The sequence below is a fragment of the Malaclemys terrapin genome, chromosome 6 (genome assembly GCF_027887155.1).
Source record: "Malaclemys terrapin pileata isolate rMalTer1 chromosome 6, rMalTer1.hap1, whole genome shotgun sequence".
Classification (NCBI taxonomy): Eukaryota; Metazoa; Chordata; order Testudines; family Emydidae; genus Malaclemys; species Malaclemys terrapin.
Window position 1 is genome coordinate 3,618,307 of NC_071510.1, and position 144,179 is coordinate 3,762,485.

Sequence of the window (144,179 nt, forward strand, 5' to 3'; positions counted from 1 at the left end):
ATATGTGTGCACAGATGGTTAAAGCCCGTACTCCAAGAGCCCAGAACCAAACACTCCTCCTCCTGGGCAGTGCGCTCCGACCTCTAATGGTCAGATGCTGCTTAGCACTGTCAGAGCAGCTTTTGCTGGGGGATTCTCCCAGCACTTTCCAATAGTGGGAAAGTATGAAATCCCCATTTGACTGCTTGGGACAGAGCCTAGAGCGGGGAGCAACTTACCCAAAGTCCCACAGGTCAATAGGAAACCAGCAATGGAACCCAGGAGTCCTGACTCCCAGTTCCCTGTTCCAATCACTCCAGCGGAGCACACTCCCTCTCAAAGCAGGGGGACCGGACATGAGGGCCTGGTTGTAATTGCCAGCTGTGGGAGGGAGTGTGCAGCAGTGGTTAGTGAAGGGGCCTGGAAATAAGGACTGCTGGGTCCCATCCCTGGCTCTGACACTTGGTGTGACCCTGAGCCAGTAGCTTCCCCGCCCCAGGCCTGGTTCTCATCAGTGGGGTTGGGGTCGCAGCCCCTACAGCCCAGGGGGGTTGGGAGGCTCCAGGAAGGTGTGTAAAGTGCTGGGATGTCAGGATCCCGGAGGCGCTGTCACCCCCGCACTAGGCCAGTGTTCTGCACCCCCGGCTGCTGGCCGAGTTTCTCTGTCCCTTGGCAATAAGACAGACTCTTGTTTTCACAGCCAGTCGATCGCCCAGTGCTATCACATTGCCTGCTGGCTGGGCAGGGTAACTCCTCAGGTCACCACCACCCTCTCCAGCCTGCCTTGGCTTTGAGGAGTGAGGAGAAGGGCGAGGGATTACACTGAACATCCTCCATCCATCGCTCCGTCAGCAGAGCAAGTGAGTGGCATTAGGGTTCCCCGTTGGCGTCCCCTGTCTGTCTGGGGAGAGGCAGAAAGAGGGGGAAAGAATCTCTCCCAAAGGAGGTTGGATTTGCAAACCGCCCCCAGGAGCCCCTCGCTCTCAGACCGGGGAGGGGCTTCTCCAGAGCCGTCTCCAGTGTGTTTGGAAAGGTCCCAGCAATGGGGGTCCCAGCCCTTCCCTTGTGGGAGACCGTTCCCCAGGCTGAGCGTCTCTGAGCTGGGCCAGACCCTGTGAGCTGCTGAGCATGGAAATCAATGGGAAAGGCAGGGGTCCTGGCCTTGCTCTGCCTCGGGACTTTGACGTGGGGAATGGTTTCCCAGGAGAAGTCCAGACTCCTGGGTTCTGTTCCTTCTCTAGCCTGGCGGGGAGTGTGGCCTGGGACGGCAGGAGGGAGCTGCTTGTCCAAAGTGACTGAGCCCAGTGATGGAAAAGGAGGAGACTCCCCGGGCATTGCAGCCCCAGGGGTGACGAGGGGGAACGCTGGGAGCAGATCATGCAGTGAACTCCTGCCAGTGCATGTAGATTGCATTACATGCACCCCTGTGGGGGGAGGAGGAGCTGCTCTGGCTGGGGCAGGGATGGGGAGGGACCAAACAGGCTGGTTAGTCAGAGGCTGCCTTGACCCCAGACTCACGCCCGCTCCCCGCTCGGTTCCAGGATGGCCAGGCTCCTGAGGATGTTCAGGAAGAAGGCTCTGCAGGTTGCCCCAGAGCCTGAGGGAAGCAGCTGCCATCTTCCCCAGGAGCAGAGCGGCTCCTCCGTCCCCACTGGCGGGGAAGGAGCTCCCGGCCAGGCCAGGAGGTGGAAGTGCCCAGCCTTCTGGCGGAGAAAACCCGCTCCCAGCGCAGGCGCCGAGGTGGGAGAGGCCAGGTCGAAATGGAGCTGGGCCAGGCTGCGGCTGGGCAGGCAGGACCCAGAGCAGGAGGGGAGCCGGACTGGGTGACTCTGGGGCATGTTGTGTGGGCAGCAGCGGCCCCAGGAGCCCAGCCCTGATTCCCAGCAGGAGGCATCGCCCTGCCCGGTCACTGAGGACCTTCCAGCCTCCCCAGGGCAGGAGGTGGAGGATCCCTGTCCCACCACCAGCAGCTCGGCCCGCTCCCCATGGGACAGCAGCAGTGCCTGGGACTCGGGCAGCAGCGAGGCCGATGGGTGCCGCAGCTTTGTTCCAGGTGAGGAGTCAGGCTGGGCTCAGGGAGAGGTGAGGGCGGGGCTGTGAACTCCCTGGGCCCAGGCCCTCCATCAGTGCTATGGGGGCGGGTCCCCAGCCCAGGGGTCTGGCCTGAGCCACATGAACCCCACTGACACTAGATGCTGCCACTTTGGTCCTTGGTGCTCCAGTTGCGGGGAGGCACCTCTCAGGGAGTCCAGGACAGTCTGGAGGGGTCTCTTTGCTATGGGCTCCTGAAGGAGTTGGGGGCTGAAGGCATCACTGAGAGGGGGAGTGTGGGGCCCGATCTGCCCTGGGTCCCGGTCGTGGGAAGGGGACACATTGCCCCACCGTGCCTCTGTCCTTCCCCCGAGTGGCAGCAGGCGTCACCCTGTCCCCTTCTCTCCCTGGTGCAGGGACAGCCACGGACTCAGGGGATGAGGAGGAGAAATTCGGAGAGTGGTCACTATTGGGCAGGAATCGGAGGAGCGGGGGCAGGTGGGGGGATCCTGCTGGCTGTGTGGGGCCCTGGCTGTGTAATCTCCTCACTGAGAAGTGTCCGTGAGGCCCGAATCTCACACGCTCCTTTGTCTCCTTTGGGTCTCACAGGAGCTCATTGAGGAGCTGCCTGATAACTCTCCACCCGGCGCCGTCCTCGCTAACTCCCTGATTGCTGTGGGCAACCTCAGGTACCGAGACCCTCCGGCCCGGTTCCCCTAACCCCAGTGCTGCTCAGGCCCAGGGCTGGGAGTCACTGCCCCTCCCACTCCCAGGTCACCGCCCAAGGGTGGCTCCTCTGGCAGAGGTGCGGGGAAGGTTCACTCTCTCCTGGCTGGGCTGTTCTTTCCACTCCAGTAACATTGCAACGGCTTTGGGGAGAGGCTCACTCCCAGGATCAGATACAGGAGGGACAGCAGGGTCCAGGGAACAGGGGCTATTCCTGCCCTGCCACTGTCTGTCTGAGAAACCTTGGCCTTGTCATTCCCTGGCTCGGTGCCTCAGTTTCCATTCTCGCCAGCCTGTGCCTATTTCCCTGCAGTTTCACCTGCGTGTTGGTGCCAGTCCCATCCCCGTATTGCACAGTCTAATACCAGCTCCTCTCTCTTGCCAGCACCATGACACCTGCCGTGGAGCCAGAGCTGGAGACCCACCTCCTCCGAGCTGCCCTGCAGGCCGTCTTCACCCTGGGCATGGAGAAGGACACCACCCAAGTGCAGGTAGATCAGCTAAAGTCATGGATTGAAGAGCCAGCTGTCATCCTGCCATGAATCCTTGCTAATTGCCTGCAGTGGGATGTGAATGAGAGAGGTCAGGATATGTGTTTGGGGGTCTCACCAGTGCTTCCCAGAGACCCCACTTGCCATCCTGTGGCAGGTGTGGCCCCAGTTTCCCTAACTCTGACCCATGGCTCTCCCTTGCTTTCAGGATCTGCCTAGGGTCTTGCCAGACCTCCTGGACGCCATGCTGGGGAACCTGCTGGCAGAGTCCTCAGACACCGACAGGCTCCAGTACATCTTGGAGGTGAGCCTGATGAGAGAGGTGGGGACAATTTTACCTTCACTCTTAGATCCATTTTCCAGTCTGTCCTCCTTGCCAGGCCCCAAGTGGGCATCCTTGGTCAGGGCAGTCAGTGCAATGCCTCCTTTCCCCACAGCACATTAACTACTGGATCGTGTCCACGGTGCCGCGAGAGAGAGCCAGGGCCGTTAAGAGCAGCACGGCCCTGCTCAGATTCACCATCACCCTCCCTGAGTTTGACGTAAGTGACCTCTGACCCCAGCTTCCTGACTCCAGGCGTAGGTGATCTGGCTCCGACGGGCTGTAGGATCTGCTGCTGCAGGGGCTGTGGGTTAGGAGTGTTCCTCTTGGGGAGGCAGAGTCAGAGCAGAAAGTGAGCCTGGCTTGAGTCAAGTTCTTCTTGTCCTAGTTAAGTGGTGACTCTGGGCTTTTAAGGGGACTGTGCTCCAGGTTCATGCCTCCCTGTCATCCTGGAGCAGCTGGGGAAGCAAGTCCTCATGGAGGGCCCTGCCCACAGCCCTGTGCTCCAGGCTTCCTTGGGGGCAGAGGAAATTAAGGGTCTGGCTCTAGCTCCTATCCTCTAGCATCTCCTGCAGAGGGGCTGAGGGGAAGGAGAGTCCTGGCCCGGGGGGGACTGGGAGCTGACAGGAAAATGCTGATGGAGTCCCCTCTCCCTCTCCCGTCCATTAGAACTCAGCGGAATTCCCCAGGATGGGTCACCACATGGCACAGCTGGCTCTGTCCGTCAGTGACCCAGCCAAGGACATCAGCCGGCAGGCCAGGGAGGGGGTTTACCGGCTCTACCAGCTGCTGCTGCACCAGAGGGGTAAGGAACCCAGCTGGGAAATGGCACCCGCTAGAAGAGTGAGACTGGGACCCCAGCCAATTTCTCTCAGACTGACCCCGGCTGGAGGATGAGTCTCTCTATCTCTTTCTGTGTTCCACACCACGCCCTGCAATTCTGTTGGGCCGGGCACGCAGCGAGGACTCTGCCCACCGTGCAGCCACCAATGGGATTGGAAGGACACAAGCCCTGCAACCAGAAGGACAAATGTGTGTGTGTCTCTCTCCCTGTCACCTACTCCCTCCTGGGGGAAACCCAGCAGCTGATGGGGGACAAGGTGAGCAGCTGCATTAGACTCAGGAGATTGGGGCGGGGCCCAGGCCTCATTCCCATCCTGTGGCCATTCGCTGGCCTGGCACAAGGAGCCTGGTGGGGAATGAAAGGGAGAGCAGGTGCTCCTGGGAAGGGAGATGAATTCACCTCCATGAGCAGGAGCGAGCCAGCTTGTCCCCGGAGCAGCTCCACCCAGCTCTTTAGCCAGGCTAATTAATGACAAGTTTTGCCTCATCCCAGACTTATGTTCTTAGGACAGGGTGCTATCGCTCTTGGGAAGGGCAGGAGAGTCCCCCAAGTGCCCTCTGCGAGACTCTCCTGTCCCACAGGGCCGCACCCAATTCCTAGTGGTCTGGTGTCTGTGTCACCCGAGCCACCACCCAGAGTTGCTCCCATCACTGGCAGCCTGGGAGGCCAAGGACTGACGGGTGATGGCGTCTGACCAGGCAGGGCTGAGGCACATGGGCAGGGGACGCTTGTCTTGCTGCTGGCAAGGCTGGACCCGTTCTGGAGAGAACAGGAGGATTCAGTCAGCAGTAGGGTTACCATGTCTAATAAATAAAAAAAGAGGACCCTCCACGGGCCCTGGCCCTGCCCATTTCCCCACCCCTAGCCCCGCCCCAACTCCGCTCCTTCCCCGCCCTAACTCCGCCCCCTCCTCCCTCCCACTCCCAGCCATGGGGAGAGGGCTGCCCCAGCGCTACCGGCTTCACGGTTTGCCGGGCAGCCCCCAGAGTCTGTGCCCCCGGCCGGCGCTTCCCCAGCGCAGCTGGAGCACGGGAGGGGAAGCGCCCAGCCGGTAGTGCTGGCTCGTGCGGCTCGGCTTTTAAAGTCTGAGAGGGGAGGAGCGGAGTAGCGCAGCTGGAGCCCGGGAGGGGAAGCGCCCAGCCGGGGGCGCAGGGTCTGGAGGCTGCCCGGCAAACCGTGAAGCCGGTAGCACTCGGGCTTTGGGCAGCCCCTATGCCTCCGGACCCTGCGCCCCCAGCTGGGCACTTCCCCTCCCGGGCTCCGGCGGCGCAGGGTCCGTAAGCACAGGGGCTGCCCGAAGCCTGTAGCGCTGGCTCGGGCAGCTCGGCTCTTAAAGTCTGAGAGGGGAGGAGCGGAGCAGAGCAGCCGCGGGAGGGGAAGTGCCCGGCCGGCATTTTCCTGGACATGTTTGGCTTTTCGGCAATTCCCCCTGGACGGGGGTTTGATTGCCGAAAAGCAGGACATGTCCGGGAAAAACCGGACGTATGGTAACCCTAGTCGGCAGGGGCTGCCGATCCGTCCCATTCACCAGGGCTGCCATCCTGCGGCTTCAGCATTAGTGGCTGGGGTGACTTGGGGAAAGGTCTCAACCTCCCCACATCCCACTTCACTGCTGCCAGAATCCCTCCTGCCCCCCCGCTACAGTCCCCTCCCTACCCAACCTGGGTGGGGCTGGAGGAGAGGGGTCTGAGAACTTGAGCTGTGGATTGGAGGTGGAACAGCTGTCAGGGGCACTGAGGGGGAGGTGGCAGGAGCTCCCCGTATAAGGAAGGGGGTTGCCACTGGAGGTCACTAGGAAGGACAACAAGACTCCATCCTGGGGTCAGGAGGGGAAATCCATCCCTCAGAGGTGGGCAGGGGCTGGGTGGAAATGCTGCTGGTTCCAGGGGCCGTTAATCCCCCCTGATTCCTCGGAGGTGTCTGAGTCTCAGACAGGTTCTCGTTCCCTTGCAGCAGGAGGACGTCACGGCCAATGTTATGCGCCAGCTCCGTATCATGCGGCACTTGTGCTAGGTGCCCGAGGCGCTGCAGGGCCTGTGCCTCTGAGGCCACCAGCAACTCCCGCTCCCTGCTGCAGGTACTGCTCTGGCTCTCTGTAAATGGGGAGCTAGTGGAAGGGGAAATGGAGCCCCCTGGCACTCACAGAAACCCTCTCCCTTCTCTGTGGAGCAGGGTCCTTTCCTCTGCCCCCAAATTCCTTCATCTGGGACAGGAGCTCTTTCCCTCACACCCATTCCCCTCCCCTCTTTCCTTGATCTACCCCCATCCCATTCCCCCTGCACCCAGGCAGAGCTCTGCCTGCCCCATATGGTGCAGAAAGGCCTGTGATATGCAGGGGGTCAGATTAGATGCTCTAACTGTCTCTTCTGGCCATAAAGTCTACTCATTTCTGAGAAACCGAGTGTAGCATTGGGAGCAGCCTCTGCTGTTTTACTGTCTAGCCGGCTTGCTTCCTAGAATGAACTCTCATTGAGCGGGGTGATCCACAGGGAGTAGCTCAAACCTCCAAAGGGTCTGGCCTGCGGCAGGACATTAGCACTGCAGGGGAGGGGTGGGTGTGACAGTGACATCACAAAGGCCTTTTGCAGGACCTCAGGACTGAGAGAGTATTAGGGGTCACGTACGTGAGCGCCAGGAGGAACCTCTTTTGAGTTTTCTCCTTTATTTTTCCTGATTTTACTAGAAAACTGACGTCCCTGTTTAGAAGGTAAGAGCCTCCGAGAGGTTTGGAACCTGTTCAGTCTGATCCATCTGTTCCACAAGTCCTTCAGTCCAATCCACTTCCCTAACTAATTTCCTTAATTTTTTAAAGTTAGCCCTTTTGAAAAAAAAAAAACCCTAGTCACAGATCTATCTTTGTTTACCCTTCCATTTAGTTTAAACTGAATTAGCTCACGATCGCTCAAACCAAGGCTGTCCCCTACAACCATTTCTTCTAAGAGATCCTCACTGCTCACCAAAACCAAATCTAAAATGGCATCCCCTCTTGTTGGTTCAGCAGCTACTTGGTGAAGGAATTCATCAGCTATCACATCTAGGAAAATCTGAGCCCTATTATATTACTAGTACTTGTCCTCCAGTCTATATCTGGGAAGTTAAAGTCTCCCATGATCACACAATTCCCATTAGTATTTACTTCATTAAAAACATTGAAGAGGTCTCTATCCCTATCCAAATCAGACTCCTGTTCTAACAGACAGCAACCCCGCCCTCCCCCCCCGAAAGGCAGAAATAGAGCCCAGGAATCGAATGGTGGGGAAATTTCATTGAAACCGTTTCTGACCGAAAATCCTATTCAAACTAAACCAGTTTGTTTCTTGAAATCATAACTAATGGTAATGAAAATTCTTTGTCACAATGTGTTAAATTGTCTCATCGCACTCAAAGAGGAGACACTTAGATCTCAAAAATTAGATAAGATGCTTCAGTCGGAGCTAAGTAGATGCTGATCTTAACAATTGCAAAATAATACAATACAAATAAAATAAACTATTTCAGCCATTCTATTATGTTCTAATCTGATCTGAGTAAACATGATAGGACACCTCATCTTATGCACTGCTCCTAGTGACACTCTCCAATAGACCCAGCAGTCCTTATTTCCAGGCCCCTTCACTAACCACTGCTGCACACTCCCTCCCACAGCTGGCAATTACAACCAGGCCCTCATGTCCGGTCCCCCTGCTTTGAGAGGGAGTGTGCTCCGCTGGAGTGATTGGAGCAGGGAACTGGGAGTCAGGACTCCTGGATTCCATTGCTGGTTTCCTATTGACCTGTGGGACTTGGGGTAAGTTGCTGCCCCCTCTAGACTCTGTCCCCAGCAGTCAAATGGGGATTTCATACTTTCCCACTATTGGAAAGTGCTGGGAGAATCCCCCAGCAAAAGCTGCTCTGACAGTGCTAAGCAGCATCTGTTTGCTTGTGAGAATGTCCTATGGGACTGTGTCAAAAGCCTTATTAACACCAAAATAGATCACATCTACTGTTTACCCCCCTCCACTAGGCCCCGAACCCTGCCAAAGAAGGAGCTAGGATTGGTCTGGAATGATTAGTTCTTGACAAGTCCATGCTCACTAGTCCTAAGAACCAAATTGTCCTGCAGGTGCTGACAAACTGATTGTTTAATAAGCAGAGGCTGCTCCCAATGCTACACTCGGTTTCTCAGAAATGAGTAGACTTTATGGGCAGCAGAGACCGTTAGAGCATCTAATCTGACCCCCTGCATATCACAGGCCTCCTGTCTACCACAATAGCTACTTTTGGGGCAAACACATTCCGGAAAGGCATCTAGTCTTTATTAAATGACATCAAGAAATGGAGAATCCACCACTTTCCATGCTAGCTTCTTCCTGCGGTCAATCATCCTCGCTGTTGAATATTTGTGCCTTATTTGTCATAGGAATTTGTCTCTTTTCACCTTCCAGCCATTGGGTCTTGTTCTGCCTTTCTCTGCTCGATTAAAGAGCCCTTTAATACCCAATATTTTCTCTCCATTAAGGCATTTCAACACTTCAATGAAGTCCCCTTCAATCTTCTTTTGATAAGCTAAACAGGTTGAGCTCTTTCAATAGTTCACTAGAAGGCATTTTTCTCCAGCCCTCAGAACATTTGGTGGCTCTTTGCTGCCCCAGCTCCAATTTCTAGGACCATCTTTTTCAAAGGAGGACACCAACACTTTAGGCAGTATTCTAATAGCAGTCTCACTGCTGCTGTGTCACCTCCCTATCCTACTCACAGCTCTGCTCCTACGTCTAATGATGGCTTTAGCCCTGTTCACCACAGCATCACACTGGGAGCTCATGTTGAGTGGCTTTTCCACTCTGGCCCCTAAATCCTTTTCAGAGTCACTGCTTTCCTGGATACACGTCCCCATTCTGGAGGTGTGTCCGGCGTGCCTTGTGGCTACGTATAGGACCTTGCATTGGGCTCTGCTCAAACTTGTTTTCTTTGAATGGGTCCTGCTGGCCGAATGAGCCAGATCGCTCTGTATCACTGCCCTCTCCCAATCGGGAATTACCACTCTGCCTGTATTTTGTCACCCCCCAATCTTATCCGCAGTGATTGTATGTTTTCTCCCAATTCATTGATAACAATTATTTTAAAAAATTAGTCCTTGAGAGCTTCTTCAGACCCTTAGTACCCAGGACCTGCTCCCCACAGCACAGTGAGAAAGGCCGTCCAGCCCTGCTGGTACATATGGGATAAACACCGAACAAACACACTTTAGGAGCTGTGTTGTCCATAGGCTCTGAACAACATGTGGGGGTCAGCAGATTACAAATGCACGACAGACCTGTAGTGTAGACAGGTCCCAACTGTGTCTCGGTTTCCCACCCTGCTCTAAGTTTAGTCACAGCCACCAAGTCTTTTCCCCCGTGTCCCTTAACCCCACGTCACTGCAGAAGAGAGATTTTCTGGTAGCCAGCTGGCTCTCCTGCATGTGGATGTCGTTCCAAAAGACGTGCTCTGGCTCAGTCCCATGCTATGGTTGGCTGCAGGAACCACTTGGTCACATTCTAGGCCCTGAGTTATACAGGAGGGGCGACTAGATGCACATAATGGTCCTTTCTGACCTGAATCTCTATCAATCGCTACATTTTCTGCTGCTAGGAAGAGAACTCTGGACCTATTTTCTCTCATTCGCTTTCAGTCGGAATAATTTCAATCCAGGCCAAAGGATTTCCTCTTCCATTGTGTCTTCAGCACCTTTGCGAGCAACCAGTTACTGTTACCCACAGGTTACCAGTTTCAACCTGTCCCAGGGTGAGATGGCCAGGAAAGGGGTTGGAGCTCAACTGCACCTGGCCTAAGTGATGCAGCTCCCTAGGGTGAAGGGAATAAGTGTGGGGGTCACGTGACAAGACGCAGCCTGTGACTAGGACCCAGGCCTGCTGAGAGATAGAAGGGCAGCCTGTGCTCAGCCAGGAGAGAGACCCCAAGGGAAGCAGACATGGGAGGGGCTTGGAGAGTCCTTTAAAGGTCAGGGACAAGCTGGGAAGGGGCCAGGCTGAGCACTAAGGACCAGGCCCTAGGAGGGAAAGACAGGGCAGTTTAGGAGATGGGGCAGATAGTCCAGTTGGTTTTGGCTCCCAGGATCAGACACCCAGAGGTGAAGGTGGTTGTCGGGGCTTCTGTCCTTCTTCCCCAGTGTAGATTTGATAGTGGAGAAGACTGATGCCGTAAGGGGGAAGTGAGTTACCCCAAGGTCACCCAGTGAGTTTATATCACAAATGCATACTCGGAAGGATCCAATAGAAACATGGATTTTCCAGCCTCTTCTTTCTAGGAGTCCCAGGGCTAAGGTAAAACCCCTGCTGCCCCTCCCGATTCTGCTCACCTCCAAGATGTGCTGGAGTTTGTCTATGCTGGGGGGTGCTGTCAGCAGGATCGAGAGCTCGTCATCCATGTTCTCTGGGCAGGCCTTGCTCAGAGCCTGCCAGCGGAGGGAGACCAGGGGTCAGGATTATGGAACCTTGGGTGACACCTGCCAGGATGACAGCAGGCTCTGTAGTCCTTGCGCAGAGCAGCTCTCTGCAGAGGGCCTGGTGCACAGCAGTGTAGGGAACAGCCAAGCTGATAGGGATGGGAGCTGGGCTTCCTGGCAGAGTCCAGCACCCAAAGCCCAGCATCTGCAAGGAAGGGATTCCCCACAGAGGGGCAACATCATCTCCCACACACAGGGAGTCTCCCCCTGACACTTGATTCATCCTATGGCCTGTTCCCATCTCTGCCCACCACACTCCCAACTCAGCAGCTCCAGCTACCGAAGGGAGCACGAACCAGAGGCCTTCCTGCTCCTGGGACAGAGGAGTAGGTTGATGATCTACCTGGATGTGAGCGTTGGCCTTCCCCATGCCCAGGGTCTAGACTCCATTCAGGGCAGTGCACAGGAACTGCGATTCCTATTCTGGATCTAGTGGCAGCTTCAGTTTGCTGGCAGGGGACTGTACATGAGACCTTGCAGTTGCGGGGGTGACACAGGCACTAACATGTGCATGGGAGTTTGAGCAACAGGGCAGAGGCCTGTGTGGGGCAAGGAGGGCAGGGATTTGGGAAGCAAGAGCAGAGGATCAAACCCTTTCTTAATGTGGGTCGGGATGATCCCCATTTCAAAGATAGAGAAAGTGAGGCACCAGGTGGGAGAGTGACCTGGCCAGGATCACGTTACCGCTCAGTGGCAGGACTGCAAACAACCCGTTCCCTGATCTCCTCACTGGACGCTGCTGCTCCTCCTGTATGACCCCTCCAGCCATCCTCGCCCACAGGCCATCCCCACCACTCTCCAATACCAGGCTGTTTCCACAATGGAAGCAGGCTTGTAACAGAGTTCACTCACCGATAGGTGCCCCTTCCTTCAAGGCCTGAGGTCACAGATTTCTTGGGCTAGCACGCCCGCCAGCAGGTTTTTGGCTGGGAACTCAGCCCTTCGGCCAGGCGACCATCTTTTAGTCCCACTCCTTCCTGGGTCGCGCTCATCCCAAACTAAAAATCAAAAAATGTCTTTAACTGAAACAAGATCCTCTGTCCCTTGGGGGCTTTTCCTCAGCCTGACTTTGGCTCGGCCTGCCCTTGCTGGCCTTGGTAGCCCTTTCTATGGCCCTGTACATCCCCTTCCTTAGAGACCGTGGGAGAACCAGTCCTACCCTGGATTCTAGGGTCTGCCCCAAGGCCCTGTACCGAACAGCTAGGCCTGCTCCTGTACCTTTGTTGCGGTTTCCCCTGATTTCCCCTCAGCTGGAGCTCACTCTGTAATCCATTTGGCCTAGCTCCAGGCTTTATAGCCCACCGGCCAAGCCCCCCGTTATATACCCTCCTCCTTAGAACCTGGCCCACGCGGGGGCAAGTTCTATTCTTCTCCAAGCTTCATCCCTCGTCATCTCATCGCTGTCACCGGCTGCGCGCTTGTACAGCCTGTGCGCAGTGTCTGCAGCTCCACTGCCAGCTCGCTCGGGGCAAACCTTCTCTTCTGCAGTATCCCGACGCTCTTCCTGCAGCCACTCAGTCTCATGAACAGCTGCTTGCAGAGCCTCTTCTGAAGCCTTTAGCGTCTTCTGTTGCCTTTTTGCTACGGCCGCTGCATATGCCAAAACCTTTTCGGTCAGGGTCTGAGAACCCACCATGGACTGCTCCACCCTTGTGTTTGTCCCTCCTCCAGTCTGCTTCATCTCTGGGCCAATCATTTCATCCTTCATCTCCCTGCAGCACCCGACAGGGTGTGTTGGTGGAGGGTCTGCAAGGTCCATGGCCACCCCAGCCACCTCCACCTTGCCTGCCTCATGGGGGTTTGTGTCAGAGGACACCTTCTCCTTTCTTTCTAACTTCTTAGGGCCCTGGCCCCTCTTTCAGCCACTCAGCAATTTCCTAAGCAGGCCGTGTCTTTTGATATGGCCTGCTTCTCTGCCCCCAAAACAAAGAACTCTTGCTCCCATCTTGGCATTAGGCCACGCTTGGACACTTTCTCATGCCCTTCTCCCTGGGCTAACCTTCTCAGCACAGCCCAGGCATGCTCTCCTTCCCTGCTCTTTTTGTCCATGGGCGTAGCAGACCCTGGGTTGATTTCCCTTTGCAGGATCTCTCACAGGTACTGCTGCTGCTGCGTCTGTAGCTCCACCTACACTTCCTTCTGCGTCTGTTGGTTTTCTAGGAGCTGCTGGAGAAACCCCTAGATCTGCTTTGGCTGCTTAGCCAGTCACTGGAACTGAAGTGGGAAATCCAGCGACCAGCTTGGTCCCTTGATACACCTGCTTGGGGAAGGGATAGCTCAGTGGTTTGAGCATTGGCCTGCTAAACCCGGGGTTGTGAGCTCAATCTTTGAGGGGGCCATTTAGGGATCAGGGCAAAAAACTGTCTGGGGATTGGTCCTGCATTGAGCAGGGGGTTGGATTAGATGACCTCCGGAGGTCCCTTCCAACCCTGATATTCTATGATTCCTTCAGCAACCAAGACTTCCCTCACGGATCACAGGGGGAACTCAATCCTGCCAACTATGCCAATCATAAATGAATCTACTCATCGTTAGGTGCCCCCCGGCGGCCAGGCATGGCATCACAGCCCTCTCGCTGGGCTAGCGTCCCCCATCCATGGTCGCTCCAGCACCACGGCAGTTTCTCTGCCTGGTAACTCCGGCCAGGTCACCACCTTTAGTCCACCCTTCTGGGGCCCAGCTTGCCTCACACTAAAAGTCCAAAGAGGTCTTTCCACAGACAGAAGTCCTTCTGCCATCGCTGGGGCACTTGCTCAGCCTGTAGCCCCCTTGCTGGGCTTGGGAACCCTCTCCAGGTGCGTGTACGCCGCCTCCTCTGGGGCCGGTAGGGGAACCCAGTCCCACCCTGACATTGATAGCAGCTCAGGGCCCTGGACCCAACAGCTAGGTCTGCACCTTTCTCTTTGCTGCACTTTTCCAACCTCTCTTCTCAAGTTCCCCTCCAGGCTTTCCTTGCTGCTCTGAACTTCCTACCTCATTCTCAATCCTGTTGCTACCCCAGCTGGGCTGTATCACCACTGAAATCTGGCTCTTTAGGGGGGCGGATATGGTGCCTCTCAGTTCGGGCTCATTCTGTAATCAGCTTTCTGTGAGTGCCAGGGGGCTCCATTTCCCCTTCCACTAGCTCCCCATTTACAGAGAGCCAGAGCAGTACCTGCAGCAGGGAGCGGGAGTTGCTGGTGGCCTCAGAGGCACAGGCCCTGCAGCGCCTCGGGCACCTGGCACAAGTGCCGCATGATACGGAGCTGGCGCATCACATTGGCCGTGACGTCCTCCTGCTGCAAGGGAACGAGAACCTGTCTGAGACTCAGACACCTCCGAGGAATCAGGGGGGATTAACGGCCCCTGGAACCAGCAGCATTTCCACCCAGCCCCTGCCGACCTCTGAGGGATGGATTCCTCCTCCAGACCCCCAGGATGGCGTCTTGTCCTTCCTAGTGACCTCCAGTGGCAACCCCCCTCCTTGTACGGGGAGCTCCTGCCACCTCCCCCTCAGTGCCCCTGACAGCTGTTCCACCTCCAATCCACAGCTCAAGTTCTCAGACCCCTCTCCTCCAGCCCCACCCAGGTTGGGTAGGGAGGGGACTGTAGCGTGGGGGCAGGAGGGATTCTGGCAGCAGTGAAGTGGGATGTGGGGAGGTTGAGACCTTTCCCCAAGTCACCCCAGCCACTAATGCTGAAGCCGCAGGACGGCAGCCCTGGTGAATGGGACGGATCGGCAGCCCCTGCTGACTGAATCCTCCTGTTCTCTCCAGCAGGGCCGGCTTTAGGAAGGGCGGGGCCCAATTCAAACATTTTTGGCGGGGCCCCGGCAGGGATGACTAACAAAAAAAGTAATGTAAAAAAAAGCCTTCCATTTCTTCCATGTATTATTTACTTTTCATAACTATATAAATAATAAAATTATATATTATGTACATTGGATCATATATGCTGTTGATCGGTTATTAATGAGCTCCGTTTCACGTGTGTGGGTCCCCGCCACTCCCTGGGGGTGTGCTAGGGTGACCAGATGTCCTGATTTTATAGGGACAGTCCCGATTTTTGGGTCTTTTTCTTATAGGATCCTATTATCCCCCACCCCCTGTCCCGATTTTTCAAACTTGCTGTCTGGTCACCCTAGTGGTGTGCACATGTGTGGGTCCCAGCTGCTCCCTGCCCCCCTCATTGAAGCAGGTGTGCAGGGTTACTGCCCTGGGAACTGCAGGGCACCAGTGGACATGGGGCTGGCTGGAGGCAGGGCAGGGGCTCACTGGAGGTAGGGTCTGGCTGCAGGCAGGGCAAGGGGTGCGGGGCTGGTTGGAGACAGGGGTGTGTGGGGCTGGCTGGCTTTGGGCAGGGCCGCAGGGGGGTGCGGCAGGGGTTGCCTGGAGACAGGGCAGGGGGTGCGGCAGAGGCTGGCTGTGGGCAGGGCAGGGGGCCGTGGCTGGTGTGGGCAGAACAAGGGGGGCGGGGCTGGAGGTAGGGCAGGGGTGCCGCAGGGGCTGGCTGCGGACAGGGGGTGCAGGGCTGGCTGGAGACGGGGCTGGCTGCGGGCAGGGCAGGGGGTGAGGGGCTGGTGCGGGGACGGGGTGCAGCAGAGGCAGCTGGAGCCCCGGCCCTTTAAATAGCCCCCGAGTCCCCCGCTATCCCAGGGCTCTGGGGGCTATTTAAAGGGCCCAGGGCTCCCCTGCTTCTACTGCCCTGGCCCTTTAAATAGCCGCGGGAGCCCTGGAGAAGCAGTGGGGCTCCAGTGGCTATTTAAAGGGCCGGGGCGGTAGAGGCAGCAGGAGCCCCGGACTTTTTAAATAGCCCCCAGAGCCCCGCAGCCCTACCCCAGGGCTCCAGCAGTGGGGGTCTGGTAGCAATTTAAAGGGCCTGGGGCTCCGGCCCCTGCTGGGAGCACTAGGTCCTTTAAATTGCCCCCTGGGGAAGCCGGGCCACCCTGGTACAGCACACCGGCTCTTGCCGGTACACCGTACCAGGGCTTGGGCCCGGAGCCCGATTCAGGGGAATTGGTTGAATTGGCCTAAAGCCGGCCCTGGTGGGGGTATGGCCACAGAGCCGCAGGGAGGGGAACCCTGAGGTGTGGGGGCTGGGTGGGTACTGGGAGTTCCTCCTGAAGGGACGGGGGTTGGCCAAGGTCACTCAGCCCCGGGGTCTGGGAGGAGGACTGGCTGAGGGCACTCAGACCCCAGGAAGTGGTGGGGGGCTGAGGGGAGGGACCGGCCAGGGGCACTCAGAGCTCGGGGGGGGGGGGGGCTGGCCGGGGGGGATCTCACAGCTCCAGGAGGGGGGTGGGGGAGGGGCACACAGGATTTCAGGAATTCCCTGGCAGTGAAGAGCTGCTGGCGGCAGGGAGGAGCCAGCCGTGACAATCCCCACTTGGGATCCCTGGCTGGGCTAGTGGCTATGGGGGCCCGTGGCCAAGCTGCAGCGGAAGGTGACCTGAAGGAAATGCCTCGGCCTCGGCCTCCGGCTAGGAAGGGCCTGGGCCAGACAATGACCCACCACGCAGTGTCCCAGCTCCTTGCCCCACACCTGCGGAGCACGGCCCCTCCTCTGTAGGGAGGTTGGCATGTACCTTAGTGCTGCTTCCTCCATCCCCAAAGGCCTCTCCCAGCCAGTCTCTGGCAACCCCTGCTGTTCAATACACACATTACCCTGCTGTGACATACCCGGGTTGGGGGGGGAAACCCCTCGGGGATGGAGGGGCTGTCACACAGCTGGGCAATTTAACCCAGCTGGGCAGGAGTGACTGTCTCCCTGGAGCTGGGGTCTCAGCCCAGGTGTCTCTCTGCCCTTCCCCCCCAGTCGCCCCCGGGCGAGGTGGGAGTGCCCCACGTTGCGTTCCAGCCCCACATTCGCACCCACAAGTGCTGGTGGGTTCCAATCCCAGCTGAACACGCCCACCCGGCCCTAGTGCGGAGCAGAAGGGCCCAGCGCTGCCCCACAGACCCTCTGGCTCTCCGAGCCAGCTCTTACCCATCATCGCAGCACGTCTGGCCCAGGCTAAACGCTGCTGCTCTGTGCAGAGAGGCTGGCAATTCTCGCTCCTGCCGTACGAGGGGCTGCTACCGACTGCTCCCCCTAACCCCTGCCCTGCTGCACTCTGGGGATGCTGCCCTGCTGTGGAGCTCTCAGGTGTCTTGAACTGGAATTTGTTTGGAGAGAAACTGCTAAGGAGCCTTATCAGCCCCGAGCAGAGAGTACCTGGGAGCCTGCTTGGGTCGGGCGGGTCTGGTACAGCCTCCCCCCAGATCAGTCTCTTCCCTGGACCTGCCACCCATTGGAATCTGGAACGATTCCCTCCGAGGTAACACCCGGGGCAGCCAGGGCAGGGCAGGGCCTGATCCCCTGGAGCATTAGGGCTTTCAGGAGTCAGAGGTGTCAGCGGAGCAGGTTGTGATTGTACGTTAAAGCAGCAAAGAAAGTTGGGGGGATAGAGGAATTGGGTGCTGTGGTCCCCCCATGCCTGGGGCCTATTTGAAAGGCAGCTGTCACACTGTCCCCTTTATCGGGAGTGCCCACTACACCCATCTCATGTAGTCCTCGGCCCGAGAAGGGGGAGCATGTTCCCAGCTGAACAGCGTTCGTCCAGGACTCACCAACCCCTATTCCAGGATGGGGGAGTGACCTGAGAGAGAGGTCACCATGTAGCCTGCAATTATCAGTGGCTTCTGGATTCCTCTGGGAAAGGGTTAACCAGGGGCTTAATTTAGTCCACATTTGGCTTTCTCGGCAGTGCTGGACTCTGCTGGCAGGGAGGGGTCCAGCTCGCACCCTTTCACCTGGCAGGGAAAGTGACCTAAAGGTTAGGATGTTCTCACAGGCTATCATAGTTACTGGGACCTTGGCAGGGAGGATTGGTGGCTTGTGGGGCATCGGATACCTCCCCTCCTCCTAGAGCTGTGCAGTAACCAGAACATTACCCCCGTGAGGAGAGGGTTTCGGGGACCCTGGGATCTTGAGAGCCAGGGCTTCTCTCAGCAGCCTGGAAGCCCAGGTCCCCCATCAGCCTGTCAAGCAGGTGGGCAGGCGGGTGAGCTGGCAGGGAGCCAAGCAGCTTTCCGTGCGAAACCTGCCTGCTTTCTGTCTGAAGGTTTGTCCAAATCGACGTGTTCCCACGAAACGTTTGGATTTTGACAAGCTGGCAATTTCTGATGGAAAAACTGTTCCACACTCAAATTCTGACCAGCGCCTCTCCTGACTGCACAGCTCCCTGAATCTTTGCTGAGCGTGGAATCCGAATGGACTTGACACAGGTGTTTGTGCCCTGGGATGCCATCTCAGCCCAGTTCCCCCAGTGCTCCGGCGCTCACATTCTCCTAGTGGTGACGTCTGACCCTGGGGAGATGAAAGGCCTCTGCAGGTTGTTTCCTGCAGTGTGAGCTTTGGCTGCAGGCTTCTGTCCCCAGCCATGGCACGAAGGAATCTGTCTAGCCAGGCTGGGCGTCCTCCCTCATCTGTGGTCAGAGGTCACACGGGCCCTTCCAGTGACAAGGTGGCAGCATCTGGCCCTGGGAAAACAGACATCTGCCGTGTGCTCACCCCAGAGATTTCTTTCTTTCTGCAAACTGAAGAGGCCTCTCTCCTGTAGCCTCAGCAGAGGCTGCGAGGAGGCCAGCAGGCCCGGTGGCCCCCCGCAGACTGGGGGAGGCCCTGACCAGTAGCTCTAAAGGCCAGAAGACCCCACAGGACAGGTGGGGAACGGGACTGTGACGTTACGTTGCTGTTCCATGGTTCCTTTCTCCTAGGGTTACCATATTTAAAAAATAAAAAAAAGAGGACACTCCATGGCCCCTGGCCCCGCCCCTTTCCCACCCCCGGCCCCGCCCCAACTCCACCCCTACTCCACCCATTCCCCCAAAGTCCCCACCCTAACTCCCCCTCCTCCCTCCCAGCCACGCAAAAAAGGCTGCCCAAGCACTACCAGCTTCATGGTTTGCCGGGCAGTCGCCAGACCCTGCGCCCCCGGCCGGCGCTTCCCCAGCACAGCTGGAGCCCGGGAGGGGAAGAGCCCACCCGGGGGCGCAGGGTCTGGAGGCTGCCCGGCAAACCCGTGAAGCCGGTTGCGCGCGGGCTTTGGGCAGCCCCTATGCCTCCGGACCCTGCGTCCCCGGTCGGGCACTTTCCCTCCTGGGCTCCAGCTGCTCTGCTCCTCCCCTGACTCTTTGGCTCTGTTTAAGAGCCAAGCTGCCCGACCCAGCACTACCGGCTTCGGGCAGCCCCCTTGCCTCCAGACCCTGCGCCGCCGGAGCAGAGCAGCTGGAGCCCGGGAAGGGAAGTGCCCGGCCTGCGGCTCGGGGTCCGGAGACACGGGGGCTGCCCGAAGCCGGTAGCGCTGGCTCGGGCAGCTTGGCTCTTCAACAGAGCCGAAGTCTGAATCAGGGGAGGAGCAGAGGAGCCGCGGGAGAGGAAGTGCCCGGCCGGTATTTTTCCTGGACATGTTCGGCTTTTTGGCAATTCCCCCCGGACGGGGGTTTGATTGCGGAAAAACCGGACGTATTGGTAACCCTACATGACTGGTGCCCGGGGGTGCAGCTCCAGCCCCAGGGGGACGCAAATCCCCACAGTGCCGGCTCCCCGCAACGCGCTGGCGTCCACAACCCCCGGAGGGCGCCCCCCAGCCCTGCGATGGCTGCCAAGCGGTGCCCAGAGACACCCCCGACCCAAAGGACAGGGTCTCGCGCCCCCCCTCCCCTGACGGCTTGCTGCCTCACGGGGCAGGTTGGTCGCGTCGCAGGGGCCGCTGGGAGTTGTAGTTCTCGGCCGCTCCCCTCTCCCAGCTCTCCCTGGAGCGTGAGGCCCGGCCGGACTACAGCCCCCAGCATGCCCTGGGCAGGAGCCGAGTGTCATACCGAGATGATGTCACAGCGGGCGACCCACACACACAGATTCGGAGATCCTAGCCTCCCTATTTCCCGGACATGTCCAGCTTTTTGGCAATTCCCCCTGGACGGGGATTTGGGGACCAAAAAGCCGGACATGTCCAGGGAAATCCGGACGTATGGTAACCCTATAGTATGGGCTGGATGAATGAACTATAAGGTGGATAGAAAGCTGGCTAGATGATCGGGCTCAACGGGTAGTGATCAACGGCTCCATATCTAGTTGGAGTGTCCCAAAGCGACGGTCCTGGGGCTGGTTTTCTTCAATATCTTCATTAATGATCTGGAGGATGGTGTGGACTGTACTCTCAGCAAGTTTGCAGATGACACTAAACTCTGAGGAGTGGTAGATATGCTGGAGGGTAGGGATAGGATACAGAGGGACCTAGATAAATTAGAGGATTGGGCGAAAAGAAACCTGATGAGGTTCAACAAGGACAAGTGCAGAGTCCTGCACTTAGGAAGGAAAAATCCCATTCACTGTTACAGACTAAGGACCGAGTGGCTAGGCAGCAGTTCTGCAGAAAAGGACCTAGGGGTTACAATGGACAAGAAGATGGATATGAGTCAACAGTGTGCCCTTGTTGGCAAGAAGGCTAATGGCATTTTGGGCTGCATAAGTAGGGGCATTGCCAGCAGATCAAGGGACGTGATCGTTCTCTAGTTGACATTGGTGAGGCCTCATCTGGAATACTGTGTCCAGCTTGGGCCCCACACTACAAGAAGGATGTGGAAAAATTGGAAAGAGTCCAGCAGAGGGCAACAAAAAAATGATTAGGGGTCTGGAGCACATGACTTATGAGGAGAGGCTTAGGGAACTGGGATTGTTTCGTCTGAAGAAGAGAAGAATGAGGGGGGATTTGATAGCTGCTTTCAACTACCTGAAAGGGGGTTCTAAAGAGGATGGAGCTCGGCTGTTCTCAGTAGTAGCAGATGACAGAACAAGGAGTAATGGTCTCAAGTTGCAGTGGGGGAGGTTTAGGTTGGATATTAGGAATAACTTTTTCGCTAGGAGGGTGGTGAAGCACTGGAATGGGTTCCCTAGGGAAGTGGTAGAATCTCCTTCCTTAGAGGTTTTTAAGGTCAGGCTTGACAAAGCCCTGGCTGGGATGGTTTAGTTGGGATTAGGTCCTGCTTTGAGCAGGGGGTTGGACTAGATGACCTCCTGAGGTCCCTTCCAACCCTGATATTCTATGATTCTAAGGAGAGAGATTGTTCATACAGCAAATTGCAGTTTTGGCGTGCCTGTTTCACCTAGCTTCGTATGGTAACTTCTGTCAGTAAGATGAGTAGCTTTGTTTGTTGTCTACTTTTTAGTGGCTATCTTGAGTGACCATTTAGCATTTATTCCTATCTGCTAGATTCTTCATTCAATAAAACTTTCACTGTTTAATGTGTGTGTCTTATTCAAGAACAGGAGAGACAGATTTTTTTTTTTTTTTTAAATCCCAATGTCTTTCTGGTTTGTTCAGCTTATCAAAATCAAGGACTGCCAGACAAGTCCCCCTACTCAGGGAAAACACACATTTGAGATCAATAGTTTAGTTTGAGTAAGGATTGGGTACCCAGATCTGACATTAGGTTTTATTTAGGGGGTTTCATTTAAAGAGCTGGCCTGGAACCAAAACCCAAATACAAACATGTGAACTGAAGTTTGGATTCCATGTTCAGAACCAGTATTGTTCTGGATCAGAACTCTGGGTCCTATATCTGTGTTGGGTGAAATCAAAGCCTTGGGTTGTGAAATCCACCCCCAAAATTTTGAGGGAAGGGAACTTCCAAAATCTGGACCTGAATTTTGTGGTTCAGGCCAATCCCTATATTTTTCCATGCATTGTCAGACTCCTAAATCCAAATCCAGACCCCAAAAGAGTTCATAAGACATATAAAGACATCAAATTCTACAAGGAGGATGGCACAGCTATAAACCATAAGGTTATAACTCAAAAGAAGAAATAAAACTAAATAGATAACAGTGGAAATGGATAGGAGTAGGAAAATGGAGGATGTATTAAATGTTGGTCTAAATGGTTTTTTAAAAGCTCATCTATGGTTAATAACTCATTGGATCCCCTGCTATGCCTTCATGCATTTCCCACATAAGGGCATGAAACTTTGCAGGTATCTACCGATGATTCACTGGTTCCTAAACTGTGGCCCATGGAGCACTTGTTGGTGGGTCCACTGTGAGCTGGTAGATCATGTGGTGCTGGCTCTCTTCACTTCCAGCTGCTACATCACATTAGAGAGCACTAAAAATACTTTAAATACCAGCATAATAAATTGAAGCCACACAGCCTGAAAGCTAGTACAAAACACAGCAGCCCATCTGTTCAGCAACACAAGTCTGTGAGAATACATCACCTCAGAACTTTCTTCTAGTCATTGGCTTGACATCTGAATACCAGTTCAAGGTCTCTCCTCTGCTGTTCAAAGACTTTCACAGGATAGAACCTAGCTACATAAGAAAACCCTTCCCACTTGCAACCAATCTTCCACTGGAACAATGGAACTAATGGCCAATAAGGGGAGGCTTGTAAATTCAGAAGGTAAAGCTCTTGCAGGAGCTAGACTATGGAACTCACTTCAGCAGGAAATGAGAGCAACCATGAAACTAAATGCTTTCAGAAGAAATGCAAAACTCCTTGGATTTGGCTTCCCTCAATATTTCCTTCTCACAAGCAAACAAGAACCCTGTTGACCAAACTAATGATTTCCACAACCTGAGAAGGAAGATTATTTCTATTTTTAAATACTTGGAAGGCACATAGATACTATAGGGATGGGGACCATACATATCAAATAGGAGTTCCACATGCATCTTGGACAAAATTTGGCCTTTTTACAAAGAAATTCTCTTTGATTGACAAAATGTACCACAGCGCACCATCTCATGGTGGTAAATTCTTCCCAGTTACTTACCTGATTTTCAACCAACTCCCATGAAAATCTATGCACTATTTCATTTTTGGAAGCCTTTTAAAAGTACCAAGTGCCACTGGAATTGGGGTTCCAATATTAAGAATTCCAGTATAAGTAATTGTTAGGTTTATGATTTAATGAACTGCTTCTCTGACTATAGAACATTCTCTGAATTCGTGATTCCCTCAAGCAAACAGTCTTGACTTTCTTTGCAAGTTTGGTGGCTTATCTGCTGGTCTCTCCCAAGGAGCTGTGAACACATCAGAGTTGGTGGAAGCAGAGAGCTAGGTTAGGATGCTGGTTGTGTTTCTGATATGCTGTTCTATACAGACTACATTCTTCTAATATGTTAGTGTTCACAAACGCCACAAGATCCATTTTCAAAGCAGAATACAGGAGTGGCAACATACTATTCTTGAGAATATTTGTGTGTTCCTTCTATACATCACTTTAAACAATTTACCCTCATGATGGACCTTTACCCTTTTGATGGGTGTTTCCTTGTCCTTGCTGTGGGTAGGCTTGCAATAAAGGCCTTTGCCTGTATGTAGTGGCCATTTTATTAACACAAATAATTCCAAGCATTTTGTTTTACATCACATTTTCTGATTGTTATGCTATTAAATGCTACTTTTGCTGGTGGGCATTTGTTTGGTTTGTTTAGAATCTAGTCAGAGGGATTTATTTTACTCTCTAGCTTCAATTGCTGTTCATAAACCTTGAATTTGTATTTAGATATTAGTAATGGGCAAGACTTAGGGGTTCTATTTACGTATCACAGTGATGAGTACCAGAGAGGTAGCTGTGTTAGTCTGGATCTGTAAAGAGCGACAGAGTCCTGTGGCACCTTATAGACTAACAGACGTATTGGAGCATAAGCTGTTGTGGGTGAATACCCACTTCGTCAGACGCAGAACCTAGATTATTCAGACCTACTTAACCTGGTAACAGAGGCTGGAATTCTTGAGAGATCACATATATACTATTCCCACTAGTTTCTGGTTTTAGCCAAATTAGAAACAACAGCAGCTGTGGGCTTTCATTATTTCCACTTCAGCCCAAAAACTTAGTAGTACTGGAAAGAGTACAAAAAGGAAAAATTTATAATTTTCAAAAAAGTATTTGGGTCCAAGTTTTGAACAATGGTTCTGTTTTGTGATGTTTATGTGAATCACTTCACCCATGCCTTGATATTACTCTATAACTTTCTTCTATTGTCAATTAAGGACTTGATTCTGTAATCTGATCCATGCAGGCAGATCTCTCTGCCCCCACAGAACCTCAGAAGTCAGGGGGGCTCCCAGGTAGATCAGAGCCTTAGTTTGTATTAGCAAAAGATACATTTTAGAAAACAATCTGAAAAATGAAAGACAGGAAGTAATTCATATATGTCACTTGTGCTGGATCTGGTTAATCAAGAATACTTTATCCTGTATCTAGCCAGCACAGCAATTACATTGAATATACTGTCTGATCCTGCAAAGAAGAATTTAGCAAAGGTATGTTAGGGATGATAGCTAGAGAAGGGGATATTTACCTGAACCAATCCACACCTAAGGAGGATGGGATTTGGTTGAGTATTTATAATGCAAAGTATCCCCAAATTAACTTTTCCAGGGCTGTTGTAAAAGTTACTTGACTACGACACAAGAAGATCGAGATCTGAAAGATTAATGAATGAAACAGATGATCAGTAAACTGAAGGACATGAGGATAGACACCTTTTTACATTAAAAACCAGAGCTGACGTGGAAAAAAATCTTGAGTGTAGGAATAATGTATGTTCTGCTGCTGTAGCTCTGATAGACGTTCTTCCAAGAAACTGTCAAAATTGTGTCTTGTTATTCAGTATTCTCAGTTTTCACAGCAAGGGTCAGATGTTTCAGGCGGGCTCCGCTTCCAGAACCTGAGAACAGTGGGAGCTGCTGGATATTGGGCATTTCTGGAGTGGCCAGATTGTCATTTCGGTGGAATGGAAGCTGTTGTACGCGGAGTTCTTTTCGAAATCTGTCCCGCAAGATCATTCTCTAAAGTATTTTAATATGAAGAGGTTTCAAAGTTCCTCTGGAATGGGAACACAATTTATTACGTTTTTCAAAAAGATTATACTGTATTTCTATTTGAAAGTAACATTACAGGCTTTGGATTTTATGTTCTTATATTTGTCTAAAACATCTAAATAAGATAATCAGGAAAAACAACTGTTTCCACTTATTTTATTAATAATGTAATTTTTATAAATCCACGCTGAATAGAACACACCCCATTTTCTGCTTCAAATTATTGTAAACAAAGTAATTCTAAACATTTTCACATAGCCATCTGGGCTAAAAATAGTGATATTGGCCAGTATTTCACAGTAATACAATAGTTACCTGGGGGGGAGGGGAAAGCGTCTCAAACCCAATGTACCAAGGGTAGTACTATGAAGTATTCGAACACTTGTTCACAATCTTAATACACCTCTTAGGGGCTTACGAGTTACCTGAAAGTTTTACATGTGCAGGAAGTACTGCAGTTACTGGTGTCTCATTTTTAGCACTCTGTTAACCAGGTAACTAGTAGTTACTTTTAATGGCATCCAAATACCCCTTTATAACCTAAAATCATATGGGTATTTAATATTCTGGTATGAGGCGATTCAACACTTCTACCACTTATTACTGGAAAACAAACTGAGCCCCAAGGTTATAAGGCAAGAATCTGACATTATTTTGTTCTTTAGGCACTAGACTCATAAGACTTTTGCCCAATGATGAGCTGGGCAAACATGAATTTGTTTCCATGTTGAAGCAGGTTGTTGTTGTAGTTAACGAGACCTGAAATACATGGCCAGATACCTGGACACTGCCTAAAATCTAAGGTTTACTATAAAGTTGGGTTCTTATCTAAAAGACTTGAAGTAGCATCATGGAATTCTATCTGCCCCTTTATTTCCATATCAGAGGTTCCCAGTGCATAGGTGAAGAGGTTTTTTCTAGCTGCCAACCCTGCAAATACATTGCTAAATCTATTTATTCTCTCTCAGCTATGTTGGCTGGGACTAACAGGAAGAAAAAGCAGTAAAAAAATTATTTTGGCTACAAGAATGAGTATATCTGACTATGAATACACAGAAAGCAAAGCTTTGTTGAATAAGGTGCCACATTTGTATATATCTGAACTCATTCTCAAATTCAGAAACGTACCTTGTAACTGGAATTTCATTTTCAGATTTTAGATCTGACCCCTGAGCTACTTTGATAACTGTTTGCCCACAATCATTTTTCAGAGTTGAACTGCAGTCTGAGGAGAAATGTACATTTTCTCTCCCCCTTGCCATTTTCACATGGAGCTAACTGGTTTAAATTTAGCTACAGAAATGCTTCAGAGTTAGGCTTGTTGACAGAAGAAACACAAAAGAAAATAATTTTGACGACAAAATGAATGACAGGCCAAATGAAAGATACCACTCACAAAATACATCTCTGAAACTTCCTCTCCTAAAATTACATCTTCTAAAATTGAGAGACTTTCACTAAGATAATAGCTGCTAGAAATGATACACCAAACTGGTGTGCAACATACGCAAGGAACAGGAAGAGGCATTTCAGCAAAAGCTGATGGACAATTATGGTGCATCTTACACTAGAAGTACTCTTACTCATTACCACCAGCAAGTAACTGCTCCACCAATGCTAGTACCAGCATAAGTGGTGGAATAGACAGGGCACAAGAATCTTTATTACCACATCACATGACCCTAATCTAAACAGGGTTAAACGACAGAGGTATGAACATAGTTTTTGCACCAGTGCTATTGCTACCATTGGTACAGCTTAACTGGTAGTAGCAAAATGATGGGAGATTTTAATAAAAACACTAGTGCAGGAAAGGCGAGAGTGTGGGAGGAAGTAAAATACATGTATTTATCCTACAATCAAGGAGAAGGTTAAGGTGATAAACATTTTGGGTTGGGAAAATGGGTATTACTTGCAACATGTAATTCTCTGAGTTCCTTTCACAATGACGGTCTACCTTAGAAAGCAGGAGAAGATGTTAGATATTTGGGATAAGATGCCATGCTAGACCACATCCAGTCACAGCGAAATGAAAATGGAAGTCATATGCTTCAATACAAATGAACATTAGCAATTTAATAACAGTAATATTACGTTACTGTCTGATTTACTGTCTACAGAAGAGCAAACATATAAATCAAAAGTTTTCAGCTGACAGTATCAAAGTGGGTTAGCTGGATAAATGTTGGTACTGAAAATTTTCTATTTGCTAACTATAATATCTTTTTTTTTTTTTTTTTTTTTAAGTGCAAGAGAATTTACTCTTATTCTGGAAAGTAGAAAATGAAAAATATTCTCTAGTTTGTGACTAAGCAGAATCAAGATCAGTGCAACATGAATTATAGTAGTAATGTAGATTTTTTCTAGAGAACAAAGGCACATTTCCACAGTTTTGCAGTGCAAACTATTTACAGTGTTAATTTTTTATTCACATAATGTGAACGTTTGGTAAAAATTTTACTCTAACTCCATTGCTCAATTGAACAAGACTACAAGAGCCTTTCATACCTTGGAATATGCTACTGTGTATAACTATCCACTTTATTCAGCTGAAAAAACAAGAATCAAAACAAAATATAAGCAAAAATAAATGATAAAGAAAAAGGAAAAATAGTCAAATCTGATTGTCTCATTTTGTTACTAACTTCAGGGTTTGTTTGTTTTTTACATTTAAAAGTTAGTTTTTCATAAATATAAAAACAAAATCACAATAAATCTCTCATTTAATAAAATCATCACTATAAAATCTCTTTTTTAGTACCATTTAAGTTAGAAACGTCTACCAGGATACACATTCCCAGCATCTGAATAACAATTTACAAAATAGACTTTAAAGGCTAACTACATTACAGAAGTACACAAAACTCATCACTGCTGCCAGTCTGTCACATGTATTTCCTTACATACTGTTTTCTTTTTCCCATCATTTGAAATAGAAATGTTTTAAAGTGTTATGGCCACATGTAACAAGATCATTTTTTTGGCCACTTATTCGGTTTTCTTTGCCTGTCTTTTCTTAATGCTTTCACTGGCCTCTCCAGCAGAACGGTCACAGACTGAAGAGGTTCCGTTGGAAGATACTCTGGCCTCACCCTTTACTTTAGATGGAGTTTGTTGCCAACCAAAGAGCATACGGCCCAGTACAGACTCGAAAGGAGCAAATGGAGAAACTGCAGATTGTGTCAACATCATGGTTACCTGTAAAGAAAGTGGTCAAATTTAAGTTAGAAAGCCTTAGCTCTCCAAATAAAAAGATGATTTAAGAAGAAGAATCCGCAAATATGGGCTGGTCTGCATGCAAAAGCACGCACTGAAATACCTAAACCAGTTTTAATTCATACTCGTTATTTCAGCACAAGTCTGCATGTGGACACTCCTCTAACAGAAGCATCCTATTTCAATTTTACATTAAACTCTCATCTGCTAAATCACACAGACCTGCACTGAAATAAAAGATATAAATGAAACATTTAGTTATTTTGGTGCAAGTTTATGTAGACCATCTCTAAGCTTTCAGCACTCTGAATTCCATATATCCCTAATTTGAAGACAGTGTTGTATTTTACATGTTATAAATCTAGGGCATTTCTAGCCTCTGGTGCAAATTTTTGTCCAAAATAACTGCATTTCAACTAAAAATAGAAGTAAACAATCCTAAAGTGTAACACTGTTGCAAAAAAAGCAAACATCGTTCTGGGATGTATTAGCAGGAGTGTTGTAAGCAAGACAGGAGAAGTAATTCTTCCACTCTACACTGTGCTGATTAGGCCTCAACTGGAGTAGTGTGTCCAGTTCTGGGCACCTTATTTCAGAAGAGATGTGGACAAACTGGAGAAAGTCCAGAGAAGAACAATGTAAGTTATTACAGGTCTAGAAAACATGACCTACGAGAGAAGATTGAAAAAATTGGGTTTGTTTAGTCTAGAGAAGAGAAGACAGAGGGGACATAACAGTTTTCAAATACATCAAACGTTGTTACAAGGAGGAGGGAGATAAATTGTTCTCTTTAATCTTTAAGGATAGGACAAGAAGCAATGGGCTTAAATTGCAGTAAAGGCAGTTTAGGTTGGAGCCCACTCCTGCACCCCAACCCCCTGCCCTGAGCCCCCTGCTGCACCCCAACCCCATCCTGAGCCCCCTGCCGCACCCTGCACCTCTCCTGCACCCCAATTCCCTGCCACACTCCTCCTACACCCCAACTCCCTGCCCTGAACCCCCACTGCACCCCCAACCCCCTGCTCTGAGCCCCCTCCTGCACCCCAACCCCCTTGCCCTGAGCCCCTTCCTGCACACCGCACTCCCTCCCACATCCCAACCCCCTACCCCAGCCCTACATTCATGGCCCTCGGGCCAAAAAATTTGCCCACCCCTAATCTAGATAATACTTAGTCCTGCCATGAGTGCAGAAGACAGGACTAAATGATCTCTTGAGGTCCCTTCCAGTCCTATGATTTTATTTCAACTTAGACTGAAATACAACAAATAAACCTAAGTGTGTACACAGAAAATAAACTAAGCTTAATAAATGCATGAAGAGTAAGCCAATGAGAAAGATGAAACAGAAGCTCTCTGTAGATTGATCAAATTTATCTTAACCACTGAAATCAAGTATCTTTAAAAAATTGACATATAAAACAAAGCAATAAAATGACTGTAAAATACTCTAGGGCCTTGTCTAGACTTGAATTCTTAGTCATGTTTTGTGCTAATTGGCAACTAATTACCATCTTAACGAATACGATTTTTAAATGCTAATACAAACTCTTCATAAATATTTGTTCCAGCACGAATATTAGTTCCTGGGTGTAGTTTTCATCCTAAGGTTCAGCCATTCCTCCCCTTCCTGGTCCCAACACTGCCACCGTGCCAGAGGCTGTGGGGAGTGAGGCTACGCTGGTTCTACACCACTGAAGACTCCAGGCACTGGGGTAAATCCCCAGAGGGGGCCTGTGGCTGAATTCCACTCCCTTTGCACTACTTGAGCGGATTGGAAGGATGGGAGGAAAGAAAGAATCTGCCCCAGAGTGTTGTTTGTGGCCCCTTGACCTTCAATTGCCCCCAAGCAGTAAAGGTTGGACATCACTGATTTAGATCGCACGTATCCTTAAAAAAACTCCCATGTTAAAACAAACTTATTGGGAGAACTTCCTCCAGGACTAAGGGGAAAAAGGACCTGCTTAATAGACCCAATATGGTATTTATAACCCAAACACTAAAGACTAGAGTAATACCCTGATTCTGAGAGAGGTTTCAGAAGAGTCTGGAAAGCAAGACACTACTTCATAAGTCTGTGTCAAGCTAGCATTGCATTACAGTTACTAGCTGACTTCAAGGTCCTAACAAATCACCAATGCAGAACTGGTGTCACAAAGTTGTGTGCCACTGTACTACAGGCTTCAGCAATACAGGGAGTCTGAAGCGGCAGACCCCCTCCACCACACCTAACTATCTCCTAACACCACATCCCTGGTATCTTGAGTGTCTCTGATGTTTAGATGTTTTAAGAAAAGGCAAGTCTGCAGCATTAATGATAAGGATTCCTTGCATTACTATAGCACCCAGGAGACCCAATATCTCAGTCAGATTTTAGAAACAATGTTTCTAGAGATGCCCTGGGGGAGGCAGGCTGTTCTTTTTAAACCCTCCTTCATAGTTCACCCATTTTTTAACATCTCAAGAACAGAATAGCAACCTTCAAGATTGTTACAGATCAGATGATACTGAGATTCCAACTTTGCCTTCTTTAGGGTTAACACAGTCCTGAATATAGCCCAGCTTTCCAGAAGGAGATAAATGCAGAATGGGATAGATAGAGTTCAACCGTAAGAAGATTAAAGGGAAGAACAATAATGTGCATATATCTCGCATGTGTACACATGCATGTGTGTGGATATACATATCCACACTTTTTATAAACAAAGTGATAGTAAATACTTTTCACATTATTTTTCTCTTCTCCTTCACCATTATTTTCTATATAGTTGAAAGATGTGTCCAAAACTACAAACTTTTAAAAAACAGCATGAAGACAAACAGAGCATGTTCTATTCACTTATAAACGTATTCAGTGACTAGAAACACTTGACCTTTGGCTGCAGTTCATTTTTGCTCCACATGTATTAACAGGTTGGCAAGACAACCTGTTGTGTCTTAATTGTATCTCTCTCTCAAATAATTTAGTAACTTGAAATATCAACTCCCTGTGCCAAATTTCTGAAATATTCTTTTAATACAACTTAGCAAAGGTCATGATGCAGAGTTTCCCGTCGGTCTGCTTCACATATGGAAGAGTTACTTAAGGCTCATGGGGATCATGGTATTGGGGTAGCTCCACTGACTTGAATTCAGCTATGCCATTTTCACCAATTGAGTTTGACCAGATCTCTCCAGAAAGTGAAATTAGTACTCTGGTGGGGGGTATAAAGAGAAATATTCAACAACATTCATCTTGCTTTAGAAAGTACAGTGAGAAATATTGCTGTATTGCATATGTTTAAATAATTATACATTGCCAAATTCTTACCTTTGTGACCACTAGAAAGGTGGTATAAAAGAACATAAGGTTGTGTCTTGCTATCGGTAGGTTCTGGGCATGTTGCAATGTGAAGAGTACTGCACCTACCAGAGTCACTTTTACAGGGCTGGAAACCAAACAAAATAAAGACAAGTGTGTGAATTTTCTCTCCTCCCCATCCTATGCTGATAGAAATTATGATCTGGAAAGTAATAGCACACTTTAACATACAAAAATATAACTATAATATTTGCTCGGCTGAAAGTAAATGATAAAAAGCTTGTGGTAACAATATGGCAACATGTTTCACAGGCTAATTACATGTTTTGTTAAAAAATACTTCTACCAGTTTTTAGTTTGCAAGCTTTCAATTTCTTAGATCTTTGTTCCTGAATTTAAAGAATTCCACCCAATTTGCCTTCCCCATACCATTATTTAATTTATATATCTGATATATCCCTTTATTAGTCACCTCTAAACTAAACTGCGCCAATATTTGCACTCAGTCTTCTTATGGAAGTTTTTGCCATGCCTCTAATCATTTTGTGGTACTTTCTTCCCCCAGAGGATTTTCAGCTTAATTTTACTGTAGTTACAATTACTTAGTGGTTCAACTTAACCTATTACTTCAGTCAACTCTTACGTGTTATTTGGGACTGAGTTAAGAATAAGCTCTCCTCGTTGTGTGCTCTAGAACAAGCTGTTCTAAGAACCAAGCATTTAAGGTGTCAAGAAACTGCCTGTCTAAATCTTAGACCGCTGCGACATTTGACCACTTTATAGGAGGCTGGAATCATCCATGGTTACTGTTTATTAGACTTAGTTCCCTCTGTTCACCCTCAACTTTGTGCACTCAGTATCTTTCCCCTGATCAGGAAGCCAGTAGTATAACTCTACTTGTATATTTATATTCTTATGATTTGGGATTCGTCAAGTTTCATTTCTTATCACACCTTTAAATAGATTCATGCATTTAGCTTTGCAACCAAAGGAGAACATTTGAAAAAAATTGTCAAGGGAATTTTTAACCAAAATAATTTCAGGATGTGAGGACAGTGATTTGTGTCCAACACCTCTCTGTTCTGGCATATTGCAATCTCAGCTTTTATCCTTCATAAGACTAGATGCAATACCACAATTTTTAACATTTAAAACTCATTCTTCCTTCAGCTAGCACATTTTTTAAAGAAGAAAGTGACTGCAGTGTTTTAAACTAGCATAAATTACTTATTTCACTAAGTTTGAAGTATTCAGGTGCAGCTGACACCATAAGCCTCACAATCCTTCCTTTTGGAAATAGTGCTGCTCGTAATTTTTGTATTTCTCTTCTGTCATTCTTTATTACCCAGGACAGTTACATGAAAACAGCATCCCTAAATGTTTCTCTCCTCAAAAGTCATAACCCTGTTTTTGAAATAATCATTCCACAGAAACCAGCTGGGAAGTCACATGGGACGGCAAAGTGGACCTTTTAAATCCCCTGTGAACTTGTCTCCCTTTACAGCAGTATTTTGTGGCCTGCCAGCCAGTTCCAATTCTCTCTTTTGCAGAAGCTAAACTGGGTGCTATGTAACACTCCCAATTTAGCTTCTGCGAGACAAAGAACTGAAAGCTGAAACTCAAGTAGCATCTTCTATCTTGCAATGCACCAGAGGCATGTGTTGACGTGTTTTAATGCTATATATTTAACAGATGGCTTGAAAGTGTGTTCAGAAGAGTGCAACTGGTTGTTTTGTTTGGTTTTTAAATAAAGTATTTAGCATTGGTGGAATATATCCACTAGACTGGCAGTCCTAAAGTCATCTAACTACCTTCAGAATATGTACCAGCACATGCTGGACTGTACGTGACACTCACATTACCCTGCCACAATGTGCTTCATTTCCGAGTTGGATACCCACAGGTCTGGAAGAGGAGGTTAATTTTTCTTGCCCATTCAAATGATTGTCCTCTCTGCACAAGTAGCCAACATGTTTACCGGTTAGTTCCAATTCTGGGGTAATTTTGTAGTGGAGACAATTATTCATGAGGAAATCATTTGAGACTAACAACTCATTGCACATAGGTCAGGCCAGCCAACACATAGTAAAGATTTGGACCCACTTACTTTGAATTTATAAGCAGTCTACTAGCACCTGTTTTTAAATGCTGCACCAAGAAAATTACTCATGTAGGTCTTTGAACGCAAGAGCCAAAGAGAACAAAGTTATTACAATGATTCCAGTTGTACTATGGTTTACACAAACTTACTAGGACATCTTCAGAAGCTCATTGCTTTCAGGTTTCCAAACACCTCTCACCAACTGCTCGAAGTTAGAGATTAAGCCACCACCAGCTCCTGAAAATCCAATAAATTATAACATGTCTCAGTGGTATGGTCTCTTAGTGACTAAGGCCATGTCTACGCTGGCAACTGAATGACAAAACTTTTGTCTTAAACACCCGTCCCTCCCCCAAAAGAGGAAAGTTTTGCTGCGACAAGTGTCAGTGTGAACAGTGCGTTGTTGGCAGGAGAGACACAGCCATGTCGCTAAAAGCTGTGTAGTGTAGACAAAGTGGATAAAAAACGATTTAAAAATTATATATACCTGATTTTTTTGATAAAATGCTTTTTGAGGAAAAACTTAGCTAAAAGATAGTTTTTAATTAAGATACATTATAGCTCAAAGATATCTCATCATGGAATAGGGATTATAAATTCTAATTCTATAATATGAGACAGTATTCATGTAATGTTTAAGAAAAGTTTTGTAAATGAGTTCCAATAGTTCATGGATTAGGAACCCAATCTTATGGGGTTCCAGGAGCTTCTGTATAGATTATTTAGACTAATCTTTCTATCTACCCAACGGGACTCAGTGCTCAGACTAGAATATACCATCAGAGATGCTTAGTTTTGCAGTTCTCAAACTGTGGATTTGTGTCTCCAGAGGTAACATGCTTGTTAACAGCAAAAATGTTTTTAAATAAATAAATAAATAAATATACATACAGAGGTGAGAAACATAACAGACCTCAACCCTATTGCCCCTCTGCAAATTTGTGTACACACAGTCAATCCCTTACCTCTCTCTAAAAGTGAAAAGTTTCAAAAAGTTCAATGACTAGAAGATGGTTGGGGGCGGAATAGATCTGGACAAGGAGAAGAAGTCTGGAGATAAATGTGAGAAGGGAGGGACAGGCAGTAGAAACAAAAGTGAAACTGTTTGAGCAGCATACAGTAACTCCTCACTTAACGGTGTAGTTATGTTCCTGAAAAAATGCAGCTTTAAGTAAAATGATGTTAAGCGAATCCAATTTCCCCATAAGAACGGATGTAAATGGGGAGTTAAGTTCCAGGGAAATTTTTTTTGGCCATACAGTACAGTACTGGGGTTGGGAGGTGCCCCACACAGGCACAGCCCACTGGCACTGCAGACAATGAGGCAGGCAAGGAGGCTGAAGGTGTTGTAAGCTAGGAGAAGCACGTTGCGCAGCAGCGGCAGCTTCCCCTACTCTGCAAGCACCAGGGGCGGGGGGGGAAGGGGACTGCCCATGCCACCCCTTCCCCCAAGCCCCCACCCTTAACCTGCCTCTTCTTCCCCCCTCCCCTTTTACTCTGCACACCGTGTCCTCGCTCCTCTCCCCCCGCCCCACATCTCCTGCCCGCAGCAATCAGCTGGTTTGGGCGTTCAGAAGGCAGAGGAGGGAGGGGGAGCCTACACGCCGAGTCCTCGCTCCTCCCCCCTCTCTCCTGAACACCGCAAGCCAGCTTATTGCCATGGGCAGGAGGCAGGGGGAAGGCGCTGATCCACGGGGTCTGCCGGTGGCCGGGAGGGGCAAAGGGGAGCTGATGGGGGACTGCCAGCTGTGGACAAAGCAGGCAGCCAAACGATGTTATAGCGAAGCATTGCACAACTTTAAATGGAGCATGTTCTGTAATTGAGCAGGGATGCAAGATCGAAACAACTTTAAGCGAGAGGACATTAAATGGGGAGTTACTGTATTCCAGAAGTCTTGAGATCTCTCTGAGCGTAGCCTTCATTGATTTGAGATCTACTATACCATTCTCTCACTAGAAGGGAAAACCTATAAGAAAGAACCAGTTTGGGAATATTTTAATGAAGTTCCTCTACCTGTGGGTAAGACAGGCATGCGTACAAAATGCAAACAGTGCAACAAAGAAATGCAAGGCCTGGTTGCCGGAATGAAACAACATCGTGAGAAGTGTTCCTTCTCAGGAGGAAGCTGCGTCGAAGATGATGAAAGGAACGTGTCTGAACATGCAGGATCTTTAGGCTGGTAAACTTTTTTATTTCATACTTCCTTCTTAAGGACTGCCTGCCTTCCTTCTGGACTATTCTTGAATTCTCATGTTTGAGCAAAAAACAGTTGGTACTCTATGGTACTAGCATTTTAGATGCAGTTGTGATAAAAAATAAATAGCTGAAATAGGCAGATCTTCCTTTAAAGTAGTACTGTCAGTGAATGCAATGGGTAATACTAAATGAGCAGTATGGTAATAATAATTAAAAAACTGCATTGACTTATTTTGTTTAGGACAATCCATCCTCAACATACAGGATTCTGAAGACTATCTACCTTCAAGATCACCATCATTTTCTAGAGTTTCAGAGTTATCTGCCAATGATAGTGGGTTTCAGTAACATCATGTATGTCACATTGCTACAAGTGACATACTGTGGCTAAAAGAAAAAAAAAATCTCCATCATCCAGAAACAACCATAGATAAGAACCAGCAGATTACAAAAAGATGAAAAAATTGCCTGGTTTATTTATGCAACAAACTCTCCTTTCCGTAGGACTGAGAACCCACACTTCATTAACATGGTTCAGTCATTAAGACAGGATACACTCCACCCAACAGAGCAGATGTCACAGGCAAATTGCTGGATAAAGTGTATGAAAGAGAAATTGAGCAGTGTGCAAAAGGTCTAGAGCGTAAAATTGTTAACCTGAGTCTTGATGGGTGGAGCAATGTCCACAATGGTCCTGTTGTATGTGCTTGTGTGACAACAGAAGACAGGAATGTCTTCCTTACAGAAACAATTGATAGATCAGGAAATGCACACACTGCAGAATACTGACAAGAAGTAGCAGTAACAATTATAACAAACGGCGAACAAAAATTCAAATGTCTAGTACGCAGCTTGGTCACAGATAATGCTGCAAATGTATCCAAGAGGAGAAGAAATTATTAGAAGAGAGTGAAGAGTCCCAAGCTAATAACATGCGGTCGCAGTGCTCATTTGATGCACCTCCTAGCCAAAGACTTCAATGTTCCAGAAATAAAGGCTAATGCTGTTGAAATTGCAAAATACTTCTGTAACAACCACTTTGCAGCAGCTGCTCAGAAAAAAGTGGGAGGAACCAAGCTAACTCTCCCACAAGACGTGCCATGAACTCAGTAGTGGACTGTTTTGAGCACCATATCAAGAACTGGCCTAATCCGATGACAGTTTGTGAACAAAATGGTGAACAAGTAGATGGCTCTGTCACAGCCAAAGTTCTCAACATTGGGCTTCAGAGAAATGTTGAACACATGCTGAGTACCCTGAAGCCTATTTCTGTAGCCTTGAACAAAATGCAGGGAAATAGCTGTTTTATTGCTGACGCTGTTGAAATTTGGAAGGAAATGATTGAGATCTTAAAAAGAGAAATATAAAATGACAGAGTTAAATTACAGCATTAAAAAAAATGAATGAGACACGCACTATCTCCAGCTCATTTTCTTGCAAATATTCTCAGTGCTCGGGACCAGGGTCAAACTTTAACTGCTGAAGAAGAATTGGCGGCTATGACATGGACATCCAGCAATCATCCCTCCATAATGCCAACTATAATTAGCTTCAGAGCTAAGGGTGAACCATTCAAGAAATATATGTTTGGTGATATTTTAAAGAAAGTCCCACCAGTTCACTGGGGGAAGTCACTTAAGCAATTGGATTCAGAGACTGATAAAGTGATAATCTCACATTTAACAGCAGTAGCTACTTCTGCCGGTGTAGAAAGAATATTTTCCTTTGGACTAATTCATTCCAAATTGAGAAATCGTTTGGGACCTGAAAAGGCAGGAAAGCTTGTTCTTCTCTTCCAGATTATGAACAAACAGGAAAATGAAGGTGAAGACAACTGAGTTAGCTGCAGAAGCCAATATTTTAAGTTTCTCATGTTGACCTAGCTGACAGTCTATTTAATTTTTGTTTTTGTTTTTTTAAATATCAAGAATACATAATAATGTTATGTTATTTAGTTAAATAAAACAATTTAAATGTCTGTCTGGTGACGCTCTCCTCCTAATACAGCATAGCAAGAAAATCCTCTAAATATTAATGATCAGCCTGTTGAATTGGAGATAGTTCACCTCCCAATGACCTCTCAAATATCTGCTTCAATTACCTTTGGTAAAGGAAATAACCAAACAATCATTCATTTTCTAATATAGCTGTAAAACTCATCTGAAAAGTTTTCAAAATAAATCACTCTGAAAATGTAGAGTGTGTACCTTCTAAAAATGAAACCTACATCTATCTCCGAGTTGTGAAGAATATATATTAAGGTTATAACAACCAACAAGAATGCACTTTTATGTAGAATTCCATGATTAAATCAAGTCTTCCTGACTAGTGATTTAAATCAAATCCACCCTGAGTGTAGACAAGCCCACTACAGTAGTATTTAACTTCAAGGGAAAGAGAAACTACACAAAAATGAGGAAGCTAGTTACACAGAAATTAAAAGGTACATTCGCAAGAGCAAAATGCCTGCAAGCTGCAAGGAAACCCCTAAATAAAAAATATAGTAAGGTGACCAAAAAAGTTCCATTATGGCTAAACAGAATAAAAGAGATTAGAGGCAAAAAGACATCCTTTAAAAATTGGAAATCAAATCCTACTGAGGAAAATAGAAATGAGCATAAAGTCTGGCAAATCAAGTGTGGAAGTATAATCAGGCAGGCCAAAAAAGATTTTGAAGAGCTACTAGCAAAAGATAAAATATTTTTTGCTGTTAGTTTTTGTAAGAACATCAGAAGCAAGAAGTCTGCCAAACAATCAATCAGTGAAGCCATTGGACGATCGAGGAGCTAAAGGAAGACAAGACCATTACAGAGAAGCTACATGAATTCTTTGCATCGGTCTTCACTGCAGAGGATGTGTGGGAGATTCCCACACTCGAGCTCTTCTTTGTAGGTGACCGATCTGAGGAGCTGTCCCAGATTGAGGTATCTACAGAGGTGGTTTTGGACCAAACTGAACAATTAAACACTAGTAAGTCACCAGGACCAGATGGTATCTACTCAATAGTTCTGAAGGAACTCAAATGTGAAACAGCAGAGCTACTAACTGTGGTACATAATCTATCACTTAAAACAGCGTCTGTACCAGATGGCTGGAGGATAACTAATGTGATGCCAATTTTTAAAAAGGGCTCCAGAAGTAATCCTGGCAATTACAAGCCAGTAAGCCTAACTTCAGTACCAGGCAAACTGGTTGAAACTATATTAAAGAGCAGAATTACCAGACACATAGATGAACACAATTTGTTAGGGAAGAGTCAACATGGCTTTTGTAAAGGGAAATCATGCCTCACTACTTTATTAGAATTTTTGAAGGGGTCATTGGACTTTCAGAAAGTCTTTGACAAGGCCCCTCACCAAAGACTCGTAAGCAAAGTAAACAGTCATGGATAAGAGGGACGGTCCTGTCATGGATCAGTAACTGGTTAAAAGACAGGAAACAAAGGAAAGGAATAAATGGCTAGTTTTCAGAATGGAGAGAGGTAAATAGTGGGATCCCCCAAGGGTCTGTACTGGGCCCAGTGCTATTCAACTTATTCACAAATTATCTGGAAAAAAGGCGTAAACAGGGAGGTGGCAAAATTTGCAGATACAAAGTTACTCAAGGTAGTTAGCAAGTCCAAATCAGACTGCAAATAGTTACAAAAGGTTCTCACAAACCTGGGTGACTGGGCAACAAAATGGCAGATGAAATTCAATGTTGATAAATGCAAAGTAATGCGTGTTGGAAAACATAATCCCAACTATACATACAAAATGATAGGGTCTAAATTAGTTGTTAGCACTAAGGAAGAGATCCTGGAGTCTTTGTAGATAGTTCTTTGAAAACATCTGCTCAATGTGCAGCCGCACTCAAAAAAGCTCATGGAATGTTAGGAACCATTAAGAAAGGGATAGTTAAGAAGACAGAAAATATCATAATGACAATATAAATCCATGGTATGCTAAACCTTGAATACTGTGAGCAGTTCTGGTCACCCCACCTCAAAAAAAGATATATCAGAATTGGAATAGGTACAGAGAAGGGCAACAAAAATTAAGGGTATGGAACAACTTCCATATGAGGAGAGATTAATAAGACTTTTCAGCATGGAAAAGAGATGACTAAGGGGTGGGGGGGAATACGATAGAGGTCTATAAAATCATGACTGGTGTAGAGAAAGTGTTATTTACCCCTTCACATAACACAAGAACCAGGGGTCACCCAATGAAATTAATAGGCAGCAGGTTTAAAAACAAACAAAAGGAAGTTCTACTTCACACAACGCACAGTCAAGCTTTGGAACTTGTTGCCAGGGGATATTGTGAAGGCCAAAACTGTAACTGGGTTAAAAAAAAAAAATTAGGTAAGTTCATTGAGGATAGGTCCATCTATGGCTATTAGCCAAAATGGTCAGGGATGAAACCCCATGCTCTGAGTGTTTTAAGCCTCTAGCTGCCAGATGCTGGGAGTGGATAATAGGGGATGGAGCAGTCACTAAATTGCCCTGTTCATTGCCTCTGAAGCATCTGGCATTGGCCACTGTCAGAAGACAGGACACTGAGCTAGAAGGACCACTGGTCTGACCCATTATGGCCATTCTTATGAAAATCCATTTTCTTCCAGGATCATAGATGGCAATTTATATATAGGCATACAAATATGGGGGAGAGAGCAAGCATGCCTGCACACATCCCAATACAAAATCTAGAAGATTTCCATTATAGGGAAAATAATCAAAGATTACGAGAAGTATGTGTGTACGTGCATGTAGAGGAAGTAAGGCATAAGAAGAATGGGGCACTCTATCTGTTCAGTAAACACTAACAAATCCAACACAAGTTAGAATTACTTTTGTTAACGTCTCTGTGGGCTCCCAAGCAGAGTGGAAATAAACTACAATGCAGAGCTCAAAGAATAAAGCCAGAGTTGAGCCAGTGGTCTCTCTACTGTAGTGGGTTATAAAGTACAAGAGTAAAGCAAACACTGCTGCTCTGAAGTGTACAATACATTTCTAGATATACTATGTGGTAGTTATTTAATTTAGGAGACAACTCGATTAGATGAGATAAAATGCCTCTAGTGTGTTCAATCTGATTAAAGTATTGGGACATACAAAAAAATTAGAAAAGTAACAGTCCTGCTATATAGAAGTGCGAATTCTGTAAGAACAGTTCCATTGAAAAGTTTATGATTATAATGAGCAAGTTATATATAGCCTTGTTGATTCCTTTTGCCATCAACCACCAAATCCTAAAGATCCTTAAATGGGGACAGGCATCTTTCCTCTTAAGGGCTAGGCATGATTCCCTCCAAAGCCAGTCAATGCCATCCCTCAACTGACCAGAGAAATTGCTGCACAGACACAAAGGCTTTCCCTCAGTGAGGGACAACAGTTTGAATTTAAGGGTACCATTCCCACATGGTAGATCATGGTGTTATTGCTAAGACCACATGGTTCACAATTTAAATACCACTTTAAACTTCACAATTCAACAGAACAAGAGATTTTACACATTACCTCTGGCCCAGCCAACAGCTACCATGATAAGCCAGGCATTTTTGTAGTGGCTGTTTGCATGTGCAACTCCAGCTGTTATTTTCCAAGTCCTAGTCACTTCTTTCATTCCTGCAATCATCAGTCGAAGAGGCAGAAAGGAAAAGCATCGGTAGACTATGTCATGTGGACAAAAAAATACAAGATACCTGAAATTTAGAAGAAAATTTCTACTTAAAATCTCTTGGCAACAAAGTTACTCTCCTAAAGCATCTTTTAAAAATAAATTTTGGAGTATCACTAAGATTTCTTTAATATTATCCCTATACGCCATATATCCTTTAGTGCTTTAGCTCCAAATTGAAAATTAGAATAGTCCCTTTTTAGAATTTACCTAATTAAATCTCTTTTTGGGTATTTATACTGCACCCATCACCTGATATTTGAGCACCTAAAATATAAGGTCATTACACAAAATATATTCCCAAAACACATCATAAATTGTTTATCAAGGTTTCCTTAAAGTACAATAGAATAAATTGAACCCATCCTTGAAATGGAACATTTCTTTAAGCTTATAGATCACCAAGATTCCTCTCTCAAGTTGCTATCCAGCTTGAATGTTGGTTTATTGTTTAAAAAAGTAAACTTTGTGTAAACATTTGAGCTTCTTTGGATTGTTAAAATAGTATTAGAGCAGAATGGGAATTCACTTATATTCTGACACAGGGCTCTCATACTGCCAGTGACACAAAATTATATAACTTTAGCAAGACTGCCATCCCTTGTTAAAGTCAATGCCAGTTGTGATTTAAAGCTATTTTCAAATACATTTCACTTCTTACAGTGAGCAGGGCTTTCAGCTTTTTGAACTTTCAGAATATGGGGCTAAGCAAACTGTTGTAGTTTTCTTTAAAGAAGAACACTGGTATGCAGTGTTCCAAAGTTAAGGATTCTACAGCCACGAGCTCCAATTTATCCGAAATGGGCTCTTTTATCCCACTTGCCATTTCCACCGCAAGTGGGCTGGACTTCAGGATGGTCCTTTGTAGTCTCATGTTTTAACAATTCAAGGACACTCATATGTTCAAACAATTTACTTTTTATAACAATACCAAAATTGTAACAAAAACCTTACATATTTTACTTTCATAGCCTTTTCATTTTTAGATTATACTACCATTTTTTTATTTAACTGGGTTTGCTTCACAGTCATAGGTCCAGTGCCTTAAACTGAGTGCACTATTATTGGGGACTCTATACTTAAATCAGTCTTTACAGTTTCATTGCTGCCCAAGATGGGAAATCACATACTGGATGTGAACTGCAGCCCCTTAGCCCAACCCTAGCCCCTTGGAAATCAGTACAGCTGCTCCAGCACAATTGGACAAGAAGCAGTTGGTGTGTGGAGCTCTATTTTGTCCCTACTCAGTTCTTCTGGGGAGCGAGTCTCTTGGCTAGGCCTTGAAAGGAGAAAGCACCCTCCTTGCAAAGCCTGAGATCTAGCAGGTCTTCCTATTTCTTGAGACCTGTGTGACTCTCTAGTACTATTAACTGTGACTATTCTGAAGACAAAACGCCACATGAAAGCTGTGCTCAGGACTTGCTGGCAGAGGAGATCTGGGTCTTTGCAGGAATTAAACCCATGTCCTTGAAATCCCAAGGGGGGAGAAAGAGAGGAACCAGTGATGGGGAAGTTGGAACTGTTGAAGCACATATTCAAAAATTTGGATCTGCCCCCCATAGTTTTCAATGCCTTCCTCCAGTGCAAGGGTAGATGCCCTCTCCCAAACAAGAGAATTGAAGTTCTGGATTCAATAATTATGACTGACTGTATGCAATCATTGAATATATCTGAATAGCAACATAGGCTTGAGGATACCTTAGCATAATCTAAACCTTTAAAAATGAGAAGTGAAAGGACTGAGTAAAATAATTTGTATGACTTCATCTGCACAATAACCCATTTCTTATGTGCAACAGATGTCACAAGTTGCATTACTGCATGATTACTGTTCAAATAAGAGCACATCTGCATCCACTTTTTTCTTTTGCACTGACTAGTGATCTGTTCTCTCCCCCCCCCCCCATATATGAAAGCAATTATTGAACTTAATTGTTCCATGGTATATGAGAAAAAGAGTGACCATGCATCAGTGCATGATAGTGTGGATGCAGATTGTATTGTGCAACTGCTATTTATTCTAGCCAATTAAACCTCTGGATAGTGAACACAAACTCTGGTGATTGGTAAATTGTAATCACATACTGGGGGTAAGAATCATAGAATATCAGTGTTAGAAGGGACCTCAGGAGATCATCTAGTCCAACCCCCTGCTCAAAGCAGGGCCAATCCCCAGACAGATTTTTGCCCCATATCCCTACATGGCCCCCTCAAGGATTGAGCTCACAATCCTGGGTTTAGCAGGCCAATGCTCAAACCACTGAGCTAAGAGTTCGATCCAGCGCTAAGGCTTTTTTACCCTGAAGCGTTCTGCAAGAGGCTGCAACTCTGCATGCCAATATGGTCAGTCATGCAAAATAAAAATCACAACTGAACTGAAATACTGAAGTTAAGAATGTTAAATGGTTAGTGAACAACTGAAAAACAAGGAGTTCTGCTCAGATTAGTCTTCAGTTTCACAAAATGGTTATCTTTTTAAAATCAAATGAATAATTCAGTGACACTTGATCTGCATGTACGGCTGTATATTTAAGAATTTGTTCATGAATAAGTCAAGCACTACCTATTGCAAGTGTTATAGATATTTTTAATCCATTTTATAAAATTCATGGTTGCCTCCATCCAGCTCAAGGGAACATGTAATATTTTGTTTCACTATGTGATTGGTGTAATAATTACAAACAACTACATATGCAAAGTATTTGTGGCTGACTATTGAATTGCTAACATTTACTTTCACAGCATTCTCCCAGGCTAGTGGTTCCTTCATACAAATGCTACTGCAGTGTGACAATAGCTACACTGGACAAAATTAATTCTTGTGTAAGCAGGTGTTGCAGTAGGAGAGTCTCACTTCCCTACTCCAAGGGATTAATTTGCCTTAATATTTTTGTACTACTCACCCTACTTAATAATTCACTTATTAATGGAAGTCATTAAAAAGCCCATAGATTGTGGGGAAATTCAAGTGGATTTTACCAGTTTTAGGTGTTTTGGGTTGGTGCTGTAATTATGAAGCATAGTATGTTTTTGCAATATCAAAAACAGAATAAAATAGTTTACTGAAAAACTAGACCATCCACAGCATTCTGTTGAACAATGGCAGAATCATCCACCGTTCTCAGTTTGTTGTTATTTTCTACTATCCTCCAAACACTATTATTTTATGCAACTTCCAACAGCTACCAGTAGGTGTTGCTATTCCACATAATGTTTTAAAATGTTATTGTTTTTTCTATCTGGTAATTCAGCATCTAAGTGTCACATTACTAGTTAATATATTAGGGTATGAATTCTGCTTTATTTTACTTTAAGACCAAATAGGAATCATATGATAAGTCAATGTAAAGTTCTAGTAGTGAGCAAGAATGACCGGTTTTTTACATAATGTTTGCACTGGGTCATGAGCAATACACACCATTTTCACTTAAGTCTGATTTAAAAATACATTTGGTTTATATACTGTTGTCTTTGCTCTTTCACATCTTTTGGTAGATTGTCAAAACAGGCTCCAACGAGAAACAGCTGAGTTTGAATTAATATGCAAACTAGGTACCATTAACTTGGGTTTGAATAGAGACAGAGTGGCTGGGTCATTACACATACTGAAGCTATTTACCCATGTTAAGTATCCTCACCCCTTCTTGTCAACTGTCTAAAATGGGCCATCTTGATTATCACTACAAAAGTTTTTTTTCCTCCTGCTGATAATGCATCATCTTAATTAATTAACCTCTTACATTTGGTATGGCTACTTCCACCTTTTCATGTTCTCTGTATGTATATATATTTCTTACTATATGTTCCATTCTATGCATCTGATGAAGTGGGCTGTAGCCCACGAAAGCTTATGCTCAAATAAATTTGTTAGTCTCTAAGGTGCCACAAGTACTCCTGTTCTTTTTGCAGATACAGACTAACACGGCTGCTACTCTGAAACCTAACATTAAAAAAGTCACTTGTGAAAACAGTATACCTATTCCAGTTACATGTAACACTCAAGATTACAGAATATATATTTCTCTTTTCTCCCCAGTTTGCATACCATTTTACTGTTTTCCCTGGATGCACCCAAACAGGACTCTGTCCTTTGCGCATCTCATTCAGCAAGAGTACAAATGTTTTAAAATAAAAATGTGCTTTTATAACAGGCTGCAATTATAAAGCCAGTAGGAGGACTGAGGGGACACATAGTACCTGATACTATTTAGTCTTTTATAATTGACTAGATTTCAAGGAGACTGTGTCCTTAAAGAAATCAATAATTAACTTTCTTGTAATCGGTTTCTAAAAGTAAATTCTAAATAGGGATTTGTAAGTTTGAAGTTTTGTTCAGAAAATATATTTTAAAGCAAATTAAACCAACAACTATTACAAGACTACATTCAGAAAGTAGCTTTCATCTCTTCCACCTGAGTATGTCAATGAACAAACTCATCTCATTTAACAAAACAAGAGTATAAAATAGAATCGTAGGACTGGAAGGGACCTCAAGAGGCACTTCCGTCAGCTCCTTGAGTATTCTAGGATGTATTTCATCAGGTTCTGGTGACTTGAAGACATCTAATTTATCTAAGTAATTTTTAACTTGTTCTTTCCCTATTTTAGCCTCTGATCCTACCTCATTTTCACTGGCATTCATTATGTTAGACCTCCAATCGCTAACCAATCTTTTTGGTGAAAGCAAACAAAAAAGTCATTTAGCACGTCTGCCATTTCCACATTTTCTGTTATTGTTTCCCTTCTCATTGAGTAATGGGCCTGCCCTGTCCTTGGTCTTCCTCTTGCTTTTAAATGTATTTGTACAATATTTTCTTGTGATCCTTTATGTCTCTAGCTAGTTTAATCTCGTTTTGCACCTTGGGCTTTCTAATTTTGTCCCTACATACTTGTGTTATTTGTTTATATTCATACTTTGTAATTTGACCTTGTTTCCACTTTTTGTTGTACTCTTTTTTTGAGTTTCAGATCATTGAAGATCTCCTGGTTAAGCCAGGGTGGTCTCTTGCCATACTTCCTATCTTTCCTATGCAGTGGGATAGTTTGCTCTTGTGCCCTTAATGTCTCTCTGAAAAATGGCCAACTCTCTTCAACTGTTTTTCCCCTTGGACTTGCTTCCCAAGCAGTCTTAACTACCAACTCCCAGAGCACTCGATTCTCACTTTACTCCATTTCTCACTTACTTCCTCCACTCTATCTATTCTATCTATCTACGATGACTGCTACTATTAGTAGGCTATACTTGTTCTTCTTAAACTAAGTTTCAAAGGAACTAGGCTAAGCTCGGTTTCCCCAAGTTTTATTCTTAGTTTATTGGGTTTTGATTTAAGTTTAACTTAGTCAAGTAAACCCTAGTCAGCTCTGAACCACAAGGCTGTCCTGTGTCTCTTGCCACAGGAAAGGGTGTGAGTATATTAACCAAAGCTTTGTTGCAAATAATACTATATTATCATATGTATCTTTTGAATAGCGGTAATGCAATTGTAACTTTGTAACTCTGGTTATTTTACCATTTACTTACTATTATTAATTTTAATAAAAAGTCTTTAAGGCTATATCTGTCTCCTGTCATACCCCTGAGGGTCCTTCGTAAATTCTGCGAAGTGTGATTCAGGACAAAAACTTTTATCTTCTGATCAAACAAATTGGCGGGCCTAAAACCCATACTAATTCATATTGATAATTATTAATATTATTATTAAAACCAAATTAAATTAAATTAATTGATTCAATTCCCATATTATCCAAATTAATATTATCAGTACACCCTAAATCAGGCTACACAGAGAATGAAAGATAATCTTGCTCCTTCAAGAGAGTCAAGCTGCTTCCATTAATTCCAATCAGCATTAACTCTGAAGCCTCTCTGACTGAATCCACACCAGGGGTTTTGTATCTAGAGAGGTTTTTTGCTAGTTACCCCATTGGTGGAGCTGTAGCAGCTGCATAAGCACTTTATATAAGTGTGCACACAGTACGAGTTTACTAATACAAAAAACAAAGGTACTTATTTTATACTCTTGTGCATGCTTACCAGACTGAAGATGCCAGGAAGATATTAGTGCTGTTTGCAAGGAACCCTACAGGAGGCTCTGCAAGCATCAAGGAAGACAGAACAGACCCACCAAAGCAGTAAAGCATAGCACTAAACCAACATGCAATCGGGCTCTGGCGTGACACCTCCACTGCTCCTGAAATAAAGCAAAGTAAAAAGGCATCATGTAAATGACATTTGTCCAAGACAAGTAAGACTGTATCAAACATACCAAATTTTAAAACTTTTTAAAATGTCAATAACATCCAAATAGTTTAGACACAGGCTTGGTTTGTTTGATAAGATTACACATCATTGAAGATAAGCACTGAATATCAGGTAATATTATAAACGATGATGCAAAATTCTACACATCAATCCCCTCACAAAGGCAAACATGTTCAGGAAAGATCAGGGAAAAAAAAACACCTATGCATGAGAACTTGATTGCCAAAATATTGCTATGAAACCTACTAGCAATAACAAACCTCTAGACTGTACTCAACGATGCCTTTCATAAGACAACCCCAAAACACTTTACAATGGGTAGTATTTTCACAGTGCAAATGAAACACAGAAAGTTGAGTGACCCACAGTAACATTTTACTGACCTAGTACATCAAGTCTTGTGATCCATCTAGCCTGATATCTAGTCTTTCAGTGGCTAGTACCAGATGTTTCAGGGAAAGGTGAAAGAAAAGTTATCCCTTAAAAGTATTTATACTATTTAATATTACTGTGGATGTTACTATTCATATAAATAGCTAATCCTTGGCTTCAAAAGTATATTGAATCCACAAGTTCCATAGGTTAATTAGATGTTGCATAAAAGGGGTTTAGTCATCAGTTTAAAATCTTTCAAAGCTTTTTGTGTGTCCCCTTATTCTATTATAATGGATAAAAATGACTGCCCTTTTATACATCATTTATTCTTTTATATCTGATGTCCTCACATTAATCTCCTCAATGAACTATATACTTTTTAAAAACTCTGAGAAACCTTGCAATGCCTTTAATCCAGGGGTTCTCAAACTGGGCATCGTGACCCCTTAAAGGGTCGCAAGGTTATTATGTGGGGGGGGGGGTCGCAAGCTGTCAGGCTCCACACCAGCATTCATAATAGTGTTTTTATTTTTATATAAAAAGTGTTTTTAATTTATTGGGGGGGAGGTCACACTTAGAGGCTTGCTGTGTGAAAGGGGTCACCAATACAAAAGTTTGAGAACCACTGCTCTAATCATTGTCATTCTCTCCTCTTCCCCCCAGACCCTTTTTATTTCTAATGTATCTAGAGCTGGCCAAATTTTCCAAAGTTAAAATTTGAAATGTCATCAAAATGTGACTGTTTTGCATTTTCAACCAGTTCCAATTATATACTTTTTAAACGAGGTGACCAGAATCGAACAATACACACCAGTAATTTATAGAATTGGATCCGAATATTTTCAATATATACTATACTCACTTCTTAATACAACCTAACATTGCCTGGTTTTCTGTCTCCTCCTGAGCATGGAGCAGATGTTTTCACTGAACTATCCACAATGACAAAGATCTTTGTTCCCGAGTAGCTAGAGTTCATTTAGAACTTATTACTGAGATTAGTTCAAATTATTACTTTCAACATGCACCACTCTGCACTTAACTACACTGAATATCATCTGGCATCATGTCACCAAATTGCCTAGGTAAGATAGGCCATTCATTAATTCCTCCTTGAATTCTTGTCACGACTAAGCTAAATAACGTTATGCCTCCTTTTATGCTGACCTAGATTGGATTTACGAGCAGCTTCAATGGAAACAAAATTAAATTTAATGTGCCCTCTTGCCAGGTCAAACATAAAAAGGCCTGATACGTCTTCAAACTTCACAGCAGCCAGACATAATAGTTTAATCCAGACAGCATAAAAGCAATTAGGAACCTCTTATGAAGGCTGCAAACATTTCTTTAGTGGCTAAAATGACATCTGCAAGCAAATCTAACATTCCTGCACAACATGGTCTACTAAAGGGAGATACCATAACCAACATGGTTGCCCTTCACAGATATAGTTCACTGTCATAATTTGAAGCCATGAGCAGCATTCTTTCTGCCCCCTGAAGACAATGGGTGTGTGCCAAGGCAAAAGAGTTACCCAGTACCAAAGTGCAGGGCAGATCCTGAAGCATCAAGGATGCCTACTGAAACAAGACACTAAAGCACATTATTTTATCAGAGTATCAACACCTGAGCTAGACTCCCAACCTCTTCTCCAGAAGCTGAAATATTCAGGGATCAGTAATCTGGTAACATCAACATTTTAATGACTGCATACCATCATTTCCATCTCCTAATACTTCCCAAACTGCTGAAGTAATGGAGTTTTTCTTACAGATCTTGGAATGCCTGACATCTGAGTGGTGCAGGATTCCTAATAAAGGAATCCTTAATCTACTGAAATTTAGTTCTCGTGATCCCACCTCAAAAAAGATACAGTATATTATAATTGGAGAAAGTACAGAGAAGGGTATCAAATGATTAAGGGTATGGAACAGCTTCCATAGGAGAAGAGATTAATAAAACAGATTTTTTCAGCTCGGAAGAGTGGTGGCTAAGGGGAGATTTTATAGACCTCTATCATATCATGAATGGTGTGGAGAAAGTAAATAAGGAAGTATTATTTACTCCTTCACATAACACAAGAACCAGAAGTCACCCAATGAAATTAATAGGTAGCAGGTTTATAACAAACAAAAGGAAACATCTTCACACAACAGTCACCTTGTGGAACTCGTTGCAGGGGATGTTGTGAAGGCCAAAACTATAACGGGGTTCAAAAAAGAATAAGTTCATGGAGGATAGATCCATCAATGGGTATTAGCCAAGTTGGCAGGGCTGCAACCCCATGCTCTGGGTGTCCCTAGATTCTGACTGCAGAATCTGGGAGTGGACGACATCAACAATTGCTTGTTCTGTTCATTCCCTCTGATGCACCTGGCATTGGCCACTGTCAGAAGACAGGATACTGAGCTAGATGGACCATTGGTCTGATCCAGTATGGTTGTTCTTCTGTTCTTAAAATCTGCCACTTCCAAAGTATAAAACAGCATCTGAAACCTATTTTGCTCCCATAAGCCCCACTAAATTCACACCCTCTAGCTCAAGTAAACCCTAGAAAGCATTCACCAATCTCCACCCATCCTCACAAACACACAGCTAGTGTCTGGCAAGTTTACACACACATAATTGACACCAAATCACTCTTCCCAACCAGCTGTCTGCCTGCAGCCTATACAGATGCACAACGGGTGACAGACCACCAGCTAGCTATATCACTTTCAAGACAGCATAAACTGCAATGAGAAACTGACAGAGATGCACTTTTAGTTGCTGATCCTACAGACATCCCAAAGCAAGATAGCAGCAGGGAGAGGGAGAAACAGAATGCAAAGTGGAAAAGAAAAAGGTTGCAGAGAAGAAAAAACACATGCTAAGACAAAGCAGAAATATCAGTCACAGTGGTAGGTGTTCACACTTTATCAGATCACTTTCATTGTTGAACGCAATCTACCATCCAATAGTTTGTTCAGAACTGCAATCTAACCTAAAAGTACATTTGGGATAAAGGAGGCCTGGAGAGGGAAAAAGGATAGCTACATTCATCAGAAAAAGAAGCAGTGATGGAATCCTCTCCACCCTACTACATAATTTTGTACTTTTGAAGCTGTTTACTCCCAAACTTTCCTAAAACCCTGAGGGAAACAAAGCTTAATTTGTATAGGGGACTACAGAACAGTCTATCTGAACTAGTATTTCTGGTACTGTTAGAATTCATTGCATGCACTAGACTTTTCTGACCACTATTATTTCTAAGACAGTAGTAAGTAGAACAAGGTCTTTCTGAAGACTGCTATACTTACGCTATGTCCTGCCCCTAGAAAACATCCACCACTTAAATCTGTGGTCAGAGTTTTGGAATACTTGCTTTAAACATTGATATTGCCATATCATAAATTCATATGTTTCTCCTTAAAAATAGAGCTCATTTGGTATGAGCTCATACCCACAGCAGATCTATGCATTACCACAAGAGATTTGGCTGATAGAAACATTTGTTTATTGACATCAGATTTACTCTTATTGCTTGTATTTTTGCTTTGTAATCGCTTTGCTTAGTTTTGTATTTAAAAATAGCCTTAAATGTATATCAGCCTTGTATATAGCCCTGGCTGGGATGATTTAGTTGGTGTTGGTCCTGCTTTGAGCAGGGGATTGGACGAGATGACCTCCTGAGGTCTCTTCCAATACTAATATTCTATGATCAGCAGACAGTGTTAAACTCTTGATTATTAGTCCCAGATTATGAAACAATAAATTCCTCTGATTACTACAGCTGAGTGTGAGATGGTTCTCAAGTCAATATTCCAGTTCTGACAGCTAGACTCTGTATCATAATGGCAGCCAGCCTAAGGACAGTAGTTTGGTAAATACTCAAGATGTGGATACTGGGCTTAAGGGAAATTCTTGATATTGCAGGCATGTAACTAACAGGGGAAAAGATGAAGGCAGCTTTGATTAACAGGATCAATAAGTATATGGAGATAAGCACCCTGCATACCTATGTATGTGATAAAATAACTTTTTGATTGCTAGAAAGACTGATGGATTTTTATCAATTCTACTTTGAAGCATTCCTAGCTCACACCTTGGTTTAGTCACATTAGCCCTAAAAGGACAAAAACAATCACTCTCATCCAGCACCATTTTTATAATCAAGTTAAGGGCATTCATGCACTGCACTCTCGCAGACTGAAATGTTGGGACTACTGCCTCCTATTACATACTAAGGTATTCTCTCCCCCTTTCCTAGTTTGTAGAGAAGGGAGGCAAAAATTTAATCCCATCCTCAGATCCTGGAATCTTCCTTATAGAGATGCATGACCATTCATGGAGAAAGTTTTAAAATTGCTTTCCCTACAATTATATGGACTTAATTTGTCTGCAGGGATATGGGAGATTGACATTGTGTTCTGACATTTTTCACGGGGTGATTCAACTTAAATGTGTATCTGACTACCAGGGAATAGGAGGGAGAGAAGAGGAAGAGAGTATATCTTGGGGATGGGGGAGGAGACTAATCTCACGCTCAACAAGTCTCAGATGGTCAGGATTCAAAGGTACTTTCAAGTTACTATTCAAAATATTGCTTTGTTGAACTGGACAGATGAATATGGGCTATAACATCTCAGTAATCTCTTCATAGAAATATGGTTATAATATGAATATGACATAACTAAAATGTACTTTATGCAAGATGACTCGGTAAGATATCATTGGAAAGGCTATTATTTATTGAACATGAATAACCAATTGGTATGCATGTATCATTTCTGTATTTAAAGTCTGGAATATTGACTATAACAATTAAAACTGTGTACACTTGGGGGAATGGTCACCAGACAGTAAGCAATCAGACTTAATGGGCCATTAGAAAAAGACCATGAGTCTGAAGATGTGGATCTCCCATCTGCCTGCAGTTCCTTCCTGTGGACATTGCAAATAAACCTGGTTTCATAGTTGCTTTGACACTGCAAGGTCAGGTGATAAGATCACCTGATCCAAAATACCACCTTGAACACTGCTGGTACTTTTCCTCTGTAGGGGAATGGGGATCAAACAAAGGTTTCCCACCTTAAGTAGATCCTTTTTAAGGCTGGCGAGGGGGTTATCTAGACTCTCCTCCATTGCCTACCCAAGAAGGACTGCTGAAAGAACCTGAAGGGACATAGGAACCAACCTGAGGGGAAAGGCAGGGATGAGTCCAGACTGAGAAAGGGGTCTGCTCTATAAGAAATAACTGGAACTCCAAGCTACAGAATCTCTGCAACTTGCCTAAAACTACATTTAGGGTGAGAAATTACTTCTTAAATCCAGTCTTTTTAAGATCTTAAGCTTAGTATGCATTTTTCTTTTATTTGCTCAGTAATCTGCTTTGTTCTGTTTGCCGTCCCTTATAATCACTTAAAATCTGCCTTTTATAGTTAATACATTTGTTTTATTATTAAACCCAGTTTGTGCAATTTCTAACGGGGGGCAAGAAATTGTGCATCTCTCTCTTAACATTGAGGGAGAGGGCGAATTTTTATGAGCACGTGCTGTGCAAATCTTTCTATACAGCGCAAGACAGTATTATTTGGCGTTTATCTCCCAAAAGGGGTGTGCAAGAGAGTGCTAGGCGAATCCTCTCACAGAGGTGACTTCAGTCTGTGTCTGCAGCTGCATGTGGCCCTACCTGTGTGTGTGCTACAAGAGGCCGGAGAGCCTAATTCAGCAAAACAGGGAGAGGGAATCCAGGTTGGTGGAGCAGGAGGGGCTCAGTGAAACCCCAGTACATCAGGTGTCCTCCCAGGAGGAGGGGGGGGGGGGGACCAACCCATCCCAATTACCATAACTTCCTTCCACATTTTACCTTTTTAAGTCAGTCTACAATTTCCATTGCAGCTTCTAAATATTTTTGAATTAAAATCAAGTTTTGTTTTTTCCCCTCCTCCTCTTATAAGCCCTAACTTACATTTGGTAAAGTAAAGTGAAAGTGTCCCTAGATATGTACAAACAAGAAAGCAAGCAATATTAAATTTAATCTCTGCTCTAAGCATAGGAAAACGAATAGTTGCCAAAGGGAGAGAGAAGAGTTATACTAAGAGAAAGGTACATTTCCAGCCCACAGATTACAAGCAAATGAAATTCAAAAGATAAAGATGCCCTCTAATTATCCTTTTAAAACTACCCTTGAACCATGAGAAGACACCTATTGACAAAAAAAATGCACAAGTGGATCAAAGGCAACACAGTCCTTACTTTATTCACTTAATTGGAATAGTCACAAAAGGCTGCATTTCTAATCATAGATACAAGCAAATATCCAGTAAAGTTAGCTATTATATCTGAACTCCAGCACAAAAGCCAAGTTTACAAAACAGACACCAACTATTATCTTGGAGTTTCAAATTTAAACATAAAATACAGACTGTAAAGATTTAATATGTATTGCATGATTTGTTTTACAATACTGCAATAATTATTAGTGTTCAAAATCAGAGGATATCTGTTCAGCTTGAATTCTATCATCACTGGTTTGGGCATTAAAGTTGCAGTTAATTAAGTTTAATTGTAATTGACAAGGTTAACAAAGGAGATAATGATTTGGGTGAACTATCAGGTTCGCTTAATGACACAGGTGAAGTGTATAAAACTGTCATTAGATCCAGATCCCATATAATAAAAAGAGGATACACCATACAGGAGGGGAAGACATGCAGAATACGGGGTAGTTTTGGTTTTTTAAATATTTATTTGGATTTCTACTATAATAAAAGGGGCACCTATCCAGAGCTCTGCCCCCTCCCCGCCACATACATTACAAAACCAGAAATAAATTGAACAGCAGCTTACCTGTCTGCCAGCCACCAGGACTAACCCCCCAACAAAACAATTGCCCTCCCCCTGCATTAAAAGGTATAAATTGATTAAACTTGCAGCATGCCCTTCACACCAGAACACATGGCTATTTAAGATTGAGGAAAGGAACTTATTACAGAGCTGAGGGACCCTCACAGAGAATACACTACCATCTCTTTTAACCATGCTCCACCTCTTAAATTAAGGAGGATCCACCTAGCACACCTCTACTAATCACAACTGTGGCAATAAGGCACAAGGCGAGAGGCAGTATCTCAAGCTATTTAGGGCTTTATAGATCAAACATAACATTTAAAATTCAATCAGGAAACCAAAAGGTAGCCCATGTAAATCACTGAGTACAGGTATCATGTACTGCAACTGGGAAGTACCATTTAATAGGCAGACTACTGCATTCTGCACTTGCCTTAGTTTCTGGACAGATTAAAGTTACAGCCCCGTGCAGAATGTATTGTATTTATCCAGTCTTTGAGTGACAAAGGTATGTATCACAATAACAGTTCACATCCAAAAAACCTGAGAGTTTTCCAGCCAGGTGCAGACACTAAAGAAGCATTCCTGGACACTGCTGCCATATGATCATTTAACAGTACCTGGGGATGCAGTAACACACCACTTCACAAGTGACAGGCACACCTCTCAAACATAAGGTGTAGAAATAATCCTTTCAATATCTTCCAATAGCTTCCTCCAACCTACCAACATCACAGCCACCACAGTTATTAAATCACTTGTAAAAAGAACAGGAGTACTTGGGGCACCTTAGAGACTAACAAATGTATTTGAGCATAAGTGATAATCGACATGACCCATAGGTGTGAGGATACTTAACATGGGCAAAGATTCAATTAGTGTAATGATCCAACCATTCCCAGTCTGTTTAAACCTAAGTTAATTGTATCTAATTTGCATATTAATTCAAGTTCAGCAGTCTCTCTTTGGAGTCTGTTTTTGAATTTTTTTTTTGTTGCAAAATTGCCACCTATGGCAGAGAGGCATTGCTAGCACATGATGGCATATATCACATTGGCAGATGTGCAGGTGAACGAGCCCCTGATGGCATGGTTGATGTGATTAGGACCTATGATGGTGTCACTTGAATAGATACGTGGCCAGAGTTGGCATCGGGCTTTGTTGCAAGGATAGGTTCCTGGGTTTGTATGGTGTGTGGTTGCTGGTGAGTATTTGCTTTAGGTTGGGAGGCTGTCTGTAAGCGAGGATTGGCCTGTCTCCCAAGATCTGCCATATACATTGGCCAAACCGGACAGTATCTACCCAAAAGAATAAATGGACACAAATCTGACATCAGGAATCATAACATTCAAAAACCAGTGGGAGAACACTTCAACCTCTCTAACCACTCAGTGACAGACTTGAAGGTGGCAATTTTACAACAACAAAAAACTTCAAAAACAGACTCCAAGTTCAGCAGTCTCTCTTTGAATTAATATGCAAATTAGATACAATTAACTTAGGTTTAAACAGAGACTGGGAATGGTTGGGTCATTACACTAATTGTATCTATTTCCCCATGATAAGTATCCTCACACCTTCTATGGGTCATGTCGATTATCACTTCAAAAGTTTTTTTTCTTCTTCTGCTGATGATAGCTCATCTCAATTGATTGGCCTCTTACAGTTGGTCTGGCTACTCCCACCTTTTCACGTTCTCTGTATGTATAAATATCTTCTGTGTGTTCCATTCTATGCATCCGATGAAGTGGGCTGTAGCCCACGAAAGCTTATGCTCAAATAAATTTGTTAGTCTCTAAGGTGCCACAAGTACTCCTGTTCTTTTTGCAGATACAGAATAACACGGCTGCTACTCTGAAATAAATTACTTGTGTGCGCGCATGTCACGGAGTCACCAGGGTGATGCTCTGGAACTACTCCGTATGAAGCCAGTTGGGACTCTCGGGGAGCCTCCTCTCTCTGAGCATACTGTCGCCAGGGCAAGAAGCTTACACAGCTTCGACCTTCCTGGATCTGACCTCGGAGCATTCAGCATCCCCTTCCACACCATGCGCCTCCCACAGTGAGTCCACCTGGGCGGGACTCCTGGGGAAGCCAGAGGGCCCTGCACCCCAACTCCGCAGTCAGATGTGACTATCAGCCAGCCAGTAAAACAGAAGGTTTATTAGTTGACAGGAACACAGTGTCAGACAGAACTTGTTGGCTGAAAGTCACTGATTTCTGTGCTTAGTCCATCTTGGGGGAAGGAGAGCGCAGAACCAGGCCCCTAGCCCTCCCCCTGTGCCCCAAGCCAGCCAAGACTGACTTGCTTCCAGCTGCCTGGCCCCTGCCCTGCCCGTTGCTCCTCCTCCAGCCTTTGTCTCGCTTCCCTGGCCAAGAGTCACCTGGTCGCATCCCCCTCCTGGGTCTCAGGTTACAAAGAGACCGCCACAGCATCCGTGCAGGCAGTTGGGGCAGCCCCCGCTGAAGTCACGCACCCTTATTCCCACCACCTAGACATTGGTGCAATACACAGGGAAACTGAGACACACAGCATTCCTGCAAAACAGTAAGACTCACATACAACATAACAAGGGAAAATCCATACTATGTCACATCTCTCCCCCCTTCGAGACCGAACTGAGCAGGGTCACTTTAGCCAGTGACCTGGGGAAGTTCAGGCCTCCCTCTCTGGGACAAAGCATCAGCTATAACATTTGCACTCCCCTTAACATGGACCACCTCCATCTCATAATCCTGGAAGGCCAGACTCTACCTCAGGAGCTTGGCATTGGCCCCTCATCTGGTGCAGCCACAGCAAGGCGAGTGGTCCGGACACACCGTGAAGCGCCACCTAAATAGATCCAGCTGCAGCCTTTTAAGAATCCACTCCATGGTCAGGCATTTCTTTTCTATGGCTTCATAGCTCTGCTCCCGGGGCAGCAGGTTCCTGCTCAGGTACATGATGGGGTTTCTCTCCCTCTTTGCATTGGCCTGTCTCAGCACCGCGCCCAGCCCTGTGTCTGGGGCATCGGTGAACACCATAAAGGGCTTGTCAAAGTCTGGTTTTCCCAGCTCCAGGCCCTTGACCAGATCCTCCTTCAGCATGCAGAGAGCCTTCTGGCACTGCCCAGTCCAGACCAGCTTGTCTGGCTTAGCCTTCTTGCATAGATGGGAGCAGACACAGAGCTAAAATGTGCATCCTAATAAAGGCCTGGGCCTATTTCTTAGTCTGGGGAGCAGGCCAGTCCCCACCTTGGCCAGCTCTGGCTTTAGGCAGCCGCTCCCCACTTTGTGGCCCAGGTTCAACACCTCTGCTAACTCCACCATGCATGTCCCAGTTTTTACAGTCAGCCCTGCATCCTGGAGGTGACTCAGCTCCCTCTTCACCTGGGACACATGGTCCTCCCAGATCTGGCTAATGGCATAAATATCATCAATGTACGTTAGGGTAAAATTCTCCATCCCCCTCAGTAACTGATCCACCTGGTGCTGGTAGGTGACCAGCATCTCCTTGAACCTGAAAGGTAGGACCAGGGACTTGTACAGCTCCAAAGGCATGACAAAAGCTGGTTTCAACCTGGCATTTGGATCCAAAGGCACCTGCCAGTAGCCATTGGTGACATCCCTGGTCATGGGGTACCAAGTCCCCTCCAACTTGTCTAGGATCTCATCAGGCCTAGGCGTGAGCAGGCATCAGACATGGTGATGGCACTGAGCTTCCGATAGGCCACACAGAATCAGATCAACCCATTTTTCCTCGGTTGAGGCCCTCAGGGCTGGTGGATGACTGGATCACCCCTAACGCCAGCATGTTTCTGACCTCTCCCTCCAGGGCCTGGGCTGTGTTCCTAGTTACCATACTCTGAATGGGGCACACCTGATGGGAAGGCCAGCTCCCATCTCCACCCACTGGACAGCTCCAACTCTAAGTGAACCCAGGCCAGTTGGAAAACAGCTGTTAGTAGTAATGCAGTATCTTTCTGATCTCTGCCTGCAGGGCAGGGGTTAGCTGGTCAGAGAGGGGAATTGATTCCAGCAAGGGGCCGGCTCTTCCCCCTTCTTCCATTGACCACACACGGCCAGTACCAGCCTCTCCGTCACAGTACAGTTCTATCATGTTGACCTGGTACCCTCGGTGGCTGAGCCTGATTGGGCAGTTCTAGCAAAGTACGTCAACCTACGGCCACCACAGTTATTAAATCACTTGTGTGCGCACACACTTGCTCCTTGTGTCAGCGCTGCACATCCTCACCAGGACCGCTTGTATTGATTATATTGTCAGTGTGGGGCACTGTGGAATGGCTCCTGAAGGCCAGTAACAGTCAATGTAAGCAGCGCAGTGTCTACATTGACATTGCATCAACCTACTTACATCAACCATGACTCTTTGCCACTTGGCTAGCTGGTGTCACTAAATTGGCATAGTGAGGCACTTACTTTGGTGGGAGTCAAATTTAAGTGAAGACACTTGTAAGCTGCCTTGTGTTCACTTAGCTATACATCAACCTAACCGTGTAGTGCAGACTAGGCCTAAGGATGCCTCCTATTTAGTCTCCTCCTCACCCACAGTAGCGGTCTCTAGTAGAGGTAGATAAGCTGACTGCTTCTTCCTTGTTTCCACCTGCTTTTTCATACTTTCTGGCTCTTCTTAGCAATCTTTGATGACAGCAAAGCAGCTGGAAACTAAATATCAAAAGCCAGCAGAGATCAAAGTTCGGGAATCGCTGCACTAAGCAATAAAAAGTTAGTTTAAGTATCACAAACAAATCAAAACTATAAGGTAGCCTAGCAAAGATTATGCTAGGCATCATTAGAAATCTCTGGGCTCTAAACACTGGGGTTTTGCAATTCAATCATTGTTTTCTTGCTATAGTGCTGACATAGCTAGAAAGCTCGTTGCTTCATTGCTTTTCTATTTTAACCGTCTTTTAGTATTACTATTGCTAACAACATTATGGGTGGAATAAAACCTTTCAAAACACAGAAATTCAATTTCAAGTAGGTCATTCACTTACAAATAAACTGTCATTTATGTTTGTCCCATGAAGCATCCTTTAACACTAATGAGGCATCAGGAAATCATGCAGAATGTGATTTGAGCAAAGCCAACTAGTCTGAAAATACCATAGTTTAGGGGTGAAGTTAAGGTTTCAAAAGCAGTGGCTGTTGCAGAGTTGGTTTTTTTAAAAATGTTTGACATTAAATAACTATTCTTGTAAAAAAAGTGTGACAAAGCCTTGCTTTTTAATGCTCTCCCCTGTCATTTTTTCTTCACTGTCCTCCTCCAACCTACAAAATAAATGATTAATATTAATCACACACCATGCTTGTCTTGGTTATACACCTAAAGGGTGAAATAAAAAGCCCTTTTAAAATAAAATGCTTTTAAACACTATTCAAGATTACTTAGTTTCCATATCAGTAACAATATAGTTATTAACAACAACAACAACTTAGCACTAAAAAAAAAAAAGAAAGAAAGAAAGATCAGATTCACTTATCAAAACCCTATGCCAAGGATTCTATAATTCTCCTGAAAAAAAATCAGTTTATGTGGAGAAACCTACAAATAAAAACTCTACATTAAACGTGACTAACAAGTGGCACCAGTACCTCACTCATGAAAACTAAATTTCCCTTCACAATTTAAAGAAAATGTTCTTATGTCACAAAGTGTATAGTAAATAAGTTTTTTTCCCCCTCTTAAAAAACCTCATACTTTAACTGGTGATCATGCCATTACTAAAAAAGAGATACAGTTTCCACAAATTATCCCTACAGAGTACTTAGAAAAGAATAAATTTGGAGTCCTATATATGATACATGGTCCAAAGTTTAAGTTGTGAAAACAAAGGAAGCATTTCAAAACAGGAAAGTCAGTTTCTAAAAAGAATGCAGTAAACCCTCAATGTAATTAAATATGATGCAGGCTGCTGACTGACTATGCTGTAACAATGGGACACCACCTATACTGCAAGTCTACTGACTGAGTTACAGCTGGAATGACTTTGGCCCATTCGCAACTCCAGTATTTACGTTACAAATCTTTCCCAGGGGGAACTCAACGCCCCTTCCCCCACAAAAAAAATTACTAATTCCATGCTCAAGTTAGAAAATGAGCTATACTTACATCTAGATAAATATTACAAAAACAAAGGTATGTATATTAATTGAAATTTCTAAGTGAATTCAATGTGTTCTCAAACCGATTCTATGGTCATTTACAGCATTGTAGTTTGTTGATAGGAGTAAGTGTAGAAGCAACAAAAAAAATTAAGCAAATGGAAAATAAATTTTGAATATGTATACATAAGTGTTCCTGCCAGAAACCTGATTCTAAAATAGGAATGATGATCTTGTTGTATTTAAAGTAGTGGACTGAGGACACAGGAGATAGGGACTCTATTTCTGGCTCTTCCACATACTTCCTGTGTGACCTTGCACCAATCTTTAATCACTGAATCAGATCATCCATCTGTAAAACGTGGGCATTTTATTAATGTTTGTGAGATGCACAGATACTAAAGTGAGGCATGCAAAAGAAAAGCAAGTCAGACAAAAAATTACAATCCGAGAACAAAAATATACCGTAAGACCAAAGTACCCAATTTACTCAACAGCTTAAACTTTCAATATCAAATAGCCACAATGAACTGCTTGAAAATGAGTAACAGATGAAGATTTATTCACTGAAATTTGGCTAGTAGTTCTAAATATTAATTATTTTTTAAATGAAGCTCTGTTCAAGCCTGTTAAAACTGAACTACTCATTTGACATATTTTATCTTTATGAATTATTTGTCCAGCTCTAGCCAGAGCTAGGGAACTACTGAAACCAAGGCAAACTTTCTAAAATGCAACATTTTACTAAAGCCACACTGAAGACATGCCATAAAGGGGGGGTGGGGGTGGGGGGAAGAGAGAGAGAAGAGTATGTCCTTTCTTCACTAATGTCCATCTCCAATTTGGACCCAATTCTGAAGTTGAGAGGAATTTGGAACTTGAAAGTAATGCAACATCTTCTCAATTATCTATAAATAGGAGATTTCTCACTTTTAATCTGCTCGTTCATTCAATAATGTCATAAGCCAATATTTGTGACATCACAACCACTTTTACAGTAGGGAATTTACTACCACAATTGGTTTACACAGAGATGTAATCCATCAGGAGACGCAAAAGGTAAAAAGCTTCTATTAACATTACCATTAGAGTAATCAGCATAGATTAGTATCTGTGGAACACAGAAATGTGTGGTTTAGGTATTTTTAATGCATCTGCCTACCACACTTTGATATTATGTAAATAACTGACACTGTATATATTTATAGTCTTATTTAGATTTTTTCAGTTATTTTACCTAGTTCATGACATTAGAGAAATTTCAAATACTGTTGGACACTATGTTAGTAATAAGCAAGCCTTGACAAATCCACTTGCCAATGGCAAACAGTAAAACTTTTCTTGGTGAATTTACTCATCAGTTATTATAGAAGTAAGCTTTCATTTAAACAAAAATAAAGCGTCTAGCCCTTCTGGTAGCAAATAGCTTTCAGAACGTGAAGTAAACAGAGCAATGCAATGGTCTTCCTAAATCTGCATAAGTCTGATACAACAGTCATGAACTGCCAAAGACCCAGATATGGGGAAGTTACTCGGGGGGCAGTTACTCTTTTACAGAAAGTTTTAAGTCACTCCACAGTAGCTATTCCAGTCTCAAGGCTGGATTAATCTGTACAACACTTGACCCAACTCTATGAGAGGTGAAGGCTAGTTGATAGCCCCAAATCCATAGTGCACAACAAACCCCACAGAGCTTGCACCCCAACACAGACTTTCCAAACACTGCACCAACTCCTATACAGAAGAAAAATGTTGGAAATGCTACAACATAGCTTTCCATAGCAGGGAAGGATTTACTCATATAACAGTCGAATTAGCTTCTACACACCTGAGTGTGGTGTTGACTCTGGAGAGTTTCTGGGCCCATCTTTGTTCAATCCCTCAAAAATGGGATGTTTTGAATTTCTAAGGAACTTCAACCACTCATCCCTTCTGTCCAAAGCCATGCAGGGAAGGGGAAAAAAAAAAAAAAAAAATCAAGCACCAATAGCAAGGCTTTCAACCAGCAAGTTACTGGATGATTTGTCAATTTATTTTCCCTAGCTTGAAAAAATGGGAAGGCATGGCATTGGTAGGAGATCATAACTATGTGGCTTTTGTTGCTGATTTATTGCTCTTTGGTGTGAATATGCCGATTAATGAAGAGGTCCTTTACTGTTGTATGTTTCAAAATTGTCAAAAAGCCTCTAGATAAAAGGATGAGCACTATGATTTTGTGTGCTAAGTAAAAGAATAGCAGCAAGAGCACAATCACCTGACTTGAACTGTACAAATATAAAGTCAATGAGGAGAGAGATCCCTACAAATCCATATACAGCATGAGAGCCTCCCTGCTTGGGGGCACTCAGTTCTAAACAATGTTACAGAAAGTTTTCCAGTAATTTGCCAGGAAGTTAGACAGGACATACACCGCTTGAAATTGTAGTGGAATAGACATGAGAAAACTAAGACTTCAGAAATAGACATGAGAGAACTGAAGTTTCAAGTTACCATTATCAGTTGCAATAATATCTCATTCTGAAGTTCAGAACACTTAAGTGTAAGAATGTAACTTTTTTAGAATAATTTTACAATTCTAACACCATTCATCCCTAATTATTTTGCAAACTGTATGTACTACAACTGAAATGCAGCTACCTCTGGGGTGGACAGCAGCAACCAGCTGACGCACAGAACATGCATAAAAAGGAATGGTTATCTAAGGCCACCAGAGCAAGCCTCAATTCCTCTGAAAATGAACACAAGTTCTTTAAGATCTCTTTTGTCTGCAACAACAATAGAAAAAGGGGAACATAGTTTTTCAAAGTTTGTAGCAATAGTAGAAGCTATAGTGTAGACAAGGGTCAAGATTGTTTACCATTATATTATCTAACCCTGCTTAATGTTACCTACTCCCTATTGCCTGCAAATATTCACACCACCACTCACCAACAAAGCGTATGTATATCATCCCCCCAGTGCTGGCATGGAAGGGGTTTGTGGGAGCAGTAACAGGTGCATCAGGCAACAGATTGAGACCCTCCACTCCACAGGCACACAGAGATTCAATTTCTGGGGCTGAAATCAGTGGTAATTTTAAGTGCATACAATTCACAGATTATAAAGCCAGAAGGGTCCACTGTGATTATGTAGTCTAACCTCCTGAATAACAGAAGTCATAGAACTTCCCTGCATTAGTTCCTGCTTTAAGTAGAGCATATCTTTTAGGGAGGGGGGAAATCTTCACAGTCATGTAGAACCCACCCCTTACGTCTGTGCCCCATGCACACATTTAACTGCCAAGAGCACCAGTCCCCATTTCCTATCCATGGTCTGATACATATAGGCTTGGCAGAACTCAATTTTTTTATATAATTTCAACAGATAAATTAGCTGTTTATTTTAGTGCAACATTATGGGTTTAGAGTAGCAGCCGTGTTAGTCTGTACTGGGCTATCTTGATTATCACTTCAAAAGTTTTTTTTCTCTTAATTAATTGGCCTCTCAGAGTTGGTAAGACAACTCCCACCTGTTTATGCTCTCTGTATGTGTGTGTATATATATCTCCTCAATATTTATTCCACTCTATATGCATCCGAAGAAGTGGGCTGTAGCCCACGAAAGCTTATGCTCTAATAAATTTGTTAGTCTCTAAGGTGCCACAAGTACTCCTGTTATTATGGGTTTAAACATTTTTCCCATTGTTATCTATTTAAATGTTCACAGCAGGGGCAAATTATGGTGGGAGGGGGTCTACATTATTTAACAACAGTAGATACTGCGATTCACAACGTTAAAGCTTAAACTGTCAACATAACACATCAAAACATACACAGTAAATACCCTTAAATCACACTGCGGGTCTCAAGCAGCACTCGGTGTTTTAGAGCTGGAAATACTGTTCTCGTCAGTTTGCCTGTGTACACTGCAATGGGTGATCCCCGACCTGGACAGATACAAATCTAACCCTGCCCAGCCTGTGCCGTCTCAGGGGCCAACAGGCTGTGGCAGATGCTGAACCCCTCAGACCCTGTCTCCGGCTCGGACAGGCTCGGCTGTGGTTCAGCGAAAGTGCACGTGAGGGGAGGGAGGGCCCCAGAGCTCCCCCAGGGGTGGGTGGGTGTCAGGGAGAAGCTCCCCGGGCAGGGAAGGTCGGGGGGAGGGGGAGGTTGGCTGGAGGGAGGGGGAGGGGGAGGTGGGGGTCCCCATACCGCCCCATGTACCGCCCCACAAAGCCCAGGGCCGGCGCTACCAGGGACAGATGGGGGGGGGGGGCTGGGGTGACCATATACTTTACCCCCCCCGCCCGCGGCTGCCGGGGTCTCCCCCGGGGGGGGGGCGGGTGTCCCTCCCCCGGCCCTGCTGGGGCGCCCGGGGGCCTCCGGCCGAGGGGGAGGCGGGGCAGCCCAGGACCCGGGGCTCCCGGCTGGGAGGGCACGGGGGGAAGGCGCCGGGCTCCCCGGGGACGGAAGCGGCGGGGGGGTCCGGCTGGAGCTCTGGGGACACGGGGGGGGCAGCTCACCCCGCTGCTCCTTCAGCGCCATGACGGAGGCCAGGTAATGCGCCGCGTCGAAGAAGGGGAACATGGGCAGGCGGGAGAAGCGCAGCGGCACCTGCCCCAGCTCCATGGCGGCGGCTCCGGCTCCCCTCGGCCCGGGCCTGGGCCTGGCTCGCGCGCCGCCCACACAGCTGCGGGGCGGGGAGAAGGGCGGGGCGGCGTGTTCATTGGTGGGACCAGCCCGGGGGGCGGGGCCTGCTAGGGGCAGGGGGGCAGGGAGCTGCACGGGGGGCGGGGGTGCTAGGAGTAGGGAGCTGCACGGGGGGCGGGACCTGCTGGGGGCAGGGGGGGTGCTAGGGGCAGGGGGGCAGGGAGCTGCACGGGGGGCGGGACCTGCTGGGGGTTGGGGGGTTGCTGGGGGCAGGGAGCTGCTGGGGGTTGGGGGTTGCTAGGGGCAGGGGGGCAGGGAGCTGCATGGGCAGGGGCGAGTAATTATCTGTATGGCTATGGGAGGGCTCAGGTACCAGTGGGGATGGTCTGCTCAAGGCAGGGATTGGGGGACCAAGGGCATGAGGGGAACATCTGCTTGGGGGAATTACAGAACCAGTATGTGGGGATTGGGAATTAGGGACCTGAATGGGAATGGGGGGTTGGTAGGGCGATTAGGGAACTTTATGCTTATGGGAAGGAGGGAATCTACTGCATGGATTAAGAACCAGTGTGGGTATGGGGGGTATTTGGGATCTGTATGGGCACTGGGGGGTTGGTAGGGAGATTAGGGACCTTTATGTGTATGGGGTGTGAGGGAATCTGATGGGTGCAGGGGATTAGGAACTAGTATGAGGATTGGGGTGAGGTTCTCCTGGGTGAAGGGGGATTTGAGACCTGTATTGAGATGAACATTATAAATTCCTTAAACAGCTTTTGCTTTAATCACAGGTCTTGAATCCTACATCACTTTAGAAAAACCTCTTGAAATTCTACCAGTAAATAAAAAGGTTAGAGGAACAGGGGAGTTCTCTGCCCTGTGTAACAAAGCTTTCCTGCTCGTACTCTGCTAATAGTTTATTTACATTACTACTACCACCATCCTCTCTCCCTCCACACATGTACAACAACAGAAGGTACTGTGTGTTTTTTTCTTTTAGCAGCCTTGTCTAATATTTTGACCCTTTAAAATCTAAGCACATTTACAAAAAAGGTGCCTCTTCAGAGAAGTTAACTCAAGTTATGTGCACTTGACTTATTTCTGTTGTGTTAGCCTATCCAAGGTGACGACAAATATGCTGCTCTCCCACACTGCTTCCACTGTAACGCCTCAATGCTGCATTCAGATCCTCACAGACGCAAGGGTCAAACCATACAGATGTGACTGAAGCATCAGGGCACACATATGCTCCATTTACAAGTAAAAAAAAAAAACATGTCTAACTGACACCTCAAATTCAGCCTGGGCTCCAAGAGTCAAGCTGGTTTCTGTCCATCTCATCCACCATCACTAGTCATAGGGACAAAGATATCAGCACTTAGACAGTTCTACTGATGATGCTACAGGAACCAGAAGAAAAACTGGTTCATTTTGCCATAGCTGTATTGGCTAAATTCATGCAGATCTGCCTCAAAACCAGATGATTATACTGCTTAAGGTGTCATTTTTACACTCAATTTTTAAAAATGTAAATAGGGCATAAAAAGGTATGTTGTACGTATAGCCAATATTCTCTCTTCATTCCAGAAAATGACATTAACGATGCTTGTGTGAAGTTACCTGTTACTAACAGGTCATTTGGCAATTCATGCCACTATGAGTCGTTTGAAGGAAAACTTAGAGAGTCCCTCCATGTGCACAGCCACTCAATTTGTTTTTTTCATTTTTTGCCTTCCACCAAAGGATCTTAAGGTATTTGGTCTTTGTCTTAATGCTTGTGTTTTATATGGGGCTGAGCAATAAAATTAATAAATAAGTGACCACCTAAAGCTAAATTATCCCAGCCTTTAACAAAACTGCTTGATTCCTATAGGATGATAGAAATTAGAGAGGATATAGCTATATTAAATGACAATCCATCCTGAAAGCGTAGGAGGTAATCTCCCCATTAAAGATATACTACTTTAATTGATACTGAATTTGGAACAAATTTCAATGCTGGAGTAAGCAGGATTATGTCTGTGATGTTGTACTCTATATGATTTTATGAAAATATGCTAATGAGTGTAAATATAATGTAACTGGAATATTCTTCATGCAAAAGGTTTCTTGTAAGGTATCATTACAAAGCTTATAATCTACTGAGTGTGGTCATCCTATTTGTATAAATGTATCTCTCTTGTATCTGAAACTAGAAATATGAAATATAACTCTGAGGTCCTATTGTAGTTGTGCAAAGTGTGGACCATTAATGGTGGTTTGGAATCTTGATGGCTCCCATCAACCAGGACAATTGACTGTGGATGGCTCTGTTTGCTTGCAGGCTTTCCTGTGAGTCAGGCTGGGAGGAATGAGGGCTTGGAGTCTTACAGTGACATGTGATCATGTCAACTGAACTGGAATCCATCTTTAATCTGGTGCTTTTCCATTTAGAAGGAGGAGTAGGAACCCAGAGAGGGACAAAGGATTCCCGCCTTGTGCAAAGCTATATAACCAGGTGGAACAGAACAAATGGGGCTGCAATCATGAGAAATCCCCTAGCTACCACCTGAGCTGGAACAAGGGCTGTACCAGGGGAAAGGATTGTGCCCAGACTAGGAAGGCGTCCAGTCTGTGATAAAAGCTTATTGAAACATCTGAGGGTGAGATTTTATCTGTATTCAGTTTTTTTACTGTACTAGGCTTAGACTTGTGTGTTTATTTTATTTTGCTTGGTAATTCATTTTGTTCTGTCTGTTATTACCTGGAACCACTTAATCCTATTTTTTTGTATTTAATAAAATCACTTTTTACTTATTAATTAACCCAGAGTATTATTAATACCTGGGGGGGGGGGGGGCAAACAGCTGTGCATATCTCTCCATCATAGAATATCAGGGTTTGGAAGGGACCTCAGGAGGTCATCTAGTCCAACCCCCTGCTCAAAGCAGGACCAATTCCCAACTAAATCATCCCAGCTAGGGCTTTGTCAAGCCTGACCTTAAAAACATCTAAGGAAGGCGATTCCACCAACTCCCTAGGTAACGCATTCCAGTGCTTCACCACCCTCCTAGTGAAATAGTGTTTCCTAATATCCAATCTAAACCTCCCCCACTGCAACTTGAGACCATTGCTCCTTGTTCTGTCATCTGCCAGCACTGAGAACAGCCGAGCTCCATCCTCTTTGGAACCCCCCTTCAGGTAGTTGAAAGCAGCTATCAAATCCCCCCACATTCTTCTCTTCTGGAGACTAAACAATCCCAGTTCCCTCAGCCTCTCCTCATAAGTCATGTGCTCCAGACCCCTAATCATTTTTGTTGCCCTCTGCTGGACTCTTTACAATTTTTCCACATCCTTCTTATAGTGTGGGGCCTGTCATAACTATAAAGGGAAGGGTAACAGCCCTCCTGTGTACAATACTATAAAATCCTTCCTGGCCAGAGACTCCAAAATCCTTTTCCCTGTAAAGGGTTAAGAAGCTCAGGTAACCTGGCTGACACCTGACCCAAAGGACCAATAAGGGGACAAGATACTTTCAAATCTTGGTGGGGGGAAGGTTTTTGTTTGTGCTCTTTGTTTTTGGTGGTTGTTCGCTCTTGGGACTGAGAGGGACCAGACATCAATCCAGGTTCTCCAAATCTTGCTGAACAAATCTCTCATATTTCAAACTTGTAAGTAAACAGCCAGGCAAGGCGTGTTACTTTTATCTTTGTTTTCTCAACTTGTAAATGTACCTTTTACTAGGGTGTTTACCTCTGTTTGCTGTAACTTTGAACCTAACGCTAGAGGGGGTTCCTCTGAGCTCTTTAAGTTTGATTACCCTGTAAAGTTATTTTCCATCCTGATTTTACAGAGATGATTTTTACCTTTTTCTTTAATTAAAAGCCTTCTTTTCAAGAACCTGATTGATTTTTCCTTGTTTTTAGATCCAAGGGGGTTGGATCTTGATCCACCAGGAGTTGGTGGGAGAAAGGAGGGGGAATGGTTAATTTCTCCTTGTTTTAAGATCCAAGGCGTTTGGATCTGTACTCACCAGGGAATTGGTGAAGAGTCTCTCAAGGCTACCCAGGGAAGGGAATCACCACATTGGGAGTGGTGGCAGCGGACCAGATCTAAGCTGGTAGTTAAGCTTAGAAGTTTTCATGCAGGCCCCCACATCTGCACCCTAAAGTTCAGAGTGGGGAAGGAGCCTTGACAGGGCCCAAAACTGGACACAGTACTCCAGATGAGGCCTCACCAATGTCGAATAAAGGGGAACGATCACGTTCCTCAATCTGCTGGCAATGCCCCTACTTATACAGCCCAAAATGCCGTTAGCCTTCTTGGCAACAAGAGCACACTGTTGACTCATATCCAGCTTCTCGTCCACTGTGACCCCTAGGTCCTTTTCTGCAGAACTGCTACCTAGCCATTTGGTCCCTAGTCTGTAGCAGTGCATAGGATTCTTCCGTCCTAAGTGCAGGACTCTGCACTTGTCCTTGTTGAACCTCATCAGGTTTTTTTTTGGCCCAATCCTCTAATTTGTCTAGGTCCCTCTGTATCCGATCCCTAGCCTTCAGTGTGTCTACCATGCCTCCCAGTTTAGTGTCCTCTGCAAACTTGCTGAGGGTGCAGTCCACACCATCCTCCAGATCATTAATAAAGATATTAAACAAAACCGGCCCCAGGACCGACCCTTGGGGCACTCCACTTGAAACTGGCTGCCAACTAGACATGGAGCCATTGATCACTACCCGTTGAGCCCGACGATCTAGCCAGCTTTCTATCCACCTTACAGTCCATTCATCAGTGTTATAGAGGGCGAACAATTTATGAGTAAAACGGATTTATTTGGGGTTTGAACCATTGGGAGCTGGGTATCTGAGTGTTGGAAACAGGAGCACTTCTTGCAGCTCTTGGGGGATGTGGTTCAGACCTGGGTCTGTGTTTGTAGCAGACTGGCATGTCTAGCTCAAACCAGGCAGGGCACTGAAGCGCCAAGCTGCCGGGGAAAACAGGCTCAGAGGTAGTCTCGGCACATCAGGTGGCAGTTCCCAAAGGGGTTTCTGTGACCCAACCCGTCACAATGCCCTATTGAAGTCTGTAGGAATTGATTCTGTTTACACCAATACATGTCACTGTTTTTCTCTAATTTGTGTTTTTCTGAGCCCAAAACTACAGAAAAATTACTTGAACTGTTTCTCCAATGAACATGCATCGGAAACACTGAAGTCAATGGAGTTACCTTAAGGAAAACAATAGTTGAATCTTATCAAATAATGTCAGAATTTAACAAGAAAATGCCTGTAAGGTCAGAAATAACTAAAGTACAATAAGCAAAATATCATGCTCCCTTCCAAGACAGAAGGCATGCACCAGACTGCTGTTCCATCACCATATCATAGACTTTAATAATAGAATCATAGACTTTAAGGTCAGAAGGGATGATTATGATCATCTAGTCTGACCTCCTGCACAACGCAGGCCACAGAATCTCACCCACCCACTCCTGTAACAAACCCCTAACCTATGTCTGAGCTATTGAAGTCCTCAAATTGTTTAAAGACTTCAAGGTGCGGAGTATCCACCAGCAAGTGACCCGTGCCCCACGCTGCAGAGGAAGGTGAAAAACCCCCAGAGCCTCTGCCAATCTTCCCTGGAGGAAAATTCCTTCCCGACCCCAAATATGGCGATCAGCTAAATCCTGAGCGTGTAGGCAAGACTCACCAGCCAGACACCCAGGAAAGAATTCTCTGTAGTAACTCAGATCCCACCCCATCTGACATCCCATTGGGCCTATTTACTGCTGATAGTCAAAGACCAATTAATTGCCAAAATTAGGCTATCCCATCAGACCATCAAGCTTAGTCTTGAAGCCAGATACATCTTTTGCCCCCACTGCTCCCCTTGGAAGGCTGTTCCAGAACTTCACTCCTCTGATGGTTAGAAACCTTCATTTATTTTCCAGTCTAAACTTCCTGATGGTCAGTTTATATCCATTTGTTCTTGTGTCCACATTGGTACTGAGCTTAAATAATTTCTCTCCCTCCCTGGTATTTATTGCTCTGATATATTTATAGAGAACAATCATATCTCCCCTCAGCCTTCTTTTGGTTAGGGTAAACAAGCCAAGCTCTTTGAGTCTTCTTTCATAAGACAGGTTTTCCATTCCTCGAATCATCCTAGTAGCCCTTCTCTGTACTGTTCCAGTTTGAATTCATCCTTCTTAAATATGGGAGACCAGAACTGCACACAGTATTCCAGATGAGGTCTCACCAGTGCCTTGTATAGCGGTACTAACATCTCCTTATCTCTACTGGAAATACCTCACCTGATGCATCCCAAGACAGCATTAGCTTTTTTCACAGCCATATCACATTGGCGGCTCATAGTCATCCTGTGATCAACCAATACTCTAGGGGTCCTTCTCCTCCTCTGTTACTTCCAACTGATGCATCCCCAGCTTATAACAAAAATTCTTGTTATTAATCCCTAAATGCATGACCTTGCACTTTTCACTATTAAATTTCATCCTATTACTATTACTCCAGTTTACAAGTTCATCCAGATCTTCCTGTATGATATCCCAGTCCTTCTCTGTATTGGCAATACCTCCCAGCTTTGTGTCATCCGCAAACTTTATTAGCACATTCCCATTTTTTGTGCCAAGGTCAGTAATAAAAAGATTAAATAAGATTGGTCCCAAAACCGATCCATGAGGAACTCCATTAGTAACCTCCCTCCAGTCTGACAGTTCACCTTTCAGTATGACTCGTTGTAGTCTCCCCTTCAACCAGTTCCTTATCCACCTTTCAATTTTCATATTGATCCCCATCTTTTCCAATTTAGCTAATAATTCCCCATGTGGAACCATATCAAATGCCTTACTGAAATCAAGGTAAATTAGATCCACGCGTTTCCTTTTTCTAAAAAATCTGTTACCTTCTCAAAGAAGGAGATCAGGTTGGTTTGGCACGATCTACCTTTTGTAAAACCATGTTGTATTTTGTCCCAATTACCATTGATCTCAATGTCCTTAACTACTTTCTCCTTCAAAAAATTTTCCAAGACCTTGCATACTACAGATGTCAAACTAACAGGCCTGTAGTTACCCGGATCACGTTTTTTTCCCTTTCTTCAAAATAGGAACTATGTTAGCAATTCTCCAGTCATACAATATAACCTCTGAGTTTACAGATTCATTAAAAATCGTTGCTATTGGGCTTGCAATTTCATGTGCCAGTTCCTTTAATATTCTTGGATGAAGATTATCTGGGCCCCCCGATTTAGTCCCATTAAGCTGTTCAAGTTTGGCTTCTACCTCGGATGTGGTAATGTCTACCTCCATATCAAGTATCAGAGGGGTAGCCGTGTTAGTCTGGATCTGTAAAAAGCAACAGAGGGTCCTGTGGCACCTTTTAGACTAACAGATGTATTGGAGCATAAGCTTTCGTGGGTGAATGCCCACTTCGTCAGACGCATGTAATGGAAATTTCCAGAGGCAGGTATAAATATGCAGGCAAGAATCAGTCTGGAGATAACGAGGTTAGTTCAATCAGGGAGGGTGAGGTGCTCTGCTAGCAGTTGAGGTGTGAACACCAAGGGAGGAGAAACTGTTTCTGTAGTTGGATAGCCATTCACAGTCTTTGTTTAATCCTGATCTGATGGTGTCAAATTTGCAAATGAACTGAAGCTCAGCTGTTTCTCTTTGGAGTCTGGTCCTGAAGTTTTTTTGCTGTAAGATGGCTACCTTTACATCTGCTATTGTGTGGCCAGGGAGGTTGAAGTGTTCTCCTACAGGTTTTTGTATATTGCCATTCCTGAAATCTGACTTGTGTCCATTTATCCTCTTGCGTAGTCACTGTCCAGTTTGGCCAAAGTACATAGCAAAGGGGCATTGCTGGCACATGATGGCATATATAACATTGGTGGACGTGCAGGTGAATGAGCCAGTGATGTTGTAGCTGATCTGGTTAGGTCCTGTGATGGTGTTGCTGGTGTAGATATGTGGGCAGATTTGGCATCGAGGTTTGTTGCATGGATTGGTTCCTGAGTTAGAGTTGTTATGGTGCGGTGCTGGTGACCAGGGGGCGGAGTCGAGGCGGGGGGGGGGGAGCGAGAGCCCTTCCAGGCTCCAGAGCCTTTGCTTGTTTGTCCAGTGTCCCAACCTAACATTGGTCGGGACGCGGGACAAACAAGCAAATATTGGGACAGTCCCGATAAAATCGGGACGTCTGGTCACCCTATTCCCACATGAAGGACAATCAGTGGATTCTTTCCCTCTCCCGTTAGGATCCTCTTCAGCCTTAGGTCCATATCCTGTATCTTAGTAGCCGGCAGACAGCACACCCTTCTGTTCTCTGGATCAGCTCTGGTTACAGGCCTGTCTATTCTTCTCAGTAAGGAATCCCCAATCACGTAGATCTGCCTTTTCCTGGTGATGGTGCAATTCTCTGGTCTATCCCCTGTTCCCTCTGGCTGCAAGTCCTCTCGATTCCTATTCTCCCTTGCAATCCTCCGCAACCCATCCCGTATCCTCCTGGGGCTCATATTTGGTGTTTTCTCCATTGACTCTTCCCCTCTTCTTATAGGACTAGCTGCTCTTCTCTTCTTCCTTGCCCTCCCACCTTCAGTGACCACCTGCTGTGCCCCTTCTTCATTTTCCAACTCCGCAAACCTGTTCCTGAGCTCTATTTCTCCTTCACTAGCCCGTCTTTTCCTCTGCCTGGTTCTCTTAGTCACATGCTTCCTGTAGCGGGGTGGAGACCCGCTCCTGCCCTGAGGGGTTTGGAACAGCCCTGGGAGAAGGCTGGGGCAGGGAAGGCTGAGCTGATTCGGGGGAAGTGGCTGTAGCTGGGGCCACGCCCCAAACAGACTCAGCTGGCCCTGTAAAGGCAGGGGGCCAGGAGCTCAGACAGTCTCTCTCTGTGTTCAGAGAGAGAAGGGCCTGGCTGCAGGAAGCTAGACACAGGGTCCTGAGTGGTGCAGGGCTGGGGAAAGGCAGAGGAGCTGGGGAGCTCCAGCCTGGAAAGCCCCAGGCTGCGGCCTAGTATTAAGCCAAGGGGTACTGGGGGTTGCAGAGGGCAACCCAAGTGTAGGCCAAGGCAGCAGGTCCAAACCCTCCTTGCCAGTGATGAGTGGCTGATACTGCAGTCTGCCCCAGGCGTGGGGCTAGATGGTGACTGGCAGTAGCCTTACACTGAGGCGAGGTGGGGTTAGTGGGTGGGATTCCCCTGGGAGGGGAGACCCAGCCTGTGTGGGTACTGCCAGGGGCAGCACCCAGAGCAAGGGGCACCGGGGTCCTGGGAGGGACATGGGAGCCAGTAGGAGGACAAGGTGGATCACCGGCCTGCAGAGGGCGCTCTGGGCTGGAGTGAGCTGATTCCCCGAAGAGACTAGCAGGAGGTGCCGCAGGGGTGAGTCCGACCCCTTACATTTCCATTCTCCACTGTCCTCACCCAGCAGTCTCCCCTCAGAGTTCTTTGGTCCTGCTTCCATCTGCAAGTCTGAGCTTTTCCCTTCAGACTGCTCATGTCTTTGCTCCATCATCTGCTCAAACCCCCTTCTAAACTCAACCAGAGTTTCCATCTGCATCTCCAATCCTCGGATCTTTTCTTCCATCAGCTCTATCAAGTGGCACATCATGCAGATGAAACTCTTTTCAGGTACCCCTCCAGGATCATGTACACGCTGCAGCTTCCACATCCCGTCATCTCCATTGTGTCTTCCACTGCTTGGGTCACTACCACTGCTGCCTCTGTATCTGTCATAAGCTTCCCACCTAAATCCTATAAATCTGGGAAACACAAACTAAACCACAACACCACCACCCACAGCAAAACAAGCCTCCAACGAGCACCAAAACACTGCCAGAACACCACACACTCCATTCACTAGCCTGCATGTTCCTCTGCCTGCCTCTTAGTCTTCCCCCCAAAACTCCCCTTGCAAACTCCCCTGTTTACAGCTGTGTTTGCTGTCTCCTGTGCCGCTGCCTGACTGGCTGGCGACCTTTATAGGACCCCTAATCAGAGAAGCCCCTAATCAGGGCTCAGCTTCTCTACCAGCCTCTACACATACAAATACAAATTGCTACAAATATCTTCTCCACCAACAGAGAGGAGCAAGGGTGAACCTTTATTGTTGAGCCTTTTAATGAAATTCTTACATCTCCCAAGCATCTGATCACATATCTGCACCTCAGTTGCCCTCTACCTCTGTGATTGTCTGTAGTCTCCCCCGGCTGGGCAGATAATGTAGCTTGTTAGGGTTTAGCCCTCCCGCCAAACCTCAGGTGGAGTCCTTCCCCTTTCAGGGCTCACAACCATAAATAGTCTCCAAGCTAACTAAGAAGTTCCTTACACTGATGATACATGGGGGAACGTCCTCTCTCTCTCCCTCCTGAAGTCCTAAAATAAATTGGTAAACCCACCAGTCCTCCAGCTCCTACTAGTGTCATGTGACTAACTCCCATGATTTTATCACGAGTCTCATAGACTCTAAGGTCAGAAGGGACTATTATGATCATCTAGTCTGACCTCCTGCACAACGCAGGCCACAGAATCTCACCCACACACTCCTATAACAACCCCCTAACCTATGTCTGAGTTACTGAAGTCCTCAAATCATGGTTTAAAGACCTCAAGGTGCAGAGATGTGATATATGATGTTTCTTTTTCCATACACATCCCTAAATCGTCTGCTCCTCGCAAAGCGATTACATGAAAAGCTCAGTTTTCATTTAAAAAACAAAAGTAAGTTTCTAGCCCTCAGGGATGCAGAGAAAAGCTTGAAAATGTGACCTGAGTGCAGCCGAAGGGCTCAGACACCAAATAAACAGAACCAAAATGTTTTGTTGTTGTTTTTTTGTAAATCCCATTCCATTTTGGGGGCTGACTCATTATTTTTGAACACCTGGGGTTAGCAATCCTAGTAATGGTACATTGCCTCAGGCCTTTTCCTTCTTGTTGTACCCCCTCAGCTGCCTTCTATGACCTTCCTTCTCACACACTTTCCACGGCTTTTCCTCTCTTGATAGAACCTTTTAACCAGATTCTTGTTCTCCTGGGTTTGGGGGCTTCTTGCCACCAAGCACTTCCTAAATCCTTCTCCAATAATATCACCCCTCAGCTTATATATGGCCTGAGTCCACTCATCACAGGATTCCCTTTTGATCAGGTGATCCAGGAATACACTTCCCTCCTGAGAAACTACATTTCCCAAAATTCCATTCTATTAAAGGGGACAGTAATCTCCCCCATTTTAGCAGGGCCTGACCTTAAAGGTCTCACCATGCTCTGCCATCCTTCCCAGGATAGAAGGACTATGGTTTTAATTTTTGTGATGTAAATTGTACACTGTGGGAGGGGAATAGGTGATGAATAACGGATGGGCTGTGCTGTGAGATGATTGGTTGAGTGATACACAGTGGAATGATGCTGTTGAAGGTCATGGTAGAGGAACAAGAAGAGTTAGTTGGATGGCTGGGTGTTCCATGAGCTGAGGGGTATTTCCCCAGCTTCTCCTGGTCCTGACTAGATACTCTTGCCTTAATGTCGAGGCAAGAGTGGGTGATAGGTGTATACAACATCTCTCCAACCCAGCAAGGGTCAGTGGGAATTTTAAAATAGGAGGCGGGGTGATCATTTTTGTTATCTGGACTTTGCTTCGGGAATTTTTTCAGTAAACATAGCAAGCGGAGCAAAGGTTCTTGGACCAGGATATATTCATTAACTATGAGGGATGAGCTGTGGAATAATTCCAGCAACAGAGATGAGATCCAGGTGACTGGAGGCTTGAGGTTTCCAGAAGCAACCTGTGTAGGGGAGGGACTGCACCATTCAGTGGACACCCTCAAGTGAGAACCAGTCTAACGCCACTTCTGACTGCCCATACGCTCCTGACTTCATCCATGACAAACATTCCAACTCCTTCCAGCAGCTGCTCAATCATCCTGCACCCCAACGATGAGCCCACTTGCTTTGCTTCTTGCCATAAGTGTTATATAAAAAATCCTCCCAGTTGGTCTCTGTAGTGATATTCTTAAATTAAAGGAAGATAGAGTTGTAACTAAGCTGTTTTTTTATTATCCCAGTTACTAGAAGAGAATTTTGGAAAACTCTTATAATTGTTTTAGTTGTATTATAGTTATGTCCAGATTAGGGCTCCATTATGCCAGACACTATATATATGCATAGTGAGGGACAGTCTCTGCCTCCAAAGAACTTACAGTGTAAATAGACAGAAAAGGAAAAAGGAGGGAAATACTATTTCCCCAATTTTACAGATGGGGAACTGAGGCACCGAGAGATTAAATGACGGGACCAATGTCAAACAGCCAATCTGTGGCAGAGCTGTGAACTGAACCCAGATCTCCTAAATCTCAGTTCCAGGCCAATGTCGTAATCACATGATCATCCTTACTCTCTCTATACAACTATTAATATGAAGATCACTTCTCAGGAAAAGCAGTTGAAGCACAAATTGTTAATATATTTTGACCTGTCCTTATAAAAATGGAAATCATAGGTCATTTTCCACTGTAGAATTTTGCTTATCAAATCTTCAGGTATAGGGTGATTCAGTAGGAAGTTAGTAAATTGTGTCTCTGTTCTAAGGCAGTAATGAGTTAAAATGTAATTTTTTCTACCATTAAATGAACTGTGATATATCTGCAAAGCTGTATCCATCAAAGAATACCTGATAATGTTTTATAGGATGTTAATTATGTGCCTCTTCCAGTTGCTGACTCGATAAAGAAATATCCTTTCTAGAAAAAGAAGAACAGGAGTACTTGTGGCACCTTAGAGACTAACAAATTTATTAGAGCATAAGCTTTCGTGGACTACAGCCCACTTCTTCGGATGCATATAGAATGGAACATATAATGAGGAGATATATATACACACATACAGAGAGCATAAACAGGTGGGAGTTGTCTTATCCTTTCTAGGTTACTTCACTCCTTGCAGTACTGCTTCTTTCCCACTGAGTGGCATCAGGTTCATTTCTGAAAAGCAAAAGCAATTCAAACCAGCTTGCATGTGGTCATGGGACACGGGAGAGGGAGAGAAAATGGCAATAGGTACATTTAGGAAGCCACTTTAAAAGTACTCATTGCTTCATTATACAGTACTAGATGTTCCTTTGGAGAGGGGCCTTCAAAATGCTATACTAATGATTCCCTCTCTTGTGGAATGAGGGAGACCCGGGTGCCAGAGATGGTTAGAGCCCTGCACAGATACAAAATTTGTATCTGCATCCCATCAGCAATCAGCAGAAACGATCAGCGGATATAAAACAGATATCAGCAAATTTTCAGGGCTCTAAAAACAGTAGTGGGCCGTGCCTGATTTTTATGGTCTGGGAACAGTTTTTAAATGAAACATCAAAATGAGAGTGGCAACCAGTTCTCTTACTCCCTGGAGATGTAGGAGAAGGAGCTGGATGCCGGATGTGTATTGACAATTTAAAAAAAGGTTTGCTTCTGATGCAACGAGAGAGAGAGCGCAAGCAGGAGACTACCAGTGTTTCCTAGTCAAGTTGTTACTGAAAAGCAAGGAGTGTGGCAGGCAGGTTCTTCATCTCATTATGGAAAAAATTACTTCACCAAAAGTAAATCAGACATGAACAACACATGGTCAGTGCTAGTGCTGGATTGGAATCTGATCTAGAAAAAACAACTGGCCACAGACTTTCCAGAGATCAAAGATACTTCAAGACTAATTAGAAGACGGCAGATGAAGAGCATATACCTGAAATTAATCATATCCAGTCTTCTACCTGATATGCAACCACTCAGAGAGCTGATGACTCCCCTGTGTGGAATGAGGAAAAACAAAGGTGCTGAAGATGGTAGAAGTGCAGGCCTAATGGTATGTCTGCAGCACTATTAGATAAACTTCACAATACAAGGGAGAGTGGGAATCAGATGCCTTTACCTCCTCAGACCTAACAGAAATTGGGGGAGGAGCAGCGCGCACTCATCAGCACTGCAAGGCATTCAGCTTTATTGCATGAGCATGGAATTCACGATCAACTCCCCAGAGTACAAGCCCGTGAATGGTTCTACAATCAAAGAAATGTTTGGATGAACTTCCACCTAAAGCAAAAAAAGTTTTGCCTTAGACACCTGCACTTCACCTACCATCCCTTACATCTGGCCTAAGAAATATTTTGACAGCTGTACTTTCCCTTTCTGAAGAAAAATGGGACTTGGAGAAAAGAGTCCAAGTGCATGGTGACTTTGTGACATAATATCCCCAAATCCACCACCCCATCACAACAGAAAGTGGCAGTTTAAAAGACAGACACCATCATCCTGTGACTCTCCAGATCTTACAAAAGAGGCTGGAGATATACAACAAGGTATTAATTTCATACCTCATGGTGGAGAACGTACCCATAGGAAAAAGGACTGGTTGCTTTTTTTCTAGTAAAGTTGCTAGTGAAAATTGGATATACTTATTTAACCTTTAATGTCTTAATGTCTGGGATCCTTGTCGGGGGTTGAAGTCTGAACTTGGCAACAGGGCCTAGCAGCGAGAGTCAACAGCTGTATCACCCAGTGGTGAGAGTCAATGGCTGGTGGGTAGGGGAACCCAAGCCTTCCCTACTTCATCGGTTTCCGATTTGGGGCCCTGTGAGTAATGGTTCAACTGTGCAGCCAGGGCTCCCCATGCCTGCTCCCTGAGCCACTTCCTACCCCGGCTTCAGTTTCACTGATGCCACTGGTCTGTGTCTAGATCCCCCCTGGAGTTCTCACTGTTCATGCTCCGAAGGGTTTTCCTCTCAGTCATGGCCTGTCATTCCCACCCCTATGGATGAAGGGCCTGCAATGGCTTGGTGGTTGGGCCTGGTCCCAGCCAGGTGGAGCCCCGGCGGCATCTCTGCAGGAGCTTAGGCTAGGCTGAACTGAGCTGCTCCCGCCACTGTGAGCATGCCCAGCAGGTGCAGCTGGGCAGGGCCTTCTTGGACCCAGAGCTGCTCCTTAGCCCTCTGTCATAAGCATACAGCTAAGGGTAGCACAAAATCCCTCCTTTACCTATAAAGGGTTAAGAAGCTCAGATAACCTAGTTGGCACCTAACCAAAAGGACCAATAAGGGGAGAAGATACTTTCAAATCTGTGGGGGAAGGTTGTTTGTTTTGTCTCTTTGTGTGTTCTCTCTGGGTCAGCGAGGAACCAGGGCAGGGAAAATACATCTCCCTAAGCCATATCTGAACTAAGCATATAAGATTACAGAAATAGTAAGTAATAGCAAGGAAATGCATTAGATTATCTTTTGTTTTATCTTGTGAATTTTCCCTGTGCTAAGAGGGAGGTTTATCCCTGTTTTTGTAACTTTAAAGTTTTGCCTAGAGAGGAAATCCTCTGTGTTTTGAATCTGATTACCCTGTAAATGACCTTCCATCCTGATTTTACAGAGGTGCTTCTTTTACTTTTTCTTTATAATAAAGTTCTGTTTTTTAAGAATCTGATTGGGTTTTTAGTGTCCTAAAAACCCAAGGGTCTGGTCTGTGCTCACCTTGGTTACTCTCAAGCCTCCCCAGGAAAGGGGGTGAAGGGAGTTGGGGGGGGGATATTTTGGGGAAACAGGAACTCCAAATGGTTCTTTTCCTGAATCTTTGTCTAACTCACTTGGTGGTGGCAGCAGTACTCATCCAAGGACAAGGAAGGATTTGTGCCTTGGAGAAGCTTTTAACCTAAGCTGGTAGAAACAAGTGTAGGGGGTTTTCATGTGGGTCCCCACATCTGTAACTCAGAGTTCAGAGTGGGGAGGGAACCCTGACAACCATGACATTACAAATATTGGGGCTTTTTTTGGTTTGATTTTTGTGCCTGTATAAGAAGCCTCCCAACCCCCAATCTGTGTGCAGTCATTCCAGGGCCAAATATAACCTTGATACACATTCAAAACCATGCGGGTTCCACTGGCTTCTTACCCACTCCTATTCCCTGGTGTGCAGGGAGCTGCCAATCTATCCTCCGCCATCCTCGCATCCATCTATTGTCTCCCTCCCTCCCCTCCCCTCCCCTTCACACACAGTCTCCTGCCTCATTTGCATTCTCCCTACAGACTCCCACACAGCCTTCTGTCCTCCACATGCCCCCTACATTCATCTGTTCCCATATTTTCCCTCACATTCTCCTTTCTCTACAACAGCTATCCTCCTGCATCCACCCAGTCTCCCCCTTTCAACTCCCATAGTCTCTTTCCTCATTCCCCATCACCCAGTCTGCCTCTTACTCCCCCACAGTACCATCACCCAGTCTCCTCCTGCAATTCACATTCTCCTATCTCCCCTCAATCACTTCCTGCACCCCACATTCCCCATCCACAGCCTTTCTGATCCTCATATTTCCATTCCACAGTCTCCCCATGTGTCCCACTCATTGTCTCTTCTGCTTCTCACATTCCTCTGCACTGCCCTCATTCACTATTGCTGCCAGGGCTGGCTCTAGGCACCAGCAAAAGAAGCTGGTGCTTGGGGCGGCACATTTTTAGGGGCGGCATGGCCGGCGCCAGAATGCTGCCCCTAAAAATGTGCCCCTAGCTCACCTCCGCTGCTGCCGCTCGCCCGCCACAGCGCGCGAAACAGCTGATTCGCGCGCCACTGCTCGCCCTCCCTCCCAGGCTCTCAAACCCGGGAAGGAGGGGGAGATCCCGAGCGGCCGCGGCGCACGAAACAGCTGATTCGCGGGCCGCTGCTCGCCCTCCCTCCCAGGCTCTCAAACCCGGGAAGGAGGGGGAGATCCCGAGCGGCCGCGGCGCACGAAACAGCTGATTCGCGGGCCGCTGCTCGCCCTCCCTCCCAGGCTCTCAAACCCGGGAAGGAGGGGGAGATCCCGAGCAGCCGCGGCGCACGAAACAGCTGATTCACGTGCCGCTGTTCGCCCTCCCTCCCGGGTTTGAGAGCCTGGGGCGAGGAGGCAGGGCTGGGGATTTGAGGAAGGGGCGGAGCTGAGGCCGGGCCGGGGGTGGGGTAAGAAAAAAACAGGGGGGGGGGGGGGGGCAGCCAAAATTGTTTCTGCTTGGGGCGGCAAAAATCCTAGAGCCGGCCCTGCCTGCTGCATCCCACATTCACTATATCCCTACGCTCCCTGCTCCACCTCACATTTCCCCATCACTTCCAAGCTTCCCTCCTGTTCCTCACCTTGCTTCCTCCTGCAGGTCAGATTCCTCTGTCTCCTTGCAGCCTTCTGTCCAAGCACATATTTGTTTAAGTGCTTTAAAGAGTCCCGGAATAGGTTGCCTGGTAGTGTAAGGATAAGGCCTTTGTCTGCAGCCATATTGTAAGGCCTAAAGCCTAAGGCCTTCGTCTGCAGCCATTAGTGGAGCAGCCGAGCAGCAGCCATTAGTGGAGAAGCAGGAAGTCACATGCTCACATTCCATCTAAATTACATTAAAACACTGTAATATCAGGCTGTTAAGAAGGAGACCCCGTCCTAATGACACCCACTATCACCAGATAAAGAAACAGATCTTAAGATGGTTAGAGAAAACTTAGTTTGATAGCATCTGTCTGTGAAGAAATGACTTATCAATAGGTGTGGTTGTGAATCCGGTGCCAGACTTTTGAAAAATTAGTGAACTGAGAATAAGAAAGGCGATTCAAACCCTACAGTCAGTTCAGATCAACGCACATATGCATGTTCACACATAGGAGCCCAGATATAGATTTAAAATTATTCCTCCCTGCCCCATGCAGTGTCACTGAGTGGATCCCCTTGATAGGGTGCTAACAATGTATGGCTGCTGTTCATATATACTAACCTTGAGAATGTCACCTCTTCCATGCTGGGACCTTTAATCCCTATAAACAGGTGAGTGAAGAAAGTCCCACAAACCTAAAACACAGCAGGGAGTGTTTATATTTATACACCACGATGGGGGTGTGTGACTGGGGTCTTAGTGGGGAGCCAGCTGTGGTCACTCAATTAGGGTGAACTGCAAAGAATGGGGCAGACAGTCCCCATAAAGCTGGTGGATATTCCGATACTTAGATTTACCAGGCCAGCATAAAACAGTTTCTTTCTTACCTTACTGGTTACTCAGAAGTCCAAACAACACAGTTTCCTTAAAGCGATCCAGCCTCAGACCTCCATCCAGGTACCCATGTCAAATATGATGAAAATCTCTAAATCTTATTTCATCATATAAAAGAAAAGGTTCTACCAATCCTAAAGGATTGGACACATTATCTCCCAGGTTATTGAATATTCCAGATCTTACCCAAATACATGCTTAATTAATGATCTGGAGGATGGTGTAGACTGCACCCTCAGCAGGTTTGCTGATGACACTAAACTGGGAGGAGTGGAAGATACGCTGGAGGGTAGGGATAGGATACAGAGGGACCTAGACAAATTAGAGTATTGGGCCAAAAGAAATCTGAGGCGGTTCAACAAGGACAAGTGCAGAGTCCTGCACTTAGGGCGGAAGAATCCTATGCACTGCTACAGAGTAGGGACTGAGTGGCTAGGCAGCAGTTCTGCAGAAAACGACCTAGGGGTTACAGTGGACCAGAAGCTGGATATGAGTCAACACTGTGCCCTTGTTGCCAAGAAAGCTAACGGCATATTGGGCTGTATAAGTAAGGGCATTGCCAGCAGATCGAGGAACGTGATCATTCCCCTCTATTCAGCACTGATGAGGCCTCATCTGGAGTATTGTGTCCAGTTTGGGGCCCCACACTACAAGAAGGATGTGGAAAAATTGGAAAGAGTCCAGCGGAGGGCAACAAAAATGATTAGGGGGCTGGAGCACATGACTATGAGGAGAGGCTGAGGGAACTGGGATTGTTTAGTCTGCAGAAGAGAAGAATGAGGGGGGATTTGATAGCTGCTTTCAGCTACCTGAAAGGGGATGGATCTAGACTGTTCTCAGTGGCAGCAGATGACAGAACAAGGAGTAATGGTCTCAAGTTGCAGTGGGGGAGGTTTAGGTTGGACATTAGGAAAAACTTTTTCACTAGGAGGGTTGTGAAGCACTGGAATGGGTTACCTAGGAAGGTGGTGGAATCTCCTTCCTTAGATGTTTTTAAGGTCAGGCTTGACAAAGCCTTGGCTGGGATGATTTAGTTGGGGCTTGGTCCTGCTTTGAGCAGGGGGTTGGACTAGATGACTTCCTGAGGTTCCTTCCAACCCTGATATTCTATTCTATTCTATTCTATTCTACAATCAATTCTTATTAACTAAAATCTAAAGGTTTATTTATAAAAAGAAAGTCGTGAGTTAAAATTGGTTAAAGGAATCAATAACATACAGTAATGGCAAAGTTCTTGGCTCAGGGTTGTAGCAGTGATGGAATAAACTGCTGGCTTAAGTCAAGTTTCTGGAGTACATTAACTGCTTGGATGGGTCATTCAGTCCATTGGTCAGAGCTTCAGTTTGTAGCCAAGTTCCTCCAGAGGTAAGAAGCAGGATTGAAGACCAAGTGGAGGTGTTTCCAGGGCCTTTTGTAGCTTTTGCTATGTGGATGGCATTCCATTGTTCTTACTGTGGAAAATTACAGCAACAAGATGGAGTTTGGAGTCATGTGGGCAAGTCACATGTTCATGCCCAATTTCCCTCAGTCATTGCAGGAAGCCATTACCTACACTCCAGACAGCATGTTTACACGATAGTCCACTCAGTGTAGATGGGTGTCTCCCATGGTCATTGTCAACCAAGTGTTTCTTGATGAGCCACTTAATTCAAATAGTCCCTCCAAGATGTGCTGGGTGTTACCTTGTGGGTGTTACTCCATGAGCCAACATTTGAAATCCAGGTATAGAGCCAATACTTAACTTCAAATACAAAAATGATACATGCATACAGATAGCATAATCATAACCAGCAAATCATAACCTTTTCATAGGAACCTCACTCGACAACCTTTGTACAATATTTGCTTCAAATATATAACAGTGGTTGCAACAATGATCTATATGGTCATATTTTAATCCGATAATGTCACAGTGTCTAATGGACAAACTGTGCCAAGAAAGTACATGCCCCAAAGAGCTCACAGTCTAATCAAGGAAAGTTTCAAATCATACTACAAAGAAGCTTTACCATGAAACCCTACATCAAATGTGAACTATGTCCTGGTAAGATTTTTTTTTAAATGAATATTTCTCCCTCTTAAAAGTATTTCCCCCACCTTTAAACAATTTTAAATGGTCACAAGTGTTTTTTAAAGCCACAGGGCTAATATTTTCCCTCCCTCAGCCTCCTCCCATGCCCCCATTCCCCTACTCCTCCCTCATCCTCCTTCTGCACCCCCACATTCCCCTACCCCCTCAGCCTTGTCCTACACCCCCACATTTCCCTGACCAACTCTCAGCCTTCTCCTATGTCCCCACATTTCCCTGCCCCTTCCTCAGCCTCTGCCCACACCCCCACATTCCCTTGCTCCCCTCAGCCTCCTCCTGCATCCCCATTCCCCTGCCCCTCCCTCAATGTCCTCCTGTGACCCCACATTCGCCTGCCCCCCCTCAGCCTCCTCCTGCACCCCACATTCCCCTGCACCCCACTCACCCTCCTCCTATGTCCCCACATTCCCCTGCCCCTCTCAGCCTCCTTCCGCACCCCCATTCCCCTGCTCCTGCCTCAGCCCCCTCCCACACTCATTTCCCTGCCCCCCTGCCTCCTCCCATGTCCCTACATTCCCTTGCCCCCTTCAGCCTCCTCCTGCACCCCCATTCCCCTGCCCCTTCCTTGGCCTCCTCCCACACCCCCACATTCCATTGCCCCGCTCAGCCTCCTCCTGCACCCCCATGTTCCTCTGCCCCCTCTTAGCCTTCTCCTGTGCCCCCATATTCCCCTGCAACCGTCCAGCCTGCTCCAACACCCCCACCTTCCTCTGGCCCTCCCATACTCCCACAATCCCCTGCACCCCCTCACCCTCCTCTTGCGCCCCCACGTTCTCCTGCTCCCCCCTCAGCTTCTTCCCAGAACCCCACATTCCCATGCACCCTCCAGCCCCCTCCTATGCCCACACATTCCTCTGTGCCTCTTTATGCTTTCCTGGCATATCCCTCCTTTGCCTCATCCAGAGTCCATATTCCCTGTCCCTTTTCAGCCTCTTCTCTCCTGAGTCCTTCTGCAGCCCCTCAGTGTCTTCCTACTCCTCTTATTCCCTCTTGCCCTTCACATGAACATCCCAACCAAGTCTCCCCCTTCTACATCTCACCCAGTGCGCTCTCCCACCTCCCGCACCTCAGGGTAAGGATCTGTCCCTGTTTTCATGGGAACCCCCAAGGAGGAGATGTTTGTAGCACCCTCAACTGCAAACAAGAGTTGACTGGCTCTAATCAACACCGGAGCTTTGTTCTAATTCAAATCATGGTAAATTCAGAGCAAAGTACTGTACACATTCATAAAACAACAGTCTGCACAGCCCTGAAAACACTCTCTTCTGTTTAAAGTAAAAATATGAATGTCCTCTCTCCGCTCATACAAGATGGAACATTCAGGCCAAGCTATGGCTGCTATAGGTTAAATAATTGTTAATTAAGACAGGTTTACAGCTGCCTTTTTATTTTTCATAGCATACCAGTGAATGTCAAATGCCAGAACAGACACAAAGCCTGATTTATTGGTTATATCACCATTCCACCGAACACTTGCAGCAAACAACCCCCTACTACAATACCCTCTGCTGCTGGATCTTGGGAGAGGTAAGTTATCACGGGATTTGAAACTGCTGATCGTCTTAGCTTTAGCACAACTTCTCTAAACAGAGATATTTCTGTACAACACAAGCATCGCTCATACAACGAGCATATGTTTTGGTTCATATCCGATAGAGACTCAGAAAGATATTTGCATGTATATTATAAATATAACTTGCTTTGTATATTTTTCCTTCACATCAGAGCGAGGCCAGTTACTATGCAGCAAATCTAAACAATACACTCTTTATGGTTGAACTTAACCTGTTAATCCTATTTCACTTGTGTGGGGTTTTTTCCTCACTGCCTACTCACTGCTCTGCTGGAGCTAATTTTGTTAAATATTGCTGTATAAATTATCATTCCCCCTCTGAAATAATGTGAATTTAAAGCACTCGTCAAGGCTGATTCCCCACTCTGGCACTTCGAGTGCAGAAGGTGGGGGCCCTCAAGGATTCTAAATATTAATACTGGCCACTCCAGGCTTGTATTAAACTCCCAAGGTTACAGCTATTCTCTGACCTTGGATGGGTAGATGCTGCCACCAGCCAAGTGCAGAACCCCCTTGAGAGCCCAGGAAGGCGCATTGGGAATTCCTTCCTGTGGGGTCCCCTCAAGCACCTTCACCCCCTCCTCCCCCCGCTCCAGGGAAGAGCTGAGAAAGAAAGGGGAAAAAAGAAATCAGCTGTTGCCACCAACTAATTAAACAACATGCGCACAAACCTCTTAAGACACAAAAATCTAATTCTGTTCTTAAAAAAGGTAAATTTTATTAATTAAAAAAAAAGAAAATACATCTGGGAACTCAGGGTATTGTTAGATTTTAAAAGAGCAATTACGAGGATTAAGCACCCAGAATAGCTTTCTTGAGGTTCAGTTTAAAGGTTACAAGCAAAAAAAAAAGCATCTAGGGTTAGCACAGAGGAATCCACAAGCCATAAAGAAATAAAAGGGATAAACCTAATCACGTCTTCCTAGACATTTCCTGATCTACTTACATATCTGGGGTTTAAATGAGTAGTTTCTAGGTATGATACTGATGATTTTTTCATACCTGGCCCAAGCTTCTTACAGCATAGCTCTGCCCTGTCCACCTCTCCCCGGAGAACAACAACAGACAGACAAAAGGGGAGTCTTCTTTCAATTTTAAAAAGTTCTAGCCTTTCCATTGGCTCTTTTGACCAGATGCTCACTCACTTCCCTTTACCTATGCATAGCAGTGAGACTGTTTAACCCTTTACAGGTAGAGCAATTAGAGAACAGCTACTAAGAGGGATTTTATAGCTACTGGCTGGCTGGGTGTCCATAAAAGGGAGCTACCCCAGCCCCTTCATTTATCACAGCACTCATGGAAGTTTAGTTTAACGTGAGAACACATAAAGCATCAGCTTTAAGGAACTCACCTTTCCTCCTCTGTTTGCTTTCATAAAATGGTAACCCTGAAGATTCTGCTTCATGCCATGCAGGTGAACTAACCCCAAAATGATGCCACTTTGTACTAGACATGGCACCATCTTTATTAAGGAGGAAGACAAAGCACATAAATTCTCTCAATTCCCCTTTCCTCTCGCAACTAGCTGCAAATAAACTGCATGTAGAGAGAGGAGTTATAGCCGAGAAAGGAACCATCTGAATTTTAGTGGGACACAGGGTGTGGGACTGAGACTGATACACTGACTATTAATGGAGCATTTAAAATCAACCCAGCGGTCTTTTGGAAAATTAAAGATACACACTCTTTACAGGTAGAAATTGGTCTCAAACTTCACCAGTTTGGGAGGGTTGGTTCAGGCCCCTCTCTTGCGGAAAAGCCCCTTTATGATTCCTATCATTTATAAAATGTGGTATGCGTAGATGGTGCTTTAATACAGATGTATGGAGACACAGTCCCTACTCTAAAGAGTTTCCAATCTAAATTGCAAAATAAACATCTCAGTTCCATTTTATAACACCACAATGGGTGAGGTCCCAAGCTGCTATAATGATGAAGTTATGCCTAGTCACACCAGCTGAGGAACTAGCCCAAAGTCATCCTGTATTGACACAATGCCACATAGCGAACATCACAAAGCAATGCCAGCAGTGATTACTTTAATTCTACACCTGTGTTACTTAACTTTTTAAGTAATACTTTGTTCAAAAGTTGTCAGACCAAATCAAGTGCTTATTATTACTGTCGTGAAAAGTTGGGTAGGCAAAGCTACTTTGGAGACGCTATGCCTAACAGAGCTCAGTCGTGGTTATAATATTGTTTAAAACTGTTGTGTGCCCACAAACCATGCTGCCAAATTTTAAGTGGATTTAATATAGTGTCAAACCAGTAGGACCAATGAGGCCGGTTATACTTAGAAGATGTCTAATGTCACAGTCAGCTACCACCCGACTAGCAATTGGTGTGCAATACTTCAGTTACTAGATTCTGGGCAGGATTAGTTATTGAAAAAGAAAAACAACTTTCAACAGGAAACAGACTTTTCATTGTGCCCCTCATTGTATATTCACAGTGCTGCCCTTTCTGCTCAATAGCGCAGGCCAGTTTCGAACACTCTAAATTGTCAAGAGCTGCATGGGTTTCCCAGAGTGTGCTTTGTCCAACAATACAGAAGACTTTTTTTGTTAACTAACTTGAACTCATTGTCCCTCCCATCCTCCCATCCCCACCACCATCATCCCTGCAGCCCAGCCCAGATCCTGTTACAGTGTTTGGGTTCATGAAGTACAAATTAGCATAATCAGATTAGCTGCAGGGGTTGTACATTTGAAAAGGAAAGAAAAGAAAAAGTGTTTCACAAAGCGAAGCCCTGAGGAGAGCAGAAGGGGGTGTTAGTGCCGTTGTGTGGAGGCTCTGAAACCCTGCACCTGCATCGCCAGCAAGTCCTCTTCTGACTAAGGACTCTTAGATGGTATTAAAACTTGGAATTGGGGGAGGGGAGAAAAGAAAAAGAAAGAAAGAAAGAATCAGCCCTGCATCCCATTAATTGATTTATCTGGACTGGGAATGTGCAGTGTGCTGACAATGGGAAATGCCGTTTGAGAGAGGCGATCAGCCCAGTAATCTGGTCTATCGAGATAAGAGTTTTAGAGTCTCTGCAGGAGACTGATAAGAAATGTAGTAGGAACAAGGCCCATTGGCTGTTGTTATTTTGCTGGTTTTGTGGCTGGTTTGCATTTCTAAATCTGGGGGAATGCTAGGTTTTTATATTACATTTCCATCCTAACATCGTTTTAATTGCCCAGCTTTCATTTTTGCCATCATTTGGAAAACACATTTTAAAAAAGACAAAAGGGCAGAAGGATTCAGCTCCATGCAAGAGGTAGTTGGTGGGCGTAAGAAATCAGTTCCATACCCTGCAAATTTGGTGCAGAGGTTTATGGTGATGTTGGAAACATAAGCTGTTTGTGTAGTCACCCAGGTTTGCTACATACAGCCATGATGTACATTGATTGACATGATTCCCACAGCACCCTGCTTAATTCTCTCCTCTCTGACTTTGCTTGGAGGAGAATGCTCTCAGAACACTGAAATCACCAGCCAAGGTTTTAGTGATTTGGGTGCCTACGTTTGCGAGGGCCCAAGCTGAAATGTAAATATATTACAGGGATGTGACCTTTACAAAGTGCTGAACACTCACCTCCAGAAAATCAGATTGTCCCAGTGTCTCAGGGTAGGCACCTAAGATCACTAGTCACTGATGAACAATCTCAGCCCTTGACTTCATCGAGACTTTAGCCTTAATAAGAATGTCAGAATTCGGTCCACAGCTATCGTGCAGACTCCAACCTGATGCTTTCTAGAGAAGAGATGCTGTCTTCGGCCCAGTTCTACATAAGGCATTATCGTGAAGAGCAGGCTGAATAATACCAATCAAATTTATCTGAGGAATTTTATTTTTAATACATTTTTGACAAATATTTCTTCAGTCATTTGATTATTGAGCAGGGCAATTAATTCACAAATATATTTTCCAGATGAAGGATTAGATGAATTTGGATACTTCAGTTATGATACTTGATTATTATTTTGTTACATTGCTGGCCCACCTAGATCGTTGGGGTCTAATTCAAAGACCACTGAAGTTAATCGGAGGCTTTGTATCCGCTTCTCGGAGCTCAGTTATTTAATTAACGACTGTGGTATACTTAGCTACGTAACTGAAACATGATGTCGCAATTCCATATTCTGGGGACTGTACCTTTAAAAGTAGAGGAGGGACAGCTTCCATTTCAGTGTGTCAGTCCCAGCACAGAATGTGTCACCATGTGTTCTCTCTGTCTCTCTTGCCCGGAGACTTTATATTCATTCTTTCTTTGCTCCTTTTCCTTAATCTGAAATAAAAATAAGCTTGATTGAAAAAAACATGTTAATGGCTAAGCACACTAATTATGAGTCGCATGTTGACTTTGATCCCAGTTTCCAGGAGTGGAAAAAAGCAGGGTGTTTTATCTGTTCTGAGATTCAGCTCAGAATTCCTAGTTAAAAATCCACTTCACTATTTGCCGTCTAAAGTCACTGGTTTGTGGAAAGCTTTTCCAAAAGCTGGGGTTAGGGCACGAATTTGCACGGTGCATCTCTGCAGAGTGGCATTTCCCCTTGAGACTAGCATTTCCCATGGCAAACATACCAACTGGGTTTCATTTTTCAACTGGATCCATTTAAAAGCCTAGGCAACTGAGCACTCATCTACTGGAGATCACTTAGGAATAACAAAAGCATTCATGGCAGGGACAGAGCCAGCTGCAGCGGGTAGAGAGGGAGAAGGTTGGTTGGTCATTGGTAGTGGACTGGAGAGCGAACCTGCATTCACCCAGCAGCAGTAGTTCCTTTCCCGCGCAGCTGGGCCTGGTTCCCGATCCCAGGTGTTGTGACATGGCGCACATGGTGACCTGGCACTGTGACCCATGTTGCAACACACTCACCGCAATTTGGCCCAGCTGAGCCTTCTTCATGACGGAAGGGCAGCCAGGACAAACCTGAGTGGTGGCACCAGGTCACAATGCCCAGAGCTGAAAGCTGGGTCCAGCGCTGGGGGACAGGAGCTGTCATTGCCATGTGAGGGCAGGGTAGGCTCATTTTCCAGCCCTGTGTGAAAACATGTGTCATACACCCCCTTTTGTCAATTGCATAATATGCTTGAAAAGGCGCCACACATAAACCTCATTTCTTGGGGTGGGGGGAGCTTCCTATGAACTCTGCCACTGAGTCATGGTGTAATTCAGGGGAAAGGGCTGAAATAGATGCCATCATGAGAGGTTCTGTGCAACACTCCATGATGGCCCATCTCTAGTCTCAGCCAAGTCAATGGAAAATTTGCCTTTTTGCCTCTAACTACCTCTTTTACCCTGCTGCTTAGCCATGCCAGCATTTTTATGGTCTGCTTCCTGGTTTGTTTTAATTTAGGGTTTGCATTTAGTTTGAGCCACTATTCTGGTGTTTTTAAATAGGTTCCATGCGGCTTGCAGGCATTTCATTCTTGTGACTGTTCATTTTAATTTCCATCTAACTAGCTTCCTCATTTTTGTGCAGTTCCCCTTTTTGAAGTTTAATGTTACTGTGGTGGGTTTCTTTGGTATTTTCCCTCCCACAAGGAGGTTAAATTTAATTACCCTAAGGTTGCTATTACTGAGCAGTTCTGCTATATTCACCTCTTGGACCAGACTCAGTGCACCACTCAGGACTAGATCAAGAATTGCCTGTCCCCTGGTGGGTTCCAGGACTGGCTTCTCCAAGAAACAGGCATTAGTGGTGTCTAGAAATTTTATCTCTGCATTCCATCCTGAGGCGACATGTTCCAAGTCAATATGAGGTTAGCTGAAAACCCCCATTATTATTGCATTTGCTATTTTTGTAGCAGCTCTCTGTGCATTTCACAGTCACTGTCACCATCCTGGTCGGGTGGTCAGTAGTATATTCCTACTGTTATACTCTTATTATTCAAGCGTGGAATTTCTATCCATAGAGATACTATGGTACATTTGATTCATTTCAGATTTTTACTTATTTGACTCTATGCTTTCTTTCACCTGTAGCGCCACTCACAGTACGTTAGGGTCAGAACTGCCCAGGTTTATCTCCAATCTATACTCTAGTGCCTCCTGTACAACTCTAATGCTAGTATTGGGTTGCCTAATAAAGAAGGGACAAGTATTGAGTTGCCTAATAAAGAAGGGACTTTGCCAAACAAAATCCACATTTAAGTACAGCACCAAAGTTAAGTCCTCTTACGCAAGAGCCACTCATCTCCTGAGGAGGCGAATACTAGTTCCACTGCCCGCCCTGTCTTCTTTGAGTGTGCTCAGAAATCCTCACCCTTTCCCCCCTTTCTGATCAGTCTGTCTCCCTCGCCCCCTCCAAAGAACATTCCTCTACCTGCCTAACCCCCTTGGTCTTCACCTCACATACCTAGCTGTTCTGACTCCACTCCCCACCCAATTTCTTCCCTCTTTGCCTGTCTCACAGCAACTCATATTCCCTACTCCAGAACCTTGCTGTTTCCCAGAACAATGGTTAGGCAGAGAAGTGAGGGGACCCAGGACGGCAAGCCATGAGTGCTTCTGGAAGTGCGGATTTGTGGGGGAATTTGGTGACCATCCACACTAGCCCTGGTCTAAAATCCATGTCCAGGTGTCATCCACCTAGTAAATGGCCAGTTCTCTAAGGAGCCAAGTGAGGAGATTCCAGGGAAGATTAATAAAGTATCAGCTGTTCTCTCCAGTTTTGAGACACACACTACCTTAACATTCTTCTTAAGGCTCCCCCACCTTTGCCAGTCAGTAATAACAGGAGTTACACGTTCAGCGGAGAACCGTCCCATTTAAGAACAGGAGTACTTGTGGCACCTTAGAGACCTTGTTAATCTCTAAGGTGCCACAAGTACTCCTGTTCTTTTTGCGGATAGAGACTAACACGGCTGCTACTCTGAAACCGGCCCATTTAAGCAGAAGCATGGTACACATTTCCCCTGTAACTATGACTCTCTTTGCTTTCCTTGGCCTGTACCACGATTTTAAAGTTGATTTCTTTGTGGATGTTGGTGGGTGAATAACAAATGTTATACACATTGAATATCTAATGCAAGGGCCGCTGATGTCTACAGGAAGACTTCCATTAACTTCAATAAGCTTTGGGTCATCAGATCCTTAGTCATGAGCAATGATTTCCCCTGCCACGCCCCTCCCTGGCAACGGGCTCGGATAGGGAGAACTACACATGAGTTGTACTGCTGCTCCCACCCCATGGCTGGCACATTCTTGGAGCCTATGAAGGATTGTGATGGATTCTCCATTGCTGGACATTTTAAAAATCAAGATAAGATGTGGTGAGTGGGGTGAGCCTCTACGCATAACGGTTGCAGCCCATGATGGCAGCATCCATTGGAAGTTATGGAGTAGGGGAACCCGGGCCCTCCCACTCCACCAGGTTGTGACCCAGTGGCCCTCTTGAGCACCATACTCCTGTGGTCTGGCTAACACTGTCTCCTGGGTCTCTTCCTATGTCTCTGCCCCACCCCTTGGAGCATGTTGTGGCTGGCGGTTGTCCCTGGAGAACTGGTCCATGGGTCTCAGCTGGGTAGAGAGTGTCAGCTCTGTGAAGCAGAGCACCCTCTGGGAATGCCTTCCTGGCATCGTCCCTCTGCAGCAGTGAGTGGAGGCCTGCCTCTCTCTGCCCGCTACCCTGCTGTGCTGAAGAGACACCCTTTTAAGTCCTTTCTCCAACTGGAGCATGCCCAGTAGGTTGTTGGGGCGGAGCTTCCCAGGCCCAGACTTGTTCCTGCACCTTTAAGTCTCCAGTGTGCAGTTTAGCCACCCCATCACAGCTGTTTTGCTCAAAGCTATGCTCTAGTTCAAACAGGAATTAACCCAGGGCGGGTCTATGGCCTGTGCTATGCAGGAGGTCACACTAGCTGATCGCAATGGTCCCTTCTGGCCTTGGAATCGATGAATCTGTGGTCCCTCTTTAGGAAGACCCCGAAAAACTGAATCCAGGAGCCTGGAGCTCCAAGAATCCTGCCTTAATCCACAACTATGTGGTTTAAAATCTCTGTCATCAGACTAACGCATGTGTAGCTGGGCTGTATATTCATACATGAAGGGTGGGATTTTCAGAACTGCTCAGCATTGGCCTAACTCTGCTCCTACTGGAGTTTTACCATTGACTTGAATGGGAGCAGAGGTAGGCCAGCACCTAGCCATAACATACTGATACATCAGCAAAAGTATGAGTTATTTCTGTGTTTGAGAGAAACATAGTAATATGGGCTTTATATGAACCTAATATTTATTAGAGTTGATTCTTCGAACCATTTCCCCCTTTGATTCTTCCCTTAGCACCTGCTGCTTTAAAAGTACAATTACAGCAATGAAAACCAATGGATTTAGAGTCTGTTGCTTTATCTCTGGCTTTAAGATTTAAGGATGTGACTTTAAAATGACCTCTGACCCGCAGGTCAGCAGTTAAGCTGTCCGTTTTCCCCCATTCTTTCTCACTTAGCCTTCAAAGAACAAAAGTCAGTCGTCCATTACTCACCCCTGTTTTCACTTGGTCATCTCAGGCAATTCCCTTCTGTCTAAAAAAATTCATAGGGAGCAATCTTAAATCCATATGAATGACTTATTAAACATCTTTCAAATAGTACTTCCCTGAAACACATCAAACTAGAATCAGTCTTTTCCTGGTCAGTGATTTCTGGAGTTTCCTAGCAAGATAAATATTGTCCCTTTAAATATCATTCTAGGATACGTCTTGGTGTCCAGTTGTAGAACCTACTCAGTACCAGGCTCCATCACCATAGCCTAAAATCAGAGGCTGAAAATTGTGTTGCCATTGCTACACTGCTCTTTCTCACAATAACCTTTTCCAATCGTGCCTTTGATATCCTTTTTTTAATCAAATCCAGCTGGATAAGAAATCCACTGATTCCCCCCACACACACCCACTGCTCAGTTCATGTTCCTCTCATGGTGTTCAGAGTCAGCATAGCTAACAGAGCTGTTAAGCACAGACCTTGTGCTAAGCATGGAAGCAACTCGCCACTAAATCTCCACTACCATGGAGACTGCTTCATGACAAGAGCAAGGACCCACATTCCATGTTTCAACCAATAAAGAGCATTTCTATTGGTTGTTATTTACCTGCTTGCAGATCTATGACTAATTATTGCCCCTTGCATATTGACAGGTAACCTGACTTTCTCTGTTAGCCAGTGGCTTGTCACTGAAGTCAATAGCAAAACTCCCACTAACATCAATAATACAGGGGCGTGCCCAAAATGAACTCTAGAGCCTGTTCTAAAGTCAATGGGTGACTTTCTAATGCATTCAGTGAGCTTTCGCTCAGGCTGTAATCTTGTATGTCTCCTTTAGCAAAAGAAAATAGAACACTATTCTACAGCAATTACCCCAAACCCTGCCGTCTCACTGTGGCAAGCTATACTGTTTTGTACCATTGCACTAGAATTTCGTAAAAAGGATCCAATGATGATAAAAATGGGGACATTATCGGTCGTACAAGTCATTCACATTCTAAACGTGCTACACGAAGAACTGGGATGTTTATCAAACACAGAGGTGAAAAATAGAATCCTAGGGCCAAATCCGGAGGCCGTTACTAAAAGAACTAGACTGCTGAGAACAATTCTGCCCTGGGAGGAGATGGCCCAGATAGCTTTCTTGTAAGAGAACAATAATGTCTAGAGGCCCTTCAACTCTTGGGTGCCTCACTATGCTCTACATAGATGTAGTAAGAGACACTCTTCCTCTGAAGAGCTTACTGCATAAATAGACCTGACAAAGGAAGTATTACCCTACTTGTTTTACAGATGGGAAACTGAGGCCTAGAGAGGGAGTGACTGAAGAGTGTTGAGTGCAACACAACTGCAGGGCCAGAAAAGGCCACCAGGGGGGCATGCAGGAAGGGTGTGCTCGATCACACCACCTTATCTAACAGTGTGCTGCACTCTGTTGGTATTCGTTTTTGTATGTTTGCATTTCCCTTCGTGGTATATGTGTTAAGAATCTTCTGGTCCCAATTTAGTAGCTGTGGTAATGGTTGGGGTGCAATTAGAAAATCCTTGGCAACAAGTCTCAGAGCCCAGGTCAGATGACTCAGGCTTGCGGGGCTCAGGCTACGGGGCTATAAAATTGCAATGTAGACATTTGGGCTTAGGCTGGAGACCAGGCCCTGAGATCCCCAAAAGCCCTAGGTATATATGTACAGCACTGAGAATTTCTGTTTTGTGAAGACATCTAGCTGGGCTACATCAGTCTCCATTTGTGCTGGGTGGAAGCAAAAAATCCTATCTTTTCGCAACAAGGAGAGCGTTGACATGCCCCTTCCTTCTCTACTTTCCATCCAGTTATTTTGGTTGCTGCCAAGAGATGCCTCCTTAATTGGTCTTAACCACAGATGCTTTCCACATGGCAGGGCACGTTTCCTTCCCTCCCCACCAAAAGTGGTTAATCTCCTCTGTGCCGTGCCTTGCACACACACTGTGTTACACAGCCCTGCTGTACAGAAATTGTTGGTTTCCAGTGGGAAGCTCTGCAGGGGCCTTAAAACTACAGGTCGTATTCTCCTGACGCTGAGGCTGCTTCACCCCCCACTGGTAATTTTAAGGGGCTGAGTGTAACAGATTCAGGCCCCAGATTTTCTTCCTCCAGAGCCCTTTTTTTCAAGCAAATCTCCCACTGAAGTTAACAGACCCAAGTTCTCGGAGCCTCCATTCCTGTAGTTGGAATGAGTCCCACTGCAGGCATGAGTCCCATGCTAGCCCCATCTCCCAGTGACAGGAGACCCTCCTCCCACCTTTTCACCACAGTGTTGCCACCAATGGCCTTTCTAGACCCCATCCAACAACCACTGGGGACTAGATTATAAAACCAACCCTTTGGGGACAGGTATGGACCAGAAACAAACTCCGGATTATAAGCATCACTGAGCTTTGGGGATATTTGAAATTCAAACCTGGATCCCAATAAGAACATGGCAAGTGTCTCCTCTCTGAACATCCCAATCTGTTGGGGTGTTCAAAATCCACAACTGGGTCCTGGTTTTGTGGTTTCAGACCATCTCTACTTTTTAAAATGGAGCTGTTTGAAATCGTTTGAATTGTTAAATTTTGGGGAAAAAATTAACGTTTTTGCAACACATTTTTACTGATCTATAACTTTTTGATCAACCGAAGAGCTGGCCATAATCTTTCAAACATTGACACTTTGATGAAACATTGACTAAAAAAAAAGTAAGAACATTTTCCAAAAAAAATATAGGGGGGTGGTTTGGTTTTATTCTTGTTTTTTTGGACCGTCTCTAACTTCTAAGCATTGCTGGTAAACTTGCTGAACATGAAAATGATCCTGGTATTATAATTCATTCTGCTTTACTATTTGATATCCCCTGCCAGATGTTTTTTGAATTTAAGAGTAAATTTTAGAAAGATAAAAAGGTTAGTTTCTTAAATAATTTATTTTGAATATATTAGCAGTTAAATAACATTGTATACAACAAAATGTGATCAGTTACACCATATTTGTTCACAGCCATACAGATAAGAAATCACAAAAAACGAAGAGAAGTCCTGACAAACAAATCTTTGGTAGATAAATCTAGTCATACACATGCTGTACCTCCGAGTAGGAGATCCTAAATGAAAAGAGAACAAAAAACACTTGAACCAAGAATAAGAAAAGTTTTCAATATGTCAATAACAAGCATTTCACATTACTTAACTGCTAGGCTTTCTTCCCGTTCCTTGACAACAATACTCAGCTCAAAGATGGATCTGTTTTGACTTTCTTGCTGATGAGAAAACATTTCCAATGATAGCAAATGGGCTGATGGAAAGAATAGCACCAACAATCCTCACATGTAAATGTTTACATCTATTTGGCCAAATTTATCCTTGGTGTAACTCCATTGAAGCCAACAGATACCCAGGATGAGAAGCTAGCCAGTTAAATTTGAGCCTATGCCTGGAATAGACAATATCAATCCATGTAGCCACATTAAAGTGGGCATGGGAAAGGATAAAGCATGAACTTCACAGAACATGAAAATGACTCTTGGCGTGTTTCCATTCAGATGCTCTTCAGTGTCTTCACTCATTTCATGTCCTCAAAATGCTGAAATCTAGGAGTAACTAGGCTGGAAACCAGAGCTCTTTGAAAAACAAAATTAATTGTTCACTAAAATTTTCAGCTTTTTTTTTGTCAGTATTTGAAATGTTTCTGCTAGCTCCACTGTGCTTCAGCAGCAATCACAGAGCCATAGTAAAAATGTTTTTGACAAACTTTAGTCTTCATAAGTGTTCAGATCAGCAAAAAATCATGCCCAACTGGGCCAAATCTGTTTCCTTGTCAGCTCCCCTGAGACAAATGAATATATAGGGAATGTGGAGATGTTTGTGTGATTCTGATAGGAAACTCACCATAGGGTGACAGATTCCCTATGCTACAAGCGTAAATGTTGCAAGCAGTGTAATGCACTCAAAGCCCTAACTGCAGGTTCTGAAGGTGGCTCATCTTCTCACTAGGAGGCAGAAGCAGCCAAGGAGATCTGGCAGAGCACGGGTCACTTTCACTTGTTGAACCATATGAATGTTCTTCAAACTGAGGTATGCATAAAGAAGAACAGGAGTACTTGTGGCACCTTAGAGACTAACAAATTTATTAGAGCATAAGCTTTTGTGGACTACAGCCCACTTCTTCGGATGCATAGAAGGTGCCACAAGTACTCCTGTTCTTCTTTTTGCGGATACAGACTAACACGGCTGCTACTCTGAAACCTGTCAGGTATGCATGTCTCTGTGAACTCAATGGGTGTTTTGTCATTGACTGCAGCGGGAGCAGGATTTGACCCAGAAACCCTTTACATTTGAATCCCTAGACGTTCTACCTGCTGTTCAAGTTGATTTTTAACACCTATGAGCAGTTCAGATATTTGCTGACACAGGATTGCAACTCCGATACTCAAATGACCTGATTGGTGAGCAACATTCTACAGTGCAATTGATCTCCCACTCCACATGGTCATCCTTAAACACCTGACAATTGCCTGAGATACTGAAATGTTATCCTCTCAGTATCTGCTATATAATTTAGGTATTCCCTACAGCAGTGGTTCTCAAACTTATTTGATCGGGCCCCCCTTCTTTATGTCCCCCTCCCCCCCAGTACATATACTGCCACCCAGCTCTGAAGGCAGAGCAGAGAGCAGCGGCTGCTGGCTGGACACCCAGCTCTGAAGGCAGAGCGGAGAGCAGCGGCTGCTGGCTGGACACCCAGCTCTGAAGGCAGAGCAGAGAGCAGCGGCTGCTGGCTGGACACCCAGCTCTGAAGGCAGAGCGGAGAGCAGCGGCTGCTGGCTGGACACCCAGCTCTGAAGGCAGAGCAGAGAGCAGCGGCTGCTGGCTGGACACCCAGCTCTGAAGGCAGAGCGGAGAGCAGCGGCTGCTGGCTGGACACCCAGCTCTGAAGGCAGAGCAGAGAGCAGCGGCTGCTGGCTGGACACCCAGCTCTGAAGGCAGAGCGGAGAGCAGCGGCTGCTGGCTGGACACCCAGCTCTGAAGGCAGAGCGGAGAGCAGCGGCTGCTGGCTGGACACCCAGCTCTGAAGGCAGAGCGGAGAGCAGCGGCTGCTGGCTGGACACCCAGCTCTGAAGGCAGAGCGGAGAGCAGCGGCTGCTGGCTGGACACCCAGCTCTGAAGGCAGAGCGGAGAGCAGCGGCTGCTGGCTGGACACCCAGCTCTGAAGGCAGAGCGGAGAGCAGCGGCTGCTGGCTGGACACCCAGCTCTGAAGGCAGAGCGGAGAGCAGCGGCTGCTGGCTGGACACCCAGCTCTGAAGGCAGAACAGAGAGCAGCGGCTGCTGGCCAGGTGCCCAGCTCTGAAGGCAGCACAAGCCAGTTGCAGCACAGAAATGAGGGCGGCAATGTGAAAAGTGATATTCATCAATATCACTTTTCACAGCAGACTTAGTGCCCCATTGTCACCCTTACTTCTGCGTTGCTGCAGCCACACCAGGACTGACAGTCAGAGCCCCACCACAGCCAGGTGAGGGATTGGGATTGGGGAAAGGATAGCCTGAGCCCCGGCTGTCTTCCAGTGAGGGATTGAGGGAGGTGGAAAGAAGAACCTGACCCCCGGGGCAGCAGGGCTCTGGCTATCCCCTTTATCCCTGCTTCCCGGGTGTGCACAGCCCTTCTGTACGAGCCCTAGCCACGCGGGATTGACAGCCACAGTCCAGAGTGCTTAAAAAAACCAACCCCCCCATACACTGAGTGTGCACATTCCTTGACACATTCCCTTGCCTCCCTTGGGAGGCCCACCCCATAGTTTGAGAACCACGCCCTACCTTAATTTGTACTGGGGCTACTGCTAATGGGGCATGATCCGAAGCCTGCTGAGTTCAATGCAAGTATTTCCTACTGCATTTTTTCCCTTGAGTTCATTGGGCTTTGGCTCAAACTCACAGTGAGGAAAACTCATCTAATTATCAAAGGCAAAATCAGCACGTTTTAAGGGAAGCCCATGGTACATACACACAGGGTACATGTACAAACACGACCTCGCCCATTCTGGTAGAGATATGCACTGGTCTCATATGCTGGAGTGACGATCATAGGAAACCTAATTCAGGAAGGGTGCCAAATGGGCACACATGTTTGCTGCAAAAGCTGGGCTCATGCGGGCCTATATTCTGGTCAGCAACAGCTTCACAGAGTTCCCCCCTTCCTACTCTTGTTTGGCATGGTCTGCGGGTGGTGTGGAATTTGCCTAGACGTTTGCATACAGGGGCATTTGCTGGGCCAGGGCTTTGTCAAGTACATAAGGCTACCTCCTGGCCCGTTAAGTCCTGCCATGGAAGGCTGGAGGAGCAGCCTCTCTGTGGGTTTTGTATGGAGCCAGAATGAGGACGGCCAGTTTCCCCCCGGTGCTCCCACAGCTGGGTCTAGATTTGCTGATGGGCTCTATCCACTGCATCTGCTGAAACTTCGCCCATAACATTTCTTCTTTCAACATAGGCTGGCCTTTCTGTTTTAATTTCTTGGTGGCTGTTATTTATATACTCATTTGTGCTTCATTCTGATGTTAGAGAGCCCTTCGGTCTAACAGACAAAGGCAAAACAAGATCCAGCAGTTGGAAGCTACATGTTAGAAAAATTCAATTCAGAAATAAGATGTAAACTCTTAACTTGGAAGAGCCGACCAAGGGATGTGGTAAATGCTCCATCACTTGGACCTTTCAGTCAAGGCTGGATATTTTTTAAGTGAAACACGCCAGCTGACCCACAAGCAACTGGACTTGATAGCATCTCCTTATGTAGCAAGGAAGAATAATCTCTTCCACTGCAGCAATAACTGGATGAAATTCTATGGCCTCTGTTATACAGAGGCTCAGATCATAATGGTCCCCTCTCGGCTTTGATTTTTCCATGAATCTGTGAAATCACTACATTGACTCCTTGCAAATTCCCAAGGGTCGAACACCATTCCCTATTCATCCATGCCATTGTCCGCCTTCCAATGATTCCTTCCACCTCCTTTCCTTTTAAATAAAAATATATTTAATACAACAGTAATAGATAAATAGATAAATACTGTACAGAGGCAAACAATCCACGTTATGCAAAGGAGACTATCAAACTAACACCAGGATTGCATCACTCATTGCCTGCTAGGGAGACGATGGCTCTGACCAGCACTCTGGGATATTGCTGCTTGTGCCCGGAGAAGGGACTCCACAGTCTTCAATCAGAGTCAGTTCCTCCATACTCTGCAAATGGGGGGCTTGTTGGAACAGCCCCAGTATACTCCCCCGGGCAGCCACTCCTGTCTGCGGCAGGCCCTGCTCCCCCAGGACCGTGACGAGGAAGTTGATGTACCTCATGGCCAAGCGGAGCGTCTCGTTCTTACTCAGTTTTTTGTCCGGAGGGTGTGTGGGGATGAGCTTCCTCAGCTTGGCAAAGGCACTGTTGACGTTTTGCTGTCTCCACCGCTCCCTGGTGTTGGTGAAGATCTTTCTGGTCATACTCAAGGCTCTGAAAAGCAAAGAGGACAATGAGGGGAAGTTAGAGGTCTCAGACCTGCCTTCAGGCTGTAGAATAGTAGCACTCTACGGGAGGTGAGAGTGTTGCTAGCAATTTGAAATTTGTCCCTGCCCTGGCTGATGGATTGCCATTCCCAGCTATGGATTAACCATAACCCCAAGGTGACCTGTGTCCCTCTCCCTGCCCAGACTACAATCTCAGCAACTGCAGTCAGAAATAGAGAACTAGCCTTGTATTGTCAGAGGATTGAGGAAGGAGCACACATAGGGAAAGATCCTGACTTCTCCCAGACAGTGCCTTTATGCCACCCAAGGGGCTGCAAAGCTCGCTTCTCCAGACATCTAAGGGTTCTTCTGGCGCGAAGGAATCCCCAGGCAGCATAGAGTCAGTGTAGCTGCCTCCGCACCACTTCTCCTCACAGATCCCAGCACAGGGGGGTCTACTGGTGAGGGGACATGGCCAGAGAGCAGCAGCATTCTGACAGTCCCAAGCCAGCATAACTGCCCCTCTGGGGACCATTACCAGTTGACACAAGTTACAGTTGCCCTGAAATTGCTCTGAATTGTGCTTGGGGCCAAATCCACCCCTAGTCCAGCCTCAGAATAGGGCAAAAAGGGATAAATATGGCATAGAGCTACTGCTGCCCACCTCCACCCTGGGTCCTAAACCAAGCAAAGCCCAGCTGGACCCAAGGATTGGGCCCTGACATCTACCAATCACCATGAGAAATACTCCCCCTAGGGCAGTGGTTCCCAAACTGGGGTTCGGGAACCCCTGGGGGTTCGCAAAATGTTACAGGGGGTTCTCAGGAAAAAATTCCCTAATGGCAGACAGAGTTGTCCACAGGGACCCCGGGCAGCTCGGGGCCAGCAGCCCGGGGCCCCTGGACTTCCAAGAGCTAGGCAGATCAAAGCAAGAATATCTATCACACTGAGGAGATTTAAATTTCAAGACTCCTTATAAGAAATGGAAAGGTAGGTGAATATTTTTTGCTGGGTTTAAAATTAAACTGGCAGCTAATATTGTTTTTAAAATTATTATGAAGAACAAATTTAAGCTTTGTTGTAACGTGCGTTGTTTGCCTGGACTGCTCAAGACCTGAATGCTTGTGTAGGAGGATCTCTTTCAGTTGGCTTCTTAAATACCTTCCTGCTGTTTCACCTCTGATACAACTTGATGAAACGTAGGAGCCTTGTCTTATAACAGACTTATTCAAAGTGATCCAAGCTATGAAAGTGAGATCTTGGATGAGTGTTGCCGTTTTCATAATGTAATAAAAATACTGTAATGATAAATAATAATTAATAATAGTGTGTAATAAGCATGTCATAAAAACACATTTTATATTTCCAAGATCACTGCTCTTATAATTTATACTCAGATAAAGGAGAAAATCCCTGGAAATATTCATTTTTAGGAGGGGGTTCACGAGACTTGACATTTTAGTGAAAGGGGTTCACAGGTTGTTAAAGTTTGGGAACCACTGCCTAGGGAAACAGCACTGGTGCACTGTAGCATTGTCTAATTAGGACTGTGACTGTAGGAAGTTAGTAGAACCCTTCAGGGAAGCAGTGGCCTGCTTCTCCTCCCAATCCACATTCATCTCTTGTTGCTGGAAGTAAGGACTGCTCAGGAAGTAACGGGATGTGCGCTCATCACTAGAACAGACAGGGCTCAACGGGGAGGGTAAAGCAACTTGGAAAAGCTGCAAATGCTCAGTGGAAAGATATTAACTCTGGCTTTATTTTCACTGCTCAGTGTCGGTGAGTCTGCTATAAATGCTACTGCACTGGGCTCTGCAGGGGAAACTGTGACACAAAAAATCTGAGTTTCAACCAAAATGTAGCTTTCCTAGCTTTGACCAGCTTATATCGCAGGCTACACCCAATTTCCAGACCAATATGGCTTTACAGTGAGCCTAAAGTAATTTATATCCTATAGTATTTAAATGTGGTTCACTGGTAGGATTTCACAAAGTACCCATCATAGGCCGGACTCTGCTCCTATTGATGTCACTGGCGGCTGAGTTAGGCCAATGCCGAGCTCTTCTGAAAATCCCATCCTAAGTTGATTGGTATCCACCAATGCCATTAGGCACTTAGACCCTTCTGCTGCTCAGTGATTTACACTGCCCTTCTCTTTTTTCTAGACTAAGTATTCCTTCCCCACTCTCCTTCCCATCCACAGCTCGCAATTATCAACCGATTTCGTCCCCTCACTGCACAGTCTTTGCTAGGCGATCATCATCATCATCTTTTCATTTATGAAGTGCAAGTGCTCCTTGTGCAGGTGACATGGTTTGAGCAGGGGCTGGAAGGCAAACGTTATGTGACTTGCACAAGTTCACACAGGAAATCTGTGGCAGAACTGGGAGTTCAAAACCAGATCTTCTAAGTACTGATCCAGCACCCTAAGTACCAAACCATCAGGAAAATACTGACAGCATTACTATGATTTATTTTACAATAGTGCTTAGAAGACCAAAGTCAGAGACTGAGGCCCAATTGCATTATATACGGTGTTATAAAGATGGTCCCTGACCATAGAGCTTTCAATCTTAATGCGTTGGACGTGAAAGCATTGAACGGAGGTGCAAATTCCCCTGAGTTTGTCACTGAACATGCACTCTTCCATTTTTTTAATGTGTTCTCATGGTAATCCCCAGATCTACTTTGGTGCCTTCAATTATCATAGAATCATAGACTATCAGGGTTGGAAGGACCTCAGGAGGTCATCTAGTCCAACCCCCTGCTCAAAGCAGGACCAGTCCCCAACTAAATCATCCCAGCCAGGGCTTTGTCAAGCCGGGTCTTAAAAACCTCTAAGGATGGAGATTCCACCACCTCCCTAGGTAATCCATTCCAGTGCTTCACCGCCTAGTGAAATAGTGTTTCCTAATATCCAACCTAAAGCTCCCCCACTGCAACTTGAGACCATTGCTCCTTGTTCTGTCATCTGGTACCACTGAGAACAGTCTAGATCCATCCTCTTTGGATCCCCCTTTCAGGTAGTTGAAAGCAGCTATCAAATCCCCCCTCATTCTTCTCTTCCACAGACTAAACAATCCCAGTTCCCTCAGCCTCTCCTCATAACTCATGTGCTCCAGACCCCTAATCATTTTTGTTGCCCTCCGCTGGACTCTTTCCAATTTATCCACATCCTTCTTGTAGGGTGGGGCCCAAAACTGGACACAATACTCCAGATGAGGCCTCACCAATGCCAAATAGAGGGGAATGATCATGTCCCTCGATCTGCTGGCAATGCCCCTACTTATACAGCCCAAAATGCCGTTAGCCTTCTTGGCAACAAGGGCACGCTGTTGACTGATATCCAGCTTCTCGTCCACTGTAACCCCCAGGTCCTTTTCTGCAGAACTGCTGCCTAGCCACTCGGTCCCTAGTCTGTAGCAGTGCATGGGATACTTCCGCCCTAAGTGCAGGACTCTGCACTTGTCCTTGATGAACCCCATTAGATTTCTTTGGCCCAATTCTCTAATTTGTCTAGCTCCCTCTGTATCCTATCCCTACCCTCCAGCGTATCTACCACTCCTCCCAGTTTAGTGTCATCTGCAAACTTGCTGAGGGTGTAGTCCACGCCATCCTCCAGATCATTAATGAAATTACATTCAGTCAGGTCCTAGAACATTTGTATTTTGTTATAATTTCACAGCTGCTATCAAGACCTGATTTTTCTAAACTGTGTTTTACCAGAGGGTAAAATGATCTCGCCAAAACACCCTTGTCTCTGTTAAAAAAAACAAAAACCAGAAATGTTGGGTCCTATTGGATTGTTCCTGCTGGGAATCTTCTCTCATTCATTTTGTGCTTCTGGTTTGCACTACAGAGCGTATATTTAATTTGTCTCTTGAACCCAGTTAAAAGAGCTCGTGTGTATTTTACTTGCCAAAACACTGCTGAAGCATGGGGATTGCACTGACCTTGTACACATGCTCCCCATCCTCATCCCTAATTTGGTACAGAAGTTGCCTGGATGCTTGTGCTTTCTCTTGTATATTTTTAACGAGGTCTTCCTAGCAGTTCCTTATTATAATCGTGTGCCGCTTATGCTGGTTGCTTTGCTTATACAGAAGTTGATTTGTGTATGAAAGTAGATACATTAAAAAGGCTGGGCAACTCTCCAGTGCTTTGTTGTTTATTTTATTAGTGGTGATGGTACCATTACAGGCTGGACTTTAATACTGGCATGTGCATTTTAATAGTTCTGAGTCTGCTTAATGCCTACTTTAAATCCAGAGTGAAAATACTGACTCTTTTCCTGGGGTTTACTTATAGCACTGAGTGAAATGCTCCAGGAGAATGGTTTAGAATAGATCACTGGCCTCACTTCAGCAAAGCTCTCCAAGTATTTGATCCCATCATGGCAGGGGTATTATTTTTGGAAAGATGAGCACTGCCCACTCCTTCCCGTCATTCTTTCTTTGGCTCCCCTCTCTTTTTTTCAGTGGAGGACAATACCGGATTTGTTAACACAAGTCCTGTAAGCAAACAGCTGTCTTTATCAGTCCAGCTCCTGTGTGACATATTAAAAATGTACCGCTGCATCTCTGACATTTGTTCAAGATCAGCAAACACCACACTCCCCTCCCCCCCACATCGAATCCTTTTTACAGAGTCTGTATCTACTCAGGGTTTGGGACAGAGATCTCCCCAGTTACTATCAACCTACTCCAACACAGCAGTAATTCTAATGTCTCAGAAACCAACCACAATTCTGGTCCATTTCTTTCTTCTAATCTAGCCCATTCTTCTACTGCCACATACAAGACCTCCCTTAAGGCATTCTGTGTCCCCTACATCTAACACTGCAAAGGCGGCCCGCATACCAAGGGAGGATCTGCCTTACGTTTCAGCTGCATTGGTGCTTCCTTCCCGACTCCCCACCTTGCTTTCAAACTATTTGCCGCTTCTGATTTATGCTAATATTACACATCTAAGGGCTGTATTATTTATTTCTCTCCGATACAGTATATGGAACTTTTATCATCAACCCGCTGTTTGTTTGTTGTATAGCTACTTATTCTGAATCTGTGTCAAAGCCACTATTTGATACATTTATAATACAGGAATATATATTGCACTAATCTGCAGGTATGGATTCATCATTACATTCTTTCAGTTCACCTCCACCAGACACAGACAAAAAGTCCTACATTCACCTAAACAGAAAGAGAACCAGGCAGATGCCAGCTTAGACCAAGAGAACAAATTCTGCTCTCAGAGGTATAAATCCAGGGTTTCTTCATTGAAATTGGTGGTGTTATTCTGGATTTAAATCACTGTAACTGAGACCAGAATTTGGCTCATTTCCCTTGGATCACGCAAGCAAGACCCAAAATCATGTGACAGATGCTGGTTCGTGACATGAGAACCGTATTCGCAGAATTACAGTTCAACCAAGATATGCAGATTAAATATAACCCTGCGCAGCCAAACTGTGGGTCACTCACAAAGCAGTTCAACTGCAGCAATGAGAATAAACCTCAAGCAAACAAGTACCAGAAGCAGCTCGTTACCCCGTGCACCTCCTCAGAAAACAAATTCACATGGGTTCAGATGTAGCCATACAAGTTAAACAATGCAGAGAATAGATGAAGATCTCTTTCTCAATAGCAGCAGCTCTTGCAGCCTCGCTATGTACAAGAATTAAATACCCTGAATGGGTGTTCAAGCAGAAGCGGCAGCAGGAATTCCCGGCACAAAGCGACATTTCTGCTTGGATATTCCAAAGCGAATGGCTGTTGAAGCTGTGATTAATGGGTGGGGGGCGAACGGGTCTGCGATGGAGGCTGGGACTCAGTAATTATGAACAGGCTGGATATAAACAAATATCTTGGACTAAATCTATCCCATGTCTAACACCTTTGACCTCCATGGAATTACACCATTCTTCTCCTGCCCCTTGAATCTGGCCCCTTGGTCGCAATCCTGAAATCCTTGCTCAGTCATCATTCCCATTGACATCAGGGATCTGGCCCCTCACAAATAAACCCACAGCACAGCACTGTTTTTCCAACAGGGCGGCCCACTGGTGGGTTAACACTCGCTATTTAATACTTCATGTCGAGGTTTTCTGAGTCCCCTCAGCCCTTGAATAACAGGAAATGAAACGAAAGATGGAGCCTGCCTCACAATTCACGCAGATACTTGCCAGATTGTTTTAAAACGGGGCCAAAGAGCCCTGGAGAAACACTTAGTACTGAGTTTTGTTCAGTGTGAATTGGTGCAATGTGAAACAAAGGAGAAAAGGAAGCCCGTTGTTTCGCCCTTCCATTTCACGGTAGCACTGGGCTGTGGAACTCAAGCCAGCAAGGAGGGGAAGATTTGGCATGGATGTCACAAGATATTACACTGGCCAGCACTAACATGCAGGGTCTTTTGAAGTCCTGGTAGAAAACCCAGTAGAAACGAGTTTGAGTTCCCTGAAAGCAGAACATGGATGGTGGGCTTATGGGCCTAATGCTCATCAATGTGGGAATAACCAATGTCACCACCACCCCTACCTGTCTATAGCTCCTTGTGTCTCCTACAGAGGGTGGAGCCATGTTGCCAGGAGTTCCCATTGCAGGGATATCAGATTTAAAGGCAAGAAGATAAAAAAGAGGCAGTGGTGTCTAGTGCATAGAGCCTTGGACTAGGAATCAAGAAACCTGGGTCCTATTCCCAGCTCTACCACTACCTCTGGGGTGTGACCTTGGGCAAATTCCTTCATCTCCTTGTGCCTCCATTTTCCTCTCCTCCTTGGCCTGTCTTGTCTATTTCAGTGGTAAGCTCTTTGAGACAGGAATTGTCTCTTATTGTCTGTTTGTACTGCACTTAGCACAATAGGCCCTGATCTTATTAGGGGCCAGTAGGAACTAGAACAATAATAAATATTTCTTGTGTTTAACAGTTCTAGTGACCACCTTTAATAAATACACGCAAAAGGGGGAATAAGCTGTCTGAATGAACTGGGGGCTCTTTTGTACTCTCAAGCCACGTACCGCCATCATTGTGGTCATTTCACTATGGAATATTTGAAAGCATAACACTGTGGAGAATACACAATAAGAACCAAAGCAGCCAAGGCAGAGATTTTGAATGTCTATAAATCTGTGACAAAATTGACCCTGTGAAATCTCGGCGCCCAGGAACCTTCCCCTCTGAAGCCAGGGTTTGCTGGAACGCTCAAACTGTAAACAAGTATTTTTAAAAGAGTACTGCCGTGTTCTAAACCAATGGTCTAAAACCTACATGCTTCAATTAGTATTACAGTATTTTGGGGATACTACATTATGCATCTGACGAAGTGGGTATTCACCCACGAAAGTTTATGCTCCAATACGTCTATTAGTCTATAAGGTGCCACAGGACTCTTTGTCACTTTTTACAGACTCAGACTAACACGGCTACCCCTCTGATACTGTAGAATATTTATCATCACATTTTTAAGAGACCAGGTGCGTGAGGTAATATCTTTTATTGGACCAACTTCTGTTGGTGAGAGAGAGAAGCTATTGGTCCAATAAAAGATGTTACCTCACCCACCTTGTGTCGCTAATATGCTAGGACCAACATGGCTACAACTCCACTGCACATTTTTAACATGATTCAATGTTGCTTTTCAGCCTGGTCAGATCTAACACTTACTGAGAAATATGGCCTGAATTTTCAAAAGTGACTTGTTATTTTGGGTGCTCCAACTTGAGATCCCTTAAAGGGGCCTGAATTTCAGAGGATGGGTGTTTAGCACTCTCTCTCTTTAGGAGGTCTCACGTTGGGCACCTAAAAATGAAGGCACCTAAAATTAGGAGTCCTGTTTTAAAAGGTAGGCCAGTAGATCTGCCAGCTTTGAGCCTATACACACATGGCAGAGCATAGAGGGTCTGTTCTCCTCTCAGCAAATTGTGAATTTAAAGATTTCCATTAATGCCTCTGAGATTTAAATTCCATGCACTTGGACAAACAGACCTCTTTGCCCTTTTTCCTTTTCCCATTGCTCGCTCATTAGGAACATTCTTTGCCCTCCTTTGTTTCGCTGCACTTATATTTCTATAAAGCCAGACCCCAGAGTCCATTGTCAAGGAGGATTCTCATGGGCTCTGGTGGGAGTTTGGTGTGAGCAAGGGCTGACAAATTTGCATGGGTATGATGGCCTTCGCTTCAGTGCTATTTATAAAGCAATGTTAGTTAAAGATAAACACCTGTGCTCTGTATCCATTAAGCCCACATTAGTGTCAGAAATTATTTTCTGTAAAATATTTTCTTGCCCATTTGGCATTGTGCTGCTCCCCCATCCTGAAGGTAGAGGTAATTGAACCCTATCAGGCTGCGGCTTGGATCCCCGGTCCAAATGGTTTTCTTTAAAACACAGACCCTCCATCAAATTCATTTCCCAAATATTATATACAAGTGTCACGGGTCCAGGCTTTCCTGATCAGAAAGAAAATCCAAGCACTATGGGAATACTACAGGAATTCTTGAGGGGCCCCCTATTGTGGATGACCCTCTGCTCTAAGACCACCCTTCAGTTATATCGCCAACTCATGACAACTGATGTATCTGGCCATATCTCTCTGCCTGTGCATCTGTTGCCACAAAGCTGAAGGGTAAAACGTATTATTGGAAGGGTACCCGTTTGCTTGAACCACCTAGATCTGCCTTGAACGTGAGGAGAGTCCTCCCCTTTCTTAATGACAGAAGAAATCTGTGCCATGTCGAGAAGGAAGCAGGGATGGTACATTCTGGATCTAAGAGTTCAGCAAAAGAGCAGCCTTCCTTTGACTTCAGTAAGAGCAGATACATACATATGTATATGTCTCATATTGTGTGTATGCAGTACATATTAACTTCCAAACACACAGGGCTAAAATCATACCTGGTACAGCTCTACTGGCTTGCATGGAATTAATTTGGCTTGCTGTGTTTAAGTAAAGTTATTGCTCCCCATAATCACTGAGAAACTGATCCACTGTGGCAAATCCTACCTTTCTATGTTAAGATGGAAACTACCAGGAGACAAAGGGCCCAATCCTGATCTCACTCCACTGTAATTCCATTGACTTCAATGGGGCTATTACTCATCTCCAGCGGTGCGAGTGAGATCAGGATTAGGGCTGTAAAATTCAGAGTTAGTGTGGTCAGAACAATATTGTTGTGACCACACTCTGCTGGCTGTGCATATTCCCTCCAAACGACATTTCAGCTGGGTTAGACGCTTTGTTAACGCGGCATTTATTGGTATAGGGATTCGTGTCTCAACAACTTTCATCATTTATGTAAAGGGGAAAAGAGAAGGTTGTTTATATATTGGAATTTTAAAAACAAAAAAGAAACACAAATCTTTAGAGAAAGGATCTAACATACACAATACTGGGTCTAATCCTGCTCCTATGGAAGTTTTGACAATTTATTTTAGAAACATTTTCTTTCTATTATTTATTCATTTGCTTAGTCAAACAGAGCTTTATGCAATAGACCTGAACATGAAATTTGGAACCACTGTAGACTAGCAGGTAAGAACCAATTTAAGAAGCTTTTAAAAATTTTTTTTAAAAGTGCTATTTATATTGTTTTTTAGAATGTTATTGATATTATTTTTTTCAGATAGACTGGAAGGGGAGGAAACCTAAATCTTCCTCCTAGGGAACTGTTCCATTAAATGAAAATCATTCACATCTCTCTCTCTCACACACACACACACACACAGTAAAGGAGTAGTGATGGAATATGGATTTTTTAAATGTATATGTGTGAATCTAGAATTTAAAGCTCTCTCTGTATATCTTTATCTATTGATATTCATAGTATTTAAATGCATATTATTTACACACAATCTACTGCACAAATATGCATAACAAGCTGGCTACTTTAGGCTTTCTAAAAGCTTTGTTGTGAAATGCCCGAAGCCATTAGACCGTGCTATCGAGTTATATTCGTTTTATTTCTGAAATCAAAGGGCTTTATTTTCTGTGCAGTCATTTTCACCAGTGTACAATGAGTGTCAATTCTGATCCAGGGCCATTCTATACCCACTTTGCACTGGTGGAAGTGACTCAGAATTAGGCCCACAGTGTTTGGTTATAAAATCACAGAATCCAGCGTTTTAAGACGTTTGTTTGGATTTTATATAATTTTTAAATAGCCCCACTCGTTTTTTTTTTAAATGATCAAAAGCAGCAAATATTTGCTCCTTGCTTGAGATTTTTATTGCCAAGTTTTAGCAAATTTTAAACAGCCTGAAAAATATAGGCACATAAGGAGTACAACACAAGTGTCTCTTTTCGGTTGAATTCAGTAACCTGTAAGTAGCAGTTTTCATAGCACTTCAGCTGGTCTGTTATGTTGCTTTTTTATTAGCTTTACAGAGACAGGACACGGGAGTCATTATTAGTAAAGACCCAGCTGATGGCAAAAGGAATTCAGGAATTCCTTCCTGGAAGGGTACACTTGGCTGTGTATACCCGACAGCAAACTTGTGCACACCCAGGAAAGTTGCAATGCAGACATACAAGCCCCCAAATGACTAGCTAAGCAGAAAGCCATTGTCACTTACTTCCCCAAACACAGGTGCTTGCTGCTCTTGAAACCTGGTTCAGCCAGTGAACGTCCAGCAGATTAGGGTGCTTTCCCTTCTGTCTCTTTGCGCTCACAGACCCTGGACAGAGAGGCTGCTCTTGCTGCAGTCAGCCACTTGCTGATCCTGGCTGCCTCATTTATAGGATGCCAGCTCCTTTGTCTGGCGCGTGTCACCACTAGTCCTAGCAATCCAGGGAACTTGTTTTGCATCTCCCGGGAGATTCTCTCTGTCCTGCCTTTTCTCTCTCCCCTACACACCCTCTCCTTTCTCTGCAAGGATGAGCCAGGCCGCTTTAGGTGAAACAGCAGCTACCAGCCGTAGAGATTTAAGCAGGGTCTGGCTGCACTTTGGGGAAAGCTGGACAGGGCATTGCTGGGGCAAAACTTAGCAAGAATTTTATTTTCTTGATTGTTTTAGTACACTCAGGGCTTGTGAAAGGTGACAAAGTGACGCCCCCAGAGACCAGTGTTGTGAAGGCCAAAACTATAAAAAATAAATTAGATAAGTTCATGGAGGATCGGTCCATCAATGGCTATTAGCCAGGATGGGCAGGGATGCAACCCTCTGCTCTGAGTGTCCCTAGCCTCTGACTGCCAGAAGCTGAGAGTGGAACACAGGGGATGGATCTCTCGATAATTGCCTGTTCTGTTCATTCCCTCTGGGGCGCCTGGCATTGGCCACTGCTGGGAGACAGGAGACTGGGCTGGATGGACCATTCGTCTGACCCAGTGTGGCCGTTCTTATGTTCTATAATCCTCTGCTCATTTTAAAATAAATTTTAATTCAGAAACTAATGAACAGATTTACTTATATTCTCAGAAGATTCATTCTGTTGCCAAAGACTAAACACTGCGAGTTTAGGGAGGATATGCTGGATTCTTCATACATGACAAAGAGACTGACTCTCTGCTTTAAGTTCAAAAGTCAGCAAAGGCTGAACTTCTCACAGAACAGGTACAGCCTGGGGCAACTGAAATCCCAGCTTCCCCACACTGCCCCACCAGTCTGATTCCAAGAGATCTGCTCTAGGGATGGAGGGCAACGTACCTGTGGTCCAGTTGGACCTTGGCCGCTCTGCTGAAGCTGCCAACAAAAATGCCAGTTAGTGTTTATAGTTCTTGCATGGTGTACACCTCTTCATTAGCAGCTGGGCAGAGATCTCCCACCTCATTCCACACAGAATGAATGGGGTATTGGTTGTTTGTGTGACTGCTACCTTCTCCTGGATAGAATGACAGAGCTATTCAAATACTTGTGCACGGCATCATGTTGCCTGCTAGAGGTTTCAGCCATCAGGGGATATGAACCTTGTGTCACGGAGTCACCGGGGCGATGCTCTGGAACTACTCCGTATGAAACCAGTCAGGACTCTGGGGGAGCCTCTTGTCTCTGAGCATACTGTCGCCAGGGCAAGAAGCTTACACAGCTTCAACGTTCCTGGGTCTGACCTTGGAGCATTCAGCATCCCCTTCCACACCATGCGCTTCCCACAGCGAGTCTGCCCAGGTGGGGCTCCTGGGGAAGCCAGAGGGCCCTGCACCCCAACTCCGCAGTCAGACTTGACTCTCAGCCAGCGTAAAATGGAAGGTTTATTAGTTGACGGGAACATAGCGTGGAACAGACCTCGTTAGCACAGAAATCAATGACTTTCAGCCAAGTCCATCTTGGGGAGTCCTGGGCCAGGCGGCCTGGACTCCCCCTCTTCCAGTCCCTGCAAGCAGATTGCCAACTTCCAGCAACCCAACCTCAGACACCCCCGTTGCTCCTCCTCCTTCTCTTTGTCTCACTTCCTGGGCAAAGAGTCACCTGGTCGTCACTTGGTTGCATCCCCCTCCTGAGTCTCAGGTTTTGAAGGGCACCGGTCATAGCATGGGTGCAGGCAGCTGGAGCATCTTCACCTGCCCCAGAGGTCTCAGCCAAAGTCACACACCCCTCTTCCCACCACTGAGTATTGGCGCAGCACACAGGGAAACTGAGGCACACACAGGATTCATGCAAAACAGTAAAACACACATAGAGTCAACAGTAAGACTCACATACAACATAACAAGGGGAAATCCCCACTTCATCACACCTTGTTACTACTAGAGCTCACAGCCCTTTATCTTTTGTTCAGGCAGCAAAGACCCTCGTTTTTGAAGCAGAAGGTCATGAGTTATACCCTGCTGCTGCATGACTGTGAAATGAGCAGTGAGTATATATGTATGATTGGCCACAGATTATTTATTTATAAAATACAGGGCCACTGAACAGCCCTCGGATGGTAAGAACTTTCAGTCACTACAGGTAGGGCTGGATTCGAATTGGTGCCCTGCAGCTGAGAAACTGGATAGCACATCACCAATCCTTTGAGCCAGGCTGTCTCCCATCTTACCAACATCCAATTCCCTCCACTTAGGGCTAAGCCATGGAGGATCATCCCAACATCCTCTTCTCAAGTGCCACATCACAGCAACCGGTCTTCTGACCAGGACTGGGTGGGACTCTGTTCGGACCCACAAAAGCTCTCAGATTAGCCGGACACATTGCAGCAGACCAACACGGGGTTCTCTTGCCCTAAATAGCCAAGGCCCCTATGTTGCTCTCACATGGCAGTGCAGGGTACCATCCAAGGGGCCAGGAGCTTGGCCTGATTTGAAAAATACCATTTACGTTTAAAATAAACAGCGCTGGCTTTCAAGAACAGTAACCTGGATCTCCTTCCCAGCTTGGATGGACATGGATCATGGGGCTTGCTGATCTCTAAGCACACTGACTCCAGAGGGCAGGGAAGGGGAGTTTGACCACTTTTGTGAGGGAGAAGAGACTGAGGGGGAATGAGAGATTGTCATGGGGATGCTGAAGAATAACCTCCCTTAGACGCAGTTCAGAAAAACATCCCTGTTCAGGACAACACTTAACTTCAAGCACATGCTTAAGTCCCATTAAAGTCAGTGGAACCTGAAGTTAAGCACAAGCTTACATGCTATCCTGAACTGGGCGCTGAGGGAGCCCCCAAAATCGTCAACCTGCCCTGAATCAAGGTATCAAAGGCTGGAAGAGTTTGCCTTCACCTCTGGCCTTCTGGACTTTAAAGAATTTGCTGGTGTTTTATGTAATCGGATTGTGCCCTACACCATTAACAAACCCCCTCTGGAGGGACGTCGTTTTCTCAGGGAAGACCGAGTCACAGACCCTTGCTGCTGTGGTTCTCTCCCTGAAGAGCTAAAGTGGACCTTCAGCCCTTTTGCATGGTAAATTAAAAGCAGCACTACACTCTGAAAGCTGTGTCAACTGCTTCATTTAGCACAAGTGTTATGTGAACTAACAGCCCTATTCCACAGGGGCCTTTGGCCTCACAGAAGCCTAATTTCCATGTAATTTACATTGGACAGTCGCAGAATGCACCTCCTCTGTGTAACTTCCTCTAAATCATTATTTCCCCACAGCACGCAATGAGCTACTCCAGCCAGTACACAATGGATGGGGAACAGGGGATGCCATTCCAAAACGGGGAGAGAGAGAAGCTGTTATCCGTGGTTGTTTAGACTCCTCATTGCTCAGGATTTTCAAAACCAGGCCAGACAAAACACTGGAAAATGTACTGGCGGGAGTGTGTCTGCCATGGCAGGGTGAGGGCTGCATGGACTCGTATTAATTCTTCTTGTTCTATTATTTATCAGCACAAAACAAAAAATAAACAGTCAGATCCCGCTCCCATTGCAGTCAACAGGGATTTTGCCCTTGACTTCAGTAGGAACAGCCCAGGTGCCGGTTCATCCTTGCCTTAGGGAATTTACCGTCTATAACTCCAATCCTGCAAGCGCATGGGGTGAGCGCTCCCCTTCACATGTGTGGAGTGTCTCTGATGTCAGTGGGGCTCAGTGCGGGGGCAGGGGTTCACCCACCCTCCAGAGTTCACATAATCAGGGCCATAAAGAGAGGCACAGAAGACAAGATGCACTGCAGCACGAAGGTGGTTACTCTGTGCTTCTATTGACTTTGGAGATTAGTGGTTGTGAAAGGGAGGGAGTCTCTTGGAGGGATTTGTGTGAGGAAAGGTGGTGGGAGGGCCTGGTGCACCAGGGCTGAGAGGTCATTCTCTACACAGGGAATAACACAAAGGAAGGTCCGAAGGCAGGAGTGGGAAAAGGAACGAGGGAGCAACCGAGGCTGATGCTGTTGGCAGAGCAGAGAGGTGTGGGGCACCAGGCCTTCTCCAACTGTAACCATGATCCCATGACTGGGCCATCCCACTGCATGTCCCAACACCTAAGACAAAGTTTGAAATCAGAAATGAGAAAGTTAAAGCTGCCCAAGCACCAATACATGTGCCCGACCTCAAACATACAGCCTCTGCTCCCTGCCCTAAACATGTGGTCTCTCCTCGCAAGTAACACCACGCACCACTACTCCAGGCCTAGCTTGCAGCTTGGGTGGATGCCACAGAAGGCTACACTGAAGGGCCAGAGAGCATTGGCACCTCGAGAAATCCTTGCCCTTGGAGTGGGGTTTGCCGGATGGAGGCATCCACAGGGAGCTCCATACAGCATATCTTCTGCTAGGACTCTCCAAGGGCAAAGCCTCTCCTTTTCCAAGCACCTAGCAGACCCATGCCTCCATAACACAGCCACAAAACAGAGCATACAGAAAGCCAGCCAGCCCACCTGCTGTTGTCTTTGCGGGCAGGTAGCAAGTCTTCTCCTTCCAGTGTCCTCTGGGGTTGTGACAGATTCGGTCACAGAGACCCCCTTGGGACTGTCACCTGAGACTGTTTTCCCTGCCAGCTTGAGACTCCAGAACCCTGCCTTGTTGAGCCAGACACACTAGCCTGCTGCAACACAGACCCAGGTCTGGTCTATGCCCCCAAAAGCTGCAGACTTTAACCAAAAACTGCTCAACAGGTCACCTATCTTCAGCACCCAGACACCCAGTTCCCAATGGGATCCAAACCCCAAATAAATCCGTTTTACTCTGTATAAAGCTTATACAGGGTAAACTCATAAATTGTCTGCCCTCTATAACTCTGATAGAGAGATATGCACAGCTGTTTGCTCCCCCAGGTATTAATCATTTACTCTGGGTTAATTAATAAACAAAAGTATAAAAAGTAGGGTTTAAGTGGTTTCAAGTAATAACAAACAGAACAAAGTACGTTACCAAGCAAAATAAAACAAAACACACAAGTCTAAGCCGAATACATTAAGAAATTGAATACAGGTAAATCTCACCCTCAGAGACTAGACTCCTTCCTAGTCTGGCCCAATCCTTTCCCAGACTAGACTCCTTCCTAGTCTGGCCCAATCCTTTCCCCTGGTACAGTCCTTGTTAGTTCCAGCTCAGGTGGTAACTAGGGGATTTCTCATGTCTGGCAGCCTCTTTGTTTTGTTCCACTCCCTTCTATATCTGTGGCACAAGGTGGGAATCTTTTGTCTCTCTCTGGGTTCCCACCCCTCCTTCTAAATGAAAAAGCACCACGTTAAAGATGGATTCCAGTATCAAGTGACATATTCACATGTCCTGTAAGACCCCAAGCCTCCATTCCTCCAGGACTGGCCCGCAGGTATGCAGTGGAGGCTTGCAGGTAAACAGAGCCATCTACAGTCAATTGTCCTAGTCAATGGGAGTGATCAAGATTCTAAACCACCATTAATGGCCCACACTTTGCATAATTACAATAGGACCTCAGAGTTATGCTACATTTTTCTAGTTTTAGATACAAGAATGATACATACATACAAATAGGATGACCGTACTCAGTAGATCATAAGCTTTGTAATGATACCTTACAAGAGACCTTTTGCATGAAGCATATCCCAGTTATGTTTATAAGTGTGAATATAATGTATTTCCATAAAACATATGGAGTGCAATGTCACAGGGGTATTTCCCGTCTCCCTAGGCAGTCCCAGCAGTCTGTTTTCATGCCCCTCCCTGCTGGGCAGTGGAAAGAACATTTAGTCAGGAGACACCCAGGCTGGGGGCTTGACTGTAGTGGCCACCATGGAGCTGCTCCCTGGCCTGGGAGGAGTATCCTGTCTCCCCCTCCCTATGCACCAATGTCACGTTTACCTGAGGGGAGGATTTGCCTCGGGTGCCCATCCACAGTCTGTCTCTTCTCTCTGTGTTAAATACGCTGGGCGAGATCCCCGGCCGGCAGAAATCAGCAGAGCTCCATGGACTTCAGTGGAGTTACCCCAGCTGAGGAACTGGCTCTCCCACTGTACCTAATGGGTGGCAGAACCGTGGTCTCTCATGGTACTAAAAGTGAAATTCCCCCCCTTGATCAGATCCTGAAAGACACCATACACCAAACCCTCTCCATTTTTAAAACTCGTAGATGCAAGTTATCTGGACCATCGTTTTAAACATAGACTTTAGAAGCTGCTTTTTAACATCTTCCTGAGATGCTAGTTGAACAGAAAGTACTATAATATGATATAATTACATCCTCTGTTTTGTCCCCAAATATAGAACAGAAATGTTTGTTGAACACTTCTGCCTTTTCTGCATTATTATTGATAATTCTACTATTTCCATCTAGTGATGGACCAATACCATTGTCAGGATTCTTGTTGTTCATGTTATACTTTCAAAACTCCTCCTTATTGTCCTTAACTCTGTTGGTGAGCGTGTTCTCCTTGTGTCCCTTTGCTTCTCTAATCAATTTTCTACAATTCATAGCTTCTTGATTTAGACTTCAATGGGGTTCAGAATTTCACCCACTATTATCCATGATTATTTGCATAACGTGGGTAGCTCTCTCACTAATTAATGCAAAGAGGTGGAGAGTCACAAAAAAGGTTACTGTGAAAGCACTGGGCCATTACATTGTACACCTACTGAAAGCACTTTTACACTGCCAGATTGCTTTTAAGGTTAATGTAAATGTCTGTACCCACTGTCTTTATTAAGCTTTCTATTGCACTCACTCTACTTGGCACTAATAATCCCAACTGGACTTGCTCAGTTTCTTCTTCATTTAGTTCTCCTTGCTGCTGGTATCGGCACTGGAGCAGAGCAGAATTCCCCGAATAACTTACTGATAAGCAGTCTACAACGTCGGAGCATTGCCAGCAGATCGAGGGACATGATCATTCCCCTCTATTCGGCACTGGCGAGGACTCATCTGGAGTACTGTGTTCAGTTTTGGGCCCCACACTACAAGAAGGATGTGGAAAAATTGGAAAGAGTCCAGCAGAGGGCAACAAAAATGATAAGGGGCTGGAGCACATGACTGGATTGTTTAGTCTGCAGAAGAGAAGAATGAGGGTGGATTTGATAGCTGCTTTCAATTACCTGAAAGGGGGTTCCAAAGAGGCTGGATCTAGACCAGGGGTAGGCAACCTATGGCACGCGTGCCGCAGGCAGCACGCGAGCTGATTTTCAGCGGCACTCACACTGCCCGGGTCCTGACCACCGGTCCGGGGGGCTCTGCATTTTAATTTAATTTTAAATGAAGCTTCTTAACATTTTAAAAACCTAATTTACTTTACATACAACAATAGTTTAGTTATATATTATAGACTTATAGAAAGAGACCTTCTAAAAACATTAATATGTATTACTGGCACGCGAAACCTTAAATCAGAGTGAATAAATGAAGACTCGGCACATCACATCTGAAAGGTTGCCGACCCCGATCTAGACTGTTCTCAGTGGTAGCAGATGACAGAACAAGGAGCAATGGTCTCAAGTTGCAGTGGGGGAGCTTTAGGTTGGATATTAGGAAACACTATTTCACTAGGAGGGTGGTGAAGCACTGGAATAGGTTACCTAGGGAGGTGGTGGAATCTCCTTCCTTAGAGGTTTTTAAGGCCCGGCTTGACAAAGCCCTGGCTGGGATGATTTAGCTGGGGACTGGTCCTGCTTTGAGCAGGGGATTGGACTAGATGACCTCCTGAGGTCCCTTCCAACCCTGATATTCTATGTTTCTAAAGTCTTAGAGACCCTTCCGTGGAATGACTGACTATTTTCAGAAAGGACACCTTCATTGTGTATTTAACCACATGGTTAATAAAGAAAGCAAAATAATTCCTACAAACCCAAAGTGCCCTCTTTCACGTCCTAGGATTTCCTCAGTGGATCTGTGTTATTGATGTTATAATCTATGATGTACCTTTGATCCAGTAGGCAATTGTTATTTCAGTAACTCTTCAAATTGTCATGAGCGATCTGCAGAATTTTTAACTAAAAAAAACAAAACCAACAACAACAACAAAACAGGCCCTTTGGTGCTTCCTCAACATCCTCAGAACAATCCTTGTCCGTTTTAAACTATCCTAGTTTCTGACCTTTATGTTTCCTCCCATTCGTGATGGTCAGAATCAGTATGTTAATTGTGTGCCCCTCACTTATGAAATGGTGTCAATGGGACCCAGCACATTTTTGTAACTAATCATCCTGACTATGGCACTCTGTTATTTGTATTATGGTAGCATGTAATGGCCCCAACTGAGTTCAGGGCTGAATTGTGCTAGGCGCTGTACATCTACATAATAAGAGATGGTCCCTACCCTGAGAAACTTATTGTCTAAGTAGATGAGTTAGACAAAGGGTGGGAGGAAAGGAAGACTGATTATCCCATTTCACAGCTGGGGAACTGAAGCACAGAGAGATTTGCCCTAAGGTCACATAGGAGGTTGTTGCAGAATCAAGAACTGAATACAGAACTGCTGTGCCCCAGTCCAACGCCTTATCCACTTGACCAGCTTTCCTGTTTCCACTTGTGATGTTCGGTCTTGTCTTATTATTTGAGGTAAAGCTCTGGCAAGATGCTTTTTTTTTCATTTTTACTGTTCTAAAGCTCTGATAGATACATTATGGTCAGCTGTTCAGCATGCTAAGATACTGTTGCTAAGGGCAACAGATAGATCCAGATGCAACAATAGCTCGTATTTTATTCTTAATCATTATACAGTGGCATAAGTGTACACGTGGTCCGTAGAGTGGAAGATAAGAGGACGGACACAGACACTTCAAAGAAGGCAAGCCCATACATGTGACATCTGGGTGTGGATGTCATCACATGAATTAGGTTCCTTGCGTCCATTTGCCATGTCAGCATTTAAATCACATGCTCTGAAACTGCCAAGGGGACTAACCAGGCACCTGAAAGAAAGCAAATCTGTTCTTGGCTTATTCTACTGTGTACTATTCACGTTGTAGTATAAAGGCATCATTCGGCTACCACCACAGTCAGTGACACAACTCCTGTTGACTTCAGTGAGAGCAGAAGCATGTGTACAGGAGCACACACAGATATAACATATGGATTAGAGACGAGAAAACGATTGCTATGTCTGTCTGTGTCTCCTGCTAGGCCAAATCTTGAGTCCCTTCTTACTCAGGGAAAGCTCTCGTTGAAAGTGATGGGGTTCTCTTGAAGCCAATGAGAGGTTTGCCTGTCTATGGACTGAGTGAAAACTGAGCACAGGCTTCAGAAAGTGGCCCCCGGCTTAAATTACTTTCCCTCTCTTTGGATCTGAGGACAAAAAGGCACATGAAAGTGACTGATGGAGGAGCAATAGTGTGTGTGTGTGTGTGTGTGTGTGTGTGTGTGTGTGTGTGTGTGTGTGTGTGTGTGTGTGTGTGTGTGTGTGTGTGTGTGTGTGTGTGTGTGATCGCCATGCACTCCAAGCCACATACTACAGATGGGACCAATAAGAAACAATTATACACATCTGTTCAAAAGCTTGTCTCTTCCACCAAGAGAAGTTGGTCCAATAAAAGTTATTACCTCCCCCACTTTGTCTCTTTTTAAAAATGTTAATCCGTAGAACTTGAATACAGTTAGTTAGAAAAGCTCCATGAGGTTCCGGTACCAGCTGGACTGTAATATTAAACTTCTATCATCTGAAGGTGTTTGTAACCTTTTGAACGTCTTATTAGTGGTAATAAAACACTCCCAAGGGGGGAGGGCCAAGTGCTTCCGTTTTAATGCTGAAACTCACTGATTGACTAAATGGAAATGTTTCGCTGGGGAAGAAATTGGGGACTTGATGTTTCTTTTACACTAGTCTTGGGGAAGGGGAAGAAAAACAAGAAGCTAATCTACACTTTATCACAGAAGTATCTAGACATGAAAGGACTTCTTGAAAGCAAGGAAGAATAAAGGGAAAATAAATTAAATGCATCAGAATAACACCACCTCCTAAAACAAGAGTTTTGCGTCCATTTTTGTCAGGAGCTGGCTATCTCACCAAGCTTGTGTGAGCAAGCGCCCTTCCCAACCAGTCCACACCATATATAAACTCCTCGCTGGGGTGTGCTTTTTGAGCAAAGAAATTAACACTGGGTTGACATAGTTTAATGAAAGCCTACGACCCCCTGCTTCCTCCTTCAGGACTGCTCCACCCACACCCTCAATCCAAGAGAGAGAGAGAGCCCACTCCCACTTCCCATATACCCCAATGAATCATTTGCCTCCGAGAGTCAGCAGAGCCAATTTACTCCAATGTACAGAACACAGTTCAGTCATCAGCCTCAAGTTTGTGTGCAATGTGACTGAAGGAAAAGGAACTTAACAGGGAAAAATAATCACCTACAATGCAAGGCTTGTTGTAAAACTCCACAGCCACCTTTCATATCAGTTATGACCCTGAGAAGCACCTGCCTTAGGGAAGTGAGAGTGGTCCATTAACACAGAGGACTGGGTACCAGAAGACCTGGATTCTATTTCCAGTTCTACTATTGTGTGAATATGGGCAAGTCACTTAACCTTCATGTGCCTGTTTTTCTCATCTGTAAAATGAGGGTAATGATGCTTGCCCAACTTTTTAACATGCTTTGAATGCTATGCGCTCTGAGAATACTGTTCGGGGTGGGAGTCAGCATGTGGCATTTCTCCACAGTCTTACAAGTTCTTTTCCTGGGTGCTTGAGCAAGGTCCAGTTTTTGAAGACATACTGTCCTGTCACTTGTTTTTGTAGCACCGAGTTCTTTGAGGAAAGTTGTTGCAAACAGCAAGAGAGTTTGCTTTGTATCTCAGGCATTGGTGCATGTGAATCCCTGCTATTTGCTGCCTGTGTAAACACAATAGTTTAGTCTCCAGAGGGTTGTAATACTTCAATCTTATCCAAATTACTGGATTTAATACACGGGTAGCTGGGTGGAGTTTAACCCCTGTGGTATGCAGGAGGTCAGAGTCAATCATCTGGTGGTGTCTTCTGGCCTTAAACTCTATGACTAATCCCTTTAACCAGAGTCTATCCTTGGTGCAGATCTGCTCCCTGGGAACTCTGCCTGGGTGTTTGGCTGAGATTCCTGGAAGAAGGGTTGACTGTGGGCTGTTTGTGACCACCTCTGTTCAAGGACTGGCATATGTGCCTACATAAAAACATTACATTAATAAAATACACAGACTGTGCCATGGATCTCTCCTCCAATGGGAAACTGACTTCCAAGATCCTGGAATCTTCTGCCATTTGACAGAGGGATGACAACACATAGGCACTTATATTATTACAACCTGGGGTGGTTAGGAGAACCCATACTTTAGTACCAAGGACCTCCCCCTATATGAAAATCATCTCCAAGAAGTCCAAAGCAGTTTCTGTACTCAGAACACAGTTCATTCTGATCACACAGTAAAATGTCCTTGCAGAACAATACATGAAATATTAACTCTTCCGGTCAGACACCAGAGGATGCTAGCTTTTCTTACTCACAATGCAGAATTTTCTTATTTCACTTCTAAAGATTTACCATTAACATTTTTTTCTTACTTTCATACTTGTTACAGTGAGGATGGGGAGATGCGGCTGTTATTCTAAACCTCTATGTTTAGAATCTATAGGGGTCAGATCCTCCGCTGGTGTAAATTGATGTAGCTCCATGGACTACAATGAAGCTGCACCAATTTACACCATTTTAGGATCTGGGCCAGTTATATTTTTAATTTACGTACCACTGCTGCCCTCAAATAAAGCTTATCCTGCTGCTCCCATTAAGTGAGAACACTAGAGTTTATTCTACAAAGGGCCGTTTTAGTGTCTACTTTAAACCAGCCCTGCAAAAGTCTACTCACCCATTGATGGAATGAATACAGTTTTTGAACAAGAGAATGTTTCATTAATAATGTATCATTCGTTTCTTTTTGGCCATTACGGGAAGGGTAGGCAAGTCCTGGCTGGTGCATTTTTATAATGACTTTGGAAGGCTATCTGAACACTTCGAATATTGCAGGCGAGTATATGCTCCGCTCTCCAAAATGCTGATATGAATCTGTTCTGAAGAGCAGGCTTCCCAGACTTTCATGCAGCCACGTTTTGTTTGCACAGATTTTGGGAGAGTTTTTACTATCGTTTGTATCACAATGATAATGCCTACAAGCTCGAGTCAGGGACCAGAACTGCATTGTCTGTACAAGCAGAGAACAAAAAAACCCAGACTCAACCAGCGAATTCTGAATATCGCATACTCCAGGGCATAATTTCAATAGTTCACGAACAAGCCTTGGGACGCAAATATTTTTGTTACCGACAACAAATAAGGGGTCAGCGTCAGGCTTCGCTTATAGGGTAACAGAAAGAAAGGACAAATTCTGCTAATACACATTGAGTAGCTGAACTAGCTCTACTGGAAAACCTCACTGGCAGCATGTTGCATCTGCCATAGGAAAGACAACCTCTGTCTTTGTTACGAACAGAACTAACGGCTTTAACCAAAGGACGTTACACAGAACAGGTCAGCCCAGCTTTCTGGGTAGCTCTAAATGGTGACACACAGAACAACGAACTTCCGCTTTCTGTCTGAAGCCTGACCATTCCCATCTGCCTCAGCTTCCCATGCTGATGGTTCAAAAGGACAGTCCCCTGCGTCGAAATGTAACACCCTCGTTCCTTGGAACGCAAAGGAGGGACACTCCTTGAACCAAGTTTCCGGTACTTGCCTCCAAAAGGTCAGATTCTGAAATGTGCAAATCACGCTGTTTGCGATGCCAAGAGGCCATATACATGCACAGAGTGGCTAACGCTGTGGTGCAAACCAGAATGTAGGGTGCTATTGGCTCTTTGGTACATGCAAATGAGTTTTTTGAGTAAATATGTCAGTTCTAATGGCATGGCCCAGACAGACTTTGATGACACGATGCATACAGAATTTGCATATGTACTTTAAATGGCCATTTTTGGTCATTTGGCCCCTGGTTGTCTTGCTTAATCATCTTGAAACTGAAAGAATGAAAGTTTGGTCATTGGTCCTCAAACCATAACCTTATTGTGAGTGGCAGCACCTTTCAGATATGGCCACTAGAGGCTTGAACCTTGAATGAGGCTTTAAAAAAAAAAAAAGGAGGGATGGAAAGTCAAACATCCCCTGCTTCACTTGAGTCCCTGAGCCAAGGACAAAGCCACAGGGATGTCAAGTAACTGCCTCCTTGACCTGTCCTCAGACAGTGCTGATACACGGACAGGGCACAAACCTGGCCTTTGATTCACTGCCTTCTTAATGCTTTGCCAGCCAGGAATGCTTTGCCACACAGGAACAAAGCATGACTCTACCGCTCCCGTAAAGCTAGCCCGTCCCTAAATGGACTGGGTGTCCCCACTCTTTTAGCAGAGCTGCCTGCCTCTGTGCAGATCAAATTTTCCTTTTAGAGCAGCTATTTCGTTTTGCAGCTTGGAGAGTGGGGGACGAGAGTTGGGGGTGTTGAAGTAGGAATTTACATAATCTGATTAAAAGGGGATTATCCAATGGCTGCTAAACAGCCTTAGTGTGCTTGAGCTAAAAGCCTTACTATTCATTGCTCTCACCACCCTGCAGAGAGATTGCACCTGCAGCACTGGCTAGCTCTCTACTGAGATCTTCAAGGTGGGGAGGAAGGGGATTTTAGAGACATGCTGCTTCATGTGTACATAGCCTTTAATTGAACTGTCTGGATTAGTTTTAAAGAAGCTAAAATGAAAGCGGGGCCAGTTAGTGTTATCGGGAAGGGTCATCGGGTTCTGAAAAGGGCCAACTTGCATCGCTCCTCCTTGGTTTCCATTTGGATGATTTATAATGTTGGATTAGCCAATAAGATCTGCCTGGAAGATGATTCAGACCGAGGTGCCCTGCATGTGCAAGAACTAGTGTCCATCAGTCTTACCCGAGTTTGTTAGTGGCCAGTGCTAAAGAGGGCGGAGTAAACCATGCAATAGCCATCTCAACCCTGAACCCAACTGGCCAGTGGCAGAAGATCTGTACATCAAATTAGTGAAAGCACCCTTGGGTGGGGGCCATGCCAACTTATTCCACAGAGAAGGGGCAGAGGAGAATATCCGTGGGGGCAGCGGAATATGGTCCCAGATCCACTCCACCCCTCACTGTAAACATGCTTCTGCAGCCGTGAAGTTCCTTCACTCCTGGCTCTATGGCGCACACCCTTGGGACCAGCCTGCACCTTCTTCCACCTCGCCACAAAGGGAGATAATGAAACAACATGGACTAAAATGCCAGCAACACGCAGATGAAGCTTCCCACCTCATTCAGAAACAGCACCATGCCACAGCTATCCAGGCAGGCTTTGCTGAGATCAGCAATGGGGTGAAGAGGAATCTAGGAAGGCCTGAGGCAATGCGAGTGGGTAGAAGGAAACCCTTTGAATAACCCACCACCTATATATCGTCACCATCCACTGAGGGTGTGTGCCCTCAGGTTGTTAACGATTGTTCACTACTTCAGTGTGCACCTGGACTCCTTACTGCTCCCAGAGAAGATTGTAAGCCTCTCAGCAAAACAGAAATTTGACTTTGAAGAGGGAACAAAAAGATGAAAACCCTACACTGCACCTACAATCTCCCGCCAACGCCCAAGAGGAAAAGAATGAACCACGTGTGTCACATATTAGTCACATCGCTTAATGAACTATTGGAAGGTGCAAGTGATATAAGCAGTATAAACACAGTACAGAATAGTACACATGGCACAGGATGATCAATGCTAAAGCAATATCACAGGACAGAAGGGAAAAGGAAAACAATGACACTATATCCATGAGTGATGCTGTAGACAGGGATGCTACAAGGACAAAAATATTCTTAATTTAATGGAACAATAATTTGCACTGAATATCATCTCACAGTGTACTATTCTTTGGAGGGTGGGGCAGGTGGGCGGGGGAGACATCGTCGTAACAGACACAGAAAAGAAGAAGGTCCTTCTGGTAGACGTCACAGTGCCTTTTGAAAACAAGTCACCGGCCTTCCACGAGGCCCGAGCACGGAAGGAGTCTAAGTACACCCCGCTGGACGAGACCCTGAGAGCCCAGGGCTACGAGGTCCAGATACACGCCCTGATCGTGGGAGCCCTGGGCTCGTGGGACCTCCACTACGAGCCGGTTCTGAGAGCATGTGGAGTCGGTCGATGCTACGCCCGGCTCATGAGACAGGTCATGGTGTCAGACACCATCAGGTGGTCCAGAGACATTTATACGGAACACATCACAGGACACCACCAATACCACACTGAGTAACTGAGACCGCCGACCAGGGAAATAACCCACTTCCTTCCCTGACGAACCAAGGGACGCACCCCACCCATGTACTCATTTGCTACACCGATACTGACTTGGACTCCTTATACATTCCATGGGAGGCGTACCCGAGCCCACTTATCCACTGACCCTCTTGCACCCCAATCTGGGTCTATGCCGGTTATGTGATATGTATGTATGTCTGTCTGTCTTCACCCTTGCGACCGATACCTGTAAACCCTCATAACCCAATCCAGACCCCAGATGTACCGTACCTTCCCTCTTCACTTGTGTATATTTCATTTTAAACATTCACTTTAATACAATTTTTAAGTCTGTTCTTTGGAGGGTGGGGCAGGGGGTGGGGGAGGCCTGTGCCCAAAGCTTCCTGTCTGTCTGCATGAGTCTTTCCTGGAGTTTATATGTCCTCCATTGTTGCAAGGTGCTTCCTCCTGAACAGGCAACTATTAAAGGTCTAAAGACGAGCTAGAGCCTCGCAAATGGTGTATTCCACCAATAAAAATTATTGGGAAGAGCATATCTAAATCTAGCGCACAGAGTGATCACACTGTAGCAGAGTATTTCATGCCAATGGAATACGGAGAGCTAGGACAGGCTTTGAACAACTACATGAATCAATGACCAGAGCAATGAGGCAGAAACTGGGAGTTCTACAAAGCACATCCAGAGAACTGGGTAACCCGTGTCAGAGGACAGACACACATGGAGAGAAGCTGCTTTTACTCCAACATTCCAAAAAGCTAGGCAGTACAAGAGATTCCTGCAAGTGATGTTGAACGCTCAAAGGATTTTCATTGAAATGAGAGGAGAAAAAACTCTGCATGACCCTGGGAGAAAGGAGAGAGATGGTGCCATATTGCGTAGCAACTTCCCACCAAATCAGAAATGGACAAAGGACACAGGGGTAAAACCCCAAATATACTTTGAAGCTTTACGCCAGGCAGATTGTAATTAATCTGGCTGCCTTGTCGCTGACTTTTTAAAAAACACGTTGGCAACATTTGCATAGCTTGGTGTGTTGGGCCCCTGTATTAGAAAGATAAACGGTTAAATCTTTCTTACCCAGGGCCTAGGCCACAGCCCAATGCATTCAATAAGAAGTCTTTCCATTGACCTCCAATGGGCTTTGTATTAGGCTCTAAATGGAAGATAACCACAGGTGAACTCCTGACTCCACTGAAGTGACTGGGGTTCTACTATTGACCTCAATAGAGCCAGGATTTCATCCCAGGCATCTGTCCTCACTGCGGAGCTGATGTTAAGGGACTGAGGCAAACTCCAGGGCTAGGGATGGTTCTTTTAATCAAGCGTTTAAAGGTGCTTTGGAGAGGCTGCTCTCTGAACCAGAGAAGATATCAGGCAGCGTGTGCTGGCCTCTCCCAGCAACCAGGAGAAACCCATAGCATTAAGAAAGGCGCTGGCTGCTGGTAAAGGGGGAATGAACTTGACATCTTTCCCTTGCTCTGAGTACACTTTTGTCAACCCTGGCAGCCCCAAGAGACCATGAACCATCCTGGCAAACAGAAGCTGGATTCCCCAGAAGAAAAGGGCTTTTTTTTGGTTCAACCCAACCCAATCCAAAGATTCCCCTTTATAATCACCCGGGACTACTTTGTGAGCCTTTGTTTACAGGGCCACACCCCAACTAGGTCCTGGCATACTGGTGCCCCCTGACCACAATCACCCACCGCTGCTGTCTGTCTTGGGCTGGGCTGCAAGCGGCCATCCACAATCGTCACCCAAACACATTTTAAGCGGGATTTATTTTTTCTCCTCCCTGACTCTCAATATTTTAATAGTAGTAAGTGTGAATAAATCATGGTGCAGAATGATCTGTGAAATGGACAGAGCATCAACAGAAGGAAGACGTTCTGCCTGTTTTATTTTTTCTCCAATTCATATAACAGGGAAGGGAGCTTTCCTTCTTTTTTAGGGCAAAATGAAAAATAACAAGGGTGGTAAACTGCCGTTAGCGTCTTGTTCTAGATATGCTCTCTGGGCCAGATCCTGCTCTGGTGTAAGTCAGCTTCAGCGGAGCTACGGCCACTTACACCAGCTGGCTCTCTAACTTTGAGCTGCAGAACCCCATGGGTCCAATCTGGTCCTGATTGACGAGTCCCACACAGTCACCAGGGGAAATTCTCTGGCCTGTGGTGCGCAGGGGGTCAGACAAGGGGATCATAATGGTCCCTCTTCTGGACTCAATATCTATGACTCTCCAATACACCTTGTAAGATGCCAAATACCACACAGTGAGGGGAATCAGACAAATGCTCATAAAGACAAAAACTCACCCCTGAACTTCGGTATAACTCAGATTCAAATCCAAATTAGCAGCTGGTCTGGATCTCTAGAAGAAGCTACACCAAATCCCTGGATCCAAACACTCCTGAACTTCGGGAGAGTTCAGCTATGTATCCCTATGAAGTGGCTGAAGCCCAGCTCTGCTATTGACATAATTCTCCTTATCACCCTCACCATTTTGATTTTGTCCAGATATCTTCAGAATGAGGGTCAGACTGTGATACCTTACTCGAGGGATAGGTCCACTGGAATTCATGGGACCACTCTATTATTATTATTTATTTGTATTACAGTAGTGTCTTGAGACCCCATTGTGCAAGGCACTGTACATAAACATAAAGAATGACCCCTCCCCCAAAGAGCTTAAAATCCAAATAGGCAACACACAGAAACAGAGGCATTGAGAGGTGAAGTGACTTGCCACGGTCATACATCAGGTAAATGAAAGAGCCAGGAATAGAACCCAGACATTCTGAGTCCCATGCCAGGTCCCGCCCCACTTGACCACACTGCTGCTCCTAGAATGAGGAGCTAGAAGCCCCAAGTGTCTGGCTTCTCATGATGTCCCTGGGACAAAGAACATTTTCACTGAGAACAATCACGCTGCTAAATGGACACACAACAGCAGCATCTATTGTCTCCATCCCATATTCCTGCAGGCAGCCCCTTTCGGATGTTACCCTGAACTTTGCAGTGGGTCAGTAAAACTTCCTCTCGATCACCATCACTCTTTCTCCACGCCTTTGTGCCCCGGGGAGCTTTCAGATCCCTTTAACTGCCATCCATTCCCCAGGTACACAAAGTCAACCGCCCTGGAAAGACAAAATGGGCGAGAAAGGAAAGAAAAGCTTCACTTGAGCAGCAGGTACATTTCTCACCATAAATCTCAACCCCCCCCCCAGTCCTGCAAACAACTGGGGCTGCTCGCTCCAGCACCCAGCAGAGCTGTGGAGCAATTGCCATGCCAAGGAAACACATTCAACCTCAGGGCCACTGCGGACAGTCTCCGATAGACACAAGTGACTAGAATGGTGGGGTGTGGTGTAGCAAGCTGGTTTGGGGAAACGGATGTTGTTCCTGTAACTAACCTGATGTGTTGCTTGTTTCTTTTATGGAAAAGGACACCCCGTAGAGAGCACCCTCCCTTCTCTCCCGCTCCATTTGTTTGCACTGCTGAACAGCCGCTCAGCAATCGAGGACAGTTCAGTTCTGAAGCCCTTATGTTATTTATGAGGTTGGAAATCAGAGACGTTTGGTTCATCGCCAGTAAATGGCACTGATTGGAAGGCAGGAGGGGAGGGCTTGTGCTTGGCTCTCCATTCCCTATTCATTGTGAAAAGGGGATCACTCCAGCTAACTGGCCCGTGGAGATAAGGATTTCAGACAATCTGCATTAGCCTGATAAGGACGATTCTCATTGCAGAAAGATTATTTGTTAAGAACCTCAGTAAAATAAAATACAGTCAAAGGGCTTATCACGGTAACTCATTTCCCACTCCCCAAGCATGCCCACCCCCACCAATTTTTCTATAAATAAAGCCCCCTGCTTGTGTCCCAACTATCCAGGGATTGGGAGCCTAGTGCCCAGGGAAGAATATCCTGGAATCACCCAGTCTCTCTTTTTTTCACGCTCTCATTGTTTGAATTATTGCTGGGATTTGAATGATCTGCAAGGGTAGAAACATGTTGTTCTGGTTTCAAAACACAGGTGGTGTAAGGCACCATGAAGTCACCAGCACTGCACCAGCTGAGATCTGGCCCACAGGGGCTGTGTTTCTCTCTCTCGTTTTACCGCTCCCCCTCCAAAAAGTAAACCCCATCTCTAACATACAGAGCCTGGGGATTTCTGAGCCCCTTGCAGCCCTTCCCTCCCCTCCTCACACAAAGCCAGGCAGGTGTTTGCAAGAGGCTCTGTTGTGACTCCTGCTTAGGGAAACAGCCAGGGGGGTTGCTATAGCCTCCCTCCCCCAACTTTGGAAACCTTTTAAAGGAACCCCCATCTCAGAGCTTTACCCCCCCACACATACACCTCCCAGGCAGGAATACGAGAGGGCTGCCTGGCTACTGTTTCCTTTGTTGCTCTTTCCTTCTATCCCATTCCAGTGTCGTGCAGCATTCTTTAACCAGCATGTGCACTGGCTGCTCCCCATCCCCCTCCGAATCACAAACCCCACTGATATCAATAGTAAGATGACCCCGCCCCCCAGAGGTGGATTAAGGTTTCCTGGGGCCCTGGGCCAGAGCAAATTGGGGGCTCTCCCACCCCTTTCTGCCCCTTCCCCTGAGCCCCACCCCTGTTCCACTCACGGTCCTTCCCATTCTGTCCCCGCACTGTGGCCCCAAGACCGGAGAAGCTCTGCCCCCCCCCCATCCCTGAGGCCACAGCAGGAAGCAAGACCTCCTCCAGTCCTGGGGCAGCAGCAGGGGTCCCAGTGGTGGGGCTTCCCCTGCTGTCCCCCAGCTTCTGCCAGGGACAGGATGGGGAGGCTTCCCAGCTGCTCCCTGGCTTCTGACAAGAATGGGGGGGGATGCTGTAGGCTTCCCTGCTGTTCTCTGGCTTCTGCTGGGGTTGGGGGGTGCTGGGGGCTTCCCCTGCCACCCCCCAACTGCTGCCGGGGACAGGGTCTGGGGGCACTGGGGCTTCCCCCACCGCCTCCCGGCTGCTGCTGGGGAGCAGGGTCTGGAGTCATGGGGGTTTCCCCTGCCCAGCCGCCGGGGAGCAGGGTCAGGGGGCTGGGGGTTTCCCCCATCTGGCCGCCGGGGAGCAGGGTTGGGGATGTGGGGTGCTTCCCCCACCGCTGCACCGTCCCGCCCACCCAGCACTGCCCCCGCCAGCTCAGGGCCCCTGGGCATGGGCCCCATAGTCCCAATGGCTAATCCGCCACTGACCCCCTTCCTCCCCAAGCATTCAATCGTCTTTGGACCAGTCCCGTCGACGCAGCATTCAGTGGAATATCCTGACTTCAGCCAACTGTAATGGGGCAGCGCCCTGATCCTGAGGCGGCAGCAATCGCACCCAGAGAAAAACATTCGTCCCTTGTCCCGTTCCTCCCCATTGTTCTTTTCCAAGCGGAGAAGTGAAATGACAAACTGACTTGTCCTGGAGGCCGTGTGGCGTCGAGAGCCTCTCAGCTCAACATAAGGGTGGCCAAATCTGTTCCTGAGTTAGGGGAGTTTCCAAGTGCCCAGTTGGATAAACTAATAAGAAACAATTGTAATAATGGCAGCTACCTGTCAACTATGGCTCAATACATTGCCTGAAGGAAATGAATGTATAAAGAGAATAAAGGCCAGCCTACTCTCTCTCACTGCTGGCTCAGGACACAGTCATAGGTCTGCTAAGTACACAAGCACAAATTTATGACAGGACTTCAGAGAAGTGATACCAGGCATGAGCTTGTCTCCCAGCCTCCTCTGTTATTAAAGCTATTTCCAGAACATTTCTTTTCGGGTGGAGGAGGATAACCACAGCCTGCAGCAGAGTAATGGAGTTTCTAGGCGATAAACAGGTGTGTGTGTGTAACACTGAAAACATAGGACATCATCCAGAACATTGCCCACTTACGGAAGACGACCTTTCTCTTCTAAGTCAACTGTGGGCACACCTCTGATTGTAAATCATGAGCTCTGATCTCTGTCCAGATTCTAGCAGACAGGTTTTTATTACATGGATGCCATCATTTGTCATCAAAATTTCAAACTATTCTAAATTTTTCTAACCAGATCTATTCAAAGTCACCTACGGACTGAGTAATTTCAGCCATCATTGCTATGCTCACCTTTGTCATAGGACTAGTGAATTTTACTTTGGGAAGATCCTAACGGACCAGAAAGTACAAGAAGTACATTTTCTCTCTCCACGTCACAGCTTCCCCTGATGTTTTCATGTTAGTCAAACTTTGGTACCTAATACTGTCACTGTGTTCTGCAAATAGGAGGATTTTTCTCTTCCATCAGAGTATCCCAAAGCTCTTTACAAACCGCGAATGAAGCCTTCCAATACACACACAAGGCAGGACAGTCCTATTCTACAAGTCGGTCGTAAACTGAGGCCCGGCAGGTTGTGTGACTTGACTGAGATCACATTATGAACCACTGACATAGGAATAAAACATACAGTCAGGAATAAAACAGAGATCAGATTCCCGGCCAACTGGGAATCCTCCTCTCTGTCCTTTCCTGGGATTATAAATCACACAACTGTAGATTTTCTTTTGACGCATAGTTCTGAGAGCTAAATTATTCAGTTGTTTTGAATGGTTTTTGCATAGCCGCAGATTCTTGAGCACAGTTCTGTGGCCAAGGGTGGAGTCCGTGGCTGCACAATCAATAGGCTCATGTGACTATAGGTAGAAGAATGGATGTACCAAAAAACCCCGACTTGAAACTTTGTTCTTACTTTTAGCTCTGGTCTAATACACAGATTTGGACAGGTCTAAACTACTCTGGTAAGAGTGGTTTTTTTTACCAGTATAGTCACATCGATACAACGCTGAGTGCAGATGCAGTTATACCAGCATAAAGGTGTTTTATATTGGCATAGCTTATTCCCTTCCCATATGGAAACAGATATACCAGTATACCTGCATTCAGCTAGGGACATTGTACCACTTCAACTATACTGGTTTAGTTGAAGGAGTACAATTATGGTGTGTAGACAAGCCCCTTGGGCTTTCTGCCTGTTTTCTCTATGGCTAAGGCTGACAAGGATGTAGAAAAATAATTGTCAAGGCACCCATGTTTACAAATAAAGAAAAACAGATTCCCCAGGAGATCAGGCACCATATGTCTGATCAGTCATGGAGCCAAGCTGAGACCCACACGCACATAATGGCTTCCCGAAATAACCATTCCGGGCTAGCTCTTGTCTCTAGCGGCTGGCACCTTTTTAATCGGCTCACCCATGCGGTGTTTGCTCAGTACTCCCTCTTTCAGCGCAGCTAAGGGCGACCAAGCCTGAATGCTGACAATGGGGGATGATTCTAACAGCCCGAAGAGTAAACACGCAGACTTTTCATCCACAGACGCTGCCATGCCATGCCAGAGGCTGAGCGATGGCTCCTGCCACACAGAGTGATAAGTGGGGTGTAATGTCAGTTCAAGATGAGAGGCTACAAAAGTCAAACAGCAATTCTATGGCACTATAGCTACCCTCAAGAGTCTTGATTTTCCTGACTGGAGGTGACTGGCTAAAAAGCCAAAAGCAGCATTAATTAGCTTATTTGTGGGAAAGGGGGCTGTGCGGTTTATTTTGTAGAAACAGCAAGGCTAATGGCTGAGCCAGGGAGAAGGGAAGAGAGTTGGGCACTGGAGGGACAGCTTCAGACAACATTCCAGCCGGTATCAAACAGTCCTAAGTCCACTGAAGACAATGGAAGACTCCCATTGACTTCAGGACCAAAATTCATCAGCTATGCACTTAGTGTTAGCTTGTGAAGGTGCGCTTTGCTCTGATGCAATTTCACTGGAGTACCTAGAAGGCATTCCTTCTACTCCATATACTCCTAATGTCATCGATTCAGAGTTATCAGGCTCCCTTCAGATCTCTCCATAGATGGAGACTAACCTTGCGGTGGATCTACTGAAACCAAAATGACCAGCCTAAGACCGCAATAGAATGAGATCAGTATAGTTAACAGCAAACCCTGACCAGCGAGCACCACGTATGGTTTTGGGAGTGGAAAAATTCTTTTTTAGTCCAATGCCTGGACCCCAGTGGTCTGTGGTTCTCTCCCAGTGCAGCACCTGCAGCCCAGAAATCTGCGGTTAATTTTTACTCCTGTACCTTCTAAACACGTTTCAAAAAGATCTGATATTGTTGCTTGCTGCTCTTGGTTTTCATTTCTTCCATTTTAAATCCTGATTTGATATTTAGGGATTAATTTTCTAACACAAGAAGCTAAGTACTCACGAGATCAGCAAAAAGGGGAAACTGCACTTACTGTGTAAGCAAAATGTAGGTGCTATGACAGGGTCAGGCCAGATGGCTACAGGAGAGTGATCCTGTTGGTATCCAGGAAGCGGGCAGGCAAAGCCCGCCCACTGAGAAAGGACCTCCCCCCAGCCTAAGGGGAGGATCCACAGGTCTGTGATACCAAATAAATACAGGGCACAACTAATGAAAAAAACCAGGAACAGGAGTGAGGTCATAGGGCTAAACAAAGGGAACCTGATGGAGACGCCGAGCAGAGAACCCCGGACAGCGCCCACTGCTCCTCAAAGGCATCAAGAGAGCCAGCGGACGCCGCCCAGAGGAACTCTGCCCGGATACGTGAACGTACGGAGGAGCGGAAATAGGCCCCACAGTCGCAGGAATCCCGTCGGCCAACCTCCTCTCCCTGGTTTTGTAGATGGCCAGTTTGGCCAGGGCTAAGAGGAGGTTGATAAGGTGATCCTGCGACTTTGTGGGGCCACGGATGGGGAGTGCATAGATGAACAGGTGAGGGAAAAGTGCAACCAAGAACGTAATAATATATCTAAGAGGAGCTGGAATAGGGGCTGCAACCTGGCGCACTCTAGATAAATGTGCGCCAGGGTTTCCTTCATGCCGCAAAAGGGGCAGGTGTTTGGGAAGGAGCCGCCAACTGATATCCCCGGCGGGCCTTGGAACCAAGGTGGAGTATAGGCTGGCCCACCGGGGCTTCTCACCCTCGAGAGGTGGCAGGAGGTCCCGCCACTTTGTGTCGGGGCGGGACGTGAGGGTGAGGAAGTGAAGGGTGTGGAGCATGAGCGTGTACAGATGTTTCTTTGGCGCAGTCTGGAACAGAACCGGCTGCAGATCATGCAGCTGGCTCACAGTGAAAGAGTGGGGGGGGGGGGCCTGGTTGGGTCCATGGGGCAGGGGCCTGATGAAAAGGGCCACAGGGCCTGGGGTGGAGGGTGGGCGGGGCGGGCCCTCTCGCAGGACCCGGTCGAGGTAGACCCAAGCAGCGGGCGGTAAAGTGGCCTTCACCTCCTGAAGTACACGCTGGGGAGTGCGAGGTCTGGAGAGCCCCATGCACCGAGCGAGTGTCAGGGGATCCAGCCAGTCTCCCTGGTCGTAGTCTAGGAGGTCTCCGACTCTGGTGACTTCAGCCAGGACCAACCTCTGGCGCACTGCGGGGGACTCCGCCACTTGCACATGCAGCTGGGGGTTGTGTAGCAGGGGCTCCGCAAGGAGATCAGCCCCCCACGGTGGCCGCCACGGACCTGGTCATTGAAAATAGCTTCCAGGTGTGGAGGAGGTCTTGGTAGAAGACCGGCAGCCCAGAGAGGTCTTCCGCAAGACCTCTCGGATAGAGATAAAGGAGCTGCCGGTTATATCGGAGCCCTCGGAAGCGGCGTAGGAAGGTGTGCGCCAGTACTCTCCACGCCAGACTACCTGCACCATACAGGAGCCTCTGCAGGGCCTGGAGGCGGAAGACATGGACCTGAGTGTGTAGGCACTTCAGGCCCTGCCCCCCCTTCTCCAGGGGCAGGTGGAGGACCCCTGCAGAGACCCAGTGCATTCCTGGCCAAAAGAACTCCAGAATCGCCGTCCGGAGGTTGGCCAGGAAACTCGGGGCTGGCACCAGGGTGTTGAGCCGGTACCAGAGCATGGACAGGACTAGTTGATTGAGCACCAGTGCCATCCCTCGGAGGGAGAGGCACCAGAGTAGTCCTGTCCATTTTGGGAGCCGCACCGTCACTGCCCTCTAAGCCGTGCCAGTTCTCCGGCAGAGACGGATGCGTGGCAGAAAGGTAAACGCTGAGATAGAGCAGTGGACCTGTGCTCCACCAGATGGCCTGAAGCACGGGTGGGAGGGAGCTCGCCTGCCACCCGTCCCCGACCACCAGGCCAGAGCTCTTGACCCAGTTGACCTGGGCGGAGGAGGCTTCCGAGTAGATGGCCTGGCAAGCCTCCAGCCACGCTAAGTCGCCCGGGTCCTGGACCACGAGGAGCACATCATTGGCATACGCCGATAGGACCAGCTGCAGCTCTGGCTCCCACAGCACCAACCCCGTCAACTTCCTAAGGAGGAGACAGAGGAAGGGCTTGATCGCCAGAGCATACAGCTGGCCCGAGAGGGGTCACCCTTGACGTACTCCTTGCCCGAAGCTAACCGGTTTGGTCAGGGTCCAGTTGAGCCTGACCAAACACTCTGCGGAGGCGTACAGCACCTGGAGAAAACCCACAAACTGGGGCCCGAAGCCAAACACTCGCAGAGTGCCCAGGAGATACCCGTGGTCCACCCTGTCGAACGCCTTCTCCTGATCCAGGGACAGGAGGGCGAATGACAGACCATCCCTACACTCGAGTTCCAAGAGGTCCCAGACCAGATACAAGTTGTCGAAGATGTTGCGGCCCGGGACGGTGTAGGTCCGGTCTGGGTGGATCACGTCCGCCAGCATGGACCCTAGCCGCAGCGAGATGGCCTTCGCTACGGCTTTATAGTCCATGCTGAGGAGCGAGATGGGACGCCAATTCCATAAATCGCGGAGGTCCCCCTTCTTCGGCAAAAAGAGGGAGGACCCTGCCCTGCAATGACTCGGCCCAGACGGTGACAAGGTCCGGGCCGAGGATGTCCCAAAACACGCGGTAGAACTCCACAGTCAGCCCGTCCATGCCCGGAGATTTATTAGTGAGCATGCAGCGGAGGGCTTCCGAGAACTCGGCCAGAGTGAGATGCAGCTCCAGCCGGTCTCGGTCTCCCGCGCTAACCATTGGGAGTTCATCCCAGAGTATTCTGCAAGCATTAGGATCGGTCGGATCCGGGGAGAAAAGGTGTGCGTAGAAGGCCCTGGCCCTCCCGCACATCTCCGCCGGATCTGCGACGGAGGTGCTGTCCTCTGCTAGAAGGCAGATGACGTGCTTCTTGACCCCCCCCTCTTTTTCTCCAGGCGTAGAAGAAGCGGGAGCCGCGATCCATCTCCCAAAGGAGGCGGATGCGAGATCGAACAAAGGCACCTCGGGCCCAATGGTCCTCGAGGGTCCGGAGCGCCTCCCGCTTCTCCCGGCACACTCCGCAGAGGGATGGATCACCGGGGCTGGCGGCCAGACGCGTCTCCAGCTCTAAGACCTCCCGTTCCAACTGCCCTATCGCCACATCCCTGTGTAGTCACGGCAGAAGAGCCGAGTGTGCACCTTCTCCAGGTCCCACCACCGCCGCGCCGAGGGAAAGGCACGCCGCTGCCCTCGCCAGGCCAGCCAGAACTCTCGGAAGGACTCCACGAAGCCCACGTCCTCCAACAAGCTATTATTAAAGTGCCAATAGGCCGGCCCCAGCCTCTCCGCGCAGAGAGAGGCTGTCACGGTGGCTAGATGGTGATCTGAAAAAGGGGCTGGCTGGACGCTGGAGGAGTGGGCCCATGAAAGATGGAAGCGTGACAAATAGATGCGGTCCAACCGGGAGTGGGGTGACCGATGGACCTCCACCCGGACAAAAGTGAACGTCGAAACGTCATCTGGGTGGTGGTCGCACCAGACGTCCACCAGGGAGTGATGTTCGACAATCTCCCGGAGGATGTCTGCGGTGGCCGGGTGCTGCTCGGTCCCCGAGCGGTCCCGTTCCTCGAGGGTGGCGTTAAAGTCCCTGCCCAGGACCAGGCACTCGCGAGGATCCAAGGTGCCGAGGAAGGCGGACGCCTGCTGATAAAAACGCAACCTCTCCGGGCCCAATGTCGGGGCATAAACGTTGATGAGATTGACCACAAGCCCCTCCATGCGGACCCAGAGGAGCAGCAGGCGGCCTGACACAGCCTCGGCGACCCCCAGCACCTCCGGCCATAGGTCGGGGGAGAACAGGGTCGTCACTCCAGCCATACGAACTGTGAAGTGGCTAAAGGAGACCCTGTCACCCCACACCAGCCACCAGCTAGCTTCAGCAGCCGGATCCATATGGGTCTCCCACAGGAAAATGACAGAGTACCCCCCCTTCCAAAGGAAGGAGAGCACCTGGCTCCTGCGGAGACCCATCCTACAGCCTCGGGTATTCAAAGTTGCAAAGATGATCGGTGCCATAAGGAGGCCTGGGGGGGATCCTCGCCGGCAGAGAGGCCCACGGCCTCCGTTGGGCCGCGCAACAATCCGTGACCTACCCCGTGGGCGATTAAGGAGTCACGGAAGAGGCGGACCCGTTGGTAGGCCGCAGCAGCCCTGCCTCCTGGTCCTCTTACCCTCCCCCATAAGGGCCCTCGCGGCCCGGAGGATCTGATGGAAATCCCCCCATTGCTGGAGTGCAAGCTGTACCTTGTTGCAGGAGCCACAGACGTCCTCAAGGAACTCCCGTAGCTCCTCTCTCAGCATATGGGGGGGTGGGGTTACCGATCTATGGCTTTCCCCCAGTGGGGCCCCTGTCACAGCCCCGTGGCCCACCAAGATGGGCAAGCAGGGGGAAGACCCTCGACGTGGCATCCGATGGGCTGGCGCCACATGGCCCGCCTCAGACCCTGGCTCAATGAGGGGCGGCAAAAGTATCACGGGAAGTGGAGGCGACAGGGACGGAGTCAGTGTCAGGAGCGGGGTCGGTGTCAGGAGCCGGGCTGGAGTCAAGAATAGGGACAGGGGAAGGGTCGATAGTGGGATCAGGGGCCCCAGGAGCCAGGCCACTGGGTGTGGGGGGGTAGCACCCCGCAAATAGGCTCAGGGATTTGCAGGGAGGAAGGGGGGCCCTCGGTGATGCCGGGCTCGTGCTCCAAGGCAGATGGTAAGGCCACGGCATCCGTAGATGGAGAATCAACAATGGGGCCCCCACCCGGGAAGGAGGTCGGCTGCCCCGCAGTCACGAGGGAGTTCCCTGGCAACTCGGGTCCCAGACGCGTGGCACTGGCAGTCGCCTCAAGAGGCTCGGCGGCCGCTAGCAGGATGCCATCTGCAGCCGGGTTGGTGGAAGAGTCCAGGGGCTCCTCGGAGGCAGGAGCGGAAGTAGTGGATAAGGGGATAGAACACGGGGAAAGGGGGGCCGAGGCGAGGTCGCTCAGATCGAGGCCCTCTGGCAGAGGGTCGTCCTCCCCCTGGGTAACCGGGGTCAGACCCAGGGCCTCGATCTCCTCATAAATGGAGGGGAGATCACTGTCCACCACCCCAGGGCTCTCCCCGCCAGCACCCGAAGCGACGCTCGCCGTGGTGCTTGCAGGGGCTTCAGATTGTAAGGGGGCGAGAAGGGCCCCATCAGGGGCTTCCATAGGAAGGGACTCCGGAGGAGGGGCAATTTTACCTTCCAGTGCTGCCACGACGTCCCCAGCCGGCAATGGTGGACAAAATCTACCCGAGGGCAAAGCGGAAAGCTTGGCAGCAGTGCCCTCTTTCCTGGTCTTCCGGGGGGGCTTCCGCATCAGATGGGAGGAGCGGAGCTCGAGCCTTCCGCTTGCCCCGCTTCCCCCGTTCTAAGGACCAGCCCTCCATGGCATCATCTGGGGGCTGGCTAACAGGGGTCGGGTCAGGGAGCAAGGGCGATGGCTCAGGGACTCGGGGAGGTAAAGGTGAGGCAGCATGTAGGAGGGAAGAATCCCTTGGGGGCGGGCTCTCTGTTATGCCCGGCGGTATCCCTACCTCAGCCTCCTCCACAGACCCCGCCAGATCGTCTGGGCGCACCGGGGGAGATACCTCTTGGCCCCGAGCGGGAGCATTGGTGGGTCGAAAATTAGGAGGGGCGGCTTCGAGTGCCGGGCAGCCAGGGGTGCCGGCGATGATGGGGCCGGCGCCCTGCCAGGGCTCGGGGATCCCGGATGCCTCTGTGTACCGGGCCAAGGGGCAGTCCCTCCGGACGTGCCCCATCGCCCGGCAGAGGTAGCATCGGGCCTCCCCCGTTGAATAATGCACCCGGTAGCGGGCCCCTTGGTAGGGGACCAAGAAGGACCCCTCGAGCGCCTCACCGTCACGCGCCGCCAGCGGCAGTTGTAACTGTACCTGCCGGCGGAACGAGAGGACGTGACGGAGGGCGGGGTCTTTGCAGCCCAATGGGAGAGGGCTGACCACAGAGATCGGCCTACCCAGGGTAGAGAGGGCGGGTAACAGGGCGGCATTAGGAAGGAAGGTAGGGACAGAGGTCAGGACCAGTTGGGCGCCCAGGTCTTCTAGCGGCTCCAGGGGGACGAATACGCCCCTCACCGCCAGGCCTTTCTCCACCGCCTCCTGGGCGGCGGCCTCCAATGTTAGGAAGAAGACTACCTTTCCGTACATCTTGGAGGCCGCCACAATGGCCGTGGGCCCCACCACCCTCGCCAACGCCCGCACGTAGGTCTCCACATGGGGCGAGGCGGGTACCGGGAGGCAGGTCAACCACTCCTCCCCTTTGGCTGCAGGCAGGAAAGGAGGGTGCTGAAAAAGGGGATGGGCTGTATGGAGGGGGGCTATCAAGGGTTAGGGGTCAGTCACCGACTCGGGGAGGGTTTCCAGCTCCTCTAGTCGCACCAAGGAAGGGGGGATATAACAGCAGTGGGGGGTGCAGTGAGACAGGTTCAAACTAAAACAGGGAGGGGCACAAGCGCATAGGAGGGGACATGGGCACATGAGGGGAGGGGCTAATCAGGACAAGGGGACCGCAGGGAGAAGGGAACAACCAGGCTGGGAGTGGGGCAGAGGAACCACGGGGCTAGCTTCAGAGGCTGGGGTGGGTCAAACAGAGAAAGGCTGCAGAGGGAAAGGGCGTGGCAGGCAAACAAACTGGAGCTAGCGAGGGGCTGGGGCAAGGGGGAGGGGCAAAAGGCAGCAAGGGGCAAATGGGTAGGCAGCAGGCAGGGCCGGCTTTAGGCTGATTCAGCCGATTCGGCTGAATTGGGCCCCGCACCAAGAGGGCCCCGCGCTGCAGCTGTCCACCCCACCCCCAGCTC

At 46.5% G+C, this 144,179-nt stretch overlaps 2 protein-coding genes across 4 annotated transcripts; both read right to left on the reverse strand.

Annotated features, from left to right (window-relative positions):
* Positions 1-24,871: 24,871 nt before the first annotated feature.
* On the reverse strand, positions 24,872-65,416 carry TMEM38B (transmembrane protein 38B). The gene is made up of 6 exons (XM_054031773.1): positions 65,276-65,416; positions 47,236-47,392; positions 41,042-41,226; positions 33,494-33,581; positions 31,253-31,370; positions 24,872-27,927 (listed from the first exon to the last, which is right to left on the reverse strand). The coding sequence occupies exons 1-6, from the start codon at positions 65,379-65,381 to the stop codon at positions 27,718-27,720; spliced, it is 864 nt and encodes a 287-aa protein (XP_053887748.1). The 5' UTR covers positions 65,382-65,416; the 3' UTR covers positions 24,872-27,717.
* A 33,095-nt stretch (positions 65,417-98,511) lies between these two features.
* TAL2 (TAL bHLH transcription factor 2) lies at positions 98,512-132,550 on the reverse strand. Of its 3 annotated transcripts, none has more exons than XM_054031776.1 (2): positions 132,479-132,550; positions 98,512-103,048 (listed from the first exon to the last, which is right to left on the reverse strand). In XM_054031776.1, the coding sequence occupies exon 2, from the start codon at positions 103,036-103,038 to the stop codon at positions 102,685-102,687; it is 354 nt and encodes a 117-aa protein (XP_053887751.1). In that variant the 5' UTR covers positions 103,039-103,048; positions 132,479-132,550; the 3' UTR covers positions 98,512-102,684. The 3 variants fall into 3 exon arrangements, with proteins under 3 accessions (XP_053887751.1, XP_053887750.1, XP_053887749.1); XM_054031775.1 differs by lacking the exon at positions 132,479-132,550 and adding an exon at positions 132,071-132,154; XM_054031774.1 differs by lacking the exon at positions 132,479-132,550 and adding an exon at positions 113,609-113,712.
* Between the last annotated feature and the right edge of the window lie 11,629 nt (positions 132,551-144,179).

Bases quoted from the DNA above. Each gene is read 5' to 3' on its own strand.
- TMEM38B (XM_054031773.1), bottom strand. From the start codon at position 65,381: ATGGAGCTGGGGCAGGTGCCGCTGCGCTTCTCCCGCCTGCCCATGTTC. The intron at 47,393-65,275 runs GTGAGCTGCCCC...GCTTTATTTCAG, and splicing joins GGCGCTGAAGGAGCAGCGGG to GAGCAGTGGAGGTGTCACGC. The intron at 31,371-33,493 runs GTAAGTTTGTGT...TTTGGTTTCCAG, and splicing joins GAGCTTCTGAAGATGTCCTA to CCCTGTAAAAGTGACTCTGG.
- TAL2 (XM_054031776.1), bottom strand. From the start codon at position 103,038: ATGACCAGAAAGATCTTCACCAACACCAGGGAGCGGTGGAGACAGCAA.